This window comes from Eretmochelys imbricata, chromosome 8 (assembly GCF_965152235.1).
Source record: "Eretmochelys imbricata isolate rEreImb1 chromosome 8, rEreImb1.hap1, whole genome shotgun sequence".
Taxonomy (NCBI): domain Eukaryota; kingdom Metazoa; phylum Chordata; order Testudines; family Cheloniidae; genus Eretmochelys; species Eretmochelys imbricata.
The window spans coordinates 35,325,330-35,469,508 of record NC_135579.1 but is presented as its reverse complement, the minus strand read 5'-3'; the positions used below and the strand labels follow the sequence as shown (position 1 = coordinate 35,469,508).

Below are 144,179 nucleotides of genomic sequence, written 5' to 3'. Positions count from 1 at the left end.
CCCATGGCCGGGCAGAGAGGGTCAGTGTATCTAGGGTGCTAGTCACGGCCTGGTGGGCTCGGGTGGGGGAACTGTGGAATCCCTGGGGAACCTGGGTGAACGTATACTGGATATTGCAAAAGGTAAAAGCAAATCGGTCTTGGCTCTTTGGAGCCAGGGGCAGGGCAAAGAAGCAGTTTGCTAAATCAATCACTGAAAACCACTTTGCCTTGGGCAGAATACTTTCCAACAATAATGCGGTCATGTCTGCCACCACTGGAGCCCACTGTGGGGTGCAAGCATTGATCCGGCGGTAATCTATAGTTAGTCGCCAAGTCTTCCCATCTGCTTTGTGGACTGGCCAGATGAGGGAGTTGAAAGGAGAGGTAGTTAAATGAACCACTCCCTGGCCTATCAGGGCATCCAATATCTCACCCACAACTTGCTCTGCCTCAGGAGGATACTTGAATTGTTTCTGGGGCGGCACCAGGGGACCCTGAATGACAATGGGCTCCCCCTTCCAGAGACCACAATCGTATTTATCCTTAGCCCAGACTCCAGGAATCTGCTTTTTCCATTCCTCTGTCTCTGGAACCTCCACAGCTGCCATGCCCAACATAGAGTGGGTTAGCACTCCAGAGACCCCTCCTTGTAGATCTTCCCCCCAATCCACGGCGGGGACCTGCCACATGCAGCAATTGGCACAATCTATCACCAGACAGAGCTCTCTGAGCTGATCAATCCCCAGAATAACTTTGCCTGCCATCCACGAATGAACCCAGGGGAGGTTAGCCACCAAATCTGCCAATTCCCACCTAGTAGCTGACAACAAGGTTCCTCTCTCCTGGCTCCCATAAGCAGCCAGCACAACTGACCGAACTTGCACACATTCGGGGGGGGGGGGAAAGGGTAAAAGCGAAATTGCTGCACCAGTATCCACCAGTGCCACGCAGGGGGTACGTGTCATTCCTCATTTGGACTACGAGATGCCCCCCCTAACTGGGGGACAGGGTGGCTACCCATCACCACCTGTCTGGGCATCCATCCTCCTGCGGGCTCCCCTAGGGGATTTGCACTGGCCAATCCAAACCGACTGGCACTGCTCCTGATAGGGCTGGGATGCCCCTCTGCTCCCCTGCAGGAAGGGGTATCCCCAACTGCACGCACCCGAGCAACAGCTCCCCAGTGGGTTTCCCATGCCAATTGTCCATATCCTCCCCCTGTTCCAGGAAAACCCGCCAGAGGTTATTCCGCAGGCAGGACTGCCCCCTGCGGTTTCCAGACCAAGGGTCTGGTCTCCCAGGGTTTCTGTGGTCTACTGCCGCCACCTTAGAAGCCTTGCCCACTGGTGGTTGGGGTACAGGCAGGGCGATGAGAGCAGCCTGCCGGACTGCCTCCAGCAGGGCTTCCACATCCGCGGGTTCCCCGGGTCTCCACCTCCCGATCACCTGCTGTGCATGGAGTGGGAGACCCTGGGCGATCAGCCTCAATTCCTCCAGGGGAAGGGCTATTTGAGCTATGGTCGGGGGTACCTGCCCTCCCGCTGTGACAGCCACACCCCGGCCACACAAACATGCCAGGAGAACCAGACGGGGTGTTCCCCAGGCGCAGCAGCCACCGAGACAAAGTCTGCCAACAACACGCGTGGCCCCACGGCAGGCGCCATCCCCGCCAACATATCAAAGATACTATTGTGTGTGGCATGACCAGCTTGCTGCCAAGCCGCCCCTGCTAAATCTCCTCCCAACCCAAACGCGACTTTTAACACCCATCAGGTCTCAGATCAGTCCCTGATCCAAACACAGGGTCACCATATCCCAGGCCCACCCGCTGAACCCGGAGCGCGAGGGGCCACCCAGGGTTTTTGCTAACTCTATTGCTTGTGTGGGAGTCAACTCAGTTTCTGCCACCGTGTGCCTTGCCCCCTGCAGGCTGCCTCGCCCCCTGCAGGCGTAGGCCCATAGTTTCGGACCACCCTCTGGACCGCCGCAACACAGTGTCTGGGGTCCGGCCATCTGGGGTCTGGATCCAGGGGATCCAGATCACACTAGATATCCCCGTCCCAATCATCATATGGTCCCGCACTGCCCTGGGCTTTCACCCCAACGGCGGTGACCCGGGCCGAATAAGCCCCCTGGACCCTGTTCTCCTGGGCAGACCCCTCCAGGACCAGATCCTTCAGGCAGGTAACTGCCTGGTTCAGAGCGGCATTCTCTACTTCCACCCACTCCTGCTCCTCCTCCACTGCCACCACCTGCACTGCGGCTACAGAGAGGGAAGATGCCTGGGCGCCAGCAGTCAGAGCCTGCGCCTTCCACATATCCCGTTCCTTCTCCAGCTCATTACATCGGTCCTTGAGTGAATCTATTTCCGTGGCAAGCTGACTCTTTGCTGCCTGCCATTGCCAGCCTGCTTGCCACAGCAGCCAGGCAGCCGCACAATCCAGTCCCAACTTATTGGGACCATATATAAGTACATATTTATCCAACATGAGCTCTAGTTCAGGAATTGTACTCCCAGGTGGAACCGCCCCTGGCATCAGGGGTCTGACCCTTTCTTTTGGAGCCCTTCGAACAACACCCCAGGCAGTGGTGCCGCTCCCCAAGCAGGGGTAGGGGTATTGGTTCCAAGATACAGATCCTTTTGCCCCTGGGATACCAGCTTCTGGCCCACATTGGTAGTGATGAGAAGTTACTGCCTTGTGAAGGCTGCTTGGAAGGCTATGGGAAATTATTGGAATTGCGCAAAATTTCTCATTTCACTTGTCAGAAGGGTTCACCTATGTTGCTCTCTACCTCTTGAGCTTTGCTCTGAGTTCTGGGTTCAAATGAAGTGGGAATTCTGAGGCAAACTTCAGTTAAAGCCGCTGACTTTCACATTAAAGCTCTGTGAAGCTGTGAATTTCACATTATTTCAATGGAAATCATAAATCAACATTGAGTCTCACAGATCGGGCCCCAGAGCCACTGGAATAGTCATAGAATCATAGAATATCAGGGTTGGAAGGGACCTCAGGAGGTCATCTAGTCCAATCCCTGCTCAAAGCAGGACCAATCCCCAATTTTTGCCCCAGATCCCTAAATGGCCCCCTCAAGGATTGAACTCACAACCCTGGGTTTAGCAGGCCAATGATCAAACCACTGAGCTATCCCTCCCCCCCACGTCCCCCAAGTACTCACTCAGAATGGGTGCAGAGTCAGCTGGTACAGATTTAGAATGGGTCAGCTGAATGGTTTGCAAACCTTTCTGCAAACATGGCTGAAGATTAGTGTTTGTGGTAGACCATGCTCCCAGATGAGGTTGGTGTGATTGCACATTTATTGTGGACGTTTCTCGTGGTCTAGGAATGGGACAGTAGGTCTGATCCCAGTTCCTAGGAGCTGCCATCCACTTCCCAAAAAGCTCTGCTATGATTGACTGTACTCTCACTGGCAGTCTCAGCATAAAGCCTGGGGGTTAAATGGGCCATGGAAACTGACTCCCTCTCTCCTTGAGAGAGGGGGTCCCTCTAGATCTGGGCAGCGCCAGGCATTGATTGGACCTGGTGCAAGAAATGTTGCACTTCTTCTGCACCTGTTCTGGGGTTAGACAAAGGACTTTGCTCTCCAAAGCTGTCAATTCAGCAGCTTTCGCCAGCTGTGGGGGATGAGAGAAAATTTGGTTTAAAAGGGGAAAGCTCATAGGTTTTCATCTCTGTTGGCTCCGATGCTATTGAGATCTTTGTTAAGAATTGGCTTCCCCGAGTTTAGCAGTCTGAGAAATGTGTAGAATAAATCACTTTTGACACTTACTCCTACATTTCCAGCCTTGCCCAGGACTTAGCCACACAGCTCCCATTTAAGTCAATGCGAGTTATTAAGGTCAGTGGGAGTTGTGTGGCTAAATCCCGTTGCACGGCTTTGAAAACGTCGAGGGAAGAATTCTCCCCCTTAGCCGCCGTCAGGATTTGTCTCACACCCACATGACCTATTCTGTGGAGCCACAGCTAGCTAGTTAAAAGATGGTTAGGCATGCCTTGCTGTGGCATCTGGGCATCTGACCAAATTTCAGAGACGCTTTCAGACTAAAAATCATACATTAAAAAAAATCCTTACCTACATTATAAAAACAAGCGCAACCTTTACTATTAAATGGGACAGACTTTTTTAAATCTAGAGCTCGATCCTCAGCTGCTGTAAATGGGCATAGTTCCCTATCTGAACCCTATGCTTCTTGTCTGTTTCAGCTGTTTCATTGCTTTGTACACTTCACTCACCATGGACAGTGAAAATAAACTAGTCAGTATCTCTTTTGTTTCTAGTCAATTTCACTTTGCTGTCCTTTTGCCCTAGCACAGCGCAAACCCTACAAGGGGATATTTATATTAATAGCCCTTTTATTTGGGCTTTTAAAAATTCCATCAAAACACTTCTCTGCTTGTTCTCCTCTACTCGTTTTTCCCGGCCTACATTTCGGGCTGTATTTGACCAGACATGTCCCTTTCAATATGACAGGCTCCAAGGAAGAAGGGATCAGTCTCTTTGACAGGAACTAAAGTCCTGTTTGAGCTGGATTACATGCTCATGTTGCTTAACAAACACAAGCATGCGGGAATGAGACGACAATGCGGAGCCATCTTTGTGCAAACCTGCCCGATTGCATTCTTCAGCTTCTCTGTGTCCAGCTAAAGGGCTGAGCTTCATTTCTGTGCATACAACTTAAAATGAATGGAGCGAGGTTTTTAAATACAGCCACCTTAGCATGACATATAAACCGCGGTTATTTGTACTACAAAATCACAACGGGGTTCAGGGCCCCACTGAGCTAGACCCTGCACAGACACCTAGAGAGAGTCCCCGGTCTGAAGAGCTCACAGCCTAGACAGACAAAAGGAAAACAAAGGTGAAGTGACTGGCACAAGGTCCCGCAGCAGGTCAGTGATAGGAATAGACTCTACATTTCCTGAATCCCAACCCAGTGCTCTGGCCACTGTACCATGGTGCCGCTCAGAAATGAGGGGAATTTGCAACTGGGACAGACTAGGGCCTTGTTTGGGGCCCACTGAAATCCTTGGGAGTTCTTCCAGGGTCTTCAATGGACATGGGATCAGGCCCTCAGATGGTACCTTCTCTCTGACAACAACTAATGTAAAGCTGCCTCAGGGCCCCGATTACAGCACGGACAAGGCAGTTCCCTGTCTGACCTCAGCAGCTTATGGCCAGTGGCAGGATGGCTCATAACCTTTGTCATTTTGATCTTGGCTCGCAGAGCTGAGGACACAGTTCTATTTGGACCTCTCCCCTCTCCCAGGAGCTGCTAAAGCTCCAATTATGCAAGTCCATTCCTCTCAAAATAGCTTTCCACATGCACCTCGTACCTGTCTCCTGTCTCTTCCGTCACCTGGTGCACCGTGGCTGCCTTCCCCTTGTGACTGTCTGCGGGCACAGAGCTGCTGAATTTTTCACTTTCATGTATTTTGCAAAATTTGGAACAAAAGGCTGATTTGTCGGCTGCCCTGCTAGGACTGTGGGTTTGATCTCATTCTTCTTTGCTGGGACTTACATTCAGAATTCATGTGTGCATCCAGAGCCTTAGACAAGACAGGGATCAAAGGCAGGGGAGGGCCTCTAAACCACCATCTATATATTTATCGACATAAACGCTGGCTAGAAAATGGAAGCTCAGCAGATGCCCTCCCCATGCCATGCATCTTCCCATTCCCGCAGTAGCTGCAGAGCAGTGGAACTGCCAGTTCAGCATGTAAGAGCATTGTATGTGCATGTTCCTTTATCAAATAAGGTTTCACAAGTCCTGCCGACTAACCGAGATTCTCTACACCTCTCAGCATCCAAGGGTTGCTTGCCGCCCTATCCCGCTGCTCTTTGTAATCCATTCTTTGCTAGTCCTCACTGTGATTTCCATGCTGCAGGGATCAGCGACGTGCACAGCCCGCGCAGGAGCCTCTTCAGCCAATGCACAGCAAACCCTACAACAAGAATATCCAAAAAGTGCAAAGCTGTCATCCGGCGCGTGTAACTGGACATATCCCTTCGCTGTGTCTGCTCAAGACATTATAGTCACAGCAACACTTCCTCTCTCCCACCCTGTGTCTGCCCTGTGTATTGAGACAGGAAGATCTGTGGACAGGGACTGTGTTTCATTAGGGATTTGCAATAGCACCTGGCCCAATGAGGCCTTGATCTTGGCTGGGGCCTCTGGGTGCTACTGTAATAATTACAAATAATAAGGTTTTAATGGGATGGTCATTGGAGGTAATTGTCCCAGTCTGCTTGGCAATGATGGGGCCTCAGCTGGAGTACTGTGTCCAGTTCAGGGCATCACACATTAGGAAAGAGGTGGACAAATTGGAAAGAGTCCAGAGAAGAACAACAAAAATGATCAAAGGTTTAGAAAACCTGACCTGTGAGGAAAGGTTTAAACAAACGGGATTGTTTAGCCTTGAGAAAAGAAGACTGAGGGGGGACCTGAAAACAGTGAAGGGCTGTTCTAAAGAGGGACGGTGATCAATGGTTCTCCATGTCTGCTGAAGGTAAGACAAGAAGTAATGGGCTTAATCTGCAGCAGGGGAGATCTAGGTTAGATACTAGGGAAAACTTTCCCACTAGAAAGCGTAGTTAATCACTGGACCAGGCTGGACTAGGCTTCAGTCATGGAATCCCCATCACTGGAGGTTTTTAAGAACAGGTTGGACAAACACTTGCCAGGGCTGGCCTAGGTTTACTTGGTCTTGCCTCAGTACAGGGGATGGGCTAGGGGATGCAGCCTCTTGAGGTCCCTTCCAACCCAACATTTCTGTGAAGCTATGATTTAATACAGTAACCATCAGAATTGCCAGTTTCCTGATTTTTCTCCCTTCTCCACATTTTTATGTCTCCACAATGCATTCTAAACTCTTTCTGTACCTTGCTGTTTGTTTTCCCTAGGCTCTGTCCATTTAACCTAGTTACTGTTGCTATTACGGTAGCACCCAGAGACCCCAGTCAAGGATTCGGACTCCAGCAGGCAAGGGGCTGTACAAACACGTGGCAAGACACAGCTTGTGCTCCAAAGAGCTCACAGTCAAGGCCTTGCTGACATCATTTTAACATACAGCACTTTTCAAACCAATGAAGTTAAACAGGTTCAATAATCTTTGTGGACGTTCCCATTTGGGTTCAAGAGAGGCTTACTGGAATTTAACTTACACCAATTCCTAACTGGCTTACATCAGATTGCAGTGAGCCTGGTTTAAACTGAAAGGCGAGCATCCACCCAGGGGGCTGCACATTTAACTCAATGGGTTTGAAATCACACCTTTCAGTAAACGGTACAACTTTGCATGTAGGTCAGGCCTCAGTCCACTCCCCTCTCTCTTCTCTTAGATGTACAGCATTTTCTCCTGCCGCCCCTGCATGATCCCTTAAGTCCCTAGTTCCTTTTCCTCCCCTGCTCGCTGCCTTTTTCCCTGTCAGTGGTTTTGCTCCTTCCATTTGCATTGCTTTTCCGGGTCGACTGTTTTCATCCCTTTGCTCTCTCTTCCTTTGTCTTGTCCTCTCTCTTTGTCCCTATCCGAGTCTTTCTCCCTTCTCCTATCCCACAGGAACTGCTCGTATTCTCTCTCTCTCTTCCCTGCTTCCTCCTTCGCTTCCACCTGCTCTTTCCTTCCTGAAAACTCCCCCCCATAGTCAATTTCCCCTCATCCATCATCTCCCATAGATCCTCCATCTCTCCATCCCCGGGCCATCCCCCACATGCAGCTTTCCCTCGCCAATTGCTTTATCCCAAGTCTACCCCTGCGGCAGGGCTCAAAGTTTACAGAGCACTAGACAGACATTAGCTAATCCTCACACCAGCACCGCGAGGTCAGCCCCTCGGTTCCACTCGCAGTCCCTTCTCTGCTCTAGGAAGCCTGGACGTAGCTCATCAATAGCCTGATCCTGCTACCTACCCCTTTGCTCACCCAAATAAGGGCTTGGCAGGATCTCTCCCTAGCTCAGCTTGTCCCTCATTCTCTGCCCCTGAAGAAGTTCCCAGGGGTAGAACAAATGGGGCCCAGCAGCTCAGCACAGGGCTCGTACAGGAGAGACTCCTCTGGGGCACTGATTTGGCACCGCTCCGGCATGGGCAGGGAGGGGCACCCAGTGGTAGGGCATGCAGCCAGCCCCATGGCACGATTTTGCCTGAGCACAGTGGCAGTGGAGAGGTCTGGGGGGTCCAACTGATTGGCTGTGGCGCTCTCCAGCTCTTCCAGCCACCTAAGCTCCACCCACCAGTGAAGCTCCACCCACAGCTGAAACACCTGGACAGAAGAGAAACAAAACGTGATGCCACTCAGGTTCCTCTCCAGCCTGTGTGTGCCTCTCCCTGGGCTGCTTCTCCTCCTGGCTGTCTGCTAGTACTCTTGCTGGCCGTAGGAGGCGTTGTGGTGCACCGGAGCTACTTCAGACGGGCACCTGGCATTCCTCTGCTGCCAAGGAGCTGCCCCTCCCTAGCCACCTCCTTCACCAGTGCCTTCTCCCACTGCTGCTGGCCAAAGGCCTGCTCAAACAATGGGGCTGTCGTAGCACGAATGGAAGGGCAACAGATTCAGGCTATTTTGAACCAGGGACATCATTTACTATGGGCAAAGACTTTGGTTTGTCCCCTTCTAAACTTTTCATAGGTCTGTATGCCCATTTCCCCCCACCACTGCTACTTTGCAGGCTATAATCCCATGTAATCTTCTACATGCTGACACAACTCCTCCTCCCCTCCCCTGGCCAGTTTTCTGCCCTGATGCCCATTTTGAAGCAAGTGATCTGCCGCAGGTCACTTGAACGCACTGCCAAAGCCCAATGTGGCGGATGCTAAAAGGCCAGCTAGCTTAACGCATACATGCGCCAGCCTGGCTGGCTCAACTTTTGATACTCTTGAGTCTTACACTTCCAGGTCACTCTTTGCCCCCAACTGGGGTTGTTACCATCTGTCTGATGTTCAGGGGTGCAAGCAAAATGAGATGGTGAGTGTCAGTAGGGCTAGTGCATGAAGCTGGAACTCAGCAGACTGGGGTGCTTGTCTCATCTCTGCTACTGACTTTCCACGTGACCTGGGGCAAGTCTCCTCTCCCTCCCAGCCATGGTCAGGCTGGTCTTTTGAGACTTCAAGCTCTTCACGGCAGGGAGTGTTGCTCACTCTCTGTTTGCACAGCCCCGAGCACAATGGGGCCCCAATCTCCGCTGGAGCCCTTACGTGTGACTGTAATAAGCTAATAATATTAAATCCAGAGCCTGGTTACTCTCCTGCTATGCTCCGGCTCCCTCTGAAGGAAAAGGGGACCAACTATAAAGGCCAAGGGATGTTTTCAGCAGGAAAAAGCTGTGGGGTTTTGTCAGAATGAACCTACCAACAATCCACCCAATGTGTCACAATCAAGCCACGCTACATGCTGGAATCTTCACATCAGTAAATGAGCTCAGGGTCAGGCCCCTGGTCCCTGCCTCGAAGGGAAGCAGACCGTGTGTCCTTTGCTCACGCATTCCATTCCTTTTCTGCCAAGCAATCCCGCCCGCTTTTCTCCTTGGCGGGTCGCTGGCGTGGCTTTACCAGGGCCGATGCCCCGGTCCCATGACTATGAGAGAGAGAGGCAGTGTCACAGCTCATTAATACACCTCTTGCAGGGCCCACCACTTCTGCTGGGCTCGTGCACGCCTCGTTCGCCTTGCTGTGTCGCTCTGGTAAACGGGCCCTGGTAGCATCCACGAATTGACCTGAATGCTTTTCTCGAGTGCTGCGAGGGGGAGGAGAGGCGGATAAAAGCAGCTATTACAATATATGTGCATCAGTGCATGGGGGGGGGTGAAAAAGCACTCAGCCCCCATGGTCTCATGCCAGGGTGACTGCCTGGCCTGTGACCTGCTGACAAGGCGCTGGGCTGTGTTGCAAGGGAGACAGCTACCTTGTCATTTTGTTTCCTTTGTATTAGCTCACCGCGATTTTGCTCATCCCACTATGCGGCTGCCAGCTGCTGGGATAAAGTCATTATAATACTAATAGCATCTTCTAGATGGGAAGGCTGGGCTAGTTGTTACAGCTCCGGGTTGGGGCTCCAGAGAATTGGGTTCAGTCTGCCTCTACTGCAGTCTCCGTGGGAACGTCTACACAGCAAGCGGCGGCCTTCAGCCTTGAACCTCAGAGCTGGGGTCAACAGACTCGGGCTCGCGCTACAGCACTAAAAATAGCTATGCCGACGTTGCTGCTCAGACTGGAGCTCGGGCACTGAAACCTAGGGAGGGGGCCTTCAGAGCCCAAGCCGCAGCCCAAGCCGCAACATCTACACAGCCGTATTCAGCACAGTCGCCTGAGCCCTGGAAGGCCACATCTGTCAGCTAGACACTCACGGCAGCAGCCTGTGTGGATACAGCCCATGTGACCCTGGGCAAGTCATGTAGATTTTCCATGTCTCAGTTTCTCATCTATAAAATGGGCTGATGGTGCTCCCTTTGTCTGTTTAGATTGGAAGCTCTTTGGGGCATTGATCCTCAGACGTGGATCATTCGGATTTGTTGTTTCTGGCATGTTCCCGGCACCTTAGGGGACATAGAGTCGAAAGATAAGTTGATGGCACATGCTGAGCCCCTGCTGCGAGATACTGAGCACCGAGCGCCTTGCCCAGGCTGGTCCCCAATGAGGGGAGAGAAATGATTGCCTCCCATAAGCTGTTGATCTAATCAGGAATTTGAAGCAGGTGGTTTTCTCCTGTGCATTGCCATAGGGGCTGCAGGAGTGGGCCCGGCTCTGGACCGTTCTGTTTGAGGAGTTCTGTGACTGTGGTGTCTGATAAGATAAAAGTGAATGGATAAGGGCGTCTGACTTTCTGACTGTCCCAGGGTATGGGTGGGGAAAGGGAATTGCACATCTCCCGCTGTGGTAGGGTGACCAGATGTCCCATTTCTATAGGGACAGTCCTGTTTTTGGGGACTTTTTCTTATAGAGGTGCCTATTACCCCCCACCCCCTGTCCCGTTTTTTCACAGTTGCTATCTGGTCACCCTGCACTGTGGGGGCCCTCTCTTCCAGACCTAGGGAGATGCAGGACAGAGGATCTCTTTCTGGCGATGGTAAGGGAGTGGGGGAAACGTGGAGCGTAAGTATATTTGGAGGCAGCACAGTCCACTCTTGCCGGTTCCCCCAAGATCAGTAGAGCCAGTCAGGAAATGGGATTTTTCCTCATGAGAAATGTGAATGAAAACAACAACTAGTTATTGCCATAGAAAATTGTGTGACATTTTTCAGGTTTTCACTGCAAAACTGAACCCCAGTTGCTGGGTGACAATTTTCATTTTTGCTGGCCAAAAATTGAAAAGTTTTGGATGACAACCTGGAAAAAAATTCGCTGAAATGGCCCTTTCCTGTGGAAATTGACATGTCAACAAAAAGGAGCCATTTTTCAATGGAAAATACAGCTGTTGAGCTTTTTGGGATTCTGGGCAAACACCTTTGTTTTTCAGGTCTCCTAAATTAGGAGCCTCTTGCACAGTTCTTTCTTCTTCTGGTAGAAAAATGTACAGCGCCAAGCACAACAGGGTCATGATCCATGTCTGGGATTCTTAGGTGCTAGCAGAATGCAGACAATAGACAATAATGATAATACCTGAAGCCCATCCAGGAGAACCAGCTACCCCCCGCCCCCCGCAATGGAAAAACTAGCGTTTTTTGTACATTTCTAAAGCCACTATAAAGTTGCTGGCTGCAGGCCCATAGCTGCAGAACTGGAAGAGCCGTGGCCGTCATTGTCAAGGGCAAAAGAGACAAAGAGAAATATTTGGGGGCCATCTTTGATGTGGACAACAGGCCCCCAGACATATTATATTGGAAGGCCAACAGCTCATAGAATCTGTTGTGATAAAGCTATGGGTTGAGATAGGCAGTGCCTAGAACTTGGGAGACCTGGGTCAATTCCCTGCCCTGTGCCTCCATTCCCCAGCTGTCAAATGGGGGCAAATAGCAATGCCCTACCGCACAGAGGTGCTCTGGGGATAAAGGCATTAAAGACTGTGAGGGGCTCAGATCCAGTGGTGACGGGGCCATAGACATACTGATGATTGACAGAGCTCCAGAGAGTGAAAAGGTGCAGTAAGCAGGAGAAAAGTCTGAAATAAATCACTATAAACGTCAAGCAGAATAGAATAATAACAGGAGCCCATGTCCTTGGCTCATGGTAGCAGTGGAGCAATACTTATGAGCACTGGCTGACAAAGGGAAAAACAAGCAGCATGGCATTTGTACTACCTACGCTCCCAGCATTTCATGTCGCCAAAGATGGAGCAGAGTAATGGTGATGGCAGAACCAAGTAATGGTGGTGGCAGAAATGGACAAGCAGATTCAGAAATCTGGGGGGCCTGGAAGTCTAAAAGGAGCCCTCGCACTTCTGCACACTCCATGGGTGAGGTGAATAATGTCCAGCAAATCCGTGGTCTGCAGCTGAGCGAAGCGAGAAGCAGGTGAGACGAGGCACTCTTTAGCCCAGCTTGTGTCAACGACGGCTCACGGGTGAGTTTGCTGATTTAGACAATGAGACCAAGATGTGAATAGTTCCGCACTGCTCAGCAACAAAGCTTCACACAGCAGCACTGACTGTGGACAGACTTTTAGAGCTCAGGCCGGCTATGGGTCACCGTTCCCCAGGGTGGAAAACAATACTGAACCATGATGGGGGTTAATGTTGCTGAGCCTCTGGTCCCAGCTGACCAGGTCTCAAGGAGTAAGCTTGAGTTTTGAAACACTGGCATACTGCCTGACCCAGATGGCAGAATCTGAACCCAAGTCAGGGAAAGGGAAAGCCACCCAATATACTTGGGCCCAGTATAGTGTGAGAATACCGAGTTGCTTAGGCAGCGCCTAGCGAAGAAGGTGATGCCAACAGCAGAAGAGGAAGCTCAGCACATCTGTGTGACTAGAGCTAATGCCCTGAAAGCTGAACTGGAAGAAAAAGAGAGCACTCTGAAGCATGGGTAGTGTGCGACTCCTCCATTTGGGGAGGCTGGGCACGCCCAGGCCTGTCCCCACTCGCCTCCTCCCACTGAATCCCCACCCATGCTCCAACCCCACTTAGCCTCCTTCCCTGAGGTCCCTCCACTGCCCCCCTTCCCCCAAGCCCCTCCCCGCACTGCTCGTGCCTCTTTCACCACCCCCCCACACCTGGCCACCCACCCGGTTGTTCACTGCTCACACGCACCACTTTACTCTTTTCCCTGCACCCCTGCCCTCCCCACCTGCTGGCCAGCCAGCTGCTCACTACTCACACTTGCCTCTTCAGCCCCTCCTCCACTCCCCCCCCAACTGGCACTCACCACTCACCTCCTGGGTCCCTCCCCCAAGGCTCCCATGCGGGCAGAGTGGGGATGGGAAGAGGTGGAACAAGGGTAGGGGTCTTGGGGGGAAGAGGACTAATGGGAGCGGGGCCTCAGTGCAGAGCACAGGTGGGGCCACGTCCGGGGCACCCTTTCAGCGGCAGTGCACTCCAAAGCCGGCGTGACAGGGCTCAACCTCCCCTGGCCTCTTACAGCCACTGTCCATGCTCTGAAGGCCTACTGGTATAGGCAGGCGTGAAAGAAGCAGGCAGCACCAGGAATGATGCTGTGGAGGGGACACTGAGAGACAATGTGATAAAGGCAGAGGACACTGGGAAAAAGCAGAATCTAGATTTCCAGACATTATAGCCTGAATAGGACGTGCTTGGCAAGGAACTCCAGGAGTTACAGGACAGAGCCGATGGCTCTTGAGAAGAGAAGAATAAAGGGTGTTCCACGCAGACTTAGGCCTTGTCTACACTGAGCCCTAGTGAGGATTACAGAGGTGTGAATTGCAGAGCACACCAAAGTGTTGTGTACTTTCTGATCTGTGTGGACAGTGCTTTTGCAAACTACAAGGCGTTTTGTTAATGCGAATGAGGTACCATTTGGTTCACACCAGCAGCCGGTCAGCATGCAACAACTGGTGCGCTCTGCAATTCACGCCCCTGCAGTCCACACTGCAGCACAGTGTAGACATCGCCTCAGGGCTAGATTCTTTTCTGCAGTCAGCATCAACTTGACTCAGCAGACATCAGGGCTGGCTGGAGGATGGTTACTACCCCCTGATTCTCTGCCTCAGCCCCACTTCCAGAGCAGGTCAGAGCAGCTTCCAGGCTGCTCTATACCGAGCCCGCTGGCTACGGGCCGCAACACAAACCTGCCGTGGATTTTTAGCACTTTGCACTCCACCTACGTCCCTTTCCCCCACCACGCTCCTCCCCGCCTCAGTTTCCCACCAGCAGAGGGGTGTAGGAGCTGGCTTTACACCTGCTAGGAATTCCCCCTGCCTGGGGGAATTGCCAGGAGGGAACTCAGAGGAGGCTTCTGCAGTGGTCTGGAGAATTCATCTGTAAATTCCAAGGCCAAAAGGGCCCATGTGATCATCTGGTGTGTAACAGGCCAGAGAACCCCATCACCAGAGAGCAAGTGCAGATCCAGTGACAGCATTAACAACACTGAAGGTTACAAAACTCCATGAGACTGATTTAAAAAATCATGAGACTTTAAAAATAATAAATGAGGGGCTCTTTTCATTAGCCTCCTGGGTTCACACTTCTGGGCTTTTCTCTGTAACCAGGAGGGGTAGAAGCATACTGCTTTTTTCATTAAAAGCTGAGAATATCAGATAATCACCTTAAAAAAAAAAACCCCAACGATCATAAGTGTCATGAGAAACTTGCGAGAGCTGGCAACACTACAGTGGGAAACTAAGTAAAGGGAAAATAAAGTTGCTGTGGATTGAACTGTGGTTGTTGGGCATTATATTTTCCCTCTTTTATTGGCCAGATAGCTCCTGCCGTTTAGTCTTCGTCTAGCCGCTCATCTGCAAATATAATTCAGTCTCCACAATTCAAACTTCAAGCCCTTTGGATGGGACCCATAAGGCACGTGGTACCATTTCTGGTCCCTGATTGGATGAGTGTAACTCTCCGACTCAGGTATCTGGTGCGGCTACTTGTGGCTGCGGATTTGAAATTTGCTTCCCGTGAATAGTTGTGCAGCCGTTGACGGTGTGAAGAACATGCCTGCCAGCAAATTCATTGGCTACAGTATTCCTGGAGACTGAATGTGAAGGAGGTGTGAACACAGTTGAAACCAGTTCTATTTTATTCTATTCTGTTCTGTCCTCAGCATCCACGGACCTGAGCACCTTCCAATAGTGCATTGAGTGATGTGACTAACATCTGTTACAGCTGGCTTGTTCGCTCGCTCCTCAGCAGGAGAAAGGCGTGAGCAGTGGATGATTTTGCTTCAGTAGGGTTCTGTTTGGGGGATTTTTGATTTTATTTATTTTTTAAATGCCCACACTGTTGTCTCTGGATGTTAGAGAAGGTCGGGTTGGAGAAGTGCTACCTGGAACAGAAGGTGGGTCAGTTTGCAATGGACCTTAGTTCCTATGGAAGCCCATTCGGCAGGCTGGGACCAGCCCTGAGAACGCTCTGTCTAGAGCAAAAGCCTTAGGCTCTTTTAGCTACCCTGGGCCCAGGCCATGAAGGGTGCAGGTAGGGTTGCCAGCTGTCTCGTTTTCGACAGCCCGGTCGAAAAGGGACCCATTAAAAGTCCAGTCAGCAGCGCAGTGAGGCTAAGGCAGGCTCCCTACCTGCCTTGGCTCTGTGCAGTTCCCAGAAGCAGCCCGCATGTCCCTCCAGCCCCTAGGTGCAGGGGCAATCAGGGAAGCTCCACGTGCTGCCCCTACCCCCTGTGTCGGCTCCTCAGCTCCCATTGGCCAGGAACCATGGGGGTGGTGGTGGCCAATGGGAGCTGTGGGGGTGGTGCCTGCCAGCATGGGCACCATGCAGAGCCCCCTGGTCATGCCTCTGCCTAGTGGCCGGACATGCCAGTCACTTCCAGGAGCAGTATGAAACCAGGGCAAGCAGGGAGCCTGCCTTAGCCTCCCTGTGCCACCAACCGGGAGCCACCTGAGGTAAGCACCACCCGGCGGGAGCTTGCACCCCAAACCCCCTCCTACACCCCAACCACCTTCCCCTGGTTGGAACTTCCTCCTGCATCCTAACTCTCTTCCAGATCCCGCACCCCAACCCCCTACCCCAGCCCTGAGCCTCCTCCTGCACCCAAACTCCCTGCCAGAGCCCACACCCCACACTCTCTCCTGCCCCCCAACCCCCTGTCCCAGCCCAGAGCCCACTCCTGCACTCCAAACCCCTTGTCCCCAGCCCAGAGCCTCCTCCTGCACCCCAAACCCCTCATCCCCAGCCCCACCCCAGAGCCTGCACCCCCAGCAGGAGCCCTTACCCCCCCCCCCGCACCCCAACCCCCTGAGCCAGCCCGGTGAAAATGAGAGTGTGAGTGAGGGTGGGGAGAACAATTGACTGAGGAAGGGGGGCTGGAGTGATTGGGGGGCTTCAGAGAAGGGGTGGAGCAGGGGCGGGGCCTCAGGAAGGGGCATGACAGGGGTGGGGCAAGGGTGTTCAGGTTTGTACAGTTAGAAACTTGGCAACCCTAGGCACAAGCCAAGAACTAGGAGTGACTATTTGCAGGGTCTATCTTGCAGTATTTGCTCAGCTGTAATGAGAACATCGCTGACAAGAGTGCGCATGCAGACGGCTCCTCACTCCTTTGGGGCAGGTGATGCTGCAGTGGGTTGATGCATTCGCCTTTCATCTCTAGAGCTGTGTGCTCCCCTCCTGTTCCACAGGCGAATGACTGAGCTGGAGTCTCTCACCCTGGCCCTTACCTGGTCATTTCAGCACATCGCTAAATTGCCACATGCTTTGGCCCAATTGCGAGCCTCTGCTCAGGAAACTTGCAGGATTGGACTAGCAGGGGGAGGCTGCAGGGCAAGACTGAGGTGCATCAGCAAAGCTGCCTGCAGAAACTCGTGACTGGAATAACAGGGGTGGCTGTGGGTCAAGCCTGAAGAGCAGAAGCACGAAGCCCAGGAGAGTGGGAGCTGCAGGCCAGGGCAGGGCTGTCAGAGCAGTATGGGGGCAGCTTGGGTGCCTCCTGCCTGCAGGACGCCTGGCTGAAGCAGGCACTGTTCTCTCTCTCTCTGCCATGAACACTAAATCCACTTGCAACATTTAAAGAAAAAACAAGTGTGTGATTCATGATGGCTAACGGCTCCAGCGCGGGGATGAACAGCAGTGGCAAAAGGAGGCGGCCCTGGTTCCAGTATGAAGCGTAACCAGCCCCGACTGGTACCCGTTGGTGCTGCCGGCTCCCTTGTACAGCAGGCACTATATACCGGGGTGGATCCAAACACAAAGTGAATGCCGGAGCTGCAGATTCCACCTCCCTCCACTTAACACAGGACAGGGGCCTTGGCATTTTCCCCGCTGCATCTAGGATTTAGTAGCTTCCTTATGCTGTCTCAGGCCGACCTATTTCTCACCAATCCTGACTGGTCTGGCCTGAAAGCATCTTGCCGCAGTGCTGAAACCAGCCTTGACGCAGCAGTGAAGCAGAAGCAATGATGCTTGCGATTCCCGCTCTAACCAGGAGCAGCCGTGGATTTGTGTAAACTTTCAGGAGAGCAAACGCTGGGCAAAAACAGCGCCCCAGCCAATAGCCTCGATACAGTTCGGGTCTGGAGAGAGAAAATGAACCCGTCCTTCGCTTTGGTTAATGAACAGCAGCCAGAGCAGCAACCTTCCCAGCAGGTGGGAAGGCTCGTTCAGAGCTGCCCGGGAGGCGGAGTCAGGTGTGGGGCAAAGGGTTTGTCAATCTTGTGTGACCTCAGTCACCTTGTCTTGCGAGATAGATCTCTTTGCTGTGCTTTGTCTGATGAGCCCCTCGCTTGCCGTGCAGGCTGAGCAACAGCCTTGCAACACGCACACACACGCACATAGCTAGATCATGTTGCATCTCCCTACGCTGCAAAAGTAGCCCCTTCTCGTTCTGTGAGTGACACTCAATACCCTTTGCCTTCCTGTCTAATCCACTGCACACAAGGAATGTGAGATTCCCTTCACACCCATCAGCAATTGCTGATGTAACCTTCCTGCATCCTCTCACACCCTGGACGCTCCGCTCTGTAGCATTTCATGCCAAATCCCAGCAAAGAGTTGAGCATAGAAACTCTGGTGGAGGGGAGGCCGAGGGCGGGACGTGCTGGTATCTGAAGACTAGAGGGTGCAGATAGCTAGAAATACTTCCTTCCAAACTGCCTGTGGTGTTTGTTACATAGCCAAGGGTCATCTAAAGGGCAATCTTCTCCGGCTTGGTAATTACAGGCTAGCGCTAGTGAGTAAGGCGACTCCTTGATGCTACTAAAATCATAGAGGCCGTAGGGTGTTTGCACACCCAGCTGTTTGAAACACTATGGTTGACCATCTCCATAGCATCGTGTTTTGGGCTCCTCACCGTAATGGAAAGCGTGGATGACTTACAGAGAGACACCTGGAACCATCTAGCCCTAGGAGAGGGATTACAGGGACATGAGTGATGTGCTGCCAATATTTCCACAAGGGCCTCCCACAAAAATGGTCCTCTTCACCGGTGATATGCCTCACAGGTCCCAGGGCTTCCTTTACTGCAGGGGGACGGGGAAGGAACTTGTGTTCCCTTTTAAACACAGGTGCTTTCTCGTAACCAGACCATGGCAGGATGCAGCATCACTGTGCGAACAAACCTGGACTAAGCTGCACCTTGATCAGGTCAGTTAGAGGAATTTACAGTGTCTGATGATGTAGGACTCTGCTCCACTTACGTAGTTGGAAATGGGAGGTCCATGGGGTCAAGAATTTCTATCAGGAATCTGGGGAGATTGTGTCCTGGACATTTTTTTGCAAATACCTGCTCTGTGGTGCCATCTGGTCTGACAACAAAGGTGCTCTTCAGAACTATTTTGAGGCACCCAGGAATACGTCAGTATTGCATGGAACCAAACAAACGGTGGGTCCCCCCCAACCTACCTGTGATACCAAAAACGAGATGCCTCCCAAAGCAGAGCTTCACAATATGCTCGGCCCTTTTCTGGAGAAGATCAGGAGAGCAGAGAAAGGGGTCTGCTGGGTGCATTCATGCAGAAGACAACCCTGCATTAGTCCAGCTGTTCCATGAGCTCCTTTGCAGACCTATCGATTCTAACACCACCTCTGGCTCTTGGTACCTCCCTGCCCAGCCAGCTGCAGAACTGAATTGGGCTGTGGCATGCACCCATCCCACCAGAAATGTTGCTCGGTAGCGTTTGAGCAGCGCACCCAAAGTCAGAGATGCCATCTGTGGCAGCCGCCTCCAGCCAAAGTGCTGGCAAGTGCTGCAAATCCCCACGGGACCTGGGGGATGGCGGCTGCCTCATTCCTCAGCGGCATCACTTCATCAAATTTGGCCAATGCACGCACGGGCTAGCGTTTGCAGACGGCATGCCGTGCAGCAGATGTCAGCCATCCCACACGCTCACACAGTGATTTGCCAGCCGCACGTTGCACTGGCTGAGCTCCCCAGGTTCTGTGCGCGCCACACACAACGCATGGGGGCCACCGCACTCATGTGTGTCACACACGGTGAGGCCGCTAGCCCCTATCCCCCCCTGCTTGGTGTCCTTGCCACTGCTGCTGCCCCTGCCCTGCCCCTGTCCATCCATCAGCCTCACCCTCCGGGTGGCAGCAGTCTCCGTGTTCAGGCAGCGGTTTGCACAAGTCTCAGCACATCTTCACAGAACCATGCAACACAAAGTGTGGGAGGTTTGCCCATGGGTTTGCTCCTCAGATGATGTCCAGTTCACTGTTCTCACCCTGCCGGCTCTCAGCTTTCCTTCCTTTTCAGAGCTCTAACCTGACTCCTATTTCACTCAATCTCCTGTCCTGGTCACCAGATCTCCACAATGGGAGGCTTTTAGTCTTTGCAGGTCCTTCCTCAGTCCTGGAGCAACTTTACAGGAGACCTCCCAGGTTCTGCAAGATGTGGGGCCAGTAGTTTGATAGCTGGCATTCTTCCTCATGAGCGCTGTGCTGAGGGATCCTTCTGTATCCGGGTCATAAACCCGCTCCAAGGCTGGACCCGCACCACTCCATCACTGGCACGTCTCCTTGAATCAATCGTGCAGGATTGGTCCTTTGGCAGGAACATCCTCGCTGACACTGAACAGGAATCCACCCCCATCACTGACTCACCCATATGTCACACCTCTTATCCCTGCTGCTCAGTAATACAAACAGGGCGATTAATCAGTAGAGCACCTACCTCCTAACCGCTTGTTTATTTAATGACAAACCCCCCAGAGCTGGTGGGTCCAGAGTTCTCCCTTGGAGATCACGCAATGAGATCCACTACTAGCGAAGTCCCAGCACCAGAAGGTTACTACGAACCAGAGTAAGTATATGTGACTTAGACAGCAGTTGTGGACAAGGGGCAGGCCTTACTGCCTCTCTTCAGCATCCTCTTCCTGACAAGGGCAAGTCTACACTACACAACTAAGTCGACCTAAGTGACCTCGACATCCAGCCCCCACAGTAATTTAATCACTTTGGCACGTCCACACTGTACTCCTTGTGTCGACAGTGCGCGTTCTCACCAGGAGCGCTTGCACCCATTGTACTGCCAGTGTGGGGCATTATGAAAGGCAGCAACGGTCAATATAAGCAACACATTGTCTGCACAGACACTGTGTTGACCTAAAATCATCAACATAAGTGCTACACCTCTCGCAGAGGTGAAGTTATTAAGTCGGTGTAGTGGGTGACTTACATCGGTGGGAGCTGTATTTTAGTGTAGACGCAAATAGAGTAGTGTAGACGTTCCCATTATCATCACGATGGCCTCCTGTGGCTACAGTTACTGCCAGTCGGGAAATTTTCCACAAAATGTTTTTCCATCAGAAAACGCCGATCCGTCAAAACCAACATTGTTGGAGAAATGACTGGCTAAGTGTTCTCCAATCCAGGCTGGAATTTCTGGTAAAAACCCACGGAGAAGAATAGCCAAGAGCCTGTGGGCTAGAGAATCACCTCGCACGTAGAAGGCCCCAGGCCTAGACCCAGGGTTTCCCTAACCACCAGACTATAGGCTCAGCCTGGCCTTGTAGAGCTGCTCCACTTTGTAGATAAATAATTAAATAGTGATTGGGCCAGAGACTCTAGCTCAGTGATTTGGGCACTCAGCTGGGATGGGGGAGACCCCAGTTCAGCTCTTTGGGTCTCTGACGTGCAACCGGAGTGCCCTACCCACCGGTCTGTTGGCTATTGCAGAGGTGGGCTGTGCTCTCTCTATCTCCACGCAAGACTTCAAAAGGGCTCATTTTTGTTCCAATATGGAACAAAAACAAATGTCAAAGCTGCAACCCAGATTTCTCGTTTTCTGGCCAGCCCCAGCTGCAATCTCTGGTGGATCCTTAACATCAGGTGTCATCTCCATCCCTCGTTCTGGAAGTCCTCTCCATCCTGGGCCACTGCGGGCTCGGAGGGCTGGCTCTGCCCTGCTGCGTCCTTTTAAAGCTGCTGCCCCTGAGCCAGCTTGCTGCCAACCGGTGCGTCTGGCAGAAGAAGCCTGCCATACATCAGCTGTTGCAGAGCAGGCAGCCAGCTCCCTTAACTTCCCTGTTGAATATTAACAGAGCAACAGCAGCAAAACACCTGAACCATTGTTCGCCCAGCAAGGCTGGGCCTGGCCAGACTGCCTGCCCGCCGCCTGCCTTGCCATGCCCCCTCGAAAGGACACGTTTGAATAAAAGACCTGAGCAAGAAGGACAAAGCACAGCCAGGCTGGAGCCTGTGAGCTGCTGGAACAGCCCCGGGGCCCCATCCTGAAGCACTGAAGCCAGCAGGGGTTCACTATTGAGCGCAGTGGGAGCGGGAGCAGGCCCCGGTGCGCTCGGAGCGAGAGCGCCATCCGGCTCAGATGAAGCACATTTTGTGCAGAGCTTCCTGCATCCCGCCCGCGTTCCCCACGTCGCTTTGTTTCTCCCAGGGAGGGGGGCGTCGAGGTTAAAATGAGGTCAGGCTGCTAATTGCGTCAAAGCGTCAGGCTGGGAGTGGGGAGTCAGCAGCCAAGCTAATGCGGCAGCAATTTAGAGCCCAAAACAGCAGCAGGAGTAAGAGAGGAGGCGTCGGGCGAGGCCAAAGAGAGGACAGAAGGGCAGTGAGAATGGGGAGAGCGGAGAGGAGGGAGAGAGGGAGAAAGCAGAGGAGAAGGGTAAGAAAGGAGCGAGAAGAAGAAACCAGGAAGAGCCGTTAGTCACTACAGTGATGAGCACTATGGAAAACCATAGCTAGATACAGAGGTATGAATGGGGAGGGATAGATGGACGGGTGCATATGGGGGTGGGGAAAGAAAGAAAGAAAGAAAGAAAGAAAGAAAGAAAGAAAGAAAGAAAGAGAAATGGATGGAGAGAGGGGGAAGCAGAAGAGGAAGGAAGAACTCAGCAGGGAGTCAGAGCTGCAAGACAGGGCCTGTGACACTTGGCCTGACAATCCAGAGGAACTGCATTGCCATCTCCAGGGGGGCTCAGAAGAGATTGACCAGCTCCCCCGCTCCCCCAGTTAAGCACCCACCACCCTGGACCTCACACCAACCCTTGTAGCAACCCACTAGACAGCTAGTTAGTTTAGCTTGAGCCACTGCTGTTGTTTCCTTACCTTTTCTTTCTCCTGCATCCCCTTGCCTCCAGCCTTTTCTTATTCTTTTTTTAACCATGTTTGTCTGGCAATATTTAGTCTTTATATGTCCTTGCTGCTGTTGGCTCATGGGTCCTCTAGCCTCCATCTGTGTATAGATTGCTTGCTGGTATATTGCCCATTTTACTAAGGGCAAAGGATAGATGTACTGGATAGAAACTGCCAGGATCTCTTGTCTTTGCCTTTTGTGAAGCTCAGTAGGACATTTGCTTTCCCCTTCTCCACAATTGCACTAGCTGCCCCAATTTTTCAAAAATAATCATCAAGTAGTTCATTGAGTTAGGTAAATTCCCTTAATGCCCTAGGATGGAAATCAATCCAGATGCTATTAGTAATCCCCAATATCCCCTTGCTATTCCCTTATCACAACTAGTCCCTTATTTTTTAATCAATAACTCTTTTTCAGCGTTCTTCATGACTTCCTCGTTGGCCAGTCCTCTTAGGAGAAATCCCATGAACTGCTAAATCTCAGGCATGTTTGGGCCAACTCCTAATTTAATCTGAACTGAGTCCACACCTCTCTTCTTACAGTGACTATGATGTTGGTGAAAAGATGCCAGCTTAACCACTGCTGGAGGCAGAAACCCTCTCTTTATTCCCTAGACAGGCATATTGAGGGGCAGCAGTGCAAGCTCCCCTCCACCCCCCAAAGCACCGTGTCTCCACCTTGCTCCAAAGGGAACCTCCAGGGCCTGAGAGGCTAGTTCAGGCTCCATGGCTCACTCAGTGCTCTCTGTTGAGCCTGCCAACAAGGAAGCCAGCTGAGTGTTCGTGTGCTGTGGATACTTGTCAAATCAGAGCCGGACTCAGGCCAGCTAATGCAGGACTGTCAACCTGGAACAGCTTTTGCTAACTTGGCTTGTACTGGCTAAGGTGAGTGATCGCCACTCCCTGTACCAGACTGAACTGCACTCTTGCCTACGTGTGTGAAGCTATGTCACCCTCTAGTGGCTGTGTCAGGGAGGAACCAAGCCCTAACTTTACTGCAGCTCCAGGCGATTCTCCTACCCCCTCAATGCCCCAATCAACCAGCAGGAGACACAACGTGGGGGAAAGTCCTAAATCCACCTCTCAACCAATGCCTGTCACATGACCTTGCACTCCCCAGACTCTGCAGAACGGGGTTTAAAGCAATTCATGGGACTAATATGCTGCATGTTAACAGTCTCAAGGCCAGAAGGAGCCATTGTGCTCAGCTAGGCAGGCCTACTGCATAGCACGGGCCAGAGATTTCACCCAGAGAATGCTTTGCTCTCCCCTACGGTGTGAGTGGACCCTGGTCAGCCCTGGCCAGCCCATACGTGCTGGTATGGCTGAGGTCAGGTAGCTCTTAGCACTGACCACAGCTCCTGTTCCAGTTGTGGTTCTTGCAGTGTCCTTTCTAGCTGTTGCCGCTCTACAGCTCCTGTGGCTGGGCCTGGACCCCACCCACCCTGCTCTTCCCTTGCCTGCTAGCTCCTTTCTCCAGCAGTTCTGCTCATTTCAGACGCCCTTTCTTCCCTGTTGCCGTGACCCTTTTCCTCCATTTGATCCTTATCAAATTCATTGCCCGTATCAATTTATTTGCCTTCCTCCCACCCTCTCCTGGGCACAGGCTCTCTCTCTGTCCCCCCACCCCCCGCGCCCCCCGCTTCTAAAGGAGAAGGGAGAAGGGTCCAAAGACTTTCCATGGTTCACTCGCCCAGTCCCTTTCACTTCCAATCACAGTCTCCCCAGGTCCCTCCCTGCCTTCTCCACCCGTCCAATCTCCCCAGCCTCAGATTGAGGCTCCTTTCACCCAACCACAAGCCTCAGCCCTGTCTTCCTTCTCATGCCCAGACCCTGTTTAGCCCCTGCCCCAGACAAACCCCATCTCTTCAGCATGGCTGGGGAATCCCCTCAGGCTGCCAGCCCATCTGCCATTGCCCCCTTGTCTTCTTGCTCCCAAGGTTCTCCTTCCACCCCGGTTGTTCTCATGGAGACAGCAACCAGGCCAGCCCCGAGAGCACCAGCTGGGGCAGAAGCATTCCCCAGTTGTCCTCAACAGAGCAAACTCCAAATGGAAAGCTCCCGTCTGGGCACTGCCCCCATGACCATGCAACATAAGAATGGTCACACTGGGTCAGACCAAAGGTCCATCTATCCAAGTATCCTGTCTTCCCACAGCAGCCAATGCCAGGTGCCCCAGAGGGAATGAACAGAACAGGTATCATCAAGTGATCCATCCCCTGTTGCCCATTCCCAGCTTCTGGCAAACAGAAGCTTGGGACACCATCCCTGCCCATCCTGGCTAATAGCCATTGATGGACCTATCCTCCATGAACTTCTCTAGTTCTTTTTTGAACCCTGTTATAATCTTGGCCTTCACAACATCTTCTGGCAAAGAGTTCCACAGGCTGACTGTGTGTTGTGTGAAGAAATCCTTCCTTTTGTTTGTCTTAAACCGGCTGCCTATTAGTTTCAGTGGGTGACCCCCTAGTTCTTGTGTCCCCTTCCTCCCAAATTCTGGATTTCTCAAAGACAGCCAAGCTCTATGGCTAAGGGCTAAAGGGCATCCTGTCCATGGCCCAGGCAGGCCTGGTAGCTGTGTGTGGCATACAGGAGGGTGAGGGTGACAAGACGGCAGAGCAGGGCTGGAGGTGAACTAGAGGTGAAAGGCTGGGTCGCCTATGGCCCATCCGTCCATCACATGCTGCAGAAGTAGTGCAGTCCAGAAGGTAGGGTACTGACCTGGCACCCAGCAGCTGTGGGTTCTGTACCTGGCTCAGGGGCTGCCCTGCTGCGTATGTCTAGACTGCAAGTGTTCCAGGGCTTTGCTCCTCTCTGGTCCTCTCTTTCTTGTTCTTAACCCAGCCCGATCAGTGGGAGCCTGATGTCTGCGCACACGGGAGCAGGCACGCCTGCGAACGCACGTTCCCGCATGCGAGACGCTTTTGCCTCCATGGTACACTCTGGAAATCGCCAGCTGGAGCCAAGCAGCCGGGATGCTATTCGAGCCACGCTGAGGGCCCCACTGACCGTCTCTCTTGCTGCTACAGGGACCGAGAGCGGTGGTGGAGCCAACAAGAACGAGAGAACATGCAGCTGGTGCTACCACCTGTGCCTGTCGAGCTGCAGCCAAGCCAGTGACTTCCCCTGAGTCTCCAGTGCCGGGGAGGGGGGAGAAAAGAAGCTCAAAAAGCCGGGCCAGAAAGCATGCGCCGTGTCCCTGACTCCAGCCTGAAATGCATCAGGGAAGAGAATGATCATTATAATTAATGCCAGTGGGCATGGACTGCTCACTCGCTCAACTGTGGGTTGATTCCCTCCCCCAAGCTGGCTAGCTAGCAGCTCCAAAAATCAAACACCTGTATGGTAGCCAGATCCATACACTGCTGCTGCACCATCTGCAGGGTCCAGCCTGTGCCAGCTGCCTCGCACAGGGGCCAGGGGAGGGAGACCAGGAAAGGAAGTGAGGCCCATAATCTGCTCGGCAGCACGTCCCTCCCCTGCCCCATGGCTCTCAATCATTGTCTCCCTCTGAAGCTGCCCCGACGTGGCTTCCAAGGCTGAATGTGCTGGGCACAGCCCAAGCACACACCAGGGCTTCACTGCTGGGCACTCCTCTAGCCGCGCATGGTCTAGCTACGCGCGCCCCATTAGTATTAGCTCTGCCAGGGGCTAAAGGGGGCACCGCAGAGTGCCCCAGGGCCTCCATGTCCGACATCAGGCACGTGCACGCAAATCCAGAGTAACACTCTTGACTGACTCTGCATTTACACTGGTCTCATTGAGCTCAGGATTTTGCCCCATGACTTTACCGTCCCCCAAGGGCAGACTGTGGCATGACTGACCATCCCTCTGCAGCATCTGATGTAGGCCACTATTGTAGATCGGCTCTCGGAGCGCCTGAGCCATTGGGCTGAGCCAGTTGGGCAGCTCTGGTGCCTCTGTCATAGTGGATTGGTTCCTTTGGACTCATGTGGGGCTTGGGAGCAGCATGGAGGGTTCTAGCTTTGTAGTTATTACTTTTCTTTTTGGCTTCTCTGGGTTTTCCTCCCCTGACTTTGCCATTTTGTCTTGACTCTCCTTAGTCCGCAAAGTGGAGCCGTGCTTCCTCCCCAGCTCTGGCCAAGGGTGGGCGCAGGAGTTTGATGGCTGGTCACTAGGGAACAATCCTGCTGTTGAACTAGATGGCCCCAGTGGGTTTTCTCCATCCCTGGGCATTACGTGGCACCCTCAATGGCTCAGTCACAAAAATTGCCCCCTGCTCAGCTAGGGAGTCTGTATCTTTGGACAGGTAGCCTAGGGGTTTGTTTCTGTGGCAGGACGCAGAACACAGACCTCAGCTGTGGGGTTGGGCTTGGGGTCCTCCAGAAGCTACAAGGGGGGACAGTTGCCCTGAGATCACTTATACTCAGACAGTCATTTAGGCCCAGCTCCCCAAATGGATTTAGGCACCCATTGAAAGTCATGCAAGTTAGGCACCTAAATATCTTTGAGGATCTGGGCCTATTAGAATAAACGGCCCAGCGCCTGCACCAGGCTTTGCGCGTGCCTTTCCCCACGTAGCTAGCGCTGGCTTGCTTTCCAGCCCCACCCAGAAGCTCCCCGCAAACCTTCTCCACTGTATCTTCTGAACCAGCCTTTCGAGTTCACCTCACTGCACCAAGCCAAGGCAGTGTGTGTGCTAGTGGTCAGATCATAGGGCTGGGTGCTCGCAGTCTTGGGGTGTAACCCTGGCTCTGTGGCTGCCTTGCTGTGTGACCCTCATCTGCAAAAAGGGGCTAGGTCCCTTAGCTACTCCCTAGGGTAGTAAGGCGCAGGCTAAACCAGTGAGCGCGTGGGGCTTTGTGCTTCTGGAAGGGGAGGGGTTATACGGAGGAGCAATGCAGTGTGGTGGTGCATACTGACGGGATGGGGGGGAAGGCGGGGGGAGGAGTGCTGCGTGCTGAGCCTGGTTCACCCACCGACTTGCTGTTTGAACCTGGGCAAGTCACGTCCCTGCTCCCTGTCGGGTCCCACCTCTGTCCTGGCTCTTTAGACTGTAAGTTCTGCAGGGCAGGGCCTATCTCTTACCACACGTTTCTAGAACAATCGGCCTGCACTTAGTTGTCACCTGCCGGTACTACTGTACTAGCAATGTCAAACGCTTCTTACTCCCCCGTCTGCTTGGCCAGCTCAGGCCGATTTCTCTCCTGCATGCTGCCTCAGCTCGCCCCCGTAAAACAACAGCGTGCACAGTGCGTGGCGACCCCAGTCAATCTGTGTTCATAATACCCGCCCCCGCTGGTATTGCCCGTGGCGCTGTGTGAGCTGGAGCTTTCACCCGCACCCAGTGCTGCAGCAAGCGCATGGCACAGCGATTGCTGCCCAAAGGCCGGTCACGTCACTCCAGCCCCACACAGCGCACAAGGGGGAAACCCTTCCATGACCACGCGGGGCGTTCATTAAGGAGGCTGTGCACAGCCGAGCATGTCCATGCTGACGCTGCTTTCCAGCACACAGGCGCCTCTCTAATGCACCTTGGCCGTACGCACCTGGCTTGCCTCGAAGGCTCGGGCGGAGAGCATGTCAGACTCTTCCACACGCTGCCCACAGTATGGGTTATGACCGGCAGCCCTGTTTTGCCCTGCGCCTCAGCAGGCCTCGGGCACATGCAGCCTCTGTGCTCTGGAAGGGACCTCGCCAGCCCCTTCCCTGCACCCGGTCGTTGCCTCGACACTAACCAGCATGCCGCACATGGAGCAGGAGTAGCTGGCTGCACTTGGCTTAACAGGTCGGGATTAGCTGGGCATTGCTTATCAGATTGCAACTGACCAGAAGGGCAAACAGGAGATGCCATAGCAGAGCAGCGCGCCGGGCCATGTAGGCTGGTACCCAGTATCCAGCAGCTGCTATTTGATATTTATGTGGAAGGCAACCGCCTCCCCGCCCCCTCCCCCTGCCGCCAACCCATGAATCAATGCTATAAACCTGAGCACAGATGAACTGGGGGGAACATTTTACCCACGCACAATCTCGTCCATCTCTCAGCTTTTCCTTACACCCTGGCACCAGGGCCCTCATGCAGCAATCCTCTGAGCATGTGCAGCTGCAAATCTTAGCCATGCTCAGCAAATTAGACAGCCTTTCTCTGTAAACACAAACCTGCTAAGCGTTAGTGTGAATTCAGTGAAACTGGGGTTGCCACAGGAGTAACGCCACTGGCATCAGCTGAGCCATAGCGGTGCCAAACGGGTTTGAACGAGCGCAGGATAAACCCTGCTCCCCCCCACCCCCACCCCGTGGGTCAGAGCCTTTGCTCCCTGGACTGTGCTAGTCACTCCCGGCGTGTGCCGCTGCATCCTCAAACTCCACATCAAGATGAGCGGCAGCCACTGTACCTTTATCATGGCTCTCTGGCAAGCTCAGCTCTGTGCTTTTGCCATGGCTTGCCTTACCCACGTCCCCGTCATACACTTGCGCAGAACACGGGAAGCCTGGTGCCATTGACTGCGTTCATGGCACGCTGAGGTCCATCTGCCTGTCTATCCCTTTTTTACAAGCTACCATGTTAGACTGAATGGCTGCCACGCACTGGGCACTGAGCTATCCGGGGTGGATGAAAGACACCAGCTATTTTCCCCAAGAGAATCTGGCTAGCTGAGAAGCATAATTTCTCTCCCCCTGCCGCCCACTGGGCTGGAAGCTCCTTGTGGTAGGACTGTGTCTAGCTCTGTGTTGTACAGCACCTGGCACAATAGGGCTCGCATCTGACTGGAGTTCCCAAGTGCAACTGGCATACAATTAATAAGCCAGAACCCAACCAGCAGTGATGCTGATATACTCTGCACAAGGGCTTGCCCTAACCCTGCTAACGTGTTGCACTTCTGTAGCAGCTCCCACCTGAGGACCACAAGGTGGTTCACAAATCGTCTTGACCATAGCCTCCCAATGCCATGAGTGGTAGGGCAGTACTTATGACCACCCTGTCCCAAGGGTCTGAGAGGCCTTGCCCAAGGAGTCCTTGGGAAGAGGCAAGAATAGAGCCCAAAGCTCCTGACTTCCAACCCCATGGCCAGCCACAGCACAATCCCATAAATATATTGGTACGCCAAGGTCTTCTAATGATCACTGGTTGGCCCACAGTTCCTCTCTCCGTAACCTGTCCAAAATGGCTGGAGAAGGTCATAAGCAAATAGCCCGTCACTGTTTGCAGTGTTGGTAGAGCTGTGTTGGTCCCAGGGTACAAGAGACAAGGTGGGTGAGGTAGTAGCTTTGATTGGACCAACTTCTGTTTCTGGAAGAGACAAGCTTTCGCGCTACACAGAGCTCTTCCCTAGGAGAAGAGCTCTGTGTATCTCGAAAGCTTGTACCTTCCATCAGCAGAAGCTGAGCCAGTAAAAGATGTTATATCACCCACCTTGTCTCCTTCAGCAACTTGTGAATGTTGGAGCCTTGGCCAAATCCACCAGGAGTCTATAAACACCCTCAACTGCAAACATGCTTAGGGCTCAGCTGTGGCTTAGACCACACACTCATGCAAGGGAGAGTAAGAGACCCTTCCCATCTGCACTGGCTAGCCAGAACTCGGTCTGGGGCACTGGGAGGGGAGCCGGCATTGCATGACCTCATAAGAGATCAGGGCATTTTATGAACTCCATTCCCCAACGCACAGAGAGGACATTGCATGCTGGCTTAGCCCTTGCTTCCTGGAGCAGGTGTCTGAGGAGGAGGTGAGGAATGCACAGAGCCTTGGCCCCACCCCTGACAACCATACTGGCCAGCACAGCTGAGCTGGCATACGGGAAGAAGAGGGATATAATTTGCTGCTGGTATTAGCCAGTGACAAATTACAACGCTATCCCGCCGCCATCCAGCTTGGAGCACGGGGATGCAGAGAGCGAATCAGGGCTCAGAGAGGTGTGTTGCGCCCAGTGACTTGTGGTGCTACTCATGGGGTGAAGAGCATAGACTGCATCTCGAGGTTGGCTGTCCTTAGCTCCTACTGCGTCCACCCTCCACCTGATCTGGCGAGTGACCCAGTCTGCAAGCCACACACACTTGAAAATTATCCCCAAAACAGACTCACCCCTTCACAAGTGCAGAGTAAATTTGTTTTATTGAACATTCAGCTATCTAAACTTAACTCACTAAAAAAGAGTTCCTGTTTTGAAGCATCCATTTTATCCTTGTCTTGCAGAACCAGTCTAAATACAATTATCTGTGGCATGATTGCACTGTTTTTCAAAAACAAATGGCATGTACTGTATGGTAAAACTCTAGGCAGGTCTAGCTGGTCAAATATTCCCACTAAGAAAGATAGTTTTTAACCCAACGACTCATATGATTAAATACGGGGGGAGACTGAACAAGTGGTGGCCCGTTGTGTTTTGTAGTCTTGTAGCCCATTGTGTTTCCTGCCATGGCATCAGGGGCTCGGGACCCTAATGTGTTGGGTACCATTGGAAAAGCCTGCGCATGAAGAGCTGTGAATGTCTGGACCTCGCAAGCTGCACTGTCAAGGAGGAGAGACCTTGGTGCAGCTGTTTGTTAGGAAGGAAAAAAGAAAAAAGATATCGGCGCGATATTGCTCTGGCCAACTCCGGCCAGATCCCGCTCCCAGGGCAGTCAAGGACAGCCTTCCCATTGAACTTCACTGGGAGCTGGATCAGCATACCCAGTGTACATTGCCAAAGCTGGAGCTCTGTGATAAGGGACCCAAGAAACAGCGTTACCGTCCTGCTCCTTGTGCGGCTTTGGACCTAAGCAGGGTGGGAAAGGGCCAAAGGTAAACACGAGAAAGCTCATGGGTTGGACACCATTTATTTCGTTTGATTCCTCTTTCAGAAATGCATCATCCGCATGTTACAATATGTCCATGAAGATGGGACTCTCAACACACGCCGTGTTGACACATCTTTATTCCCATTGTGGCCAATGGTTACCTAGTGGGAGGCAAATTCTAGGCAAACGCTGAATGCTTCTGAAAACAACACCCATCATTTCCAATCAGATTTGGCCTCAATTTATACAAGGGACTGTAGTGCTGATTCCATCGCCTGGTACAAGTTGTCAATTCCCCAACAAACTCACCACCAACAACAACCCTACGTCAGTTTCCAAGGAGTCTGTAGTTTAGTTGTCCACATGCTACCTGTAATGAAAATTCTAGCGATCAAGCCTAGCACAGTTTAGTTTAGACTCCTAAGTATATTGTAACAATCCCAGATTTAACACCGTATGTATTTTGCAGAACATGTGCTATTCAGCCAGCCAGTTAAAAATGTAACATATGCAACCTTAGGGGAAAAATGATTGATTGCTCCATTTGCACTGGCAAACATTTACAATTCTCTCATTTATTTTTTAATCTGCTAATAAAAAAACAAAAGCAAAACTGAAAACTAAAAAATACACCCCAAACCCTGAATGCCAAGAAAGGCAAACTTAGGAAAATGCCATGACACAAGAAGTGACATATTCAAAAGGGACATTTTTTTACGGTTTTTTTCTTCACAACTGCGTGCAACAGAAATGGACAGAAAAAAACGAGATGTAAATCATGACACAAAACATGCATTCATTTTATTCACAAAACAGCCTGGATCGCTAAAACATTACAAACAGCATTTCAATTTACTGATGTAGAGAGAGCTGGAGAGACGGGGATTTGAACGTAAGAGAAATATTAGCTTTCAGAACTGCTTCAGCACAGGTCCTGCAATTTTTTTTATTTTGCTTTTAACTTCAGTAAGTTTATAAAAATGATTTCTATAAGTAAACCATTGCAGTTAGGATCTTGTTTCCCCTGTATGCAGGATTTCTTGTTCTATATTAATAAACTAACAATGGTTTTTTTTCCAAGACTGCCCATTTTGCAGCAATTATTCTTTCATTTTTAATACCAAGCTTCTTGCTGGTTAAACTTACATATGGGAATGGTTAGGAAAAGGGATACTACATCGTTTTAAACATATTCTCATTTATAAACATGAAGTTGAGGCATTCTAGAAACTATCCACTCTATTTTATGATGGGAAATAATCAAATAAAAAGTATAAATGAGGGTGTAATTAAACAACTGTGCTAAATTACAGTAGTGCTTATTAGTAACTAGATTTTAAAAGGTTACTGTAAATTTACATTCTCTACACAAGAACTGCATCTTCCACACATAAACAACATCAACACCAAAACACAGAAAGAAACTGATTGTCCATACTCTGTCTATTAAGTCTTGGTACTTTACAGATCCATTTTTTTATTATTATTATTTGAAAAGCAGTTAAATGTTTTACTAGGACTTGAAGATGTTAAAACAAACGCAAAAAAAATATATATATAAAAACAGGAATGAAATCTGCGAGAAAATATTTTTGGTTCTAAAGAGACACGGGTGCATCCATTCATTTCAGCCAAAAAATTCCTTGCCTGAGACAACACAAGCAAGCAGTGACATTGCACTTGGATGACAGAGCTTTGGAATTCTCATTCCTACTGAAACCATCTGAATGCAGCTCCTGTAGGAAGCATCACCTTCTGGAAAGAAAGAGAAAAGAAAACAGGGACACATTAAGAGTCAGGTGCATGCGGGAAACACAACTGCTACTAAATATGTCTGCTCTGCACACAACCCTTGGGCCGGTCACAGAAATCTTTCCTCGTGAAATCAGTCCCATTACTCCTCAAGGATGAAATCCCAGCCCAAGGTCCCACTTAAGCCCAAATGAGGATGGGTTTGCAAAATCTGGCCCTGCGTACAGGTTGTTAGGCAGGGGAGGGGGTCCCCAAGAAGCACCATGTTTATGCTAGGGACCTTGTCAAAGAGGTATTAGCAGGCAGTAATGCTAATACGATCAACTGGTAAGTTGATTAAAGGCAGCTAAGTAAAAGCAACATATGACAACATGCAAATTTTGTCTGGAGTGCACTGCCCTCCCTGCTGGGGCACGCTTTGCACTCACATTTCAGTGTCTTTGGGGTTCTGTTACTATACAGCTGGACTTGTCCTGCGGGGGAGACTTACGCCTTTTAGCAGTTGCAGCCTTTGGTGGGGGGAAAAAAGAGAAAGAAAAGTCCACACAAAAGAGGAAAATCTGTATCGGATGGGAGACAAAATATCTGCTTTGTAATGTGAGGAGGGAGGGAATAGTTTTATTTAGGGGATAAACCCCCTCCCCCCCTTTGGAACACACGCCTTTGGAAACACAATGCACAATTCCTCCTGTTTCAGGCTAGCCACTTCTCCCTCAACCATCCCATTGTCTGTCTGCTGATTAGGGCACAAAGGGAGCCAGCAACTGCTAAGGGGCCCTGAGTGCTACACTGTACCAGGGTACAGGGAGCTCTGCCTTCACTAAGTCACTCCCACAGTCCTGGAAGGCTGGCGGCTGCAACACACGCTCTGTCCTTTGCCTGACAGGCCCTGCAGCCCCCAGGCACGATCTGGAATGGGGCTCAGCACCCCTGACAACCAGTGGGCCAAATCCTGAACCAAAACTTTCAAACCCAGCTGCCTAATGTCAACCTCCTAAATCCAAATGACAAGACACAACCTGATTCCCAAAGGTGCTGAGCAACCATCAAATCCTATTGAAATCTATGCTCAGCACCTTTGAAAAACAGGTTGTTCCTAAGTAGTCCTGAATATGGCTCTAAGGAGCCTAACTTTAGGCCCCCCAGCTTTGAGAATTTGGCCTCCAAGGGACAGGATCCAGCCTTGCTCAGGCAAACTCCCATTCACTTCAGGGAGAAGTATGCTTGAGTGTGCAAGAAGTGATTGGGCCCACTGAGAAAAGCTCAGCACACCTCAAAATTTGGGCTTGTGTTGGCACATTAGTAACTGGTGAGCATGCTGGCCCAGAGGCCCTCTGTTCTTTACAAGAACGTCTTGTGCAAAGTTCTCCTTAGCCAGCTCTACCCTGGGAAATGCAGACGGCACTGCCAGTCCTGCTCAGAGCCAGGTTTAGCCACCGTTTCTGGAGCACGGGTCCTGTCTGCGCTCTCAGCGAAGCTGTGGTCAGCTGCTGCCATCCTCCACTACAGGGAAATCCCCTAGTGGGGACTTAGCCTGCAGGCGCTTTAATAAAAAAATTATGCATTTCAAAGGCAGGAAAAGAAAGAGTTGGCCTAAGTCTGCTCCATCACATCTGCACACAGATTTCATAACAACCAGCTGGGCTAGTAACTCAAGCTAATACCTTGGATCATGTTCTCCAAACCCCGCATCTCTGCTGCATCTTTTAAACAGTTCCTTACAAAGTGAGATTCAGGTGACATCTGCTAATTAGCGTTCTCATTTCAAATGAACAGCATTTCACCGGGCAGTCACTCTCAACATCTCTGCCCGGCTACCACACACATCTTCAGTGACAGAAAGGGAGGTTTGTTTTCAACCAGAGGCAGAACGGGTGTTATTCAGCTTTCAGTGCGGGTCACACCTCAACCCTCGTTTCCCACTGGGCGAAGCCACAAGGTTATGGTTGTGATATGGACAAAAGGACCGCTCGGCACTAAGCTGAGACCCAACAAACTCACTGTGCCTGAGAACTGCCTGACCTGGCGCTGTGACATTGGTTTTTAATATGAAGAAAGGAAGCGTGCCTGCCTGGGAAAAGGATATCTCCTCCACCCACAAAGGCTCATCTTAGAAGGGTTTCACTCAACAGTCCGGGGGGAGGGAAGGAGCTACAGAGAATGCTTGCTCCTAAAGGGCATCTGGAAAAACAGCTCTGTGATTGTTCCAGCCGTCCACTTACTGTTCCAGACACAATGGAACAAGCTCCTACTTCCCCTGTGTCTGATGTAGATTACAATGTCCGGCTTCCACTGAGTCGGATACAGAAAAGGCAGGCCAGCCTTCCCAGTGCAGCTGGCACGGCAAGGTAACTTTCCTTTACAAAGCTACGCTAGCCTCATGCTGATTGCTGAGCCTGCCCCAAACCTCCCCTTCATTTCAGGCCATTCAAAAACAGGCTAGGCTGGAGCACTTTGGGAAATCAGCAAATTAGAAAATGAGGGACAGAGCCCAAGACAGCAGAAATGAGCAATGCAAACGGGCCTTTCTGGGCACCTGTCAAACAACACACGCATTAAAGCATGGCTCATGCATCCACATTTAAATGATAATACCTAGTGTCTTCTGTTCAGCTGGTAACACGCTTTACCAAAGAGCTCACAAGCATTATCACCCAGGTTACAGATAGAGAGACGGCGGCACAGAGAATGCTGGGACTTGCCCAAGGTAAGCAACAGAGTCAAGACTAGAACTATGTCTTCTGCCAGTCGGAGACCTTACCCTCTGAACCACATGGCCCTTATTAAACCTGATCACTTAAAAGGACAAACTCTCAAGAGCTCAGCTTTACACCGCAGTCCCTTGCATTTATGTAGTGTCTGGGAAATGCAGCTAGTGTACAGTACAGTTCCAGTACTTAGTATGGGGTTTGATGGGAAAGAGAGAAGGAATGTCTTCACACAGCACACAGTCAACCTGCCAGGGGATGTTGTGAAGACCAAAACTATAACTGGGATTAAAAAATAATTAGATAAATTCAGGAGGATAGTTCCATCAGTGGCTACTAGCCAAGATGGTCAGGGAGGCAACACCATGCTCTCAGCATCCCTAGCCTCTGACTGCCAGAAGCTGGGAGTAGACGACAGGGGATGGCTCACTTGATGATTGCCTGTTCTGTTCATTCCCTCTGAAGCACCTGGCACTGGCCACTGTCGGAAGACAGGATACTGGACTAGATGGACCACTGGTCTGACCCAGTGTGGCTGTTTTTATGTTCTTATTAATTTCAAACTGCAAAAGGCATGTGAGCTGGCAGAAATTAATTATCCGACCTAGGACACTGGGGCCAACACCCTGGTTCTTGCAGAGCGCACCATGGGATCTTTAAGCAGCCACAAACGGTCAAGTCCTCTGGTTTACATCACCTCTGAATGGCAGCACTAGCAAAACATTCAGGGAAGAGCACTGCACACGGGGTATCCTAAACTATCTCCTGCTGATCCTTGGGTTCTGCTTCCAAGTTCAGACCCGGCTTGACCCTTCTGAGATCCCACCATATCACAGCACATGGAGGAGAAATAACAGACATCAGAAGAGACCAGTTTTGAGTTGTACCCTTTAAAGAAGAGGCTGTCAGGGAGTCAGCATTAGCTAAGGGAACTGAACTAGGAAAGCTTTTCAAAGCTCACATTGTGCTGAGGACCCACTGGTGAATGATACACAGCAAGACAAAGGAGTGTTCACCGGGGATTACAGGTCTTCCAGCCTGGATACTGAGGGAGATCTCCTACCCAAGAGTGACAGGAGGCTTATGCTAGGCACGGCTTGCTGTAAAGGCAGCAGGACAGGAAACTTACCAATGCCAGAAGAAACTTTCTAGCACGTAGGACTCCCCAGGGGCAGCGCGGGAATTCTGAGCTGGTGGAGATGTAATGCAGGAGCCAAATGTACCAGATAAATCCCTCTCCTTCAGTTCCGGCATAGCCAAGCTGGCTGAGGCTACTGATGGGGAATGGCAGGTTCCCCCAGGACAACTATGAAGCACTGCAACAGCACTCATGTGGACGAGGACAGGGTGGGCTAGTGAGGAATAACCATCTTCACCCCAAACTGGATCCACTGGCACAAACACATCCAGCCTCTGGCAAGGCTTGACAAAAGGAGGGATGGAGAATGACCTGCCCTGCAGATAGTCCCCCTCCCTCCAATCCTACACCCTCTTTTTTGGCCCAGGAGGAAGCCATGGTATTTTTTCCAGCAAAGGGTTTATCGGAAACCCGGCGGGGCCTGACATGTACCACGGAATACTCTACGGCCGTCCTGACATTGTGCGAGTGCTGCTTCCATCCCTGCAGGCAGGGAAGAATCGGGACTGGTGTTAGGAAACACTGGCTCCTGATCAGAGTCTAAGTGGGTTGTCCCCAGGGGCAGCAGCTGGGATTTCCCCCGCTTCCTCTGAAGCATCAGATAGGGACTATTGCCAGGGGCTGGATATTGGATTAGATGGACCAATAGGCTTATCGAGCAGGGCAATTCCTAGGTTGCCATAAACCCTCAGTCAGGTAGCTGCCTGTCCATGCACACTTCCCTGACTCCACTGATCTCAAGCACTTCAGCAGTCCAGTGCAAAAAGGCAAACTGACGGAGGAGGCTCAGGGCAGAGGCTGGTGCAGTCTCTTGAGAACCAGCGTCCTTTGCGTCCCAGGACTTTCCAGGCACTGGCGTTGGCGGGAGACAGCTTACGGCGGCAGCAAGCCAGGGAGCGCCAAAGCATCAGCTGACGATGAGCCGACCTGGCACGGGAGCTGCAGGCTCTCAGGGCTGCATGTTCAAAGGGGCCTCTGCACAGTGTCCGTTTTCGTGCAGCTAACTTCTGGCGTGTGCAGAACTCGCACACCTTTCAGCCCGAACACCTGTGCGTGCCAGTGTTCGTGTGGGCAAAGTCACTTTGGGTTGTTTCAGCTCCTCTGGGTATGTGGACCTCTGAGTTTGGCTCCCCTCTTGCCAGCTTTGGAAGGAAATCTGCACCCTGCCAGAGGCCAGCTCAGCAGCACCTTCTTCCCTGCCATACAAGGACAGACAAACCAGAGCTGAAGGATTTGCCCATGCACAGGGGCCCTTCAGGGACCGGACTTATGTCCTAGAGCCTGGACAACTGCCAACTTGAGGCTTAGGTGCCGCCAGGGATTTTCAAAGTTGCCTCGACAGGAAGGACCGAGCATTTTCCTCTATCCACAACTCACCCCACTTTGGAGATGGGGGTTCTCTTCTTCTCACGCTCCATCCAAATGCAAACACTCAAATGGCTGCACAATACAGGGCAGAAATAGCACCTGCCAGAGCGAACGGCAGCTGAACCCAGGAAGTACAGAAGCTCTGAGGGGCCTGTCAGAACCACAGATATTCCGCGAGTTCACACCCTGGCCATAAGATGATTTGTGATGGTGTATGTCTGCTCACACAGTGGTGAGCGCATGACACCTAGCCACGTGGGTGCGCTGCGTTCTGACCATGCTCACAAGAAGGGCAGGAGCACGACTACCTGGGGCCTTGCGTGGTTCCTCTGCTGTTCCCACAAACGATTAGCGAGTCCCACTTCTCTGTGCCCAAGGGGATCCCACTTGAAACCCCCCCACAATCCCCTGCTCTGGCCCTAGCAGCTGAGGGCCTATGAGATAGCTGCCCAGATTGTCTCACAATCCACTGGTGCAACCGTGGCTGGACAACATGGAAGGCTGCGGTCAGGCCAACCCAGTTAACACGTGCCTGATGCTGCTGCTGTGTAGATGTGCTCTGCCCACCTGCGTGTTGGATTGGTGGGATCTACCTATGGCATAGACAGTGATGACGGCTAGTGTTTTCAGGAGCGGGCCCACCCACATGGGAGCTGCGTAAAACAGAGACAGGTCTCAATCAATGGGAGGGGACGATGCACAGCACCGTGCAGGGTCAGGCCCACAGTAAGCTGTTTTGACTTGCTCACAAGACAATAAGCCGGTCCCGCCTGCTCAGAGCACACATCTGATTTCCTGGGCAAATTTATCTTGGGGGCTGAGCAAGCACCACGGCACAATCACTGTTTCTCAACAATTTCCGCAATTTGCAATCAAATCACTGGAGGAGGCAAAACAGCAATCGGAAAAGATGCTTTTGTGCTAGTGACATAGCTGGTCAGCAGTGCCAGGAGCGAGCGCTGTCTTGGGAGCAGGGCTAGTCCTGGGTCCCAGCCGGGATTTCCAAAGGAAACGTCTTTTGCAAAAGACCTTTCGTTCATTCCCTTTGAAGCACCTGGCCACTGTCAGAAGACACGACACTGGGCTAGATGGTCCATTGGTCTGACCCAGTGTGGCTGTTCTTATGTTACGTTCTTACGTTCAGATGGCATCAGAGAAGCCTGGCACCTGCTATCTATGACCCTGCCCATGCTATGGCTCAAAATGCAAGAGCAGCAACCCTCTTTGGAAGCGTTGGCCAAGACCGTTCTGATGTGGCTGTTGATAGCAGAGCATCCTGAACATTCAGGGAGGGGATATTTTAGGTGACGGACAGCCGTGCTGGGCGTGGACTCTACTCCTCACCCCCGCTGTGACAGACAGCTCACTCCCCAGGACGTTCTCCTCTGTCTCTCTTCCCTCCTTCCCCAAATGCTTTCCTCTACTTACTCCCTCTTCCTATGGCTAGGGATGGCTACTGCCCTCCACCACATGGTGGCCAGGCAAAACGGGCATGGCAGGTCTTTCCCTGGGTTTGGACATGCTGCTCTCTGTTCGGCAGAGCTACCACAGCCCCCAGCAGCACATTCAGATGGCAGGCGGCCCTCCGAGTTAAGGTCATCTCACAAAACAGGGGACCAACATGGTTCTGAAGCCCTGGGCCATGAACTTCCCAAGGTCCCAAAAGCCAGCTCTACAGATAGCTCAGGAGGTGCATGAACCCCCACGTGGGACTGACTTTCACTGACACCCCACATAGGCCTTATGCTGCTGGGGACACCAGTGCAATCAAGAGGAGTCACGGGGGCCAGAGATGGTATGTAGCCAGGAAGATCGAGTGTCTCTTAGTGAGGATACACCTTTAAACATAGCTTTCTGTCCATGCCCTGCGTTGCCTCGTTCCTAAGGGCTCAGGGCACTGCCTGAATTGAAGCCCAGCAGTGCACAGCCACGCTGACCCATGGTACATGGACACACTCCCAGTGCACAGCAGACCCAGGTTTCTACACGGGCAGGGGAGGTACCTCAAGTGCCAAGATCCCAGGGGCCTCCCTCACCTCCAGCACTCAGCCTGCTCTGAGGAACAGCTCCGCTGATAATGCTGAACCAGGGGCCAGGCGTGCCGATCTGAAAGGCCGATTCAGGGCTTTGTTTGGAGGAATACAGGTGCTAGAAAGTTCAGGAGAATTAAGAAGTCCCCAGGTCAAAGATGAGTCTGGAAAGGTTATAAGAGACTATGGACCCAATCCGGAGAGGTGCCGAGCACCTCTGACTCTCCACGGTAGTTGTGTGTGCTAAACACGTACTCAACCCCTCTCAGGATGGGGCTCTGTATAGAGAAGGAAGATGATGAATGAGTCACGTAAGTGCTTAGACTCATCTACTGAGCAAGCCAGTGCCTGGGCAGAGCCCCACTCACTTCAGGTCGCAGTGAATCAGACCTGTGTGCACCAGGCATTGAGCTGGACTGGTTGTTATTCAGAGCTGTTTGAACACTACTGCAAACGAACATATACCAGGCAATGGGCTGATCTCTGACGCTTCACTTTCTCGCTCTATTTGCCCTTTGGCATGTGTGAATGGTCATCTAGGCCACATGATCTTGTTTCTGTTCCCCCATTGGATAACAGAACCTTTTGCATCACAGAAGAGGCACCTGAAAGAGATTTTAAGATGGCCACATATTTGCACTTGTATTCACAAGAGACCTGAACCTTCCACACTCATTCTTGTACAAGGGGGAGGAGCCCAAAGGTCACCAAAAATTAATACGGAATGTCATGGATGCCGTTGAACTGGATTCACAGAGTTCGTTCAAATGAGCGTATGTGAATATTGTTCTCCAGTGTTTGCCCAGCTAGCTCAGAAAGGGAGGAAGTATGGCTCTTGAGAGATTTTTGAAGCCACACAAGAATAACGTCAGGACAACACTTCCTTGTCTAGCCATCACCAGCATTGGAGGAACAGAGACCATCAGCAGTACCTCTGCTCTCAAAACAGGAGCCATGACCATCTCCAGGGGGCGCTATTGAGCCAAGAAACTGAGTAGGACACAGTGATGTTGCGTGAATTTGTTGCAGTGCTTCGGCCAACGGTGATAGGTGAAGTTGGTGAAGGTTTAATCACCAATAAATTGTGTCGAAACACTGGTGACTTCCCAAATTTGTCTCACATTATGGAGACGACAAAGTCTAAGAGGAGGATATTTTCATCAGGAAAGAGATAAACAATGAACATTTCAGAAGAGGTTGAGTTCCATAGTGTACACAGCCCTCAGCACCACCAGGCTCCAGTGAGTGGAAGAATGCACTGGATCGCCTTAAAGCGCATGAGAACTGCATCTCCCACTGGCCGGCAGCTCACAGTCTGCCACCCTGTCTTCACCTACCTACGCATATGGACTGAAAACTAGGTAGGCAGTGTGAATGAGAATGCAGTTTCTGGGGCAATCTCATGGAAAGAGTGGCCATAAATGTACAGTATTTGAGGTTTCGCCCTATTTTGGTGACTGTAAGTTCCTTAGTTCTCCAAAGGATGGAATCTTACCTGAAACTTTAGAGCCAATAACAGCTATCAATCCATTTCTGCCTATGCACCTATCCACATCTGGGATTCCTGTTGAGTCACCTGTCCTACACCTATGCGTTATTCCAAATTCACTCGGAAAGGAAAGTGACCCATCCACTCAGAGGTCCCAAATCATAAATTAAAAGCCCGATTCCAGTGACTCCGATTTCCCAGTCAGCCGTAGAACAGGAAACAAATCAAACGGGTGGGCGTTCAAAGGGCTCCCCATGCAATTTAACTTCCATATTTAACTCATATTGCAGGAAGAAAACCCTCTTCAACCTAATGTGAGCTATGGAATCAATTGACCTGCTTTAGGACTCTTCAGAAAAGATGAACTTTTTTTTCCCCCTCTCCCTTTTTCCAGATCACTGACTCAGCAAATTAGAACAAGAATATAATTTAGCAATACAGCGGTTTTTGAAAGACACCAGTCCCCTCATACCCCTGCCACCCAAATAGATTTTTTTCCCCTTCACTATTCATTCAGATCTGATGCTAATTGAAAACTTAGAATGTGGCTAAGAAAACAGTAAGTTCTCTCCTTCAGAAGACGTCAGAGGTTGCATAATACCCTTGCAACCTGGTACAACATCTTGCTGCTTCAACTGAGGCCGAGGTGTTTTTAACCTTTGTTGGCTTCACAGGAGCAATCTTCAGCAGGAGGAGGAAGGCACACAGCCTAAGCGGTGGTCAAGCTACCAAAAACTGACCATGAATTAAATGGAATATACAGAGGACCTTGTTCAGAGGACTCAGCCCAGCCAAGTGTGGTCACTAGTCCCAGCACAAAACACTGACTCACACTTGAGCCATTTCTGCTCAAGAAACAGCGGGGAGATTCAGTTCCCTCGTATCCGCACAGCTCATCCAGGTCAAGGTTGTATCCTTGTCATGCAAAGGTTTGCTTTTGTTGCTACCTACATCGCTTTTGTGCTAGGGCTTTATAAAGCGCTACACACATCTCTACCACAACAAAACTAACACATGGGGATCAGAAAACATCTCTGGTCAACAGAATGTTTCCAAACAACAGGTCTTCTGGGATTTTAAATTCAAGCGAGAAAATTCAGGCAGACAGCGGGTGAACTGTCCTTCCACAGCTGAACTTCAGAAGCCCTGGTCAATCCATGGCTAGGAGATTTTATTTTAAAAAGCCAAAATACAGAGATAGATTTATGGGAAGAGCGTCTGATGATATAAAATGCCCACGCCAGGGATTCCCCCAACCCCCAATTTTATTGATCTTTCCTCATTGAAGGGATGGATGAAGTAGTGAATAGATGCACACATGTTGGCGTTAATAATAAAGCATATTAGTTCCTTGCCATCTCACGCCTGAAATATGCTCAGAGGCACTGTATGCTCCTAACTCATGCCTAACTTTTCACATAATTTAAGCTGAAGTTTACTGAGAACAACTGAATTCTGATCTTGCTCCACAAGGCTCTGGTTGAATTTCAGGCATGTCTGATAACTCAATCCCCACTGCCTTGCATATGGGCTCCAGATTAATAACCCATCTGCCCTGCACTAACACTCGATCAGGAATCAGCTTCACAAACCAGCGGGATATGTTGGGGCAGCTCTTTTCTAGCACCAAATCCTGCAGTCCTTACTCAGACTAAACTCCCAGTGATCTTAAAGAGTGTTTGCCCAAGTAAAAATTAAGGACCCAATCCTGAAAGGAGCAGAGCACCTGGGATGCTCACTTGATTCTGCCGGCTCGCAGCAGCTCCCAGGAGACACCCAGCACGCTCCGGAACTGGACACTGAGGAAGCCTATTGGACCGGGCCCACATTCCAGACATAAAAAAAGGAAAGATCAGGGGTCAGATTCCATTCCCAGTGACACTAGTGTATATCTGGAGTAACTCTTCTTTCTTCAATGGATTCATATTGGTGTCCTCAAACTCAGAATCTAGCCCTAGGTAAGCTTAGGTTGTCTCAGTACTGGACATGTTTCCCAAATGAAGTGGCCATTCCCCAGTTGATCACACCAACTTTCAAGAGCTCATCCCCTAACAATTTGCACACAGCACAGTCATTTTCACAGGAATTAACCACAGCCTGTTTCTTCCCTTTCAGAACAAGGGGCAAACTAATGACTTACAGTGGAACACCAGTTTGGAAAAACAGGTTTAACAGATTGATAATGACTACCAGAGTGACCTTGAGACCTGCCCTGAAAAGCCTAGAATTCAGGGCCTGATCCAAAACCCACTGCTGTCCACAGAAAGACTACCACTGACTTCAGTAGGCTTTGGATCAGGCCCTCATCCCATGATTCACTTACTGGCTCAGGAATTGTACTAAGCAATGGCTAGCTAGCTGGCAGGTGCAATTGTGAGACACTCCCCTGTTATACAAGAAAGGGGTATTAAAACTCAAAAGCCCCTACAGGAGTCAATAAAAAGGATACAAATCTACTGAGGGTTGTAATCATCATGGCAAGACCTATTTCAGGTGATATTACTGCTAATTACTAATCAGAATACAGTCAATCAGCATGGGGGGGGAACGCTGACAATTTGTGTGTGATGCTAAAGGCAGGAATTGTTAAGAAGGAAAAAGCCCCGGGATTTTATCATCTCTATCAACATCCAAAGGACAGCAGACCAAGAGAAAGGTTAGGATGTCGGACTACAGCCAGTTACCTCCAGCGCTGCAGACGGCTTCTTTTTGAGTTCCTCACATTTTCGGAATTTGCAAATCTGGTGGCCAGTTTTGCGATTCCTACAACTGCTGCACTGCTCGCAGTTTATCCGTCTTCGGCATGGAGGGCACATGCCACATCTTTTCCGTTTCTTTTTCCCAGAATTGATGGCAGATGCCAATTCATTCTGCATTGGGTACTCTGCCAAGCCAGCCATATGGAGCGCGCTCTCTGCCAGAAACACGCCAGCAGGGGTCATAATGAAAAGGCCTGGGTTTATGGGAAAAGCCCCCAGGTAAGGAAAATCAGAAGGGCTGTTCATTGTCTCTGCAGCTGAGACCGCTTCCATATCAGAGATACCAGTCCCGTGGTCATTTGGTAAAGGAATGTGCTCCTGTACCACTCTTTTGAGCATATCTGTAGACTGAGCAAACTGTTGTAGGCTGATCTGTCCTTCTGATGAGATTTCTGACGCCCTGTCTGATTTGCTCAGCATACTAGAGATATTTTTGTGCTTTGAGGTAGAGTGACTTTTATCCACAGTTGTGGCTTCATTGCCATTAGCTAAGGAGGTTCCTTTCTCTGAATGTTCGCTTACCGAGCTGCTGCTGCTGAAGGTGGAGTAATGGGAGAGTGGACGCGATTTCTTAAGACTTTTGTTCAAAGGTTCACTTATGATCCCACTTTTGTTCCTCCTCTCGGAGTTAACAGGGGGCTGCGAGTCCTCTGGGTTATTTCTGTCCAACATGTTGGGCTTGTTACCAGCGTCTTGAGGGGCACCAGGATTAGACATGGTGTTAAAAAAAACCAGAACCAAACCAAAAAACCAAACCCCACTCGCAGCGGCAACTAACCAACCAACCACCAAAAAATGAAATAATTATAATCAACGGGGGAATCCTTCCAACGCTGCTGCAGGGGTCTTCAGGGCAAGGTCAGTGCAGGGTCATCATCTGCGGTGCTGGTACAAAACATACGGCTCTGGAAGTAGAAAACAATAGACAGTTAGCAGTGGCACAAGCGACCGTGCTTTCCAAAGCCGCTCTCCGGCTCCCTGCAATGAAAGCCTCAGCTCCAATAACAATGAACTGACAGGGCATGGACCTAGACTGGGATCAGTTAGCCTACGCCGTCACATTTAAAGAGTCACCATCATGAGTTTCAAAGGAATGGCCTGGCCTGGCTGACTAGCAGCGCCCTGAATTGCTAATGCTCCAAGGACTTGATTCCCCTTTCCCACTGGGGGAAATGAGGAGGAACCCCACCAAAGCCAGAGGCCCAGAGCCTCTGCTGCGGCTGAGCCGTGTTCGGCACATGTCCGTAAAGTGAGGAGAGTCTTTAAGTCACCTTTGTGCTGCCCTGATTCTGGGGCTGCCTGCCTGGTCCCTAGAGCACCATTGAATCTATTTCCTTCCCACATCCCCAGCAGCCATCCCTGCAGCTGAGGATCCGTCAGACACAGTGGCATCTTGTCCATGCCCCCTTTTTCCTAGCCACACACCCAGGCAGACAGATTTCTCTTAATGCCAGGCTTGAGGTTGTTGGATCAGAGCCAGGGACTGGCCCAATGGCATTGCACTAGGGTACAGCTGGTGTGAGAAAAGAACCAGGCCCCGGCAATCTAATCTGCTTTCCCCATTTATGCGGATTCATTTTCCCTTGTCTCACCCAGCTCGGGCAGCAACTAAATGGGTCAGTCTGTGTTTCTGGCCTGTCTCCCTCTCGTGTCCTCAATCGCTGCCTGAGCGTGGCTGCTGCTCGAGGAGTTCCTGGAGCTGCAGTGGGGATTGCTGCTTCTTCTTCTTCTTCTTTTAAAGAATGAACACTTGCCTTGGGAGTCAGAGAGGAAAGTGACGAGACCATCCCCTGTGATGAGAACGTCCCTCTCCGTGCTGCATATCAGAACCCAGAGGTTTGGCCTGCACTGAGCTGGTGTAATCCCGCTAGTGAAGTGGTCCTCAAACTGTGGGTCGGGACCCCAAAGTGGGTCACAACCCCATTTTAATGGGGTCACCAGGGCTGGTGTTAGACTTGCTGGGGCCCAGGGCTAAAGCCGAAGCCTGAGGGCTTCAGCCCTTGGTGGTGGATCTCAGATTACAGGCCCCCTGCCCGGGGTAACAGGGGTTTGGCCCCCCACCTGGGGTGGTGGGGCTCGGGCAGGCTCAGGCTTCGGTCCCCTGGCCTGGGGTCTTGTAGTAATATTTGTTGTCAGAAGTGGGTCACAGTGCAATAAAGTTTGAAAACCCCACTATAGTGAACAAGTCTGCAAACAGCAAAGACAATCGGAGAAGCTTCCTATGGCCCAAATGGGCTTGATTCTGATCTCACGTACGCCAGTGTAGCCCCACTGCCTCCAGCTGAGTCCCTCCTTGCTGTGTAAGGAAGTCCTGGTACTGCTACGCTCAGCATTGAGCGCCCGGGTACGTTTCCTGAAGGGTGGCCTCCCCTGGGTAGTGCCCGTGTCCGGGTCACTGCAATACCACAGCGGGTACAAGTCAAAGCACTCACCCGCCGGGCGCCCAGCTGGAGGAGAATGGGAGGAGGTGCTCCAGTGCCAAGCCCCTGCGCCCCGACCCCACTCCTGGGCTGGAGCGCTGGGTGGGAGAGTGGAGCGGGACAAGCTCCCAACCCCGCTCCCTGGCTGAAGCGCTGGGCGGATGGAGGGGGGTAAGCGCTGAGGCCGGAGCAGAGCCGGGGCTGCGGGGGTGGGCATGGATGCTAAGTGGATGGGCCATGGCCCATTTGGCGTCACAATGTGGCATCTTCTCTGCTTTAAACCAACAAGCCCTGATTATTCCCAGCGCCAAGAGTGACAGCTGCGTTATCTCGTTGGCATGCTCCTCGCTGCTCTTGTCTATCCGTCATTCCTCCCTTTCTTCTAGGTGTTCTGCAGCAAATGTCTTATTCAATATGACTGCATGGCCTGACCCAGCTACAGAGTGTTTAAATCTCTCCTCAGGCCTGCTGTAATTAAAGAGAAGAGGCTTGCAAATACAGGATCATACAGTCTTCCCACATTACATGACCTCTCTGCCAACACAAAGGCACACAGACACGGCGGTGCCAGCTCTAAAGTGGAATCTGTATCTCCTCCTGGCAAGATCAGTGCGCTGGGAGACCATACTGGAGGAAAGGGAAGAGGTCCCATCTCACCCTAATAAGGGAAATGCCTTGACTCATGAGTGAAATGTTCCGACCACTGTACTATTATCCCTTTCTTCAGCGCTTGCATGTTGTAATGTAACGGGCAGCTATGTAGCCGTTCAGTCTGGCGGTCACAAACAGGGGTCAGGGCATTGTGGCTGCCCTGTTCCTCTCACCCCCCATGTTAGTAAATGGGAGGGGGATCCTGGCTAGCTGGAAGGGGTGGGCCTGAGATATGGAGAAGGCTGAGATGTAGGATATTAGCACTGCTGCAGCAATGACAGGACCAGCTCAGGTAAACCGGTGCAGCTCCCATGGTAATCTATGGGCCAAAGTCAGCAATGACCTAAAAGATGGTGAGAAGATGCAAGTAAGGGATGAAGTAGGGTATCTCGCACCAATCTGTCACTGAGTCAGCGTGCAACGCCATAACTGCCGCCGCTGGAGTCAGCGGGTCCCAGGCAAGTCTCTCTCCAGCAGCACTCTGGGGTGTCACACCTTTATTGCAAAAACGCCTGTAACTGGCATGGCAGGGGCCCAGAGGGGAGCGAAGCAGGAAAAGCATCTAACAAGAGGATGTGAGATAAAGTCACCCAGCCTCCTTATCTTACACCCTCCTGTTACTGCTTTTCCTGCTGCCCCTCCCTCCGCCACCTCCTTGGTGTGGAAGTCACACTTGTTTTGCACACCTACGTGCTGAGCGGCTAGCACCCGGCCTGTAACTCTCACCCAAGCTCGACATTCTCAGGGCCCCAATCAGCTGAGTCTGAAGGGTCGTGGGAGGCCTCGGAGGTGCCCGAACAGGGACGGTTTGCTGCACAGGCAGAGAGAGGGTGCAGAGAGACCAGCATGAGCTGGGTGCTGTGGCAGGCTCCGCAGATACCCTATGGGGAAGGGGAATGATCAGGGGAGCGGGGGGGGGGTATCTCCTCATGGCAAGATCAGCGTGCTGGGAGATCACGTTGGAGGAAAGGGAAGATCTCCCAGCTCAGCCAGGTAAGGGAAATGGATCGACTGATGAGAGAAATGTTCCTACCCTTCTTCAGCTCTCATGTGTTACAATTTCAAGTGCATCCATGCATCTTTGCAGCCTGGGGGTCATAAACAGTGCTCATTGGGAGCAAGCAGTGGCAACCCCCACATAAATCAACACACCAGGAGCAACCTGGCTATCACACTGGAAACAGAAGCCAACGTGGCGGGCGCAGCCAAACAGGGACAGACAAATCCAGCACGGGCACCAGGGGGCGCAGAGCCACTTATGGCCTCTGTGAATCAGTGCTAAGGGCTACATGCAAAGATCAAGCCCCATAACTCTAGCCCCACGGAATAGTTATACAGGGCCCTTCATCCTAAAGATGCCCAAAGAACTGGCAGACTGGCAGCTCAGATCTTCTTCCCCCCATTGCAAATCCCACACGAACAGGCCTTGTGCAGGGGACTCTGCAAAGTGAGGGTGGCACCCCTACCAAACACAGGAGGTGGATTGCATCCACATGGCTGCAGATCGGCACTAGCCGCAGATCCTTCCCCTGCCCCATGGGGTAATTTGAGGAGGCTGCCATAGCACCCATGCCAGTCTCTCTGCACCCTTGCCCTGCCTATGCAGCACAACCGTCCCTGCTTGGGAGCACCCAGGGCCTGCTACAGCCCTGACTTGACTGAGCTGATTTGGCCCACGGAAGCTGTATGCAATATACAGCTGTCTACATGCAGCACATGCCAGTTCTGATGGGCAGTCGGGACTTCTACCGCCAAGGGAGTTGATTTCCTCCCAGTGAGCAGGGCTGGCTGTTAGCACCGCTGTTTATCTGGGAGGCAGATGCTCCCACGGAATATAAAATGGATTGCTCCCCCAGGACCCCCGGTCCCTGCTGGGCTTCTGAGCTCCCCGGGAACAGGAGTGGAGCTTAGGCGCTTCAGAGCTCGCACAATCCGGTGGCTACAACCCCTGCTGAGCTTAGAAGCGGGATGTCTTCGGATAATTAGGATGGCTCTGTAATTGGGATAACAGGCTGTCCAGCAGCCAATTAAGCAGCTTCTTCTCTATAGGCAGCCACCTCTGGGGTGGAAAGTGGCAGGTGTTACAACACTGTGCAACAGTTCAGCCCCAGAAGCGAGCATGAGCCCCACCTCCACTTGGAACTGGAGGGGTAACATAGGGAGGTAGAATGTAATTACCCAGCTTGCAATTTGGCGAAGACTCGAGGGCTAACATCGGGACGGGATTATTAACAACCCTGCACAATCAGGAACGTGGGTTTTAGGAACTTGTCATTAAACTCAATCTGGGGATTCTGATCTCAACAGGCCTAATGTAGTAAAGGAAAAGGAAAACTCAAGATGTTCTTTCTTGTGCCCACATTCGGGAAGCCTGCTCAGGACCACAGACATGCTGCCTAGACAGAAATCTGCAGAGACTATGCAGAGCACTGAATAAGGCCTGGTTTTACTGGCATGCTCAGCTCACATTTCCGGCTCATTTGCAATAGCCAGAAGTTTCAGTTGTAAACGACTTTGCTCGGGCACTTTTCGGCGCTCCTGACATTTCCTCTGAATCGTGCCTCAATGTTTTGTTTGCTAGGAAGTGTCAGGGTTACAACATTCATCATGGAAAGGGAAGACACCCATGTGAAAATAGAGATCTCAAGTTCTCTGTCGTTCGGACCAAACAGGGTAAATATTATACATTCAAAGAATGAAATGGATGCCCTATGGGGAAGGGTTGATTATAGGATATGGAAATTTGCATCTCTAGGTCACTGAATACAGCTTACAGCTGATCAATATTGACCAACACTCATTACCATGTCATGTCAACATAATCAAAAAACACTATCCCAGCCAGCACCCTAATAGCTCCCATTCTTCTCAGTCTTGTATGTCTCTGTATACCTACCCGCTGGTCAGTATGTGTCTCCATCAGTTATATACAAAGGCAGATCCTCTCTCATGGGCAGTGGTAATGGCCCAAATGCTACAGCAATGGTTTTCAACCTTTTTTTCATTTGCGGACCCCTAAAAACTTTCAAATGGAGGTGCTGACCCCTTTGGACATTTTAGACATAGTCTGCGGACCCCAAGGGGTCCCTGAACCACAGTTGAAAACATCTGCACTATGGCTAACAGCAGTGATCTGATCTTAGTAATACCGGTGTGAATGAGAAGTAACTCCACACAAGTAAATGGAGTTACACTAGCGTAACCCTGAAGTCAGTGAGCCCATCTGTTCCAGGACAACACCACAGTATCTTTTGATAAGGGATGGTCATTACACAGCATGAAATTAGGGGAATGATTTTAGGTGCTGATCATAAACGGTTTTACAAAGGACAGCTAGATTGGAGGGGGTTTACTGGCATCTAAGCTGTTGTGAGATCACATCGGGGAGTGAGAATCCGGCCTCTCCAAGCCTGGGATCTGCTCCTGGTCAAAGACAATGGCCCCATCTCATGTGTACTTGCACGTGTGGGTACCCGCGTGTGCATGCACAGCTTCAGTGGGCCCATTCACATCTCCTACGCGGGCTTCATCTGGCCCCATTCAGCTCTCGGGTTGGGTGTAAGCCATGCATGGCTCAGTGAGGCAACCCCTTTTGCGACCTGCTTTCTTGATGGGCACTTCTTGGAGGGCCCTTTGTGTCAGAAGGCAGAAGACACTGCAAGGCTCAATACAGATGTATCCTGTGGGGAAGGAGAGGTGGTTACCTAGAGGCACCAACCTGACTGGAGCAAGAACCATAAGTCCCTCTTGCCCAGTAAAAACAATGGGGAAGGAGAGGAAACACATGACGGCTGGAGGAGATAATGGCAGGGGGGGGAGAGACTTCTGGTAGGTCATTTAGCCTCTCTGAGTGGATTGTGATGGGACAGGTTTCATTATCCCTGATAGCTGAGCATCCAGTCTAGCCCTGGCCAGCTCCATAGTAATGCAGCCTGTCTGAGATGGGTAGGACTGGACCCCTCTGTCTCAGGGTCTTTGCATCAGTTGACTTCTCCTGAGGTTGTCAGTGATGGTGACCCCGTTGTTTACAGCCTTGACTATTGCAGCTCCTTCCCCTACAGCCTCCTCACCTCCCAGCTCGCCTGCTACTGCCCATCTTCTCACACATGACCACTGTCCCATTTCCTCTGCTCCCCCAGCACCAAAACCAACCTTCAGGGCTTGTCCACACATTCAGGAATAGCTATGCCACTTGAAATCCACACCCTACCTTCTTCCAGAATAGCTTTCCTGGGGAGATAAGCCCTTAGAGCTTAAAAAAAAACAAAACAAAAACCACCCAGCAGTGGCTAATCCACAATGGGAGAGGAAAGATATTGGAAGGGGAGATATAAGAACCAGGATGGGGAGGGAAAAAGAAAGAAAGAAAGAAAGAAAGAAAGAAGAGAGAGCAGACTAGAAGGAGAGGTAGAGAGGGAGGAAAACAAAGACAGCGACAAACTCAATGGCAGCTCTTGTCGCAGTCAGGAAGCCGGTCCAGGCACTGTAAGCGGCAGGAGTGTCTGAGGCAGCTGGCTTGCTGACCACAAGAGACTGGCCTTTAGGCTGGCAGCCGAACTGAGGAGTGTGTCTGGGAAACAAAGGGGCCTCTGCAGCGACTCCTCTGGCCATCTGAGTTACAGCACCAACAGGGAGTCCTGTCCAGCCCCCCCGGCCAGGGAGACGAGAGCTGTGATGGGCGAGGGGAGCGTTTTGGGGGCAGGGCTCTCACAGGCACCGGGCAGGAGAGGCGCAGCTGGATAAAGGGAGGGAGGGGGCTCAGGACTTTCCAGGCTACATCTAAGTGTCAAGCTGACGGCCCCGATCCAGCAGAGAAACAAGTGGGCGGAGCGCTATGCGATTCCCTGCAGGCGCTGGGAACTGCCCAGGCACAGGCCACACTCTGTGTGTGTCAACTTTGTGGGGCCCCATCCCCACTTCCTGAGGGGATGTCAAACCCCAAGGAGCATTAGAGGCTCTCCTATGGTCGCTGCTCTGTGCTGGCCTGTGCACCCCCTTTCTTACACCGCAGTGCCTTGTTGCTGGCTTTTTTCACGACCCTACTCCTCTCTTTGCAATAATGGACCTTAATTAGCAAATAATTCTATAACGGAAGAAGACATGCACCCCCCTGCCACCCATCCCCCCCGACAGTTCACCGGGCACAGCGTGTCATCTGGGCTCTGTCAGAAGGTGCTTAGTTTCAGCCAGAGCATTAAGTGTCATGTGACACACCCATTCATTCAGGTCTTTATACACGGCAGCTTAGCAGGCTGGAAAGATGCCAGGGTTAAAGGGGACGCTGTCAAGGTCGGGAGGGCCCAGATTGACCCTATCAGATTTAGAGCTGTTTGAAAAGGTCAGGCAGCTCCTGGGGTTCCTGTTTTAGCCCAAATGCTTTGGTGCTGTTATTCTATTGCCCACTCCCCGTCCTCCCTGCTTCCCCCGAGATTATCCTGCAATGGCAAACAAGCCAGCCATGCAGCCGGACACCGTGCACAACTCATCCAGCCACGGGCAACCCTGCAACAGCGAGCGACAGTGCACTGATCCAAGGGACACATGGGCAGCGCCTCAGTGAGAGCCAGGTCAATGCGCACAGCACAGCGGCTCCCAGCCACGTCTGAAAGCCAACACAGGGAACTTAAAAACATGCCACCTCATGTGATCCAGCAACCCTACAAAAACAAACCAGCTCACACAGCCCCAGCACTCAGGCCAGCAACCTTACAACAACAAACCGATGCACACAGCACCAGGCAAACCCTATAACAACAAACCAGTGCACACAGTCCAAGTACCCAGACCAGCAACGCTACAACAACAAGCCAGCGCACACAGCCCGAGCACTCAGGCTGGCAACCCTACTACAACAAACCAGCGCACACAGCCCCAGCACTCAGACCGGCAACCCTACAATAACAAACCAGTGCACACAGCACCAGGCAACCCTACAATAACAAACCAGTGCACACAGCACCAGGCAACCCTACAACAACAAATCAGCGCACACAGCCCCAGCACTCAGACCGGCAACCCTACAATAACAAACCAGCGCACACAGCCCCAGCACTCAGACCGGCAACCCTACAATAACAAACCAGTGCACACAGCACCAGGCAACCCTACAACAACAAACCAGCGCACACAGCCCCAGCACTCAGACCAGCAACCCTACAATAACAAACCAGTGCACACAGCCCCAGCACTCAGACCGGCAACCCTACAATAACAAACCAGCGCACACAGCCCCAGCACTCAGACCGGCAACCCTACAATAACAAACCAGTGCACACAGCACCAGGCAACCCTACAACAACAAATCAGCGCACACAGCCCTAGCACTCAGGCAGGCAACCCTACAATAACAAACCAACACGTATGTAATGAAGATAAAAGGTGGCTGATAAGGAAACGTTTCAATTTCAAGCTTCCAAAGATTTAGTATGTCTATGGTGAGGAGGTAAGAGCTTTATAAGTTACTGAGACCCCTTGAGATTATCCTGCCAAGCCCAGAGCCTGGTGCTTGGCCACAGGAGCAAGCAGCTGGCAGAAGGAAGGAAGCACAAAGAAGGCAGAGGTGACTGATTTTGAGGCCACTCGGCGCTAGCTCAGCATCCCTTCCTGGAGCCCTGCACCCTGCGCTGGATCAATGAGAGGCAGCTACTCGCAGCTGAGAGGGGGCAGAAGGGAAGCATGGGCTCTGCACAATGAGCACTTCCTGGGCGAGGCTTTGCTGCCTAACTGAGGGGGCAGCCCCCCCTTCGCCAAGACACAACACAACCCAGAGGGGACTGAGTGGGAGCTGTGAGACCACAGCACCGTCACAGAAACAGCCCGAAAACGCAACCACACAAACCGCAGGCTGGGCAGCATTCAGATGGGGCTCCCCGCCGTTAACGGTGATGTGCCAGCCCTTGGCAGTCTGCCCCCAGGGAGAGAGGGAGCCGTTCCACCAGGTGCCCTGCACATTGGTTCCTTTTTCCTTCACCATCAGATCAAACAAAAAACCGCAAAGCATGTTTTCTCCATCCCATCCCCCAGAAACTGCTCCAGAATCCTCCCGAATCTGCTCAAATACCCCGTCCCCAAAAACTGCTGCAATATCCCTCACCCCCACCCCCAAATCTGCTCCAATACCCCCCACCCATCACTCCATGAAATCTCCCTCACTTTTCCATGTCCCTACCCTCACAATGCCCAGATCTTGCCCCACGTGACTTTCTTTACTATCCCTCAGCACCATCCCTCTGCCCATCGTCCTCTGCACCCCCCACTGCTCCTGCCCTGTTCTTCTGCAGTGCCCATGCCCTGTGGAAGCTGACCTGGGTAACGAGGCTTTGGACATGTTCCTACACAAGTCAATTGGCCAGGGGTTGGCCAGGGACTTTGCTGGGTGCCAGAGCGGCTGCAGTGGTTACGGGGTGATGCTGCTTCATGAGTTTTCTGTTGCTGTGTCCCCCAGAAATGGGTGGGATACACAATGCCCGGAGCCAAGGGGCATCTCCAAGCCCTACTCCAGTCCTGGGGACAGGTTCTCCCCATGCACTCACCACCACTGCATACAGCCGTGCACGAGGGATGTGTCCCAGGGATGCTCTGCCTGAGGGGATTCCTACACCTTTGCTCTTGTCAATATTGGATTCAAAGCACTCGGACCAGACCCCACCCCTACTCCTGGTTTGATTCCAGCTAGTGCTTTCTTCTCAGATGTCCCATCACACACCTTCCGCCCCATGGTGCCGCAAGATCAGAGCTCCCACATGCAGGCAAGCCACCGTTGTGTAGCTTCAAGTCCCACAGCTGCTGCTTATTGCTGTGAGTCGGGGAATCTCCCCCATACTCTGCTGCGAGGCAGAGAAACTACAGAAGCCAGAGGAGCTGCCTAAGCCTGTGCTCCTGAGAAAGGAAGGACGGCCATGGCCACCTGCTGCTTGGTGGGGGTGACCGTATGCTTCCAGCCATGATGGGGATAGCTGCAAAGCACACGGGAGGGCGCTGCTCAATTCAGAGCTGCTCTGTGCTCATGTCTATGGCTTGCAGTATACGGACAAGCCCTTCCCAGCTAGAGAGAGGAGACCTAGGGTGGGGTGGGGTTGGAGACCTCGCACAGACCTCCTCCCTAGTCTGGAGCATTTCAGGGGCTGTAGGTCTCTGCAGCACTCCATGCCTGGCTTAGCTCTGTTAGAGAAGTGGAGTCACGGGGTTTACTCTAGGAATGAACTTGGCCCTGGAGGTGGCATTCCTTGCAACAATGCTGGCTAAGCAGTGATGATAGATCAGTGCAGTTGGGGGCTCCAGATAAGAACTTCCTTGGAGGAAGCGAGAAGGCACTCAGGAGCGAGAGGGAGGAGCAGAGGGCAAGGCACAGCTGCTCAGAGCCAGCTCACATCCAGCCTGGAGACGACCTGGCTTTCAGAAAGGATATCCCGGAGCAGAGCGGCAATGCAGTCAATGGGAATCTTGCAGTGGCTCACCATAATCTTATTCACAATCAGTGGAACCAGTTCTGTTGGCAATCCCCTCTTGCTTATTAGAGGTCAGTCTTTTCTGGGCCCAAACCAAAAACCTGGCTCCAAACACCCACAGTCTCGGAGAGGGGTCCCAACGCCAGACTGGAATTCCTTGTTACGATGGGCCAGATCAAAACTCTGAACCCAGCACCCACGAGCTTTGGGGTGCAGGAACCCCGCAGCAGAACTGTCTCATCTGCGCTAACCCCTAGATGAAACTGCTCAGCAGGGATTATTTGGGAAGTGGCGTGACACAGGGGACAAGGCATTCAGCTGACTTGAGGTCTAGTTCTGGTTCTTCCACAGGCCTCCTATGTGACTGGGGTGAGACACTTGCCCTGCCTGTGCGGCCAGTATCTGTACCAGGGAGCTAACGCTACCTACCTCACTTAGAGATCTGTGGATGGAAAGAGCTAGATATTATTATTTCTACTCTGTGACTTCACCTTCAAGGGCCACTTGTCCAGAGAGCTGCCCATGGCATGAGATACACATGTGGCTGTAAGGACCAAGACAGGCACTGCTAGAATGGCCCAAATCACAGTGCTTTCCACTTATCCCCAAACTTCCATCCAACATCACTCTCCTTATCCAAAGTGTCATGACCAGGGCTTGGGAAGTCAGGCTTAGTGGTAGGGTTGCCAACTTTCTAATTGTACAAAACTGAACACCCTTGTTCCGCCCCTTCTCCGAGGCCCCACTCCTGCACTGAGGCCCTGCCGCCGCTCACTCCATCCCCCCTCCCTCCATCGCTCGCTCTCTCCCATCCTCACCCACTCACTCATTTTCACTGGGCTGGCTCAGGGGGCTGGAGTGTGGGAGGGGTGAGGGCTCCAGCTGGGGGTGTGAGCTCTGGGGTGGGGCTAGAAATGAGGAGTTCATAGTGCAGGAGGGGGCCCCAGGCTGAGGCAGTGGGTTGGGATGTGAGAGGGGGCTCTGGCTCGGGGTACGGGCTCTGGGGTGGGGCCAGGGATAAAAGGTTTGGGGTACAGGACCGGGCTTTGGGCTGGGGGTGGAACCGAGGGGTTCAGAGTATGGGAGGGGGCTCCGGGCTGAGGCAGGGGTTTGCGGTGTGCGAGGGGGTACAGGCTTTGGGCTGCAAGTGCAGGTTCCAGGATGGGGCCAGAAATGAGGGGGTCAGGGTGTGGAGGGGGCTCCGGGCTGGGGCAGAGGGTTGGAGTGCAGGAGGGTGCGGGCTCTGGGAGGGATTTTGGGTGTGGAAGGGGGATTCCGAGCTGGGGGAGGAGGTGCGGGGAGGGGGGTTCAGGCTCCAGGAGGGAGTTTGGGTGTGGGAGGGGGCCCAGGAGGGAGTTTGGGTGTGGGAGGGGATTCCAAGCTGGGACAGGGGGTTGGGGTGCGGGAGGGGGTGCGGGGTGCGAGCTCCAGGAGGGTGCAGGAAGGGGCTCAGGGCTTGGGAGGAGGGGTGGGGTGCGGGGAGCGGACTCTGGGTGGCGCTTACCTCAGGGGGCTCCCTGGAAACTGTGACATGTCCCTTGGCTCCTTGGTGGAGGCAATACCAGGAGGGTCTGCACGCTGCTCTGCCCACAGGCGCTGCCCCTGCAGCTCCCATTGGCTGCAGATCTCGGCCAATGGCGCTCAGGGCAGGGCAGGGGAACCGTGCCAGCTTCCAGGAGCCAAGGTCCAGGGTCAAAACCAGAGTCAGAGTCTAAGAGCGAAAGCCTGAGTCCGAGCCCAGGGTCAGGGTCCTAGTACCAATGCCAGGGGCAGGAACAGAGCCAGGGCTCAAGGGGCAAAGTTAGTGTTCGTAGCCAGAGTCAGAGTTCAAGCACCGAAGCCTGGGGTCGGGATTAGAGTCGGAGATGCAGGGTGGAAGCTGAGGGTCCAAGCCGTAGTCAGAAGTCCAAAGGCAAGCCAAGAGGCAGGACCATTGCTACAGCTGGCAGGGGAGTCTGCCTCATTGCATGGACACTTCCTGGAATTCCTCCTGGGCTTAAATAGGGCACCTGGACCAATCAGGGGCCATGAGGGAAGCTGTCAATCCAGCTTTCAAGGTGGTACTTCTTGTGGTGTTTCTCCTCATAGGGTCTATGTGGTAATGCATGAGGCCCTACCACAGGTAGCAGCATGGAGGCACCGGCCTGCCGCAGATCCTTAGGGAAAGCAGCATTTGTATTAAGAGGCATTCTTAGCAAACAAAATCTTCCTGGAGTTTACCCCAGATACCAGTCAACAGTCATGCATCCTGGCACCAACGCACAGCTACGGCATTCTCTGAGGACAACACTCTAGGGAATATCCATCGGACACTTAATCTAATAAGAATCCTTCCTGCAGGGATTATGATCTGTAGATCTCAAAGCACTTTACAAAGAGGAGTAAGTACCATTCTATCCATGGTACAGATGAGGCACGGAGCCAGGAAATGACTTGCTTCCACAGTGCTGGTGCTGGGAGGAGAGCCCAGGAGTCCTGACTCCTAGGCCAATGCCCCTCTTCCTCGGGTCACAAAGCACCCCAAAACTAATATCGTGAAGTCACAAAGGCACGTGCAAAATCCAGAACAGCCCCTTTCTTCCCTCCCCAGTCCAGGCACGGAGTTGCCACCAGAACCCGTGTTTGCATGGTGTGCCTCCTGGTCCCCCTCTAGTGGCTAAGCCACAGAAAAGGTTGACGAGTCTGTTACCGCCTCTTTAGCTCAAGCCATAGCTATTCATGCTTTTAGATCCGAGCTTTCCGAGCCATCCGGGGACATGATTACCAGAAAATCCTAACAATCCACAAAATGGCCCTAACCCACCCTGGCTCAGCTCATCTCTCTCCCTCCAAAAAGCCTCAGAACTTTAAGATGCGGCAATTGTCAAATGACAAACTAAGATCTTGCTGATTGTAGAAATCATTTATTCGTAAGAGGGTGAGAGGTGGACAAGAGAGAGAATGCTGAGCTCCTTGTAAAGCACGTAAAGACGACAGATTGCGATTTACATCACTCCTGTGTTATTTCACTGTCCAGGGACCAGCATAACTGGGAAGTAGTCAGCCTCTTCAGGTGTAAAAACTCTTATCTTGAAAAATAATTTCCACTTTCCTTTAATTTTAAATAAATCAGTTTCCTCCCGCAGCCTCTGTTCTCTCAGCCCTGCACCAAAGCTGCAGTAAAAGCCTCCCAAAAGAAGCTGAGGCCAAGATGCTCCCAAGGATCAAGAGGGGGAAAAAAAGAAAATAAAAGTTCTGCTTTTTCGATGATTTCAGAGAAACTGTTTCCCGCTGTGCATTGATTAGTGGCTGCTCTGTGCCTTTGCATTGTCTGATACTTAACAGGAATGAGCAGAACGCCAAAGGAAAACAGACATCTTTTCAATCTCCGAGATGAGGAACTAAAAGTCCATAATTGTGTACACTGCGGGATTTCTGTCTGTCCGTCACTTCTGAAAGCACAGCAATCTGCCACTCAGTTTATCTACCTATCTGTCTCTCTATCAAGGCATCTGTAATGTGCTCAGTCCTATGGCATAAAATACAGCAATTCTCAGAATCATTGCTGTCCTAAAATGGACTAGTTTCTCATCCTTCCATTGGCTCGGAGCATTCCCTGTCAGACATGCAGGGGGTCCTTATTAGGGGAAGGGAAAATTGTGCAGGCCAAGCGTGTGATTTTAGCTTCTTCTACTGGGTGGGAACAAGCCTTTGCAAAAATTGTAGGTAGTTCCACTACCAAGGACCCTTTGGCAAAAATTTCTATCTCCCACTCCTGAGACTATCACCCTGTCCTCCATCTGCTGTAATGTCCCCACGCTTCTGGGGGAGTCTCCATCCACGGTAATGTCCCCACGCATCTGGAGGAGTCTCCATCCGTGGTAATGTCCCCACGCATTTGAAGGAGTCTCCATCCATGGTAATGTTCCTACGCATCTGGAGGAGTCTCCATCCGCTGTAATGTCCCCACGCTTCTGAGGGAGTCTCCATCCAATGTAATGTCCCCATGCATCTGGAGGAGTCTCCATCCGCGGTAGTGTCCCCACGCATCTGAAGGATTGTATAGGTATGGTCCCTGCATTAATGAAGCCCTAGTCCATTGAGGGCTTTGCATTGGAGGACTGAGGTTTTAAGGAGAATCCAAAATTCAACAGAGAGCCTGTGATGCGAGCATGATGTGCCTTCGTAAGGAGACAAGCTGTAGCACATGGGATCAGCACAAGTTGACAGGAGAGCACATTCCAGCCTGAATGGGTTTTATCCAGTTCAGGGATGGAAAGGCTGCTACTTTATTGAAAGGACATACCCAAAAGGCCTGATAACACATGCCCACCATGCTGTAAACCTAAGGAGATGATAGGATGTTCAGTTTGTCACCTAAAATGGGCATTTATTTCTCCTACAAAAAGACTAATCAGTACTAAGGCAAAGCTGTTAAGTCAAGGCCTCAAAAGAAGGAACTGAACCTATGATAAAGGTTGCAACTAAAATCTCTTCACCTCTGTACCCCAATATCCGAGCATGCAACCTACACTGGTTTCAAAGGAAGCTGCACTTTCATGCCCAAGGGAAGACTCTGGCTCTTGGTAATGAAGTTTCAAAGCAGCTGTTAACAGCTCCACAGCTCACAGCTCAGCTCCCAAACATCCAACTTGTATGGCAAAAATCAAAGCTGGAATTACAATGCTTCTCTCCCACTTTCTTTCCCAGGTGAGAAAGGCAAAATAAAACTTAGCTATGACTTCTAATTACAAATACCAGTCAGTCTAAGCAAAGAAAGGTTCTGGGGAACACAACAAAGCAACCTGCATGAACCCAATGCTGCTGGGTTCGTTACAACCTTGACCTGAAGACCAAGAGGGATCTGAATTTTGTAGAACTTGTGAACCTGTTTCTTATTATTTGACAGCAGTTGATTTAACTGGATTACAGTTCAACACACAGACTCCCAGCAGGGAAAAGACACTGATTGCTCCCTGTCAGTTTTTCGTCTCGCCCTGGCTAGTTCCATTCTCCTCCAACCCCATCTTGGAAGAAAGACAGATCCAGAGAAGGATGCAACTGACCGTTCTATAGGTATCATGGCTAAATGTCTCTTCGTATTCACTGTTCCATGAGAACCTGAGTAGTGCGTGCATCTAGCCAGTATCCTCCAAATGAGCAACCACCACTGCCGATTCAGGGAGCCTTCCAGAGCTGCAAAGGTAGCAATGATAAGGTACCTCTAACCATTCTGAGCCCAAGGCAATCAACTCTGGTGCCCTCTCTTCATAGGCACATTTTCTGTGAAGACCCCAGCTCTGTCTCAGCCCTCCCATAAATGGGTGGATAAACAGTTGGAATTTCAAGACAGACCTTGTGTCCATTTAATACACAGTGGTAATATTAACGATTCCCCCAGGCCAAGCCAAGGAGATAATTCGTTTTGAGGGTTTTCAATCTTCAGGCTCGGAGGCACAACACTGACTGAATACCCTTTCAGACTGTAAACTGTCTCCTAAATCATAAAGGCTTTAGGATGGGCTTTATGGACATTTGTGCCATGTACAGTACTGAGCACATTGTTGATTCCTGGCAAATTATCATTGCCATTAGCTGGACTAGAATTTCATCACAAATCGAGAGGGTCTCCTAGCCTTGGGTCATTGCCTGGAGCTCCTATTACTCATTCCCGTATTCCAAGGGTTGGTGTTCTTAAACAGCAGTTATTTGACACAAATCATCTTCCAGATGCAGAGGGAAACATCACAAGAGACTGTGATGATTCCCCAAGTGATTTCACTATATTAGCTGTGGTTTATTTCTACTTATTCGATAACACAGTGTGTCTATTGCCTTGAAACATGTGCAGATCACAGATTAAGATAAAACAAAACATCAGTTACAACTCAGACATGGAAGGAGACCACAGAGCCTTGATTTCATTGGGCTAGGTTGTGGCTGAAAAGATAAGCCACGTACCATGCCTCTGAAGACTAACCAGGTTAAGGTCTGACAGACCACCCAACAGAATGCTCTTCTGAGGGCTGTCAGCACAGCCTCTCTGCTGATTTCAGCCGTTGCAGTGGTGTACAGAGACGTGTATCGTCTCTAAGGAAGCCAGCTCCTAAATTACAAAAGGTTTGGGAGATTAAATGCAGCACATTGAATTGCATATAGGAACAGACGGGAGGCCATCATGGTGCATGGCCAGCAGCAGTAACATGCTTGCACAGCCTTTCCCCACCAAGCAGCTCACCATTCTTCTCCACCTAAAGTTTCCAAGCAGTCTCCAAGAGTCACCCTGAGTAAATAACACTGCAATAGTCTAGTCAGGAAGTGACATAGATGTGGATGACAGTAGCATTAGCAAGGGAAATCAATAGCCACTTAGCTAAAAACACTGGGGTGGGAGAGTGAGAGAGCGAGTGAGTTAAAGGCCTAGGTCTCTAGTCCCTGCTCCCCCAGGATGAATGGATAGGGGCAGGGGGATTATCTAGTAACCATGTCTATTGTCTGCGACACTTGGGTTTATTGTATCACCTCTGCTGCTGTATCTGTGCATCCAAGAGTTGCTCGGAGACCAATAAATACCCTGTTGTGCTTTCCAACCCAGAGGTTTGTCGTACTAATAACAACACCCCAGAAGAGACATTTCCCATCAAAACATGCAGGCCCTACTCAAATCAATGGCAAAACTTCCACAAGCTTCCAGGGGTGGTCAGGATTTCACCTGAAAAGCACAGGAAGGTGCAATCAGCAATGCCACCATCTGGGGGTGAAACAGTACCTTAACACAGCCATAAACCTGCTATGTGCCCAGAGACTGCCAACCTCCTCAGCAGAGGGGAAACACCCACCAGTCGGAGCAGTCACAACACTCCTCCAGTCCTTCAGTGCCAGCACCACTGGGCTCTTATCTGGCTGCACCTCATCCAGCACCAGGACTGCCCCCGCTGGGAGCTGATGAAATGGAAACACAAACCTGAGCACCAGCCACACCATGAGGGCAGCGAGGCCCCAAGCGCCAGGCCTGACGCAGTTCCATGGGATATGCCTCCAGATCTGCTGCCAGTTGCCACAGCAACTCGAGTGCCCCTCTGTGTCCCACCGCAAGGCATGGAAAGTTGCTCCCTATTTATTTTACTGGTGGTCGCTATGGAAATAAGGAGACGTGCAAATGTCAGACTACCCAGGAGCTTGTTGGAAATCCACTTATCTCCACGGCCGCTTGGAATGTCCAGATCCGGGGTGGTTATGGAGATAAGGCAACTTAAAATGTCCATCAGAATATGCAAAGACTCTGCATGCCCTGTGGACAACTAAGGGCTTCTCTTCTTTCCCTCCGCACTCCATAGAGACGTGCTCCGGGGGCCACGAAGTTGAGGGAAGGGCTGGTCAAGCCCCCCTCCACCAAGTGAGTCAAGAGGCTGCCCACCACCTGCGTGCCCCCTGCAATCCCACAGATGCCGGCGGCTTGGCAGGCTCGCCACTCCTGATGTCGTCAATGTGCGGCTCATCCGCTCTCCCCGCACTCGGCTGCCAAAGCTGCTGCGCTCGCTGCCCAAATCCTAAAGTGGCTGTAACTAAAACCTACCAGATTGAGACTCAGGAAGGCAATCGCCTGTTTTTTTCACCCCTCTCCCTCAAAATTGGATTGAACAGATCTGTGTGTATGGGCTGGTCTCACAGCCAATGGGCAGCAGCATCTGCCATTCAAATACCACAGCATGGATCTCTGGGGGGAGCATTTCATTTCTCTCCCACCTTTGCTGGCTGGTACTGCCTTCCTAATGCTGTCCTCCTTTGTTTGGGGGAGTCTCGAAGGCTGTTGTAAAAGGAACCCCTGTAACCCAGAGATGGACAGATAAACCCAGCACACTGGAGGCAGATGGGGACAGCCATTTTTCCCCCTTATTCAAATATTTTGCATGTCAATTTGGGGGTGGTTGGAAGGGCCGGACTGGCAATGAAAGATCAATCAGAGCATGGGCAGCAGTAGTGCCCTCTTCTCCCACACACGTGCCTCTTCAACATGTCTCAGCCCTGCCCTCCATAGAGCAGCTGAGTCTCTATGGCCATTCGGTCCTCAGTCTCTCTGCAAAGAAGGTTGCCAAATAGAATTTGTGGCCTGTGATCCACAGATCAGACTAGATGATCTAATGGTCTCTTCTGGCCTTGAAGTCTATGGTTCTATGGTGATTTATGCAATATGGACACCTGCCTACGGGAAAATGCACTGAGACCTAGCACAGTTAGCCACAGACGTCAGCAGATACCAACTCCTGCCATGCAACTGGGCTATAACCTTTTGTAACCCTCATCCACACCATGCGATTGGGACCAGGTTAATATTGACCAGCCCCTTCCCAGCACTCCTTTTTCCTCTGACACCTGGCATCAGAGGAGAACCGTATGTATCTCTAGCACAAATGGAGCAAAGGAAGCCACTGGAATCCCTCAGACCAGAGGGGAATCTGGCAGAGAGTTGAAAGAGCTGCTAGCAGAACTTCCAAACTTTCCTATAAGCCAGAAGTACTGTAGAGCAAACTGAGAGGGCCAGACCCTCCATACTGTTACCTGTGGCAGGCCCAGAGGCTATTGACAAAACATTCCATTCCAGAGACCGCAAACTGGTGCACAAAGCTATTCAAAGCATTTCAACTATACTGTGATCTATACGACAGACAGTTCGCTTGGGGAAGGCACATTTTTGTTACAAGAAAGCAGCTGCCAGGTGAGACCAACGATCATGACATTACATACCTGGGTATTAGAGCTAAGACACGGGAATCTGAACAGTTAACCAATGGATTTATTAAAGCCTGAATTGTTTGGGGGTATAACTGATAACAAGTTCACAGCGAGATCGACTGGCATGAGAGACGCTTTTGGAAGTTAAAAGAAAAAAAAAAGTGGTCGCAGATATGTCACTATGGAAATATTTTGCAATAAACAACATGTAAGGTCTCAGTCAGTCCAGGCTCACAGAAGCAGGGGCTGTCTTTCTGTATCAGGAAAGATTGCCTCTTATTAGAGGACTAATACTCAATTTTCTTAGCAACGTAATACCCCATTGTAAATCAGTTTGCTCACCACAGGCTTCCAGATGAGTTAGTACCAGAGATTGGCCAACAATTCACAAAAGGCTCATTTCTGCAATTCTCTGAAATATTAGTTCAAGCACCTTATGCCAAGCCCGTGCGATGTATCATCGAACAGGCTGGCCAAACAGCCAGCGCAAATAGCAAAGAGCATGCTAGAAAGAAAAAGGCCTGGTTCAAGGGATTCATGTTTAGCATTGGGAATATATCACAACCCACCACACAGTGCTTGGTTAGGATCAGAGGCATGTGGGTAGGGCAGAATCCTTAGTGCCCATATCTAATAGGCTCTGAAGGAGTTATAAAATAACTAGATCATGGGACAGAACAGAAGAAATATTATGACAAAGAATGCCAAATGGCTGCTCCCACTACATACAGGAGAGAGTGTTAGAAAGGGGTTGCCGCAAGCTGCCACAGTAAGAGCTAGACAGTCACACCATAGTGATGTGCCATAGCTACCGCGAAGCACCGGACGCACAGGAGCTACAGAAGACATCTTGACAAAACTAAGGCGGGAAGCAGTGGACACCCAGGATGCTCTCTGACAGGGCTGGCAGGAGTAGCACATGCCAACCCCTGTCTTTGGCCATGACAAGCACCAAGAGCAGCCAACTGGGGCACCAGATGACAGACCCTCCCCAATGCTGACCAGGCCCCTGCAGAAGGAATTGCTCTGACAAGTGGCCATGCAACGGGAAGCCTGATGGGGTTACGAGATGGTTGCTCCTGACAGATGTCTAATGAGACAGCAAAATCCTGCCTCCTCTCAAGAGGGTTCGGATCGTCCCCATCCTACCCATGGCTATCTGCATGGTTTGTGACTGGGCTGTATTAGTTTGTGGTTGCCAGTTTTGCTTGATATTGTGTTTTATTTGGGCTTGATTTTTAAGGAGAGAAAGGTGAAGATTTAACAGTGGCCCCTGGAATCAGTGGATACTTACCTCTGCCATGTGACCTTGGTAACCCTGACCTGGACCACGTGACTAGGGCCGGGAAATAAACATCAGTGTCTGTCGCACCTTCGTTCCAAGGCCCCGAACTCACTGCACAAAGCCCAAACAGCCCGGCCAGTGAGCCCCATGGGGCAGGGATTCTGCAGTGGAAATGACACCAGCCAACAAACAGAAATGGCTAGCAAGCTGGCTCGGCAGAGGCCACCTTTGGAATGACGAGCGTGTTTCACCAACACGAGACAATGAATAGCCTGAGCGTGGTGAAGGCACGGCCAGCGTGCCACATCTACGGCTCCTCTCCAAGGGGCACCAAGTCAGACTGGGTTAGGTTCTTTGTCTCCAAGCTAAGATGGGCTAGAAGCAGGCAGCCTGGCAGCAGGGGCGGGGTGCCTTGCCTTGCTCTGAAGTTACCTTCTCTGGCCAACTCAGGAGTAACATCCTAAGGCTCTGGAGAAAGCCCTACCCTGCCCTCTAAGGCCAGGTATAATGTGGGGGCCTTGCCATGTGAGTGGGGGGCAGAAGAGAGGTATCCTGGGGACTCCCAGAGAGTCTCTGAAAGACTCACAAAGAAAATTGACAATCCCCCACCCTGGGATCAACCTTGAAGCATTTTGCTCTCTATCCAAGCCCTGGAAGCTGGGTCTTGGAGACCCCCAACACTCCTCATTAACACGTCAATCTGCTCTTTTGTGCAGCAATAGCCAGAAAGCCCAATGCTCATTCTGCCTGCAAAACACCCAGACAATGAAACCCTCCCTCCACGCTTGGCGGACTTTCAGCCCGACCGCCCCGCTTCCTGAGAGCGAGAGAGGGCACGCTACACAAAACTGTTCTCCTGAGCTTTCCCTGCACTCTGTGCCACTTGTCATCTGAGCAACCCTGTGGCCTTTAGTTGCCAAGGTTCCAGAGCTGTTCCAGAATCAGAGTTAGCTCAGCTTCTGCCCTGGAGCAAGGAATCTGAAACGCTGCCACTGGAAACGAAAGAGAGCATCCATCATTTCTCTTGCCAGGAATACATCCAGCCCACAACGAAATACTGCCTGCGAAACAGCGCAAAACAAAAGCCCTCAATTTCATCAGCAATGCAGAGCCAGCTCCTCGCCTATCGGTCATTTCCACGAAGGTCTCCATTGTCTGCATTTAGAGAAAGAATTAAACATCACCAATGCAACCTAAACAAAAAAGAGCAGCTAAGTTTGGCTGGCTTGCAGGAAACAAGGCTCTCCAGGGGACAGGCCCCAGCTCTGAGTCGTGATTGCTGCAGGGCCCCTGGCCGAACTGTATGCCACACCCATGATGCATCAAAAGTCAAAGGCTGCCGAAGGTGGCGGAGCTAGGGTTTGCAGGAATGACAGCTCACTCTCCCCATCCCCTGTGCAAAAATAAAATCCAGCTGTGCCCATCCACAAGCCCCACTTGGGGAACAGCCTCCAGGAAATGATGAGCGTCCTGCTAACAGCCAGTGGAGCATCATTTAATAACCTCTCCAGGGAAACAGACTTTTAGGGCCTGTCTAAATGCCATCCAAAGGCCAAAGGCAAATGGTGAGGATCCCCCAGACACAGCCCCAGACCCAACACAGACAAGCCAACCGAAATGTCCACAGAAGGCCCTCCTTCCATGGGGCACACAACCATATGCAATGTCCACGTGCCCCCACAATGCCTGATTTAAACGCCCAGGCTCCAAGGGAATACCGCGCTGTCTGCCTGCCAATAAGATAGCAGCTAGCCTGCCTTAAGAAACAGACAACTCTAGGATTTACATCGAAAATAAACACAAGCCAAATTCTGATGCCCCAGTTCACCCTCCCTGAAGAGAAGCTTGCATTCAAAACCCCTGGCCCAAATGCTGCAAGTCTGACTCACTTGCCTCTCAGTCCCTTATCTATCTGCTAGGGTGTTTATACGACTCTATCGCCATGGTATGAGGAAAGAGCAGGGGTGGGCAAACTACAGCCTGGAGGCTGCATCCAGCCCTTCAGACGTTTTAATCCGGCCCTCGAGTTCCTGCCGGGAAGCGGGGTCCGGGGCTTGCCCCATTCCGCACGGCTCCTGGAACCAGAAGCATGTCCCCCCTCTGGATCCTACGCATAGGGGCATCCAGGGGGTTCCGGATGCTGCCATCGCCCCAAGTACCGCCCCTGCAGCTCCCATTGGCCAGCAACTGCGGCCAATGGAAGCTGCAAGGGTGGAGCCTGTGGATGGGGCAGCGTATAGAGCTGCCTGGCCGCACCTCTGCATAGGAACTGGAGAGGGGACATGCCGCTACTTCCAGGAGCTGCTTGAGGTAAGCACCGCCCAGAGCCTGCACCCCTGACCCTCTCCAGCACCCCAACCCCCTGCCCCACCCCGGATCCCCCTCCTGCCTTCAAATCCCTCAATCCCACCCTCCAGCACCCTAGAGTCCACACCATCAGCCGGAGCCCTCACCCCCCTTCCTCACCCGCACCTCAACCCCCTGCCCCAGCCCAGAGCCCCCTCCCGCACCCTTTCTGGCCCCACCCCAGAGCCCGCACTCCCAGCCAGATCCCTAACCCCCTCCCACACCCCAACCCCCAATTTCATGAGCATTCATGGCCCGCCATTCAATTTCCATACCCAGATGTGGCCCTCAGGCCAAAGAGTTTGCACAGCTCTGGGAAAGAGCTTACTGAAGTCAATGGCAGCTCTGGGCATTAAAAACTAAGACCCCGATTCAGGATTGTACTTAAGCACATGCTTCATTTTAAGCACATGATTAGTCCCGTTGCAATCAATGTGATTACTCTGTTGCTTAAAGTTAGGCACATGCCTGAGCACCTGCCTTAGAAACAAGCACCTGGAAATATGAATTGCCCTGGATCTCTAAAAAGCAACTGGAAACCACAGCAGTGACAAACAGCATGAAAAATGCCACCTGGGACAAAAGAGAAGACTATTTGCTCAATGCACCATCCTCTCCCTTCTCTCTTTGCTTTGGGACATCTGTATGAGCAAGGGATCTTTGCCACTTATAGCGTGCCCCTGAAATTCGAATCCCCTATTAGTTTATTTTGAAATGTACCCAGTGAGCCCATTTCTGGGTTCCTGAGCACAGCTATAATGAGAAAATATTGCAACAGTAAAACAGACTGACCATGCTCAGTTAAAGAACTTCTTCCTTCAAACTTACCTCTTCAAGTGATCTCTCCTCCCTTGTTCTCCACATCCATAGTGCCCACACACTTGCCGTCCTGACCCATCACCCTGCCTCTTGTCCAGTGTTTGGTAGTCTTGTCTTACTACTTAGATCTTTGGGACAGGGTCTTATCAAGGACTGGAAGGTGTCATGTAAATTTACAGCCCTATGTAAACTATAATGTATTACTACTGTCAATAGAAGTCCTAGCTGACTCTAGAAAGGCAGTGTGGTGCAGCAGAATGGGTATTAGCCTAGCATTCAGGTGACCTGGATTCTATTCTCAATTCTACCACTGACCTTCTGCATGACCTAGGGCGAGAAACTACAAGGTCTTTGGGAGTAAGGGATTGTCTCTCAGCAGCTCTTTCTACAGCATCCAGCACCATGGAGCCCCAATCTCAGCTGGAGTTCCTCAGTGCTACTGTAATACAAATGGTAATAACTGATGTCAGTACTCATAAGGCCCTCATTACCATCTGAAGATAACAGGTCAAACAGCTACACATCCTAAGGAAGAAGGCTGAGCAAGAAGTGAGGCTTTACACCATGTCCTGAAGGTCCATAAATTCTGGCTCTGAGAGAATGACAGGGCATATGAGTTTCCTCTACCGAGAACACCCTGTCCCCAGATGTTCAAATCTAGGGACCACCAACTAGTATGTCCCAGCAGGTATGAACTGCGGAGATGATGCAGAGGGAGAGAGGAGACATCACAACTGTGACATCGGTTTCAACAGCAACCTATTGTGATGCCATTAATGGGAAATTCTGCTTTCAGCCAGGGTATGCACAGAGGAGCTGACCTACTCTTCCTTACCATGTATAACTATAGATGTTATTGACACACAGAAAATTATCCCATTTACCCCCACACAACCTGATGTCGGGGTAGGACACTTTCAGGCAGTGGCACCATGATCACTGTGGATGTTCAAGACCTGGAAAGACATCCACATTGCATCTAAACACTATCCCCTCGAGGCCAAGCTCTGGGGTCAGATATGAATGTACAGCCCTCCCTGAAGTGACAACGAGTTGTGCACTCACATCGGAAGGCAGAGTCAAACTCCGGGTGTTCTCAAAGCCACATACCAGGCTTCTATCAGCTCTTCTAGATCTTGACACATGTCCATATAAAGAGAATTTATTTCCTAGTTTTTTTACCCTCTTCTCCATCCTCCCCCACAATACCACAATGCAATATCTCTCCACTTACCAACAGGGGGATATCAATCCGAGGCAAAACAGTGGAAAAGCTGCTTCAGGAGTCAAGTAATAAAGAACTGACAGATAGGTATATAATTAATGCTAGTTAGCATGGGTTATGGAAAACAGGTCTTGTCAAACAAACCTGATTTCGTTCTCTGAGAGATTACCAATTTGCTTGACAAAGGGTAACTCTGTCGCTGTTTTTGTAAGGCGTTTGACTTCGTGCAGCAGGACATTCTGATTAAAAAATTAAAGCATTATATAATATCAATAAAGCATACGTTAAATGAGCTAAGCACTGACTTACTGACAGATCTCAAAAAGTAGTCATCAATGGGGAATCATCATGGAATGGGAGTGTTTCTAGTGGGGTTCCGCAGGGATCGGTTCTAGGCCCAATGCTATTTTGAACTATTTCATCAATGAACTATATTTCATCAATATAAAATCATGGCTGGCAAAATTGGCACATGACACAAAGACTGGTGAATAGTGATGAGGACAGGGTCAGCCATACAGAGCGATTTGGATCACCTGGGAAGCAGAGCCCACTCAAACAAAATGAATTTTACTACAGACAAATGCAGTTATGCATCAGGACATAGCTACAGAATTGAGGACCATATCCTGAAAAGCAATGATTCTGAAAAAGATTTTGGGGTCATAGTGGACAAGCAACTCAGTATGAGCTCTCCGTGCCACGCTGTGGCAAAAAGAGCTAATGCAATCCTTGGCAGTATCAACATAGGATTAATCAGTAGGAGTCAGGAGGTGATTTTACTTCTGTTTACAGCACCGGTACGACCGCTACAAGAACATTACACACAGTTCTAGCGTCCACATTTTAAAAAGGATGTTGAAAAGTGGAGAGAGTGCAGGAAAGAACCATACAAACGATTCAAGAGCTGGACAAAATGCCTTATAGTGATAGACTGAAAGAGCCCAATCTGTTTAGCTTATCAAAAAGAAGATAGAGAGGAGACTAGATTACAGCGTATAAGTATCTTCATGGGGAGAAAATACTGAGTACTAAAGGGCTCTTTAACCTAGCAGAGGAAGGCAGAACAAGAACTAATGGCTGGAAGCTGAAGCCAGACAAATTCAAACTAAAAATAAAACACAAATTTTAATGGTGACTGTGATTAACCATTGGAACAAACGACAAGGAAAGGGGTGGATTCTCCATCTCTTGATGTCTTCATATCCAGACTGGCTGCCTTTCTGGAAGGGATGTTTTAGCCAAACGCGAGTTATTCGGCTCAATACAGGGGTAACTAGGTGAAACGTCATGGCCTATGACATGCAGGAGGTCAGACTAAAAGATCTAATGGTCCCGTCTGGCCATAAACTTTATGAATCTATTAATCAAAGAACTGTTCCTCGAGACAGATGCAGATACTTCTGCCCTTCTTATCTCTTACTCAGTTGAGAAACAAAAGAAAGATTACCCACAAGAGTGAGTAAATCCTCCATCATTGCAAACCTCGTCCCCATTCTGTGCTAGACTCCCAAGCAAACAGAAGGTGTAGCGAGCACCCATCCACTTACCTTGAACTGCAGCATGTAGACCTCATGACGCCGGGTCTTGAGAAAACATTCTCTCCATCTCTTAAGAAGAGTTTAATCTTGGAAACTGGCTTCCTATTTCCTGAACTTCCTGCCAGGCCCAATCAAACCTATGAATAGCTCACCTCACACACCACCTAGACAGAAATGTTATTTGATTTACATGAGACGTTATGAAGCTATTTTAAAGCTCCCTGGCCAAAGTGCTGTGGAATATACTGTAGGGAATGATCCCGCGCTGGTCCAAAGGGAATGGACAGCAGAGCACGCAGTGAGACATGGCAGCAACAAAACCATAGGAGAGATAACTCAGTGTTGGGCTGCACACACATCATCTCACGCAGCAAGCAGGAGACAGGGACTAATCCAGCTCATTATGACTCATCCGGGAGACTGCTTTCAGTTCTGGGTGATGCAGTAACAAGAAGATGCAGATAAGTTGGAGGGAATTCAGAGAAAAGCAACCGAGAGGACTGGGGGCGTGAGGGACTGATTTACGAGGGCAGATTAAAAGAAAGAAATGTGTATAGCCAGCGCAGCTAATTGATGACTAAGGGAGGGCATGATAAACTGCCTCTGCAACCCTTTAAAGACCATCTCCCAGCCCTGGCAGCTGGCATCCACATCTATGCTTAACCTGGCCGCTACGGGCAGGAAACCCCACACCATGCAAGAGGCAAGATCCTCCCAGCAGAGAGCGGAACAAGGACGAAATGCAAGGACATCCGCCAGAGAGCTCAGCCTGAACCACTTGCTCAGACCTCTGTTGTGAGTATCCAGGTACCTACCAACAAAATCATTGGCCTGCTGCTTGGGGATAGCCAATGGGACCAGGCGGAAAGACATGATCTATTTAAAAAAAAAAAAAACATAAAGCACCCCCCCCGCTCCCTTGGTTAGAACCTTCCTGCACATCTCAAAGCTACCCTGGTACTAGGGGACAAACTGTTCCTCCACATTAGACTGGAGCTATTTCACGTCCCGGCACTGTGGGGGGAAAAGACACAGGGAAAAGCAGTAATTCCAAGCAAGGCCTTACCAAAATGCTGGCAATAATGGCTCTAGTTTGCTCAGGGTGGTATCCCCCTTCCTCAAGATCTTTCTCAGAGCTGCACAGAGTTCTCACGGAGAGGGGCCGCGCGCAGCCCTAGTCAGAGATCCAGCAGCCTACCAAAGAGGCTATAGGGACAGGGCTACAAGATCCATGGGTGAAGGAAAGATACTCCCAGAGGGATAGGGCCATGGCCCAGGAAAAGCATCCTGCTGAGGAGGCTGGTCTGGAAAAAGAGTCTGGAAACCTATTCCATGTGGGGCAACTGTTCCCCCAGGCACTGCCCTTCCTGGCAAAAGAGATTCCTGATGCCCCTTCTACTGCAAACAGGGCCAGAGCACAGCTCTGGAAAGGGTGGAGAAGGGAATGGACACAACACGTTCAAACCTGGCCTTTGCGAGAGCTGGGAAGGGTAGGAACAGACTCCATGAAGTGGAAACCACCACTGGGGAAGTAGCTCCTGTGACCCAACATACTCCTGTCCCCAAGTGTCTACTCAGAATGCAACTGGCATCCACACAGGGCCCTCTAACATGCCCAGTTCTTTCATCATCCTTCAATTCTTCCTTTTCTTTTTACCTGCTTTACCTAGATGGGGGGAGAGGGAGGCCAGGAAGAGCTGCGTCATGGACTCCACGTGCTTCAAGAGCGAAGGAAACAAAGACTAAGGAGGAGGAACCAGGAGGGCAGGAGTTTTCATAACTAGCCTTGATGGACAATTCCTTTGTTCCCCAGCTCCCCTGAGGTAGGCACATCCCTGTGTATGGATGAGCTGTAGCACAGGCTGTGGAGGGGCAGGAGGTGTCATAGGGGAGACAAACTGAAATTAGCATTGAGCAAATCATCAAGGAAGATGGCATCTTCTGCATGTCCATTTCCTCCAAAATGCTGGTCCATCCCGCACCTGAGAACTGGTTTGAAAGGACAGTGGTGAGTCCCAATCCTGCCAAGAGCAGAGCAGACCGAACTCCATAGGGATTGAGGGTCCCCAATGACAGAGCCAGTTAAAATTTGGAGATTTTTTTTTTTTTTTTGGTCAACAAATGGCCTTTTAAAAACAAAAAATGCCATGAAGAACCGTTCACTTTTTGGAAATTTTTCAGGACATTTTTCGTGACTTTTTTTCAATGGGTTTTCGGTGAGTTAAGAATGACCATAATCGTTTTGAGAAAGATTTCATCGAGAACAGTTTGCAAAATGAATGGGGGAAAAGGAGTCCTTTTTGAAACCTGCGAAATGGAAACAACCTTGAAATATTTTGCTAACATTTTATTGTTTTGTGCAGCATAACTCAGCACTTCGCAGGCCTCATCCATAGCGATGGAATAACATACTGGGCTTCTCAATCCTTATCAGTTCCTGTTCTATCACGCCAGCCCTATTAAAAGGTCATACGATCATTCTTCTTATTGACCAACTCCACCTAGGATCTGTGAATCTGGCTGGGTGCTTCCTATTCCACACATTGCCACTGATAAGAGAGATTCTCCCATCAGAAATTAGCTGATGATTTTCCTGATGCTGCACAAGGCAAGAAGAGAATCCAGCTTGCTCCTTCGTAACTGTATCAGCTCTACTAGGATTAAGAGCAGTACAAACTTAGTATGGACCCAATTCTGAAGGTAACAGGAATTTTAGTTTTGGGCGCGCAAGGAAAGCAGGATTGGACCATTCGTCAGTCAAATAAGCAGATATGATGATAAGAGACACGGGCAAATTTTCCTCCTGATTACTTAAGAAAGCTCCACTCACATCAAGTACGTAGCTGATCAGAGGATTTGGCCCACAAGCAGCTATGCTAGAATTTCAAATAAAGTAGATAATATCTCTGGCATAAGAAAGACACTCCTATTGCGTGACTAAGCTAAGGACCCAAACAAAAGCATTTTAGGCTTAGGATGACCAACCATACATATAAAATGATGGGGTCTAAATTAGCTGTTACCACTCAAGAAAGAGATCTTGGAGTCAGTGTGGCTAGTTCTCTGAAAACATCCACTCAATGTGCAGCGGCACTCAAAAAAGCGAACAGAATGCTGGGAATCATTAAGAAAGGGATAGATAATAGGACAGAAAATATGTCGCCTCTATATGAATCCATGGTACGCCCACATCTTGAATACTGCATGCAGATGTGGTCGCCCCATCTCAAAAAAGATATATTGGAATTGGAAAAGGTTCAGAAAAGGGCAACAAAAATTATTAGGGGTATGGAAAGGCTTCCGTATGAGGAAAAATTAATAAGACTGGGACTTTTCAGCTTGGAAAAGAGACGGCTAAGGGGAGATATGATTGAGGCCTATAAAATCATGATTGGTGTAGAGAAAGTAGATAAGGAAGTGTTGTTTACTACCTCTCATAACACAAGAACTAGGGGTCACCAAATGAAATTAATAAGCAGCAGGTTTAAAACAAATAAAAGGAAGTATTTCTTTACACAGCACACAGACAACCTTGCCGGAACTCCTTGCCGGAGGATGTTGTGAAGGCCAAGACCATCACAAGGTTCAAAAAAGAACTAGATAAATTCATGGAAGATAGGTCCATCAATGGCTATTAGCCAGGATGGGCAGGGATGGTGTCCCTAGCCTCTGTTTGCCAGAAGCTGGGAATGAGCGACAGGGGATGGATCACTTGATGATTTCCAGTTCTGTTCATTCCCTCTGGGGCACCTGGCACTGGCCACTGTCGGAAGACAGGATTCTGGGCTAGATGGACCTTTGGTCTGACCGAGTAGGGCCATTCTTATGTTCTTATGCTTACATTGCCAAGGCTCTAACTCGGGTGACTTTGCCAGACCATGGTACAGCACAAGTTCCTCTAGGCAACTGTGACTCCTGACTGACTTGCCCAATGTGGCAAGTTCAACCACCCATCCCTTCATCACAGATCCCCCTGAATGCAATGCAACGCAAAGCCTCCTATAATGGCCCAGCAGCAGTGGCAAAGACTAAAGACAGCACTTAAAATAAACCAGCATGCCTCTGAATCCAGCTGACCTCCCAGGGCACTGCACCCACTGAACATACACTCCAGAGCTGTCTGTTCCACCGATGGGGCAAGGACAGGGAGTCGAGGCACCAAGAGCTCTGCTACCCCTACCGCCTCCCTCCTAGAGAGAGAACTGACCCAGCTGCCTCTCCAAGTCCCAATTATATGCAGCCCCCAAAGACTCAGGGCTAGAACACCTCACCATCTGATGTATCTACGCATTGATCCATATTCCTTTCCAGTCCCTGATTTGTATGACCTTAAAGGTGAACTGAAATGCTTTTTTTTTAAAAAAAGGATCTTAAATTACAGAAGAAATTTGAAAAACAAAGGTATATTTTTTCCTTTGGGTCTACATTTAAATTGTTTAATCATCATATAATCAATGGTTTTCATAGCCAAGAGGCCATGCCATGAAAGTCACTGGTTCACAAACCTCATCAGCTCATTGGGTAGAATGGATTTGCGGTTAAAGCCCTGACCAACCACACAAGAGACCTGGGTTCAACTCCTGGCTCTGCTAAAGACTTCCTGCGTAACTCTGGGCTGGACACTCAGGCCATGGCTACACTATAAAATTATGTTGACTTAACTTATGTCGGCATACAGCCACCAGTTACTAAATCACTTGTTTCGGAGTAGCAGCCGTGTTTAGTCTGTATTCACAAAAAGAAAAGGAGTACTTGTGGCACCTTAGAGACTAACCAATTTATTTGAGCACAAGCTTTCGTGAGCTACAGCTCACTTCATCCACTGAATGCATCCGATGAAGAGAGCTGGAGCTCACAAAAGCTTATGCTCAAATAAATTTGTTAGTCTCTAAGGTGCCACAAGTACTCCTTTTCTTTAAATCACTTGTGTGCGTGCAAACTTGGCTCCTTGTGTCGGCAGTGTGCATCCTCACCAGGAGCATTTGTATCAACTGTGTTATCATTGTGGGGGATTGTGGACAGTGCCTGAAAGCCAGGGACAGTCGATATAAGCATAGGCGGCGACTCCATGGGTTCTCCGGGGCTTGAGCACCCATGGGGAAAAATTAGTGGGTGCTCTGCACCCACCGGCAGCTCCCCACCCTAGCTCACCTCCTTCCCTAAGCATGCCGGGCTCTGCTTCTCCCCCTAGCTCCCAGCGCTTGCGCTGCAAAACAGCTGTTTCATGCGGCAAGGGCTGGGAGGGAGGGGGAACACAGTGCACTCGGGGAAGAGGCAGGGCCGGGGTGGGGATTTGGGGAAGGGGTCCAATGGGGCAGAGAGGGGACAGAGTTGGGCGGGGACTTTGGGGAAGGGGTTGGAATGGGGGTGGGGTGGGGAAGGGCTGGAGTTGGGGCGGGGCCAGGGGGGGTGAGAGCACCCACCAGTGCCGAGGAAAGTTGGTGCCTATGGATATAAGTAATGCAGTGTAGACACTGCGTTGACCTAATTACATCCACTGTGTGTGACTCTACACCACTTGGGGAGGTGGTGTTACTAAATGGCACTTACATTGATGGGAACCAAATTTAAGCCCAGACACTTCCACAACTAGGTTGAGGGCAAGGCAGCTTATGTCAAACTAACCATGTAGTGTAGACCAGGCATCAGACGACGTCTACACTCGGAGCTAAGGGTGTGATTTCCAGTTCATACAGATGTCCTCGCACAAGCGGTCAGCTGAGCTAGCATGCCAAAAACAGCAGTGAAGCTGCAGTAGCTTGGTGAGTAGTGGCATGGGCTAGCCAGCACAAACCTTCCTAGACCCCAGGAATACGTAGTTGGGGTAGCTAGCCTGTGGCTATGCTACAATTTCTATTGCCCTAGCTCAGTGACAGCTAGCGCAGGAATGTCTATGTGAGCTGGAATCACACCCCTGGTTCACAGTGTAGATGAAGCTTAAGGGTGAAATCCTGAAATGGCAAGACTCCCCCGACATCAACAGAGCTAGGATTTACCCTGTTGGTATGTCCACACTGGAGCTGGAAGATGTAGCCATACCCGTGCTAGCTCTGATCAAGCTAGCATGCTAAAAACAGCTGGGTAGCCATGGCAGCATTAGCAATGGGAGGAGCTAGGGTTTACATGGGATCGTACTCAGCATGGCTGCCACTGTGGCTGCGCTGCTATTTTTAGCATGCTAGCTCGATCTACCCGAGCTGGAAATTACACCTCCAGCCCCCAGGTAGACGTGCCCTTAGGATCTCTGTGCCTCAGCTTCCCACCTGTAAAATGGGGATAACAATCCTGCCTTTCTCCCACTGTTTGCCTGTCTTGTCTATTTAGATTGTAAGCTCTGCAGAGCAGGGTCTGTTTCATTCTCTGTGAATGTACAGCACCTTGCATACTGGGCCTCCAGGAGCCACTGTAACAGAAATCACCATCCTCATAAGAGAGAAGAAGTAAAACAAACTAACTTAGGGGAACAACCCAAGAGGGGTTCTCAAGGCTCGTGTGCATGGCGAATTGCAGCAGTTTAACTTAAGCTGTGAATTTAAACTGGGTTAGTTAAACCAGTTTCATTAAACCAGTGCAAATCCCCATGTAGATGCTCTTACTTTGGTTTAAGAGTGGCTTACTGCAGTTTAGCTTAAGTCCATTAAGAACAGGTTTAAGCTAAATGGAAATAAGCCGTTCTTATATACAATTTAGAGTGTCCATACAGGGGTCTGCCCTGGTTTACCTAAACCAGTTTAATTAAACCAGTACCATTCTGCGTGTGGACAAGGCCTACAGGTATATATCTCCACAAGATAGTTGCACCACTTTACCTTAAGATGTGAATTTAAACCAAGTTAGTTAAACTGGTGCAAACTTCTAGGTGGATGCTCATATTTCAGAATACACCTCGCTCGTTTCAGTTAATTAGGAATCGGTTTAAGATGAACCAAAATGAGCCACTCTTAAACACAAATCAGAGTGTCTACATGAGGTCTGCACCGGTTCAACAGAACTGGCTTAAAAACCCACTTGAGTTAAACCAGTGCAACTTTCTCATGCATGGAACAAGGCTCTTGCGCTGCTAACCAGCTGTAAGTGCCTAAAAAAGGGCTCTGAAGAGCTAGCTGGGTGGGGGCCTTCCAGCGACAATACCCAAACACTGCCACAGTTTCATGCAAGGGCTGCATCACAGAGTGCATGGACAATGGTGTGCATAACTGGACGTGCACTCACCATTATCTGTGCATGCAAGTGGCCAGATAACAGCTGGCCTGCAACGTTTCGCTGGTATTATGGTTTACCAGGCAGGGCTCCTACCACTTTGGCGGAGGACTGTGGAGCACTCAGAGCTGGGCCTGGGCATGTGCCAAACATGCAGGCCTTCAGAGCAGGGTGCCTGGGGGAGACAGGCCCGGTTTTGTCAGTACCCGCTGTGACCTTCCCCTCCAACTGGAGATCCCCCCCTTCCCTTCACACACACACCCTGAAAGAGAGACTTGGCCTCCACAGCCCTCAGTCACTAATGACCCACCCCACATTATCCCTGCCAGCTCCAGCCCTCCCCATAATGGCAAGCACCCCAATCCTGCACACCGCAACCCCAGCACAGGGTTGGGAAGCCTGCCTAGTGAGCCACGCGGCATTCTCCACACAAAGCCCCTGCAATCCTAGCCCTGGCACCGGGCTCCCTTTCTAGATGAAATGCTGATGATTTTCCCTTTCCTCCACATCTCGCTCCCGCCCTGACCTTGGGAGCAGTCGTCATGCAGGCAAAGGGGAGGTGCCACAATTAACCAGCAGCCCGGAGTGGCATGAGCTCATCGGCTGGATGAATGGGCAGCCTGGCCCAGCTGGAATTCAGAGCACTGCAGACAACACTGAGCCGGACGCATTCATCTGCAGCAGGGGAGAGATGAAAGTGTTTCCTGCGCTGGCTGCCTGACTGACCACAGTACCAGAGCGCGCCCCCCCCCCCCCCCGATCCCTCCTGTTGCTGCTTCGGTGGAAGCCAACGATTGAGATGCGGGTGGTGGGCACATGCCGAGGACGCACAGGGCTTTGCTGGCTGCGACTCTTTAATCTCCTAGGCCTGCCGTAGTCACAGGCAAGGGCTAAGCCATTGCAGCAGAGACTGCAAAGAAGAGAGAATAAGTGTCGGGCAGATGCACAGAAATGAAACACAGCCGTGCCCTGTGTCTCTTGATCCCTGCTCAGGTTGGTCTGGTGCTGGGGGAGCTGCAGGAAGAAGTCTTCTTTCTTATCACAGGATAAGCACAAACACCAGCACTGCCCTGTCAATATACCTTGGTGCTGCCCTGAGGGTGAGAAGGGGAGCTACAGTCATCATGGGGTGGGTTTTAAATGACACAGACGCCCAACCACTAAGGATGGAGGGAGCCACTAGCTCCTTTCGCATAGGAGCCTGATTCAGACCTCTCCTGAGCTGAGCTGAGCTGGAATTGAACCAGCACCCTCAAGGCAGTCAGCTCTCTAGCCCTGTTCCTGAGCCCCATGGCCAGCCAGTCTCCCACAGCCACTTCAAACTGCTGGCTTGCAATCTGTGGGAGACTCATCAATGTACGTTACAAACAGGCCAGCGTGGGGCGGGTGCAGCCGTCCAGCCAAGCGCTGGGCAAACACAGGAAAGCCACAGGCGGAGAAAAGGAACAGAAAGGGCAACAGATATCAGGAGAGGAAAGCGCGGAAGGGCCAAGATAACGAGCAGAGAGGAAGGACATACACGTACCCTCCTTTGTCAAAGGGTTACTGGGCTACGGCCAGAGCGCGACATGGCCGGCCCAGCCCCGCCACCCTCTGACAGTACTGAGCAACCCATCAGGTGGCTGGAAGCACAGAAGTCCTTCCACACGCCCTATACTTGGGTTAAACTCCCCCCTAGCCTGATACAGTTCATCATGGAAGGACACTCAGAAAAACGACAACTGATACTAGCACCCCAGGGACCCCGGCAGAGGGTGCAGGGTGGGCGGAGCTTCTGGAAAATGGCCAGGCTCTTCCCCTCCTGTCTACGTCCACCGCAGGGCCCTCTTCTCCCCACCTCTGAGTCCCTCTCAAATGACACCTCTGCCGAGCTGCCTACAATGCCTCTTCTTGATTTGTATGGACAGTCCCTTCTGCCATTTCCCATCCCTGGCCTCTGTCTGTCCGTCTGCCCTCAGTGGGGCAGGGTCTGCCCAGACTCATTGGTCTGGAAAGTACCCAGCGTATCACGGGCACTACAGCAAACAATCATGTGACGCGGGGTCAGTGTTGCTGCCAGAACAAGCATGGATCTGCAGGACGGCATTCCTAGAGGCGCAGTGCACAGCCCAGCTGCACCTTTAAACCAGCCCCTCTTCCCTGACCAGGCAGTCTGCCCCGGGCTTTGCTGAGAGGTACGAGTGCCTGAGTCAATAACCTCCTTGAGACTGGGTGTGAACACATCCTTCAATTAACATAACTCTCAAGAGGAGTTCAGCACAAGCCCCCACCTCAGACAAAAGGGGTGTGGTGACACGCAGGAGTTTTGATCTGAGTGGGTGATGGGGTTTTGCGGAGTACTGTTTCGGTAAGTAAATTCGGGGGTGGGGGAGTAAGTATGTGCTCAGGAGATACGGCAGGGGAGAGTCAGGGACAGAACTAGAAAGCCAAGCAACAACCGGCAAGCACAGGGCAACCCTGGAGAAGCCTAGAGAGGTCTGGGTCGGGGGTGTTGGCTGAACCAAGTTTGGGCCTGCGAGCTAAGAAACGGCTCCTTCTGGTTTTGATTCGGAGAGGCAGGACATGCCTTGTAATAACAAGGCTGCATCAAAGAAACCACCTGGCTCCATTGTCAATTTCTGTTCCCAACTGGGACAAGCCCAGGGGTCTGAACTTGGACTACCCGCTTGGGTCACACGGCGTAACACCAGCTACAGCTGCGGGGCCCGTTTCACACCTGCAGCAGAAGGCAGCAGCTCCTCGCCCTGTGTGCTGGGGCCTGGTGATGCCTCTGCTGCAGTAGGGGGATCAGCCAGGGAAACCTGAGGATCTGAACTCAGTTCTCAGCAGGTAAAAGGCCTTTCAAATGTCTTTTAACTAACATGTACGTCTACAAGCATTCTTCCAGGGCCTCTAAAGCCAGTGGACCGACTCCCCTTCACTTCACTGGGATTTGGAATGGGTTGGCTTTTCTCTATAAAGCCGTACCTGCTTTAGGCCCTGGCTAGTTGGAGGCAGCCTCTCTCCTTAGCGGATACCATGAAGCTGCCAGAAGCGGACGCACTTGCACCAGCAGCCCCTGGGTGTCAGCAGGATGGAGGACTGGGGGAGAGCGCCTTCAGCGGGGGGGTGCTCAGCTCGGAGACACTCTCCCTTGCCCCTTCGGCCTGACACAGCTGGAATTTGGAGACTTTCAGATCAAGCCGCAAAGCTTACTTGTTCTTCTAGGAGGGGAGGGCATGAGGGCAGGGTGGGGGGAGGGTCTGTATTTGGGACATGGGATTTTCAGCGCATCAAAAGCAATTGATTAACTGTAATCAGCTTTAGCGCCTCTTACTGAAGAAATCGGGTCAGTTCCCCTTTAAGGATGAGTTTGCTCTTAACTTCTAAAACCATCTGTTTGATGGGAACTGGGCAGGAAGGGGGAAGGGTGTGTTGAAATTGTCACACACAGTGTCACTTGATATGGCACTCGGGTGACAGCGGAGAATAACACAGCAGCGGGATCGCTTGTGTGGCCATCGTGGGGAGTTGTATCAGCACTTTCTTTAGAAATCCTGTTTTTCAGGGGTTTATAACTCAACCATAACAATCTGCTCTGGCAGAAAACTTTGCATACAATTGTAGCAGCCTGGGCCAAATTCTCTTCTCTACATATTTTTGCCTTGCATGAAAGCAGTGTCTGTTGTATTTGAAAATGACCCCCTAAAATACTAACATATATTTTTTAATGAACACATTTTTAATTTTTAAGAAAGGTTTGCTTTCCCATGACTCAAAAATTGGCCGTTCTTTTACACTGAAACATTTTCAGGCTCTTACTCCCTAATGTAGGCTTGTGCCTTTGGGTATTTTCAGAGGGGGGGGAAACCCAGAAAGCAGCTGAGCTACTGAGATTTCCATATCAGCTGCTCTACACACACACACTGCATGGAAAAAATCCTTAGGAAATTTCTGTGAAAATAAAATAAAATAAAATAAAGACCTATGCAACACAGAGCTAGCTGGACACACCATGCCAGGAGGGTCTGACAGCGCTGTTACGGTCTGTCGGACCAGTAATCCACAAACTAAAACGGATTTATTGTACATGGCAGATCGTAACAGCTCCAAAGAAACCATCACTGTCTACTGTGCTTAAAATGCACTTTTTTTGTTTTAAAGGGCCAAAATATGGGTTTACAAGATAAGATGCACCGGTTGTTCAGATCTGTTGAGTACATAACCCCTTGAAAAATATATATATATTCCTCCAACCCAAGTAGCATTACACTGCCAATGTCATAGTCAAAACACTTGTCGTTACCAGTGGATTACCAGGATGGTTTTCACCTCGGCTAGCAAGATGGATTAGCAGTACCATTGTTTCCACTGTGATATTACCACTGAACACATGGGAAAATAAAAGGAGTGCATTAAATCCGACCCAGGCCCTGCACAAATCCAGCCCAGGCTTAGTTATTTTCCAGCTGGAAAGAAAGTAGCGAAGGACAAACCTCAAAAAAACAAGTTGGGAGGTTTGTCTCGGACCAGCACCCGCAAATTGGGATTTTCACGGGTCTGCGCTACAGCCAGGATTATCATCAGGTTAGAGAATGCTAAAATAAAAACAGCCCACAGATTTATTCCTTTCGTTTTATTTGGGGCAATTTCAATGCAGACAACGTACCCAGATAAGCGTCCAAACAGCTGAGCACATGAGCAGAGCAAGGTTGAAACCATAACAATTCCGGAGCCCGTTCAAATCATTCAAACATTGGAAATCATTCGGGACCCAGGCAAAAGCTTATGTTGGAGATGATAATATCAGAGTGGGATAAAAGAGGATAAGCTAACAGGTTTAGTGGACAGCTTGTCTGAGTCAGTGGCGCTGAGGGAGGGGGACCGTGCTCCTGATTTACACCAGAGAAGAGAATCAGCCTAGGCATAGCTGATTCTTCTCATGTACACATTGGTGTAAATCAGGAATGACTCTACTGCAGTCAATGAAACATTTGCACCAACGTAAATGAGAGGAGTGCCAGCCCCCACGTTTTCAATGTATTTTAAGGCTTGTAAATTTCTCCGTCCCCATTAGACCAGGTGCACAAGGTGGGGTTACGCCATCCAGCTGTGACATGAGAGATGAGCAGCTGTTACACAAATGGCAGATCACAATGGGACGCATAAGCAAAGTGGAGATCGGTGCCTATGCTGAGACAGTCATTTCCTCACAGGCGAAGCTCGATCTCCTCCAGAGAGGGAAGCTCTTGTATTCTCCTATTTCACCCACAGAGTCAATCTTCAGGCAGAATTTTACCGGCATGGTCTTTTGCATTATATAGAACACATTAGTGTCACAGTTCATGAAGAATGCTGCAGCACCGCACAAGGAAGAAAGGGTTGTCTAGTGGTTAGAGCAGGGGGCTGGAAGTCAGGATTCTTGAGATATCATCCTGTTCCTATGGGGCAGTGGAGAGTTTGGCCTAGCAGTATAGTTAGAGCAGGGGACTGGGCATCAGAACTCCTAGGTTCACTTCTCGGCCCTGCTCTGGGCAGGGAGGTTAGCCTAGCAAACAGAGATGAGGGGCGGTGGGTCAGCAAACCAGGCATAACCGCAGCGATTTTGACAATAAGGTAAAACGTGGCAGTTTCAGCTGAGAGCCTCCAATGAAAGGGGATATTTATCCCGGCAAAGAATTAGACACTCATAACAACTGCACTATCAGGGACCAGCTTTTCAAAACATGCGGCTTTACAATCCGCTGCCAAACATTCGCATACACGAGCTGCAAGACTTTAAAAATAATTGGAAAGAGAGATGTGTTTGTAGACTAAACTTGGAGTAACAAGGAACCAGAAGGCGGGACCATGCCTGTCATGAGTCCTTGAAAATAATGACAAGCAACAGAGACACAAGCCTGTCCCTTATCCTGTATTTGACGCTCACATGGAAAGATGGTTAAGTCCAGACTCCATATCTGACCTTGCCAAATACTGTGCTTCTGATGCCCTAGAGAGAAGAACAGACCATTGCAGATTCTCCCTGCACGACTGCAGCATGCTCTAAGATATATATTCAGGGTTTAGTGTTGGGTTTATATTCAGGGTGAGTGTTGGCCTGGAAGCAAATCCAGTCTACAGTTGCAGATTTCCTAACAGGAACGTCTTGGTCACTTTGGCCTGATTGACATGGCTTTACTCAGAAAGGTGACAAAGGGGGAGGAAGGCAGAGAGAAAAAAGCACAGAGTCGGGGCTAGAAATCATGATGCCTACGTACGATGGGCGAGCATTTCCCAGCATGTCAAAGAAAGAATAAAGAGGAGAGTTTAATTAACCCTGAAATTATATCCTTAAAAACAATAATTGAATGTCAAATAAGGGAAATCGACGTGGCAGGTCAGTGCCAGTGGGTGTTATCGCACCACAGAGAAGCTGTCTCCTTCAGGACACAGGGGCTAGTCCTACAAAATCACAGCTGGCCCTTGCCAGATAAGTCCCGAGAGGTGGAATCTGAAATAAACAACCAGCTCACAAAACCAAGCCAAACAAATATACATGGGTCCATATTAGGGGAAGGATCAGGGTCTTACTCCTTATGCGGGAAAAATTCTACTGCGCTTTTGTGTAAGGACTGAGCAGGCACTGAGTACGGTCCCACTGTAAGCAGGACTCAACCTCCTTATTTCTAGCCCACTTTTTTGAACCCAAACCCAGCTCTTCTCCGCCCCCATTTGCTGGCCCCTCACACTTTGTTTTCCCAGCTGTGTGGAAGGGCAGAATGTTCACACGTAGATCCCGATCTAGCTAATGCCAATTTTACATCAGACTCACACAATGGAGTTACTCCTGACTAAACCCGTGTAAGGAAGATCCAAAAGAAGATCACACAGAAGGCTGGGGAAAACTCTAATCCAGGCCCAATCACTTTCTTTCAAAGCCAGTTTAAGCAGTGCAGAGAGGGAAGGTGGGGAGTGAAAGTGATTAGTGAAGCCTGCCCTTCTGGATGTGTGACTTTAGTGGCAGCTGAAGTGGGTTTGGTGTGGACTCAGACCAAGTTCCAGTGGGCATTTTAGCACTTGAATAAACCCACTCTCTGACCTATCCCTACTGGAGGTCTCCCTGTGGTGGACAGCATGTAAGTACCAGATAGGCAAGAGAGAATCAAGGTATGGTTGAGGTGCATTACATGTATTATTAAAGAATCATTATGAAAAGGAGCATGTAGGGTCTGATCCTGAAACCTAAAAACCATCGCTCGGCTTCTGACTTGAAACCAAAAGGGAATGCATTACGGAGAGAAGGTGCCATGGGAATCTCATTTTAAAATCATTAAGCAGTGTTTGAGTTCCAGGTGTGAACTAACCGCTGCAGCGTTGACTTTCCAGGGGCAAAACTTCAGCAGAAGAATTTTAATGCATTGAAAAATCTCTTCCAAGCAAGGCTGCCAAGACCTGAATTCACCTCACAGTTAAACAAGCACAAGGAAGCTCAAGCCAAGGAGGTTGCACTAGGGTAACAGAGAGGAGAATCTGGACCTGAGTCTTCAATTCAGAGGATTCCCCCAACTTTTCCTTCCTGTTCTGCTTTCATATGCCCAGCAGTCTCTTGGGTATGCAGTGGGAGAGAGTGAGGCAGGACTCTCTGAGTCTGATTCTCCTCTCACTCACACCCGTCTATACCAGGAGCAGCTTCATTGCAGCCAGTGGACGTCTTCTGGTCCAGGAGGAGAACTGGGCCCTGCTTTCTAAAGTCAGGCCGCTTCCTCTCAAACACTACTGAGCAAATCCTGTTCTGAAAGCCTAGTCCCAGTAGTTGGGCCAGGCACTGGGGATCTGCACTGATGGCTCTTGAGGGGGAGGAATCTTCCTCCCCAACCCAGGAGCACAGCTGTTCTGCAGACACTACACTGGCCCTTAGAGTGGAGATGCCCTTGTGTGGAGGCCACTGCCAGCAGATCCATGCAATAGAAGACCCCCACCCTTCTAGAGTGCTGGCTGTAAGTGCCTGGGTAAGCTGCCCAGGGCCAAGCTCACACACACACACACAAAGGATTCTCAGACGCCTTCTCCACTCAACACACAGGGATATGTAGTCCCCCAATCCAGTAGAGCAGAAGACCCCAAGAGTTCCCAGGACACAGGATCATGCACAGCTCCAGAAACAGCAATGCTGGTTCATGACTAGTTTGAAGAAGGCCAACTAGGGGAGCACACATCTTCCTGTTTGGTGCGTCCAGCCAAAACGATGATTATATCATGACATTACATTTGTAATATCTGAAGTGCTCGGTAACAGCGACCCTAATATTATTACATTTAACTTCCGGGGGGGAATACCAAAGAAGCCCACCGCAGTAGCTTCTGAAAGGGGAACCACAGAAAAAGGAGGAAGCTAGTTAAATGGAAATTAAAAGGTACAAGTCACAAAAGTGAAATGCCGGCAAGCTGCACAAAAACTTTTTAAAAACATAACAGAGCCTCAAATTAAACGTATACTCCATATTAAAAAACCTTGTAAGAGGACAAAAAAAGTGCCACTGCGACTAAACAACGAAGTAAAAGACACGGTTAGAGGCAAAAAGGCATCCTTTAAAAACCGGAAGTCAAATCCTACTGAGGACAATAGAAAGAAGCATAAACTCTGGCAAGTCAAGCGTAAAAGTATAATTAGGAAGGCCAAAAAAGAATTTGAAGAGCAACTAGCAAAAGACTCAAAAAGTAATAGCAAAAAAGATTTAAGTACATCAGAAGCAGAAAGCCTGCCAACCTATCAGTGGGGCCACTGGACAATCAAGATGCTAATGGAGCACTTAAAAGAGGATAAGGCCATTGCGGAGAAGCTATATGAATTTTTTGCATAGGTCTTCTTTACAGAAGATGTGAGAGAAATTCCCAAACCTGAGCCATTCTTTCTAGGTGACAAACCTGTGGAACTGTCCTAGATTGAGGTGTCTAGATAGGAGGTTTTGGAACAAATTGATAAATTAAACAGTAATAAGTCACCAGAACCAGATGATATTCACCCAAGAGTTCTGAAGAAATCAAATGTGAAATTGCAGAACTACTAACTGTGGAATGTAACCTATAATTTAAATCAGCTTCTGTACCAAATGAATAGCTAACGTGATGTGAACTTTTACAAAAAGCTCCAAAGGCGATCCTGGCAATTGCAAGCCAGTAAGCCTCGCTTCAGTACCAGGCAAATGGGCTAAAACTATAGTAAAGAACAGAATTATCAGACACACAGATGCACATGATTTGTTGGGGAAGAGTCAATTCAGTTTTTGTAAAGGGAAATCATGCCTCACCAATCTATTAGAATTCTTTGAGGGACTCAGCAAACATGTGGACAAGGGGGATCCAGTGGATAGAGTGTACTTGAACTTTCACAAAGCCGTTGACACAGTCCCTCACCAAAGGCTCTTAAGCAAAGTAAGCAGCCATGGGATAAGAGGGAAGGTCCTTTCACGGATGAATAACTGGTTAAAAGACAGAAAACAAAGGATAGGAATAAACGCTCAGTTTTCAGAATGGCGAGAGGTAAATCATGGTGTCCCCCAGGGGTCTGTACTGGGACCAGTGCTGTTCAATATATCCATAAATGATCTGGAAAAAGGGGTAAACATGTGGCAAAATTTGCAGATGTTACAAAATTACTCAAGATAGTTAAGTCCAAAGCAGACTGCGAAGTGTTACAAAGGGATCTCCCCAAACTGGGTAACTGGGCAAAAAAATGGCAGATGAAATTCAATGTTGACAAATTAAAAGAATGCACATTGAAAAACATAATCCCAACTATACACACAAATGATGGGGTCTACGTTAACTGTTACCACTCAGGAAAGATCTTGGAGTCACTGTGGACAGTTCTCTGAAAATATCCACTCAATGTGCAGCGGCGTCAAAAAGGCAAACAGAATGTTAGGAAGCATGAGGAAAGGGATAGATAATAAGACAATAAATATCATAACGCCTCTATATGAATCCATGAATACTGCATGTAGTTCTGGTCTCCCCATCTCAAAAACATATATTAAATTTGGAAAAAGTACAGAGAAGGGCAACAAAAATGATTAGGGGTTTGGAACAGCTCCCATGTGAAGAGAGATTAAAAAGACTCGGACTATTCAACCTGGAAAAGAGACGACTATGGGGGGATACGACAGAGGTCTATAAAATCGTGACTGGTGTGGAGAGAGTGACTAAGGCAGTGTTGTTTTCCCCTTCACATAATACAGGAACCTGAGATCACCATGTGAAATTAACAGGTAGCAGGTTTAAAATAAACATAAGGAAGTATTTCTTCACACAATGCAGAGTCAACCTGTGGAACTCGTTGCCAGGGGAAGGCCAAGACTATAACTGGGTTCAAAAAAGATAAGTTCACAGAGGATAAGTCCATCAATGGCGGTTAGCCAAGATGGTCAGGGATGCAACCCCATGCTCTGGATGTCCCTAGCCTCTGACTGCCAGAAGCTGGGAGTATATGACAGGGGATGGATCACTCAATGGTTGCCCTGTTCTATTCAACCCTCTGAAGCACCTGGCATTGACCACGTTGGAAGACTGGATATTGGGCTAGATGGTCTAATCCAGTATGTTGTTATGTAGCGCCTCCACCTGGTGCCATCCAAAACACTTTAGCCAACTAGATATGCTTCACCTAGCACTGAAAAGCAGCTGACTCTGGTATAGAACACTCCAGCTGTTTAACAGCCCACAACAACAATGCTCAACAATTTAGGACTGTATATAAAGAAGAATACTGTGTACAATTGAAGTTGCAGGTGGAATTTAGGAAGGCAGGATGGAATTACGAATGCTGGAATTTAACTAGAATGGGGCTAAATGGGATCTTTATTGACCATTAGCAGTAAGACCCTCAGTTTTCCGTCTCCTCCAAAACCTAGGTATATAATGGAGTTTTTCTCTTGGCAATGGAACAGCTGATTACTTTAAAAAAAAATGCGAATCTAGGGCACATTTCTGATCAGATAGATAGATATTTATAGTAGGTCAAAATCTAGACCAAAACGACTTGTCAGGATCTCTTTAATTCCAATGCTGCCACTGGGCCCTTCAAGAAGATGCTTCAAAGTTTTTCCTTAATTGGTTTCATTTTTGCCTCATCAATGATTCACGACGCTAGCGGGGCTTGAGAAAAGGGTTGTGGTAGAGCATGGTTTGGAAGTAGCTTTCCGTCCCCTGCACCACATCTCTGCAGGGGCAGTGCAGCAGGGTCGGAGACAGTGCAGCAGCGGCAGAGTTAGGGAGGGTTTCAGGGCTGCCAGTGGGAACATCTGATCAGCTCACTGGAGCTTCTCGTTGACGCCCAGATGCTATATTGACACCCTTGCAGGCACAGGGGTCTCGATATAGGATTGGGACCATGCTGAGAACAGATAGAGCCTGATCCTGGGAACATGCTGATTATCCTGGAGGGCCCCTGGAGCCAACACATGGCAACGTCAGGCCCTGAGTTCAGTGGGGAAAGGACCTGTTGTATTCAAAGATCATCTAATGGGGCCAGGAGGCTCCTGCAGCTAGAAGGACAGGATCAGGTAATGTAAGCCCCGAATCAAACACAACTGGCAAGATGGGGAGGGATAGCTCAGTGGTTTGAGCATTGGCCTGCTAAACCCAGGGTTACGAGTTCAATCCTTGAGGGGACCATTTAGGGATCTGGGGCAAAAATTGGGGATTTGTACTGCTTTGAGCAGGAAGTTGGACCAGATGTCCCTTCCAATCTATGATTCTATGACATGCCCATGCCCTGGAGCTGTATGGCCAGGTCCACTCAGCCCGTTTAAAGGTTGGGATCCTATGGGCTGCTATGGCCAGCAAATGGGAGGGGAGGGAGCACAGAGCTGGCGTGCAGGCCACTGCATGGGTGGCCCAGGTCTCCCACAACCCACATATATCCCTAGGGATTCTCCAGGTTTGGGGAGGCCCCTCCAGCCATTGCCAATGCTGCAGAAAGAGCAAATCCCCCTCCCACTCTGACAGACTGGGGAAGGGAATATCGCTGTAGTTCCCTCTCTTAGCCCCTTCTTTGGGTGCTACAGCAGGAAAGGGCGATCCAGCGCCAAGATTTCTAAAAAGAGAACCACCCTACGGGCTTTATCTCACATAACACTGAGTCACACTCTTGTGTCTTCATTAATTTCAGTGGGATTACACAGGCGGGACACAGAGCAGAATGCCGCATTGCATTGCCATTTTACTGTGAGTCTCATGATGCTTGGTGTTTTTCTTAAAGTTCCAGCTCCTGGAGTCACAGGGTTACATGCGAATCTCAGCTTTTCTTTTAAAAACAAAGTTTCTAGCTTTCACTGTTGCAAGGAAAAGCTTAAAAAGGTGAATTCTGAGGGTCCAATAAAAAGAACCCAACACTTATTATTTTTTAAGTCTCGTGACTTTCAGGGCTTGGCTCGTGATTTCTGAATAATACGATGGATATTTTCCAACCACTATTCTAATCCCAATATCAAAGGGTTTGTCCTTTTTAATATTATGACAGCTTTGCTTGTGATCCAGACAGGAAGATGGTGTGCTCGTCTGCTTGCATGGTTCCGTGAAATGCAGCAATAGATACAAGTCGTGTAAATGGGTGAAAGGCACACTAGGTTTCTCAGTGTTGTTACATAACACGGGGCAGGGACTGTTTTTAAATATCCAGGGCCTGACCTCCTGCTCGGAGGTGTGCAAATCAGGAGTGACTCCACTGAAACCAATGGAGTGCCACTGGGCTACTGTCAGCAGAAGGAAGTGGAAAGTCAGGCTCTTCGTTTGGTCTCGGCAGTGCCACCTGTCACCCAACCACAGGCAGCAACCTCTTGGCTCTGCACACCAGAGGAGCAGATCAAACAGGGCCAAGGCAGCCCCCAGGCACCAAGCGGTGCCAAGGGTTTGATGAAAGCCCTTACATAGCTAATCAAGTACTAATGACAGATGCATGGCAGACTGGAGGGATCATGGGCGTGGATGAAGGGCACAGGCCTGCCCCACTGGGCTGCCAGTTCAAAACCAGGTCTGGCCAGTAGCCCTGTGGCCTGCATGAAAGGCGTCGGTGGGCTCAGCCCACTCCCTAGTGCACTAGCCATGGCCTCTCCTGAATAGGGAGGCTGACGTAGGGTAGATGGGAGGAGCTTGCAGAGCAAGGGCCTTGTGCTACAATGTTTCTGTGGACAGAGCCAATCAGCAGCGATGGGATCCTAGCTACACCCAGCCAGCCCAGGGACAATGTGGTTGAAATTCCTCAACAGACATCTGTCCTTGAAGAGCTGGCACCTGCATGAATCAGCCCTCTTTCAGCACGGACCAACAATGTACTGACAGCATTGACTCCAGTGGGCGTGTCAGGGTGTGAGCAGCTGTGCCTGCCCAGAGAGCACAGGAAAAGCAACATTGGGCTGACTCTGAAGCTATCCCAATCCTGGCTTGTCGCTGACTGCGTCGCCAAGGCAGGAGACGATCTCGCCCCGTCTCTGTAACCAGGCTCCTCTTCCAGGCCAGCCAAAGCCAAGATTGGGGACACAGACAGCGCTGCAGATGGGCTAGCGGCAGGGTGGATACAACCCTGCATATGAACACGCAGCTGTTGAGATCTGCATCTGTCAGCTGGTCAGGTTCTAGGGGAAGGGGGAAGTTCCTGGTAGACAGAGAGAGGCCCGAATTCCTCCAACCCCCGCCCCCCCTTACTGACACCACCTTCAGCCTCAGCTGCTGACCTATAGGACAGAAGGGCAAACAGGTTAGGTGGCCTGCTGAGTTTCCAAGGCTCATGAGTCTGGGAGTGGAGGCATGGACAGGGACCGTACCGATCTAGGGCCTAGACTGTGTATATGAACAGGGCTTCCTGAACAGTCAGTGGAACCAGTCACCTCCCATTGGCATGGGCTGGCACTGGGACACACAAGGCTAAAGGGCTCCCTGTACCCTTTCCCCACACCAGGAACTAAAGGAACAAAGACAGAGCAGCAGGGAAGCCTCTAATGCAGGAGATCAGTTGTTGGAAAATTACATGGCTTCCTAACGACAGGTTTCAGAGTAACAGCCGTGTTAGTCTGTATTCGCAAAAAGAAAAGGAGTACTTGTGGCACCTTAGAGACTAACCTAAGAAGCTGCTCATGCTAGGTGAAGGCCCCCATCTAGGGCCTGGCACTGCACCCCTGAACTCTGGGAGAATTGCACAACTGCCTTTGACAGGAGCAAGAGAGCTGCTACAAGCCACTCTGGCCAGGACAGAGGGAAGAACCATCTCTTTACCAACATACATTTGGCCAGGTAGAACTGAGATCCCGATGAGGTGGGGCATTTCCACCACTGGCCAAAGGGTTCACGCTGTCGCAGATTTAAAAACAATAGACAGGGCCAAATCCCCAGCTGGTGTCATCAGTGTAGCTTCACTCACCTCAATGGAGTGGCCTTGATTTACACCAGCTGAGGATCCAGCCCATAATGTACTACTTTCACACAACTCCTTCCATTGGGAGCAATTTCAGATTCCCTCGGCCCAGCACTGACATGCAGCCACCTCTAGAAGGAATTTAGCAGCAGTCTAATAGCACACAGCACCACTCCATGGCAGGCTTAGCACAGGAAGTGTGGGCTGGGGAGGTAGAATTGAATCTGATGTCCCCAGAATGGCAAGATTCTTCCCTGTGTATGGATGGCAAACTCCCATTAAAGCTTGAGAATAGGAACATGTATCAAGGGAAGAGGGGGTGGAATAGACGCACCAGTCTCAATCACTCTCCATAACCTGTACTTGTTATTTCTGATCTGTGTTACAGTAGCACTCAGAGCCCCAAAACAGGATCTGCGTTCCATTGCACTAAATGCTCTACATGCTCACAGTGAGAGCCAGGCCCTGCCCCAAAGACCCGGCAAGCTAAAGGAAGACAAGGTACCTCACATTTGTGGTACGAACCAACAAGCAAAGGAAGGGTGAGGGTAACAGTGATGGGAACAAGGGCCATGAATAATGTCACTAATCCCTGCTGGCCACCATTAGGGAATCCACAGTGGAAACAAATGGCAAAGCATGGTACGTGCCTAGCCACTAATGCGAGCATTTCCCACTCTGGGTGCCTAAAGCTAGGTACCCACATTTCGATTCAGGCACTTAAGTAAGATACCTGATTTTCAGTGATGCTGTGTATCCCAAATTCCTACTACAGCCAAAGCCGGTTGCAGGAGCTGAGCCCCTGAAGCAGGAGGCTGACCCCATACACGATCCGCTCCAAAGTCACTGAGGCTGGGATTTCCAAGAAGACCTTAGTGACTTTAAGAAGGAGTTGGACACCTGACTCCCTTTGGAAATGCCAGATTCCATGTGTCCTGCCCCACATTCCCCGGAGACGCTGGATGACAGGCTGAGCCGGGCGGGTGGAGCAGACGTGCTGGGCACTTGACAGAGGAGCTTCACTGGCTACAGAACTAACTGCAAGAACTAGTGATCCAGAGATCTGTGAATCTACAGATCTGGTGAGAGCATGTAACCAGAGGCACTAAAACCATGGTCCCTTCCTAAGGGGCCTGGGGCAGAGCTAGGGAATAGCAGGAGTTCACTATACGCTGTAAATCGAACAGGAATTCATGGGCCTATGGCCTGTACTATACAACTTAGATGATCACGATGGTTCCTTCTGGCCTTAGAATCTAGAACACACATTGAGTTGGGTCAGCAGTAGCCGTGAATTTGATGCAATGGGAGAGTAAAAACAAAAAATCCCCTTCCTAACATGTGGGGTTTTAACAGTACCTTTCATCTGAGTGTCTCAGTGTTTTATCGCATTAAACTCGCAGGCCTTCTATGAAGCAGCTATTATCAGTCCCATTTTACAAATGAGTAAACAGAGGCAAGGAGCTACAAGGTGACTGGCCCAATGAATCAGAAGTAGAGCTAGGAACTGAACCAATGAGTCCTGACTCCCCGTTCCCAGCTCTACCCATTAGACAGCACTGCCTAGGTTGGGCCATTTGTTTTATGTTGGAAAAATTCTAGATCAGCTGAATTCTGATTGCACAGCCCAAATGCAGCAGTCAAGATATTCAAAAGTGACTTGTAATTCTGGACGCCTCCCTTTTCATGCACTCTACTTGAGAGACCTTAGTTGGGCCTGATATGCAGAGAGCTGGTGCTGGAAATCAGCCCCCTTTTTGGGGTCCCAGGTTGGGTACCCCAAACACAAAGCACCCAAAGTCACCAGTTGCTTTTGAAAACTCTACGGTGTTCTTCATCTGAGCATGGGCAGCTGAGAAATCTGGGGGCTGTGCTCATGTTTGTGACCACCAACCCACAGCAGCAATTATTATATTCAATCATACGCAGCCATTGTCAATATCCAGCAAGGTCCTCTGCATAAAGGGAGCAACAGAGCCAAGACCCCAACTGAGTCAAGACCCACCACATTAGACAGTGTAGGAGTTGGTGTTACTCCTGGGGGAATTCTGTGTGTGTGCAGAATTCATGTCCCCCACAGATTTCTTTGCTTCCCCGCAGAAAAATTACTTTGACAGGGAAGCAAAGGAAAGCTGCAAGAGCAGTCACGCACCACTCCCTAGCAGTGCAGGTACATCATTTCAGGCACCCTGATCAGCCAGCAGAGAGGTAAATCATCACAGGGCTGGGGACACCCCAGCCAGTGACTTCTACCCTGAGCCGGGATCAGCTGCTAGTCCCGGCTAGGCTGGAGGCAGGAGAGGATGGGACTTCCTCTTCCCCTGCAAGGAGTGGCGGGGGCTCTGTCAGACTCACCCCCAGAAACCTCTCCCAGCTGCAGGAAGCTCAGCATCCTCCCCTGCTTCCTGCCCCCATTGCTCCTCAGCTGTGGGGGGAGGAGGGGTCACTGTTCCGCCCAACCACTGTGCTTCCGGACCTCCCTTACCCAGACACCCCCACCAAGCCTCACCCTGTACACTCAAAACCCCCCTTGCCCTCCATACCCAAACCCCACTCCACTGAACCTCAACCTCTGCATCTGGAGCTCCCTGCACCCAGGTCCCCTGCCTCCGGACCCACCCTGCACCCAGACCACCCCCACTGAGCTCCCTGCATCAAACCCTCACCCTGATGAGCCCCAACCCCTGCACCACCCTGAGCCCCCACATCCAGACCTCCACACCACTGACCCCCACCTAGCACCACCCAGACCCCCATCCCACCAAGCCCTACTCTCCCAGCACCCAGACTCCCTCGCTGAGACCCTCCATACCCAGACCCCTCCGCTGAGCCCCAACCACCTTCACCTGGAAGCCCCTGCAGAATCCCATTCCCCCTGCATCTAGAACCCCCTCCCGATGAGCCTCTGTGCATCCAGATCCCCCCACACCTAGATCCCCCACTGAGCTGCCTGCACCCAGACTGTCCCACGGAGAATCCTCTCACCCCACACCTGGATCACCCCACACTGAACCCCCACATACACTTGGATCCTGCCTGGTTGAGTCTGCCTGCCCCACACCTGGTGCACCTGGTGCAGAGGGGCAGGGCCCTAGGGTATTTCTGGGGCAGACCCAGACCTTGTGCTGTGTCAGGATCAGGTACAGCCTCACTGCTAAGTCCGTGTCCCAGGAGTGGGGGGGTTGCAGGGTGACCTCCCACCTTCATGCAGCCAGTGGCCTGTGCTCCCCACTGCTATGCTGGAGCCTCTGCATTTATTTATTGACAAAACAAAACTTTGCAGATTTTTTTAAATTTCTTGGCACAGAATTTTTATTTTTTTGGCACAGAATGCCCTCCAGAGCATTGGTGTGCATTGCAAACAGTAGAGTTTACTTTGAAGCTGCCCAGAGCTGAGTGGATGACTATGGGGCATGGAGCTTTCCCTCGGCAGTGACCAGTCAGATCTGTCCTGGGTTGGTGTTGACTGACTGGCATCATGGCCGGGTGGCTGGGTCAATGTTCGGTTCCTATTGGACAGGGACAACCCTTCCAAAAACTGTCATCACCAACTGCCCTCCTTGATGGCTATCTTGGGCCAATGACTAAGCGGGCCATGGAGACGTCCTCACAAACCCCTGAGAGGACAGGCAGGCTGGCATTTTTATCCCCATGTTAGCAATGGGGAAACTAAGGCAGAGAGGCACAGTGACGTGCCCAAAGTCACACAGTTAGTGTCCAAGATGGGACCACAGCTCGGGCACTCTTAGCTTGCACTGCTGTGCTCCCACCACAAAGCTATGCCTCTCTCATATGTTAGCTGATCCACTGCCCACTTCCATGCCCCAGAAAGGGGGCAGGGGGGTTGAAGGGGGAAGAGAAAGAGCAATAACCCTATGAAGGAGAAACTCAGTTGGCCTTGCCCTATAGACCATGTACCAGTGTGTTCCACTGAAATTGCATGCTACAAACTGAAACATGCATGGGCAAGTGTGTAACTTATTTGTACATACAGCTACCAGGACAGTGCGCACAGAGCAGGTGTTTGCTCATGCAAGTGACCACGTGGTTGCATTGTCAGCCTTTAGCTCCTGGAGCAATGGCAGCTTGGTGTCCCTCTCACCGACATGTGCGATATTTTCAGCCTTCAGGACATACATTCCCTGTCAGGCTGTAGAGGTTGCAAGGGGAATCCGACAGAAGTGGAACGCCTCCGGTGTGCTCACCGGCGTGTTGGCAGATTGGCATGCTGGCATTTAGCTGCCAGTCAACATTATGTCTCTTTGGGTGGAGCGTAGGAGAGAAATGCACGTCAGCCCATTACATGAGTGGACAAAGAAGTGGCTCTCTGCTGTGAAAAATACACTTTACAGGGTCTTGTAACTTACCCTCTCAGCTCCGTCACCCCCTCACACAGCCCCTCACAAGCACTGCCCTACCAGGCACCACAACTCTGCAAAAAGTGCACTACACCAAGGCAGCAATGGCTGGTTTTGTTCACAGAGATGATCTCCATAGGCCCAACATGAAAGCTAATGTCTTCTGATTATCAGATCGGTTGTAACATGAACATTATGACAAAGCCCAACCTTCACAATGAAAGGACTTGTCAGAGCAGCATCCAGCCGTCAGCTGAGACATCCAGGGTGTCACTGTCAACTCACCTTGGCAACGCTCCTTCAGCGTGACCTTCACTGGATCCTCCTCCTCCTTCCTCCCCCCCCTTCCCCTTGATGCTCTCCTTCCCCGGGGGCCTGGCCTTGTCTCCTGCTTTTCCTCTCTGTGCCTGGCCGCTGGATGACCTCCCGTGCTCCCACGGTTTCATAGATTCCAAAGCCAAAAGGGAGCATTGTTATCATCCAGTCTGACCTCCCAGATAGCACAGGCCAGAGACCTGCCCCACAATAATCCTTAGAGTGGATCTGTTAGACATACATCCAATATGGATTGAAAAATTGTCAGTGATGGAGTATCCACCACGGCCCTTGGTAAATTGTACCAATGGTTAATTACCTCCCTGTTAACAATGTACGCCTTATTTCCAGTCTGAATGTGTCTAGCTTCAACTCCCAGCCATTGGATTGTGTTCGACCTTCCTCCGTTAGTCTGATGCGCCCATTATTAAATATTTCTTCCCCATGTAGGTACTTACAGACTGTGAGCAAGTCACCCTTCACCTTCTCTTTGTTAAACTAAATAGATTGAGTTCCTTGAGTCTGTCACTATAAGGAATGTTGTCTAAACTGTTAATCATTCTCGTGGCTCTTGTCTGAACCCTCTGCAATTTATCAACATCCTACTTGAATTGTGGGCACCAGAACTGGACACAGGATTCCAGCAATTGTTGCACCAGTGCCAACTACAGAGGTAAAATAACCTTGCTACTCCCACTGGAGATCCTCAGGATCGCATTAGGATCACATCCCAGGATCGCATTAGCTCTTTTGGCCACAGTGTCGCACTGCAAGCTCATGTTCATCTGATTATCCACCCCCATGCCCAAATCTTTTTCAGAGTGCCTCTTTGCAGTGTGATATTAAAATACTGTGATTTAATTATTAACCAATCTAAGTTATTAACCAATTAGGGTGCCTTTACAGTGTTATTAACCAATTGTGGAATACATGGTCAGTCATTTTGCTGTGAGAATAATATATATAAAAACATTAAAAAGAACCAATGAAGTCATACGACTGGCTTGTTTGGGTAATGTTGATTGCTAATTTTGATCCTGACCCACTGAGGTCTAAGAATCACTGCCCCACATTCTTTGTTCCTAGAGGTATATATTGACATTCAGCCGTATTGAAAGGCATATTGTTTGCTTGCACTCAGCTTACCAAGCACTCCCGATCCCTTTGTATCAGTGACCTGTCCTCTTCATTATCTACCAGGCCTTGTTCCTTGTTCCACTGCTATCCTGATGACTCTTAGACCTACCTCTCCACTCCTGCCTTTTCTTCTTCCACCCAAGCCCCCAGCTCTCCCTCCTGAGCTCTATACACAGTACACAGCACAGCCTGGACCCGCCCCCACCTTTTCCCCATACCATCTCCACCCATCCCTTCTCCCTTGCCACTGACATCTCCGCCAGCTCTCATCAGCCCTGGGGGTTCTGTGCCTCCCCTTCCCTATCCAGCCTCTTCTCCATCTGCATCCTTGCTCAGATCTGCCCCTCCATCTCCATTCCTGCTGTTGAAATCCTGGCTCACACCATGGCTCTCTACCCTGGATACCGTAGCTTTTCCCCTGCACTCAGCCCACTCTGCATGCCTGTGCTTTTCTGGCACTATAATCGGACTCATTTTACTATTTACTTCCACCCTTCCCACTCTCTTTGGGGCAGCACTAGGATGCTCTGGGTCTGGCTGTGGGAGCCTGGCAGCTCCTTGGAGCAGGGGCAGTGTCTTTTTAAAACTGCCTCCCAAACACCATGCAGAATTACGGAGCTCTGGCAATGCACTGCAGAGTTTTTCATACGCCTGCTGAAGGTAACAGACTGCCAACCGCTATCCCTGCACAGGGCAAGTGCAGCAGCACCGTGAGCCTCGGCACATCTTGCCCTGACCAGCTCCATCTCCTTGGTCTGTTCAATTATTGGCTTCTACACTGAGAGGGCCAAAAGGGGAGCCCGCCAGTGCCACCTGCAATGGTGGCTTTGGTGAGGTGCCCACACTCATCTCAGAGAAGGTACCACTCCCCAGATGGCAAGGTCTCTTGCTCTTCACTGATGGGGGCTGGACTAGAACTAGCAGCCTGGCAGGGCAAGGCGCTAGCCCACTGAATCCTTTGAATCCTGCTCCTCAGACCTCTCCACCTATTTCCCGGAAAACCCCACACCTCCCCCATCTAACGCTTGGGCACCTCCTCCAGCCCTCATCCCCCCAGCACCACTTCTAGTCTCGCCTCCTTCCCAGATCTGGTGCGGCACATAGAAGCAGATGAACTGCAGCCACTTTTCCACGTAATGGTACGTTCCCTCTTAGCAGAGGAGTCTATTTTCTCATAGGAGTGCAGCACTAGCCCTTCAGAAACAGAAGCAGGTCTCCGCCCCAACAAGGGGACCGATACTGCCGACCCTTCACGCTGGGTGCAGTGCTTACTGCTCAGCATGGTCCCGTTAGCGCCAGCGGGCAGAGAGTGTTGCAGGCTCTGGCCCCGCACTGGAAACACCACAAGGGAGTACAAGCACATGAGAGAAGGAGGAGGAGGGTTACCCCAGTGAGCCATCCTGAGATCCCCTCTATTGTCACAGCCACATCTTTGCGGTGGCACAGACTTACATTGGCCATTATTTTTCTCAATGAATAATTCAGTTTTCTTTTCAAAAAGACTGAGCAACGTCCTATTCCAGACACAGAAAACGCTTCTCCTCCCCTGCTTGGGTACAGACACTACTACTAATACAGGGCACCAGAGTTTTCCACAGAGCGTAGACTGACCCCTCCACACACTTCCATGTCCTTCCTCTCTCAGACCCCGCCCCCACGCCTTTGATTTAGTCAGAACGGCCAAACCACTCCAGAGTTATTTTCCAGATGTCCCCCATTCTGGGAGAATCCGGGAATGCCCTCCTCGCTCTTCCCAGCACCTCCCTAAAGGGACAGGCGCAGACGCCACTGTGCTTCGCTCCCATTCTGTGCATACCAGTCCCTGAGATGACCAGTCCCAATCGGATCCAGTCTCAAATCTCCTATTGATTTCCACATACATGCTGCCTAGGATGGCGCTCAGGCCTGGGCTGCACAGCTTCCGGATTGTATTTCATGCACTAGCTGGGGGGGGGGGGGGGAGAAGCTGGAGCAACTGGAGGGCTGCCCTGTGTTCCTTAGCCATGTGCTGACAGGGGGAGGGTTGGGGGGAGTTCTAGAGTGCAAACATTCAGGATCTGCTGAGCACCGGCCCCTCTCTGCATCTCTTCTCACTTTCGCTGGTGTGAACCAGGAGCAGTTCCATGTAGCAGTTTCTGTGTGTGAAGTTATGAATATTGGCTATGTACTTGTATCTCCATGTGTTTTAATTCTAAGTAGCCTCAGTGAAGCATTTGGTCAGCTTCTTGAGAAAGGACTATTCTCAGTAAGTGCCCAATCAAGAAACATTTAACTAACAATGAACTTTGGAAGACACCAATCCACATCTGAGCTTTTCTGGGAACATTCAAACTAATATGCAAACAATGACGTTGGCCTGTAAAGAACTGAGTCATGCACGGACATGTGACTTGCCCGTGTGACTCCAAACTCCATCTTGCTGCTGTGACTTTCCACAGTAAGAACAAAGGGGTGTCCTTCCACAGGGCAGAGGATATAAAAGGCCCTGGAAACCCCTCCATTTGGTCTTCAATCCTGCTTCTGACCTCTGGAAGGACTTTGCTACAAACTGAAGCTCTGAACAAAGGATTGAATGACCCATCCCAGCTGTGGATGTACTCCAGAGACTTGATTTGAACCTCCAGTTTATTCCGTCACTGCCTAAACCAAGAACTTTGCCATTACTGTATGTAATTGATTCCATTTAACCAATTTTAGCTCTCATCTATATTTCTTTCTTTTGATGAATAAACCTTTACACTTTAGATTCTAAAGGACTGGCAACAGTGTGATTTGTGGGTAAGATCTGACTTGTATATTGACCTGGGTCTGGGGCTTGGTCCTTTGGGATCGGGAGAACTTTTTTTCTTTTACTGGGGTATTGGGTTTCATAACCAGTCATCCCCATAACGAGCGGCACTGGTGGTGATCCTAGGAAACTGGACTGTCTAAGGAAATTGCCTGTAAGGCTTATGGTTAGCCAGTGGGGTGAGACCGAAGTCCTCTCTGTTTGGCTGGTTTGGTTTGCCTTAATAATAAAGAAACTCCAGCTTTGGGCTGTAACTGCCCTGTTCTAAGCAATTTGTCCTGAATTAATACTCTCAGTTGTGTTCCGCCAGAGGCAGCATCATTACAGGGAGCTCAAGGCTGGGGTAGGGGGTTGGGGTGTGGGAGGGGGTCAGGGCTCTGGGCTGGGGGTGAAGGCTCTGGGGTGGGGCTGGGGATAAGAAGTTTCGGGGGCAGGAAGGGGCTCTGGGTTTGGGGGGAGGGGCTCAGGGCTGGGGCAAGGGATTGGGGCACAGGCTTACCTCGGGCAGCTCCCGGTCAATGGCGCAGCAGGGGAACAGAGGCAGGCTTCCTGCCTGTCCTGGCACCTGCGCCCTGGAAGCAGCCAGCAGCAGGTCTGGCTCCTAGGCAGAGGCATGCAAGCGGCTCCGTGCGACTCTCACCCGCAGGCACCACCACACCCCCAACTCCCATTGGCCAGTGCAGAGCCAGTGCTCGGGGCCGGGGCAGCACGCAGAGCCCCGTGGTCCCGCCCCAGCCTAGGAGCTGGACCTGCTGCTGGCCACTTCCAGGGCACAGGGCAGTGTCAGAACAGGTAGGGACTAGCCTGCCTTAGCTGGGCAGCACTGCCGACAGGACTTTTAATGGCCTGGTTAGAGGATTGGGCCAAAAGAAATCTGATGAGGTTCAACAAGGACAAGTGCAGAGTCCTGCACTTAGGATGGAAGAATCCCATGCACTGCTACAGACTAGGGACTGAGTGGCTAGGCAGCAGTTCTGCAGAAAAGGACCTAGGGGTTACGTTGGACAAGAAGCTGGATATGAATCCACAGTGTGCCCTTGTTGCCAAGAAGTCTAATGGCATTTTGGGCTGTATAAGTAGGAGCATTGCCAGCAGATCGAGGGATGTGATCGTTCCCCTCTATTTGGCATTGGTGAGGCCTCATCTGGAGTACTGTGTCCAGTTTTGGGCACCACACTACAAGAAGGATGTGGAAAAATTGGAAAGAGTCCAGCAGAGGGCAACAAAAATTATTAGGGGGCTGGAACACATGATTTATGAGGAGAGGCTGACGGAACTGGGATTGTTTAGTCTGCGGAAGAGAAGAACGAGGGGGGATTTGATAGCTGCTTTCAACTACCTAAAAGGGGGTTCCAAAGAGGATGGATCTAGACTGTTCTCAGTGGTAACAGAGTACAGAACGAGGAGTAATGGTTTCAAGTTGCAGTGGGGGAGGTTTAGGTTGGATATTACAAAAAACTTTTTCACTAGGAGGGTGGTGAAGCACTGGAATGGGTTACCTAGGGAGGTGGTAGAATCTCCTTCCTTAGAGGTTTTTAAGGTCAGGCTTGACAAAGCCCTGGCTGGGATGATTGAGCTGGGTATTAGATCCTGCTTTGAGCAGGGGGTTGGACTAGATGATCTCCTGAGGTCCCTTCCAACCCTGATATTCTATGATTTTATGACCCAGTGCCTTACATTCTGCGACCCAGTACTGGGTCACGACCCACAGTTTGAAAACCACTGGTCTAAACTGCAGCCCAAACCCCGTTTCTTCCACGCTGCCAACATCCCCAGGAGCTTCTGACCATCTGCACACACCAGTATTTAATATCACCCCCTTCTCACGCTTCTCATCTCCTCTTCCCCACTGATTTCTGCACCTCAGCAGCCCAGATCCCCAGCTGATGTAAATGGGCTGTACCGATTTCCACCAACAGAGGGTCTGATCCTCAGGCTGTAACCCTTCCATGAGTTCTGAGACAGCTGCATGAATCCACCAGATTTTTACACCGCGTTGCAGTGTAAAAACAGAAAGGCCTGATCTGAATTCTCCTTAAACCACATGACCCCATGGAGGGAGTTACTCTTGATCCACACCGGAACAGGAGAGGAGTCAGGCCTAAAGAATTGTAGGATCAGGAAAAGAGCATCTGGACTGGTGCAGCAACCCTTTTAACGGCTATTGTAATGCCATGTTACTGCTTCCCCAGGTTAAAACGCCCTGTGTTTCTCAACTGTGATAGCTCCGAACACCTTGGAAAGCCAAGGGAGTGAATCCAGTGGGCGTGAGAGGAAGATCAGGCCCCTCTGCCTCACAATGCTGCACTGGTGATGCTGGGGCGATGCTGAATTTTCCATAGAGGCATCTATCTCCTAGACTCAGTCAGTTTCTCACTTTTCCCAGCAGCTCCCACTGTCTGGTTACAACCTCTCAATAATAAACGGGAGCTAAGATGTTTTCATCTTGGTGATGCACTGAGGAGAACTTGCTCATTTCGTTTCAATGTACATCGCCGTGCCGGCATCGCGACACACACGCAGACACGGTGGGCACCAGCGTAAGCCCAGGGGCAGGGATCTAGCCGGAGAGAAGAGGTTTTATCTGATGAATATTCAATACGCAGCTGAAATTTCAGGTCCCCAGCTAATCCTTAAAGATCTCTGCTCCATGGGGAATCGTGGGCTAGGTTTGCGGGATAGAGGATCAGAGGAGCTCAAAATGGAAAAGACCGTATATTACAGACGATGGAGTCCATCCTCCTGCAAGGGCAGCAGAAGGGCTCAAAGAGAGGCTGGATTTGCTTCTGCGTTCCCAAACGTTCACATTTACTCCAAGTGTTTTCCAGCATTCTCTGTTGAGTTAAATGTCCTTTCAGATTAGCCGCTGAGGCCCTGGACTTTCGGCGGAGTGTCAGTTATTTGGAGGATTAGGCTAGTCGCAATTACTAAGACTTCGACGCTAGTGCAGGTGAAGAGACGACAGCTGAACAGCTTCCATTTTAAAAATCCGCAGCCTGTTTGCTTTGTGCACTTGACAGCACTTTGCTCCCCCTCCCCACCCCGGCCGCACTCTTCCCCCAGTACAGTCGTGCCATCAGCCAGCTTTCTTTGTTGCTTGTGTGGGTCTTTTTCACAGCAAGAGGGGAGAGAAAAAAACCTCTTTTGAAATAGGAAAATGGGATCACACGGCTTGGCAGGGGGAGTCCGGGCAGGACTAGCATATGCTGGCACTGACTAGATTTCATGTGGAGGATGTCCCTTGAAGGTGAAAAATTTCACAGTTCAACTCTGCTCCTGCTGAAGACAATGGGAGACTTTCCATTAGCTTCAATCAGAGCAGGACTGGACCAGCCCCACAGAGCCGAAGAAGTTCTGTGTCTGTACAACACCTAGATCTTGGGGTCCTGGTCCGTAACTGGGGCTCCCAGCTGCTAACACAAATTATAAATAAGAAGAATTTGCCTCTCCATAGAGTCTTTCAGGGTCTAGATTCTTTGAGGTGCTCGGGAGATATTTTAAACTTGAATTAATTAGTCACACTCTGGTGTGATAACGAAGGGATGTTGAGGAATTACTTAGCTCAACCCACAATAGAAATGCTGTCCTCTCCGGGGTGGAACATGGCAGCTGTTCAACTGCTAACAGCAAAACTAAGCCACAGATTAGGGAAAAAGGTGTAGGATCCCAAATCCAACTGAAACCGCAAGGGGAATTTAGACAAGCACCATGGGGTGCTCTGACTTGGAATCTGGCCCGGAAAACAGAGTTAATGCCTCTCCACTTAGAACAAAGGCCAGAGGGTCTTTTAGGAGCACAAGCAGTCAGGGTCTCAGCTGCAGGTCCCGTCAGAAACACGGCACGCCCAGCAATGCAGCATCCCTGCCAGAGTGACTAGCTGGGGGGATGATTTGGTGTTGACTCAGAAGGGGGCTCGGTGCTGACTCGGCAAGAACTGCACCACCCATTGAATCAGCGCCACAGCACCTGCGGTGCCTGGGTCTCCCATCTGAGCACTGACCCTGCCCTCCCTCGCAAGGCGGGGGCCACAGCCCACCAGTGCGCCAGCTGGAACCCCTCCCGGACAGCTCCCCCCTGCCATGCATCAGAACTCCCCAAAAGCAGCAGCTTGGCATCGAATGGACCACTGTGATTCAGGCCTGACCTGGTTACCTCCTCCTGCTCTCTCTCTCTGAATTCAGGGCAGCCTCAGAGCACTGAGATGGGCGCTGATGCGCTCCATGCCTCCCCAGGGGCATCGCAGCAGCCCTGGCATGGCCCCCAGGGAGGCCAGGAACAGATGTAGCCATTGCCTGGTACACAGGGGCTGGCTGGCACAGAATCCATCTCATGCATTGCTTTACCTCTGTCCCTGACCCTCAGCCCACTTACCTCTGTCCCTCCATCCCTCTCCTCCCCCAATCCTCACAATACAGCGAATTCATCCCGATTTAATCTTCACAGTGCATCAGCGTGAAAAACTTTGCTGTTTTGTCTTAATCTTTACCTGAGGTCATGTTTACTAAGCCTTTCCCTAATCCCCCAACGCCTTCACAAATAAAAGGTCCCATCCTGCCTAGGGCTGGGAGAGAGACTGAGCCCTGAACTCCCACGCGTGGTAGGGGGAGGTGAAGCGGCTCCGCACCCCGCAGTATCAGCCCTGAAAAGTTCAACCAGGGAATAAAAATAATCCCAGAACACATCAAACCAATGTGAAGATGCAGAGGTGTCGGGGCCACTGGCTTAGTTTTCAAGGTGAAACCATTTCTCCCCATCAAGATGGTTAATAAGTATTTATTAAAGGATCTGATTTAAAGGAACAAAGATCTAAACACTACAAGATGGGACCTGGAGAAACACATGGGGATCTGGAGATGTGGAACTGAGGGAGGAAGAATGAACAGCACATATTTCCCTTCCCAAATCCCATCAATTAATTTTAGCTTACGAGCTTCCAGTGTTTAACGGAAGGGGACAATAAATAATCTGCTTCTTAAAGGGTACTTGGGAAAATAAGCACCAGGCTGCGTTATTGCTGCTCTTCTTAGATCATGGAAAAATACAAAGGCCTATTAGATCCTGCAGCCACTCTGTCCCAACGCACGCCATGCACCACGGCAAGGCAGGGCAGCTTCCTAGGCTGCATTCGCCAATGCAACAGCCATGGACTGCACCTGCTGTAGCTCTCTTTGGGAGATCATTCCTCAGTCCAAGAGGCCTGTGTGTTCAGAAAAGTTCTCTGATATTCAGCCAAAGTGTTTCCTTGCTCTATTTCATCCCGTCACTCCTTGTTCTAACCCCTTGGCAATCAGTCCCCCCGCTCCAATGATGCTTTAATCATTTATCCAGAGCACAACAGCGTCAGCAGGATAGGCAGGGGGAGCCGCACCTCAGAACACCCAACAGCCCTCACCAGAGGGTGAAGAGCCCTGTTCAAATCCCTTCTCTCCCTTCAGTGGAATCTGCTGAGAGACTTGAACCAGAGGTCTCCCACTTCCCGGGGAGCACCCTACCATGGGGGTGGACAACAGGAGGGCGTGCCTGCCCTCCCTCCCCCCACCCCAGATATTTGGTGTGAATTCATCTCAGGAGCCCGATCCAGTAGGTGGCCTCTGAGCACACAGCCGGATTCGGCCCCGCACACGCCTTAGGCAGCTGTCACTAGGGTGACCACCTTTTCAAAAGGCAAAAGTGGGACACATGCAGGAGCCCTGCCCCCTCTGTGGCACTGCCCCCCCCCCCTGTTTACCCCAAGGCCCCACCCCTGGACAAGCCAGAAGCCAGAACCAGGCCATGGTAAGAGCCGCCCAGGGAGCCCAGGCTGCTGATGGGGTGCTCAAGAGCAGCCCCCGGCCCATATACCCGCCCCCCAGGGCAAGCTGCCCAGGGCAGGGGGAGGGTCTGGAACATTTGTATACACCTCTCCCACCCCTATTCTAGGATCTGTGCACTCCCCTTCTTTTACTCCCCCCCCCAAACCCTAGGGTTCACACGCTTCCCCTCTCCACGCCCCACGCCCCCCGTCCTAGGATCTATGCATACACCTCCCCCTGCCCATCATCCTATGATCTTTGCATGTACTGGTCTCTCTCCTATAGCGATATCCTTGGAAGACGACAAGCCTCCAATCCTCTCACTGGCATGCAGTTGGTGCACATCACTAACACCCATCATTAAAAGGAATGTCACAGAGAAGGGAGTGTCTAGAACTGGTACGCTGGAGCTCTATTCCCAGTGCAGCCACTGACTCACTGTGATGCCCCTGGGCAAACAACTTTCTGTGCCTCAGTTTCCCCATCTGTAAAATGACACTCCTTCCCTATCACACAGGGCAAGGCACTCTCAACGGGGCTAGAGAAGTGTTAATGCCATCGGACAAGGCACTGGTGAGACCTCATCTGGAATCCTGTGTGCAATGCTGGGCACCCGTGATTGGGCAAGGTGAATTCACACAGGAGCAGGTGCAGAGAAGAGCTACTGGGATGATCGGGGGAATGGAGGCCCTCTCTTACGAGACAAGACTGGAAGAGCTTGGCTGGTTTAGTCTCACAAAAAGAAGGCTGAGAGGACCTGATTGCTCTATAAAATGCACGAGGGAGTAAAAACCAGGGTGGGAGAAGAGCTATGTAAGCTAAAGGACAACGGTGGCACAAGAACAAATCGGTATAAACTGGCCCTGACCAAATTCAGGCTGGAAATGAGAAGAAGGTTTCTAACCATCAAGGGGTGAGGTTCTGGAATTATGGAGACAAACAAACAACTTAATTGTCTTTTATCAGAGGGGTAGCCATGTTAGTCTGGATCTGTAAAAGCGGCAGAGAGTCCTGTGGCACCTTATAGACTAACAAACGTATTGGAGCATAAGCTTTCGTGGGTGAATACCCACTTCGTCGGATGCAGGTAGTGGAAATTTCCAGAGGCAGGTATAAATATGCAAGCAAGAATCAGGCTAGGGATAACGAGGTTAGTTCAATCAGGGAAGATGAGGCCCTCTTCTAGCAGTAGAGGTATGAACACCAAGGGAGGAGAAACTGCTTTTGTAGTTGGCTAGCCATTCACAGTCTTTGTTTAATCCTGAGCTGATGGTGTCAAATTTGCAAATCTGTCTTTAAGAGAGAGCTGGACAAATGTATGAGTGGGACTGTATGACAGGGCTGCTGGTGAGGGTGGGAGACAGCGTTTGGCAGCCCTGGAGCTCGCGTCTGGTTTATGTCTGATGTTCCTAAAGCTCATGCTTCAGGGCGTCAGCCAGCCACCTGCAGGGGTCAGGAAGGGATGTTCCCCCCGACCCCACCACGGTGGGGGTTTTTGGTCTCCTCCCTCTGAGGCAACAGAGCTGAAGATGAGACATTAGGCAGGGTGGGCCAGTGCTCTGAGCAGTCTCTCTCTCAGCTGCTTGGTTCTTGCTCCCAGGCTCTGGATCTAACTGAGCGCTGTATATGGGTCAGGTAGGAATTTTCCCCCAGCTCAGACTGGCAGTGAGCTCAGGGGTTTTCACCTTCCTCTGTGGCGTGGAGATTTGCGGTGGTTTGGGGTCCATCAGTCTAGCTCACTGCTCCCTGATGCCACAGGGGGATGAGCTGGGGGAACTAGCCCATCCCCTCCATGCCAGCCAGCCTAGCTGGGAGATCAAACTGCCCTTCAAGATGTCTGTACAGGCAGCCATGCCCCGCAAGCCTTGGCCTAGCCGTTGGCATTCTGCTCTCCCCAGTGCACCTCCCAGCCCTCCGGCCTGTTGCACAGAGCTGCAATGACTTTTTTTCTCTCTCTTTTTTAACTGTGCAAACTAAATCATTCTGTCAGCAGCCCTGAGAGGATCCGAGCAGACTCACCGGGCGAGACAGCGCGCGCTTGGACAGACCCGCTGGCCACCATGGCAGGCAGGAATTTGCATGCTGTCCTGATTCATTAAGGCGCTAACACCACACGCCTCACTGCTGCAGCGCTCCCCCGGCCAAACAAAATGGTGGCAGCGGGCGGCAATCCTAGCAGCTAGCGCACACTGCTCCCTCTCCGAAAGCAATCAGATACCACTCCCCCACCCCCAGCCTCCCCCCACCCTGCCACACAGGAGGGAAACAAGGAAACCAGCAACCACATTTGGGGGTGACAGCAGAGAAATGAGCGTGGAGTTCCCTACGCTGCCGCTGCGGCCACTGGTGAGCGGAGGAAGCGGGCCGGCTGAGGGGAGGGAGCCGTGCAGATAGGGGAGCACTTTATTTTATTGACTGCTGGAGCGGAGGCCAAGGTAAATGGGCGGGCACAGATGCACAGCCAATGCCCCGGGTGCCTGGAGCTGGCACACCAGCCTTTTAAAACCCATGCCAGACGGGAGTCTTTTTTTCCCCCCTGCTTTAAATAGCCTCTGAAGCTGAGCCAGGAACAGTTTGCTCGACAAACTCCAGGTCCCCTGCTGCCCACCTCCAGCTCGGTGCTTGGGGCATGGCGCAGAGCTGGCCATTAACACCAGGATGGGCGGAAGAGGTTTTGGAGAAGGGCTTTGGTTCCATGTGGATCCCGCAAATGATGCAAGTTCAGGGCAACAAGCAGATAAATCTAGCTGGTTAGCAACTAGCCCTCTCACCCCACAATATCTGAGCACCAAGGGATGGAGCAGGGGGATCCCCACAATGCTTAGCAATAGGAGGCACCAAGTGTTGAGACAGAGACTTAAAGGGGCACATAGAAGAAGGGCCACACTTCTCCTGAGTATGCCCCGGAATTTACCTGCCTTCAATGGGCAGCAAATCTCCCTAGGGAGCCAGACCTGCCAAATACATAGGCCTCGCCCGCTTGAGCTGAGGGAGAACTCCCTTAGCAAACACTTCTAGCAGGTCCAGATCCTCTCTGTGGGCCAACCACTAGGAGGCAACATTGCTCACTTCCATACTCAGGCTGCTTGGTACGGGGAACGGACCCAGGGTGATCCTCAGCTGGTGCCCGGCGCTGCTGTGCCAGTGGCTCTGATGGAGCCCCAGCGACTGGCCCAACACCTCTGTAATCCAGCTGTCCCCCTAACCGCGTGGGACCCTTATCCCTGCGATGACACTGCTCTGCCCAAGTTGTAGAGATGAGAGCCTTGATCCGGATCTCAGCTCTGGCGGTGTGAATCCGGAGCGGTAGCGCTCAAGCCAACGGTGTTCGGCCAATGGACACCACAGTAACTGACAGCAGCAGTGGCCCTGCATCCGTTGGTTTTAGAGCCAGGATCAGTGTGACAAGCATATAACCAGTGGTGAGCTGGAGCTGGTTTGCACCAGTTCACGCGAACCGGCTGTTAAATTTAGAAGCCAGTTTAGAACTGGTTGTTAAAGGGTTGGGCAAACTCCGGCCCGCGGGCCGTATCTGGCCCACAGGAGTGTCCTGTCTGGCCCACCTGAGATCCCAGCTGGGGAGGCTCACCTTGAGAATCCCTTTTTAGTCACCCGGCGGTGCTCCAGGTCTTCGGCGGCACTTCCCTCAGTGCCGCCGAAGACCCGGAGCGAGTGAAGGAACCGGTTCTTCAGAGTTTGGCAGCTCATCACTGCATATGACTGTACTGATCCCTTGCTGAGTTGAACACATCTCTCAGGGCCTGATCTTGCCCCCTGATAAGTCAAAGAGAGCAGTGCCACTCACTCCCTCTGGAGCAAGACTGGAGGCCAAATGCCCCCTTTTCTACCAAGAACTAACCGCACTTTCCTTAATCCTTTCCTTACCCCTCTGTTCCACCGTACCTGGTGTCATCCCTAGTACCCTCCCCAGGGCAGCACCCTGCCCATGGCAGCAATCCCCTGCCTGTGGCATGCTACCCAACTGGCACAGTGTTCTTGCTAGGTATCTAACAAGGAATGAGACAGCAGTGTCTCTCTCATTTTGCATGCTACACTTTCCCTTTAACAAATCAGTCTCCTGCCTCATTTTCCTGGTGCTGTCTCCGTAATATTCCCCACGCACGCACGCAATAACCCCCAAATCTTTCCCCTGATCAGCGCCAGGAAGAATACCGTAGACGAGTGATAATTTAATTAGCAGTTTCATAAAAGGGTGAGGGCATATAACAAATCGGAATGAAGTTTTCAAAGCTGCGACAAAGTGCACTGATGAGGGAAGCCGTGGACATCAGAAAAGCTTTTTGATAGCGCGCCGCACAAAGGACTAATCTACAAGGTCAGTAAGTACGGTATAGAGGGTGAGCTACTTGAGTGGATAAAGGGCTAGCCTGGAAATCAAAGACCTAGTTTCCTTGTGAGCGCTAATAGTTTGGGAAGGAGGGAGGTGAGTATTGGAGCATCGCAACGATCAGCATCAGGACCATTTTTTTGCGCTCGCTTTGTCAAGGACCTGGAGGAAGTACAGTGCAGCGAGGGGGTGATGTTAGTGGAGGACACAGAATCAGGGCAGGCAGTCATGTTCAGGGAGGCCAGAGAGGAGCCCAGGCGAGCAGACAAGTTGATTCTGCAATTGACCACGGATCAATGAAAGGCAACACGGCTGGGACAGAAAGGAAGGGAGAAGGATAAACCTGGCAATGTGGAGGCGGGGGTGGGGGTCAGACCCAGCAGGACAGAGCAGCAGAAGGAAAAAGGAAAGCCAGAGCCCTTAGCATAGAACAGATCTCCTGCCTAGAGAGTTCGGGACAGTGGGCATGTGAAGGATGGGTTCTTCCTATGCTGTTAGGGGCTGAACACCCCCTGCCCCCCGGCATGTGCCATGTCACCTGATTCAGAGAGCCAGGAGGCTCCTGTGTTTAAAAGACTAGCCAGGAGATCTAGTTCAATGCCCAGCTCTACCCCAGCCTCCCTGTGTGACACGGGCAAGTCATGTATCTCTGTGCCTCAGTTTCCCCTCTGAATTTGGTCTGTCTTGATCATACACTCTTTGGGTCCAGGATTGTTTCTTACTGGACACTTAAAGCCCAAAACCAGGGGACCCCATCACAGTAAGGTCTCTGACTTGTCCTCTGATCCCCACGTCACAAGAGATTTACACTTTCATACAGGGGATGCACAGAAAACTCACAGACTATCCTAGGCAGTTAGTATATTGCAGCCAAAGGCAGCACTTCTAAAGGGTACAAAGCCACAGCACCTCTCAGGGACGGATCCCTGGTGCCCTAGATAAAGACACACACGGTGGGGTGGATGGAAGTGTGGGCCACAGACCCCCCCAGGGGGAGATGGGGCAGCTCAGGAGTGTGCTGAAGCAGCACAGTGCCTCTGGAGACCACAAGGGGGTGCCATCACTGTGCTAGGTCAGAAGGGGAAGTGGTGTTCCAGCCCCTTCGTGCCCCCCAGCTACAGAGTCTAGCCCAGTGGTGGGCAACCTGTGGCCCATCAGGGCAAGACGCTGGCGGGCCGCCAGACTGTTTACATTTCGATGGCCACCCGCAGCTCCCAGTGGTCACGGTTCACTGTTCCCAGCCAATGGGAGCTGCGGGAAGTAGCACAGGCCTGGCCACCATTTCCTGCAGCTCCCATTGGCCGGAAACAGTGGACCGCGGCCACTGGGAGCTGCGGGTGGCCATACATATGGAAACAAATGGTCTGGTTGCCCGCCAGTGACTTGCCCTGATGGGCCGCGTGTGGCCGCAGGCCGCAGGTTGCCCACCACTGGTCTAGCCCCAGCAGTGGCATGGCAGGAGGGTCGCAAGGTGCTGGGGGAGAAGCTCTCTGCATCACCACTCTCCCTGGTGCATGCAGGGCTGTCCTTACCCATACGCAAAGCACACAGCTACATAGGGCACCAGGAAATTTGAGGCACCAAATTTCCTGGTGCCCTGCGCAGTTGCATGCTGCTCCAGTCCCTGCTCCGGTTCTTCACCAGGCCCCTGCCCCTGCTCCGCCCCCCGTTCCCCACCGGCTTCTTCCCCTGGGCCTCCGCCCCTTCCCCCCCCCCAGCACTTACCGGCGGCGTGGCTGAGGCCGGGTCGCTGCACTCCCGCTGCCGGTGAGTGCAGGCCCAGCCTCGCCCCTGCTCTGCTCCAGACTCGCCCCCGGTCCCTTGAGCTCTGCAGCCGCGGGGCTGGGCCTGCCCTCACTGGCAGTGGGAGCACAGCGACCCGGCCTCAGCCGCGCCGCCGGTGAGTGCTGGGGGGTGGTTCCCCCCTGCCCCCCAAGTCAGCCCCGGCCCCCCTGTAGAGGCCTGGGTCGCCCCCCCCAATCCCGCAGAGGCCTCCCCGCGGGGGGACTGCATAGGGCCCCAGAATCGCTAGGGACGGTCCTGGGTGCATGGGCCAAAACCCCTGTGCAGAACATGGCCTTCGAGCGACAAAGTACACCGGATCCTCGCTAGAATGCAGGATTTGGGATCCATGCGCGATACCGCGTTATAGCGGGGACTGCATTAAAATGAAATGCAATTAAAATAATTAAATTTGGGATCCATGGCCGCGACCATGTTATATGCGAATTCGTGCTATATAGACGCGCGTTCTAGCGAGGGTCCGGTGTACCACACTCAATACAGAGTAGATAGCTGCATCTAACACACACATATGTCACATAGAAAACGGGCCTGATTGTTAAAGACAAAGCACACACTGCGTGTGATTTGCATGTGCATTTACTGCAATCAGACACACAAATAACCAGAGCCAATGATTTGTGCGTGCTATTCCTGATTTATATGCACAATCACTGAAACTGCACGTGCAATTTCAAATGCAATGCAATATGATTCTACATTGTAGCGTACACACACAACAGGGAGTATAAATAGACTTATTGAATAATGGTCCCAGGAAATCCTTCTTGTGCTTTGTAAAGAGCCAGACAATGAACCCATATTTGGAATGCTTTGAATACTTTCTGGTCATCAGATTAGTGAGATGAAGAAGGTAAAGCAGAGGGCAACCACAACAATGCCACCCAGAGGCAGCAATCTTCAGTCATTCATAGAGGTTATAGCAATTAGGTCAAAAGTCTCCAGAAACGAAGAACAAAAGGCTTGTCTAGAGGAAGAGCCATGTAGAGATGGACCCAAATTCAGGTGCCAGCCAGGCAACAGCCTGGGGCACGGTGGAGATAGCATGCAGGTGGGCACACATCCTGGAGCTCTCTACTGACCCCATCCAGATCAGGAGCGCTGCTGGCAGGCTGCGGAAGGAGCTGCTCCTGCCCCACGCTGTGCAGAGCCCCAGAGAGATGAGGAAGGAAAATGTAGTCCCCAAGCGCTGGCCTGTTCTCCCATGGGAGCAGCCATACAGCAAGGAGGAGACAACACAGACAGTATGGATTTGCTTCCTGCCGCCCTGAACTGTCCGTTTCCTACACACAACATATGCGACCATGTCACCCATGCCAAGTGTGTATTACACATCCTGCCACTTACCAGGGGTTACAAATGCACGGACTGTACATGCTGGACCAGATCCTCATCTAGGATTGCCAAGGTGGTAATACTTAAAAACCAGACACTCCAGCAGGAGAGTCAGAACCTCCCCTGCCCCGCCTCTTCCCCCCAAGGCCCTACCCTCTATCCACTCCTCTTCCCCCCTCCCCCTGTCGCTCACTGCTTTTTCCCTCTCCCCCACCTGCCCCTTCCACCCCCCACCCCACCTGAGACAGGAGGGACTCGCCTGCGGAGCCAGGGCTGGGAGCTGCAGCTGCCCAATGCAGGTAGGAAGCTGCTCCAGCTGAGTGGGGACTGGAGCGGGTGATGACCCACCACCTCCCCCGCCCGCAGGAACTGGACATCAGGTGTCCAGTCCCCTTTTCGACCAGACTTTCCAGTCAAAAAACCAGGCACCTGATCACCCTATCCTCATCTAGTGTAAACCAGCAAATTGCCACCGAGGTCAATGGACCTACACTGAATCCCACCAGCCGAGGAGCTAGCTCTCTATGTACAATAAAAGTGGCATGGCCCAATGGATAGGGCTGGGCTTAACTCCTTGTTCTGGGCCACCCTAATGGCAGTTTTTAAGCCAAAGCCCTCATCGAAATCAAGCAGGGGCACGGCCTGAAAAATCACTGGGGGAATGGCCCCACTGCTGCCAACTCACCGCGTGACCCGGGACAAGTCAGTTGCCTTCTCCGTACTTTGGCTTCCGCAGCTGTGAAACAGGTCTCACAATAATGCAGAGAGCTTTGAGATCTAGGATGCAACTAAGGACTCAGTGGGGTTTCTATGTTCTACACAAAGCTCTCCAGGGCTCCCACAGCTGGGATGCTGATGAGTGGCAACAGATGCAGTCATCCCCCAGCCCCCAAATATAATTTTTATATACATATAAACTTTTTAAAAGCACATTTTCCCATTCTGTTTCTAGGCCGGCTCTGCCAACAGCTGAGCAGGCTACCACGCCGTCCATCAAATCCTAATACAATTCTGGTGAGTTGGAGTGCATGGATCCTGTAATTTATAGGAAGTCTGTCATTCTCAAAACAAAAAATCACTAGAAACCCAGCACATTCAGAGTTAAGGTGAAATTTAAATGAAACTTAAATGGGAAAGAATGAAAATCCACTTAAGATACTCAAACTGCCTTAACTCTGCCCCGTTAGTGGCACGTGCCTCCAATTTCCCTGCTTTGATCCGTTCATACTTAGCTCCTGCGGGCTTTCACTCACCCCATGAAGATGTGTTTGTTATTTTAAGGATCAAAAACATTTTCTAAGGGCTTTGAGAAGTTTGTACAGGTCTACACTACAAAGTTAGCTGGCATAGCTATGTTGGTAGGCACGTGAAAAAATCATTCCCAGCCTGACATAGCTACGCAGCAAAAGCCCTAGTGCAGACAGTTATACCAGCAAAAAAAAACAGCTTATGTCAGCGGGGCAGGTGGTTTAACTAAGCCAATTCCTTTTGTCGGTATAACCAGCGTCTCCACTAGGGGGCCCTTCCGGCATAGCTACACCAGTACAGCTGTGCCAGCAAAGCCTTTGTAGCGTGGACGAGCCCTTACTCAAACCGCTAGAACAAACTATGAAGGCAAGTGGTGGATTCTCCATCTCTTCAGCTCCAGACTGGCTACCTGTCTGGAAGATGCCTCACCCAACACAAGTTACATGGCTCAATAAAGGGGTAACTAGCTGAAATGTGATGGCCGGTGATATACAGGAGGTCAGATGAGATGATCTAATGGTCCCTTCTGTGAATCTAGAAGCACCACCAACCCTTTAATGACCACAGGAATCACGTCCTCAGGTTTCCATTTCATCCAGAGGACAGCACCTTGGGCGTTCATTCTTCCCTAGCAACCGTGAGGGGATCACCCCATCTACTGAACCACAAACACCACTTCCAGCGGCAGCAGCATGGGCTTTCCTAGAAGATCTTTCCTCCATGAACTGACCTAGCCTGATCCTGCTTAGCTAGTGAGATGAGCAGGGCCCACAGGGGTACAGCAGCTACACTTGAACCAAGGGGGCAGCAATGCAGTAGTTGGGTGACATTCTAAGGCACTGAAATGTCAAATACAGGCCTAATTTTGACTACACGGGGCCAGAGCCACAGCTGATGTAAATCAATAGCACGCCACTGAAGCTAAAGGAGCTGCACTGATTTACACCAGTAAATATGATCCCTTATGTGCACTGGTGACTGACAATACCAAACTGTCCCTTACAACTCAGAAATCCTTGCAAACTAATGCACCCTGGGAGTTCTAGTGTACATGTAAACCATATTCTAAAATCAGAACCACTGAGCAGCAAGAACCAGGCATTGACGTGTCGGCTCAGTGCAATTACAGATGCAAGACTGCAACTAACAAATTAAAGAGGCCCACACAGAAAGAGTCAAGAGAAAACCCTAACGGAAGCATTTCAGCTCACACCCACACCTAATGGTACGGCTGGGAAGTCAGCACTGGGAACATCCTGAGAGCAGCAGAACCAGCAGCATTCAGGAAAAAGCTCAGAGCATCCATAGTGAAGGAGCATTAGAGATGCACAGTCTTACAGGGAAGACAAAAGGATGTTCAGGGTGAAGGACAGAGGCATCTACTGCATATGTGACAGAGGTGAATGACAGGTTAAATAACAGAGGAATGGAAAAGAATGGGGGAACGTGTTCAAAAGAGAAACCCCCAGTGGAGAACATCAACAGCTGGACTGAAGACAAGAGGTGAGTGATTAGGGTTGAAGGAGATGTATAAAAGCCAGGTATGTGCAAAAGCAAAGCAACACACGTCACATGGGAGGGTGGGGTGGAGAATGACTGAGAACTGGAGGAAAAATCTCGGAATGAGAACACAAATTTAAAGAAAAAGAAGCCTGAAAAGTAACTGAAAATCATGATGAACTGGAAGGAGAACTGCTGAAGCCAAACAAGATTTAAAGGCCCAAATTCAAACACCATACAGCCACCATCCCAAGTGCCAAGGGCATCACTTGCTTGGATCGCTGGATGGCCATCTGATGTCATGCTAATCAAGGACTTTAAAAGCTGCGCTTAAGGAAACTGAAGTCAAGGGAGGCCAGAGTCCAGGATGAGAGTGCATCAAGACCTCAGAGCACTGGGGCATGTGGATGCAATTCCTATTTGTTGCAATGACATTGTGCAGGCTTATGCCAGGCAAAATGGGTCTAAAAATTACTGGGCCTCATTCAGCTCTCAGTTACACTGGCATATATCTGAAGCAAATCCATACCACACAGTGGAGTTACTCTGGATTTACACCTGTGAGCAGAATTGGATCCATCGCCCGTGGGATAAGATCACATGCATCTCTAGGGCCCCTGTAGAATTATCTTGGCAATTCAAATATAGTTTGCCAGTTGTAACCTCAACCAACCAGTGGGGCCCAGAAATGATTTTCAGTCACGGATTTTGTTCCCACATCTCAATAAATCAGGAATCACTCCAGTGTAGTCAGTGGAGTTACACCACTGGAAAATTGGCATAGGTGAGAGCAGAATCAAACCCCAAGGATGGATCTGAACTGTGACATAGAAATGGAAGGCTCCATGTCTCACAATGAAGTGCTGGGGATGTTTATTACCCACTACATTCTCTAGCTGGAGAACTAGCGCTTGCTCTTGACAAGAGACAGATTCAGTGGTCTAGGTTCTTTTCCATCTCTAACTTTCATGACTTCTAAGAGCTTAAATGGGAAGATGCAACACCCCACCATAAGCATCATCCAGAGAGGAAGAAGAGGGATGGAGGACATTATAAACTTCCAGAGCCCTGTGCTCACAATCTAGCTACATCAGTGGTAACCCGAAATTCCAACTGTTTGCAATGCAGTGACGATATTCGCTATAAAGTAGGGCTCTCTCTGACAGGTGACTGTAAAAATGGCATCGGGGTAGCTATGTTTGTTGGCTCGTGGATCCCATATGAAATCTTCTCATCTGACATATAAAAAGGTGGCATTTCCCTTCTGATGCATCATCCCCAGTAACAATGATTTTGCTGGCCAAATTATACCCTGATTGGCAGCTGTGCCTTTAGTAGCATTGCATAAGCGTTAAGGAATCCAGAATATGGCCTGTAAAAGAAGCAGCTTATGATTCCGAGTGATTATACACAGGAAGGGGAGAACCCAGCTTGACTCTAGAATCCCAGGGGAAGTTGCAGGGCTGGAGACTAGAAAAAAAAACTTTTTTATTTGTAAAATGGGTACATCTAAGATGGAATCAATAAGACAGATGCAGGAGCCTCTTACAGAGTCACTTTTAAAACATTTTAAAGCCTTCGTATTAATTATCCAGAAAGGATTACACTTTCCAATCAAGACAAAGCACAAAAGGAGCACCCTTTGATGAGACAGAGATGGGTCCAGGGAGCTGGGTGAGAAAGATCACTGACCATGTGACAGACAAAAGGAAAAGAAAAAATATGGAACAAGAGGAGAGATTACAGGCCATGAGACCCAGAAGAAAATAGATTAAAGCAATTCTGCAGCACGCGTTTGCTAGCGGAATCACTTTTTCACACACCAAGCCTCATTCTGATCTTATTTGCACCGGTACAGATCAGGAGTAACCCTAATGAAGGCATTGGGGTAAACCTGATGTATGTGTCTCAGAATCGGGCCCTCTATTTATCTCTGAAAACTAATTTTGGAACGTTCCAAACCTCAGAAGTTAACCCAATATGGTATGTAGGCTGATCCAACCGCTTCCATAGAATAGAAGGGTTCCCCTTTGCTTCATTCTGCTGCTTTAAAAAGTTGTGACCTTAAAATCCTTTTCTTCTTCTAATAACAGGCTGCCCTGTGCATTGATATGGATTGTCATAGAAGACCTGCGATGCCATCCGCCTGCTTCCTCAATGTAAGGGAGGAGACGTGTGGGAAGAGAATGCTCTGCATGTGCTAACTGACAGTGCTCTCAGGGCCAATACCCATTGCCCCCAAAGACCAGAGGCACCCAAGAAGAGAGGGCTTTTAAAGGTGTGCCTGATACCCCATGCAGCACCCCCTCTCCCCCGCACTGCACCAACTGGGATGTGCGTGGAGCTCAGAGCAGGGTGAACTGAGAGGTGATGTGTATGTCACAGCAGGTAAATGGGCTCATAAGCTTCTGTAACACATAGGTGCCTGAAGATTAAACCTGATAGCCTGGCTGAGAAGGACATGTGCTGACACAAAACCCAACCCCACACCTATCAGATTTAAAGGATCACTTCTCCTCTCTCCCACCAATAGATCAATCCTGACACCTCCCAACACAGACACAGAGTAAATACATTCTGGGCTCTCCTCCCACCACCTAATAACTGAACCCACAGATTTGCTCCACACCCCTATGAATGAATTCTGGGCTCACCCTCTGCAAACCCCTCCACAAAATAAATGAAATCTGTCCCCCAATCCAAGACTGCTAGGTTCCCCCATCACATAACAACGCTGCTCTGGGGCTGCAGAGCTCTGGGGCACACAGGATACCTTGGGCCTCTGAGAAACTCTGAGAGTCATAGATGCTAAGGCCAGAAGGGACCGTGATGATCATCCCGTCTGACCTACTACATCAAGCCCATTCCTTCCAGTCAAGCGAGAGCAGCTCTTTCCCACCCAGGCCACTCTGTTCCTTGCTCCCCATTTATCTGCAGAGAAGCTACCACTTGGTACCCGGGCCCTGCTCAGGCAGCTTGCCCAGGCAACACGCAGCACGAGTGGGCAGGAGGGGAAGCCGGCCCTGCCCCAACATGCCAGAGCATGGGCAGAGAAGCAATGAGCAGGAGAGTAGTAAAGAACTTTCCCCTTCTTTAACCACAGCTCCGAACGGGGTACAAGCCATACCAGCTCAGAGCCCCTTCGGCAGGACTCGGCTTCACATACACCATTGTTATGGTGGTGCCACTCGGCCTGGGGTTGGCGCAGTCGCCGCCGATTGCTGCCACGGGGAGTGAGATCTGCCGCAGGCTCTGCTGACCCCCTCACACCCACTGGCTGCCCTGGAACCTGCCCCTTGTCCACGTCACCTTGGAGTCGGACCCCAAAGCTCTAAGCAGATTCCATTGTTTCCTCCCTCTCTGGCTGCATAAGGGCTTTGCTGGTTAGGGAAAAAAGCAGCCCCTTTCCCCCCACTATTTGCGCCAACTACCTCTTATCTTCTGCCCTCCCAGCTCCTCCGCTGCAGCCTCATCCCCACCTCCCCTACGAGCCCCCTACTCCTGGCAATATTGCTGGTCCTTTTTCCCCCGTAGGCCTGTTAGCTCAGCCCCTCCACTCTCCCCACTCACCCCATCTCCCACCAGACATAAAACTGATCTAAGAGGCCATTTGCCTCCCTTCTTGTATGTTATACCTTGTCTGTCCCCCCCTCCTGCCTTGTCTGTCTGGTCTATGCAGACTGTAAGCAACTCAAGGCAGGGACCGTCTCTTACTCTGTGCAGTGTGGAGCACAATGGGGCCCTGATCCTGGGGCATCACTGGCTTAACAAACAACCATCCTCCTCCACTCCACAGAAGGTAAATTTCAATGGAGCTGGGTGTTGCTAGGCATACAGGCTCATCAAAATGGGTAAAGATCAATCCCATCGGAGTTGCCCAGCTCCAACAGGAAACAAATTGGGTTTCCGTTAAGGAAAAAAAAGGATTCAAAGCGCTAGCGAGAGGGGGAAATGTTAAATGCTCCTTTGGCCAAGGGAGGAATTCAGTCTCCACCTCTCTTACCAAAGCTCGCAGAGCTGGAGAGAGACCCAACAGGAAAAGCTGGGATCGCCCCCAGATCCGGGGTCCTCTGGAGGAGAAAAGCGCCAGAAAGGCCCCCTCTCTCCTGGAAGTTGAAGTTGAGGGGCGGGGGGTGGGAGGGTGGAGGAAAGCTTCAGCACTATATTCTTGTTGAGCACCAGAGCATGAGTAAACACGATGGAGGCTTTTCGTGGTCTGGTGAGTTTAAGCTATGAGCTGAAAGTTTAACTGTTAATACACTTAACCAAGGGGTCCTTCCTGCGCCCGGGTTTGGGAAAACAAATTTGCCATCAGTGAAGAGGGTGGGGGAGAGACCGGGGCAAGTCAGCACCGCCCCAGTGGAACCAGCCTCCTGAGGAGGGGAGTGGTGCATCTGCGTGGAGGCTGAAGGAAAAAGGGCGGGGGGGGGGGAACAGGACTGGAGGGGGCTGGCTCCGGCCTCCTCATTGTGAGCCTGAATGTGGCCATCAAAGCGCGTGATGGAGTGGCAGCCAGACAAAGTGTGGAAAGCCACACCACCGCGCCGGCAGGAAATCCAGAGTCTCCCAAGCAGGGACGGCATTTGAATAGCAAAGGTAGCAGAGTGCCAGAGGAGATGCCTGCTGCTAGGTCCCAGACAGAGCGGGATCCAGGCCAGCACACGGCCAGGCTGCTGACGGGTGAGCAGGCAGCTGGCCCCAAGACAGTCATCTTGGAGGCTTGGCATGATTTGTTTCAAGTCTCCTCACCCTGGAAGTGGCAGTCGCTCCCAAAGGCTCCCCCAGCCCATCCTAAGGATCCCAGCACCGGAACATGTCCTGCATCGGGAGGGAAACTTCCCACCAAGGGGGCCAGCGCAGCTCCGCTCTGGGTGAGAGCTGGTGTAGTGCCATGGAGCTCCCTGATTTACAGGTCCCTGGAGGATCTGGCCCCAAAGCCAGGGGGTGGGCAGCCCCTAGGAAAGCCTCAGGGCCAAATCCAGGGTTGGTGTAAATGGTGAAGCGATGGCACTTGCATGATCCAGCAGGCCTGCAAACCCAGGGAATGGGAGTGGAAGGGACCAGGGGCTGGTAGCATCCAGAGATACAGTAACGCAGCACCCTTCCCTCCAGGTTTTCACTCACACCTGCACCATCTGCTACCCCCCCCCGGCCCAGGCCCAGGTGAAGCCCAGCTGGCAGGGGACCCCCCCAATGCATCAGGGACACAGCCTGGACTCCAGCCTTTTTACACCCCGAAGAACGGTTTCAAGTGGCCAGACCGCTGCCCATGGTGGGGGCCAGCGTGCACACCTGTCAAACGCCTCGTCTGCGTGAGCTACGCGCCTGTGCCCCCCTACAGGTGCCACCTGGCCAAGGCAGACATAGGGCCTGAGCCTGGATCCAGTGGCGTGAGAGCAGAATCAGGCCCAGGGAGAGTAACCGACACCACCACTCACAGGGACTTGGCTCACACTGGCTTTCAAGCTCCAGATTGGCCCTTCCAGGCACAACGGGCCCGATTCTGCTCTCCTGTATACCAGTGTAAATCAGGAGGAACTGCACTGAGATTAGTGGATTCAGACTAGGGTAAACGGAAATCAGGTGAGGTGAGCGGAAGTCAGGCCTTCTCTCTCTCTCCTTCTCCCTCGCCCCACCACCCACACTTTCTACAGACCCCTGAGTCGCACTCAGTTGCAGGGTGGGCACTGCAGCAAATTCACCCACTCCCCAGTACGGCCTTCCATGGCACCTAAGGTGCTGGGGACCAAATCCTCTGCTTGTGTAAACTGGCACACTTCCGTAAAGTCACAGAACTCTGGTGGCTTATGCCAGCAGTGAGTTTGGCTCAGAGCTTCTAATTTCACACAGTAAACCCCCAATTCCTTCATTGCCCCTTTTCCAAACTCAGCCCTCCTCTGGAGACTTTGGCCTTGGAGAAAGCACATGGGAAAGAAGCAAAATATCAGCAGAACTTGCAGTGTAAATCTGAAGTGACCTACACTGCTAAAGGCAACAACGTGACACCGATGTAACCGAGAAGATGATCAAGCCAGTAAGCTGTCTAGTATTTTGCAATAAAATTACAAGCCCCCCTTGCAATAGTGTCTCTCTGAGCAGCACGCTCCTGCTTTGCTAGGATTTAGCTGAGAACACGGTCAATTCATCTCACCAAATGGCCCCCAGTCACTGCTGCACTAGAACCAGATTGGAACCAGCACCCTACAGGTGAAGAGCCCCATATGACCCTGCCCCGCACCCAGAGCCAATCAGTCCCCTTCTCCCCCCGCCAAAAAACCCCAACCCTCTCACTTGTAATTCACCTTGCTCTGTGTTACCAAGCTTTTAAATCTGAATGGGCCAAAGGGCCAGATCTTGCGCAGGTGTAGATCATTTCTATTGACATCGGTGGGGCTATGCCGATTTACACCAGCTGAGGGTCTGGCCGTAAGTGCTACTGGAGGAGCTCAGAAGTGAAACCACCAGAAAACCACATTGTGCTTAGGAACAAACGAGGATACCGACAGGCAGCCACATGTCCCCACGTGCTCCGAACGCATGGCCCGAGAGTGCCCCTGGTGAGAACAAGTCAGGAAATGCCATGAGCTCCCCTCTGCCTTCTCTCTGGATCATTGCTGGGGGGAAGAGTTTATCCCACAACCTACTGGGTGGGCAGGGGAGTTGATTCCCCAAAACCAATGGAGGAGATGCCACTGACTCTGCAGGTAGGGGACACACTTCACCAAAGGGGACATTTACCCTGCTTAGGGAGAGGACAATTTGGCCCCTCTGTGATAGATGCCACTAGTGAGATGCACTGGACAAGTCCCTACCACAATAAACCCATTTCAGCATCCCCCTCTTGCATGACTCGTGTCAACTGCATCCTTTATCAAGGAGGAACAAGCAGGTTTTTGGAAAGAGGCACCTGCAAATACATCCTCAGCCAGTTAATGTCATACATGCACTTTTGGCTGCTGGGCTCATGCTGCAGACTGGATCAGTCCTCAGCCTTCAGGGCATCCCACGCTGCTGGAGTGTAACACGGCCCAATCTTATTTCACAGGCTCCGTGGGCCAAACTCCATGCTAGCGTAAGCCAGCACAACTGCACCAAAGTCAACCTTGTGGCATCTGCCAGAGACAAAGCTGGGTCCCTTTGGTCCTCAGATCTCCCCCTGTAAGTCCATGTCAGTAACAACTTGGCTCAAAGCCTCAAACAATTCATCTATTTTCCCACCAAAGTGGTGATAACCTGTGAATGATGTGTGCATGCATTCATTCAAAAAGTTTTACATTGTACAAAGCCCTTGCACACATGACACACACACACACACGCGCACACACACACACACAAACTGCCTGCACCACCAAGGCCTTCTCCCCATTCCACCCCCCATTCAATAACCTCTGCATGCTCCAAATGCCCTTGTTTAGCCCAATGCAGACACTTCCAATATCTTCTTTATTATCTCTCTAATCCAGGGTAAGCAATCATGTTTTGCAATGTGCACTTTGCATTTGCCACCAGTAAACAAAAGTCCCACACAAGTTCATTCAACAAGTTTCATTCATGGAATCAGCCGAACTTTCAAATCATTCCGAACATTTACTATGTCGATTTCATTTGTCCGACGCTTTAACCTGTCATTTCCTCATAAGCCACTTTGTCAGCTTTAATGTGCAGAGGAAGAACATCGACTAGAACTTCAAATACACAGAGCCAAGTCAACCCTCACCAGCAGAAAGCTATAAGCACTTCTTTTGTTAGTTTACTTTTATTATCACGCTCTGATGGGTTAACCCCCAAAAAACCCCTGGAGGTCAGATCATTGGGTCTATAAGGCTGATAAAATGCACATCTACGCACACATGCACACAATGGCGCCTACTTGGATTTAAGTGACAAAACGAGCCCATTCCCATGACAGGGGAACACAGTAAATGTTACCAACAGCTCCCAATTCCATAGGGGGACACTACTAAAATCAGGCAATAAATTTACACTTGGCAGCAAAGGGAGCTAAACCGACCCCTCTCTGCCTCGCCAATGTGGGCAAAAGCCTTGGAGAACAACACTTACGGGTTTTGTGCTCAATAAGGCACTAAAGAAGCCGATTTGTTTTTGACATTGCACTGAGAGTTCTCATCAAGGTCTAAATGCACAGACTGTTGTCATTTTTTCAAAAGGTGACACCATGCATAATCTTTCAGGAAAGGAATTTTTTAAAAAGGGAGGAAAGGGGCACTCTGTTTTCTATGTCTAACTAAAGGGTACTTTACACTCCAAAGGAAAAACCTAGGTCTGCTTTTCTATTAATCAACACCTCTTAAAGGCAAAATCCTCGCTACTTGGCCTTCAATTTCAATGGCTCATGTTTCTTTCAAAGCGCACATTAAAGCAAAGCTATTTAACTGTTGGAACATTTTTTTAAAACCTCACACAAATAAACAAAAGGAAAAAACCCCAGTTACAGTAGCAATAAGTGAAAGCAAGTATATTCAGGGTGGGACCTTTGTCAGCCCAAGTTCTCCCTATGCCTAGGTGCAGCATGGAAGACCACCCAGTGTTTGGGGAATCCTCCAGCACAGAGGGGATAAACGGGGTTGGAGTTAACAAAGAAGTTGCAGTCTGAGCTCTGAACTTCCTGGCTTTGGTGGGTTTAAGCTGGACCCCACACAATTACTTACAGCAGTTGCTTGTAGGGAAGCAGCCTGCAGGCCAAATTTTCACTCCCTGGTGCTATGGGTGTATTTGTAATAAATCACACCCTTGGACAGGCAAATCAGGGAGAGAAACACCCAATCACCCTCCTGTATAGGCAGGTACCTGATTTGAAGTCACAGGGTCCTGTTTGCATGCATAAGCATGGAAGTTCATGGGTAGCTTTGTGGAAGCAGCTGCTGGGAATTTAGTCTTTTTTTTTTTTAGAAAGTGGAACAGCAAGTGAAGGTGGGGAAGTGTCCCTGTGACAGAATAAGGGCTCCAAGGAGCCTGGAAAAGCCAGGCAAGGGAACTATTAAAGGACCATTGACACTGTCATATCAGTCAGGGCCTATTCCCGAACGCATCAAAAACATAACTTCCATTGAGTTCAGTGGTGCAAGACCCAGCTCCTACCCCTTGCATGCAATGTATCTTTCAAGCTGCATGGTGATAAGAAATGTGCCCTACATTCTAATTCAGTGGGTTACAGATGGGGCAGCCCCAACCATTAAGTTTTTCTTTTAAAACACGGTATTTCCCGGTATCCTACAACTAAGAGGGCATGGATCCTTTACTCCTTCATGTAGTCCTCAAATCACTCCAGTCATCCCATCCTCTCCAAAGAATCTACTCATGGGAGCAAAGATTGCTGGATCAGGGTCACATGGAGCTCTGCACACATGTGATCTGTTATCACTGGATGTGTGTACAGCTTTGTTTATGTTTAGGACCCAGAATAAGTAGCACTTCCTTTTTAATCGCTCATTTGAGCAAAGAATTAAAGGACCCAAACCAAATAACTGGGTGGAATGGGAAGGGCATTGGTCATTGGGCCTCAATGAGTTGAGCTAAGACCGAGCCGAGTTTTGTATAATAATCAACAGTACAGTAAATCATTTGCAAAATACACTACAGCACTACAGCTAGCAGCGTGCGGCTGTGGATGAGTATTAGATAAATTACACATTGTACACTGCAATCGTCTGCTTCCATTTAATCTTTTATTCTTAGTGTACATTCAGTGCCCACACATCAAATGCAGGGGGAGTGCAGCTCCAGCATGAATCGCATATTACCGACTCAAAGGCAAAGTGGGGGGAAAATATTACTTGGTTAAAAAAAACAAACTTAAGTTACTTGTCACACATGGCTCAGTTCCAGAGAGCCGCGCATCCCGCACACTGGCCATCCCTCACTGACTGCAGTTTGGGAAACAAAACTAAAATGGGCAACAACAAAATAGACAGATTTCAACTACTCCGTGGATGCAAAATTTGCTTTAAAAATAAATGAAACAAACTCAGCCCTCCTGTTGCTTTTATATAAAAAAAGAAACCTGTAGAAAACTCTGAACAAGCGACCGGAACACTTTGAATGCCCTCTGAGCTACAGAAAAGAAAAAGAAATCATATCCAACCCGCAAGTCAAAGGGATCAGCCCAGGGAACGCTGTTCTGCCCCAAATCCTCTTCCTCCAGCTTTTTTTTAAAAAAAAAAAAAAAAAAAAAGGGCAAATTAAAGCCGGGAAAACCCAAAGTCTGCCCCCCAGCCGCCTTGTGCTGCTCCCCGTCCACTCCCTCTCCCCAGCAGCGCCAGGCTCTGCATGGCAAGCTGGAGGCAGGCGAGGGAGGGTGGGCGGCCTGGGTTTGTTTGCTGAATTGCCAGCCCCTGGAAAGCAGGGCTAGGAATTGCTGACAGCCCCTGAGCTGCAGCGGCGCTAGCGGGCGCCGCTCTAATCCGCGGCTCACACAAGCAGAAGGGTCAGCTCGAGCCAGCCTGCTGCTTTCAGACACCATTGTAACCCGGGAAACAACCCAGTGATTAGATCGGGAGGGGGTGGGCTCCCGATCAATAATGCAGCGTCCTGGGATAGAGGGGCTGGCTGCAGCCACCGTGCCACCGCCCCGCCCTGGAAACTGACATTTGCTATCCCATTTCCCCCTCCTGTTAATTTCACTCAAGGGGGGGGGAGGGGGGGGCAAGAGGGACAATTTCAATATTGCAGACAAAACTTTGCTCATTAAACGCCCCGTCCTCGCGGCCGCCACAACAATCCCCCCACCCCCCACGCTCCCGGCAGCAACCCCAATAAAGCAGCCGCGATCTGGGACTTACATGACTCCGAGCGCTACAGGAGAGAGAGAGAGACACACACACACACACGGGACTGGTCACTTTCAAATCGCGGTGCTTGGGGTTTGCTCCACCCCGCAAAAAATACCCAAAACTGGAAGAATCGGGGCGGGAGAAGCGATTAATTTCCCTTGGGGGGGGGACTTTAAAAGGAAAGTGAGGGAGGGTGCATAACCCTCCCCCCTTCTCCTGGGATGTCTCTGCCTCTGCTCCAAGGACCTCTGGTGCCAGCCGGGCTGGGGCGAACTCACGGGTCATCTCCCACGGAGGATCCCACCACCCTCCTTCCCCCCCCAAAAAAAGTCCCCTCTTTTTGTCTAGACCCAGTGATCTGAGACCAACCTTCTGCCGCACTTCTCCATCCCGGCGGAGGTAGGGAGAAGGGGGGTTAGGGATAGGGGCTGGGTGGGAGCAAAGGGTCTGATCTGCCCCCTCTCCCCTTTCCCCTGGGCCACTGATCAGCACCTGAACGGACGGGAAATTACAGGGCAAACTTTTTCCCGAGACTTTTCCCCCAACTCTTCCGTCGCCCGTGAATGTATCTGCATATTTAGCAAGCACAGGGGCCTTTTCACTCTCATGCACCTACCGGAGGAAGAGCGATCCGGAGCAAGAGCAGGAGAAGCAGCAGCGGCAGGGGAGGAAGGAGGAGGAGAAGGGAAGGATGGGAGCTGCAGCCACCACCACTCCGGGCAGTGTGTGTGTGTGTGTGTGTGTGTGTGTGTGTGCGCGCGCGAGCTGTCGCCGGCCGGATTAAAGAGCCAAATCCAGAGCATGCAAAAAAAAAAAATTAGCACCTGCCAAAAAATTGTCTCTTTGCAAAGCGAGGGGTGTTTGTCTCCCTCCCCTCGCTGTGGGGCGGGGGGGTAAATCAGCGGGGTGGGGGGGGCTGCAGCGCCCAGATCAAAGGGTCGCGTGCATGGGAGGAGGGGGGGGCTCACAATGGGAAATTGAAGGGGAAAAAAAAAGAAGTGAAGGGGTGGGGGGGGGTGTTTCTCCTCCAAGGCAGCGTCTCCTTCCCCGCAAACCCACCTCTACATCCCTCCTCGCTCTGGAAGTACATAGACAGCCGAACCACATTGCATAGGGCTGCTGCTGCCCGGGGGCTGCCGGCAAAACCCGGACCGGACCAACTCGCCGGCTGCCCACTGCCGCCGCCTCTGCCATCTCCGCCTCGCTCCCTTGGCCCTGCTCTTTTGCATGCTGAGCGCAGGCTTCTCCCCCCGCCCTCCCCAGCAACCAGCCCCAAAGTGAGCCGCAGCCCGGGGCAACTCCTCCAGCCGGGCAGGCAGCGCCGAGCCGCCTCCAAAGGAGGTTTTTATGCAATCGCTTTGATTATTATCTGATTAACTTGCAGCGTGGCTGCCGCTGCTGCATTCCCACTGGCCACATCCCAGCCCCCAAGCCCTCTGCCATCCCTCGCTGTCTCCTACACTCCCTCTTTTTGCTCTCTCCTTGTGTTCCCCCCCACCACCACCACCACGACGAAAAGCAACTTTGAGTTTATCGCCGTCCTTCCCCTTTAAACAAAATAAAAACAAACCCCAAAGTAAGATGCGAAACTTTGCCCAGCCGGCGTTCAGCAAGCTGGCCTGGGGAGGTGCTAGCCCAGCCGGGCTTGCTTCTCAGGGGCGATGTGATTTTTATTTGGGGCTTTGTTAAACTGGCCTGTTCGGAACTTTCCCCCGGGGGGGGGGGGTTGGTATAACAAATACCGAGGTTCACGCTGCTTCCTGGTGAAAACACGCTCCTTGTGCCTCGCCACAAAATATTGCCAGCACATGGGCTGATTCATTGTGGAGCCTTTTTTTATGAATAAAGGTTTTCCCAGCGGTTCCTTAGGGGTGTAAATACTTCAACAGACCACTTGTGGTACTCGTGCTAAACTTTGAAGATCCTTTTTATTAATTAATTATTATTATTATTATTATAATTATTATAACATGTAGATACAGATGTGCGTGAGCGAGAGCATGAGGATTTAGGTTTTCGCAATGGATTCCGCTTGCTTGGACTCAGAGCGCAGCTTTCTGGGGCATTTCAAGCTATTCTGAGCTGAAATTGTTCAAACTAGTCTCTGTACATTATGAATACATGACATTGGCCCTCAGTCTAATGCAATGTGTCCATTTATTGTATTTTTATTACATACCTTGGGCACATATATATAAATGCCAAATATATATAGATGCCTATATAGCTTCTGCTAACTGCTATAAGGCCCTCTTAAAAGAGATATATTACTTGGGGGGATTGATTGGAAGTGAAGACTACAGCAAAAATTCAGAAATTGACCATCAAGATATAATTAAGCTGCAGGTCCCTTTTTTTTTTTTTCAACACATGATGCAGACCTTCATCCTTATTCACATTACGCTGCTGGCCAGGGGATGTGTTATTACATTCTTTAATAATGTATTTTGTATCACTTGTCTCAGGCTGTTTACCGTCTGACAAAGTTTGGGTTTAGCTCACCGCATGACGTGACCTAGTCTTAGTAACAGAACTCCAGGACAAATAGTGGGAACTGTCTCAGATAATAATTAATTAATAATAGGATCATGTAATAATAGTAAGCACGTCTATAGCACTCTCAAAGCACTGTGCAAAGCCGGGCAGGTGCTATTAAGCCACGCACCATACAAGACATTTTCCCCTCAGTTCTTATAGTCCTTCATGTTCACTTTTAAAAATCATGTCTGCTGAGCATCTCCTGCAATCCTGGAGCATGTGTGAGGGACCCACACAGCACCCTGTTGATTTCCATGGGGCTCTGCTAGCGAGCAAGGGTCATCTCTCCCCTCCCCCCTGCCATGCAACGCTACTCGCAGGATCAAGGTCTTACATGGTACAACCTCCATCAATTTCAAGCGGACCAGGACCTGGCCCAGTGCTACTACTGTGCTCAGATGTGCTGGACAAGATAAACAGATGGCAGTCAGCTAATCATAAAACTAGGTCTTTGGTTATAAACCACTTGGACTAGGGTGTCTCTCTCTCCATGATACCATACTGAGCTGCTGTCTCAATAAATAATTGTTATGACTGCTTTTCTTTCTGTGTCGCTTATACCTCACACGTTTTGTTCATGTTTGTGTGGCTGATGCCTAAAAAGCCTGGGACTGGGGCCCTGAAAGTTTATTCCGGGTAGAATAAGATAAAATGTCTCCACTCCAATATCCCCTACACAGCATCCAAGTTATCGTCCTCTATATTTCAGGTCAAAAGGCCATATGACCTCCCCTCAGCAAATTTGTAGCTGGTCAATATTTGCTGGTGCCAGAAGCTATTGACTAGCTAGGAAAGCAATAGTGCAAAACTCTTTTCAGTCTTATGATGCTGTGTCAGCCAGTTGTATGACAGTTAGTAAGCAATGGGTGTCACAAGTATGTACATCATATATAATCTGGGGATCATGTAAGTATCACTGGTCAGATGTGAACTTCTTACTAAACCCTTCCAGCACATACGTGAAGAAAACAGGAATGTGATATTTCCTGGTCTTGCTTGCAATACAATCTCCAATTTGGTCTCTGATCTCAAATGGACTCAGGACCCAATTCTGCAAATGTACTCACATTGACTAGCAGGTGCTCATCCATTTACTTTAAGTGTCCATTTAAGGAGTGGGTACTTCCTCCAGCATTACAGGAGGTACAGCTAATGTCTGCTATAGGCAAGGCTGAAAGGCAATTTCTATTCCCACTCTCCTCCATTTCTCGTAACTTCTTTTGGGGCTGAAGCATTATGTGGATTCCAATTTCTTATTCAGTTAAACTGATTATTTATACAGACCATGTGTGTGACCCACAGCTACCATAACAAGACCCTGATCGCTACCACACTACACATTTCCCCATTGCACACCTGGCCAGATGTATGGCAGGGGACAGGGAAGCAGGGGTTATCTTCCCCTGAAGCATCAGGGATTAGCCACAGCTGGAGACAGGACCCTGGATGGGGTGGACTAATGCTCTGAAGTGGTACAGAGAATCCTTTCCAGACGTCTGACTGGTGGGTCTTGTTCACATACTCAGGATCCAACTAATTGCCAGATGTGCAGGCTAGCAGGAATTCTCGCCCCCCAGTCTGATTAGAGGAACCTTGGAGATTTGCTGCCTGCCTGTGCAGCATGGGGTGTGGTTCACCTGCTGGGATCATCCGGGCATATCTCACCTAATCAATTCCCTGCCATGGCAGAAGCCTCTGGCATTGGTGGCCCCTCCATTTTCCTTCTCTGCCTGGGGCACCTCTAGTCTCCTGAGGATGACATGCTTTAGGGCTCACTCAAGTTATTGAGCTCAATATAAGGGTAAGTGGGTAAAAATTTCAGGCCTGGGTTTTACAGGAAGTCAGACTAGATCTAAAAAGTCTCTTTCCCCTTAAACTCTATGAAATAAGCGGGATATTTTCAAAGATACAACCAGGGGCCCAGGTACCCAACTCCCACTGACTTTCAAGGAGAGTTGGATGCCTACTTGGCCTATTGTGCATTTGAAAATCTCCGCCTCAATAAAGACAAAATAATACATCATTTCTATGCAAGGCCCATTACAAACACCTCAGGGGATTAGATCCCTACCTCGGACACTAGAAAGTTATATCCAGTTGAAATATTTCTTTCAACCCAACTTTAATGGCTCTCATCAAAATGGAAGACTTACACAGGACATCTACGGTTTTGAGTACGTGTTTCAGGGGGTTTTCCACTAAAAATAAATCTAAAACCCCAAAACTGATTTTTTTCTATCAATTTCCACTAAAAACTAAAGAAAAATGGTTTATGGCAGAAATTTTTTAGCTTTATGTTGCTGAAAATTGAAAAAACCCTGTTTTTTTGGCTTCTGTTTTCTGATGAAAACCCAACACTTTCTGAAGAAAAATGTTGAGAAAAAATGAAAAAAACCCTCTTTTCATTGGCTTTTTTCCCCAGGGGAGGACCCCAAAATCATGTCCTGACCAGCTCTACTTATAGTCATAAGTGAGACAAAAATGCAGACAGTATGTGTATATTGGGGCGGCGGAGGAGGGAGGATTGAAAATGAAAGTAATATGGCTAAGCTGTTTGCATTTGGCACACATCTGGTTAATTCCAAGAGTTTTACATATATCTCTGGTGGGAATGCAGTATTGGCTTCACTCTGCTCCTAGTGAAGTCAAGGAGAGTTTTACACCTGACTTCGATGGGAGCAGAGTTAGGCCAGCGCTAGGTGCTTTGAAAATGCCATCTTCATAAAGGTAAGTTAAAAGGCTAAGGAACTGTAGCCTCAGAAGGAGCAATTTGCAGGCGGCTAGGCCAACAGGAACAGCTGTGTCTGCGAGGAAAGGCAGGTTGAAGCACCACTGCTGCCCTCCACTGGGAGGCATTTTTAAACATTTAAGATAATATTTTCAAAACCGCCTAAGTGATCAAGGAAACCAAGTCTCATTCTCAGAAGGGACTTAGAAATCAATGGGAAGTTAGGGGCCTGTTTTTAAAATCCCACAGAGCACCTATCTGCAGCTTCAGACACCTGCATCCCTATACAACCCTGGTCCTAACTCACTCACGGGTTTTTGAAAATGTTACCAACAAAATCAAAGCCTGCTTTGGAAGCTAGGCCTATGCAGCCTGCACAAAAAAAAAAAAAAAAAAAAAATCACACAAAGCCAGTGGGAAAGCCAACTCCTAAGCCCCATTATCCACCCATTAGACCACAGATGTCCCATAAAGTTACTTCCAATTCTAACCACCCCCAAGGCTACACACAAAGATTGAAGTTACACAGACAGCATATTGGGTACGGCCTGCTAGCACAGCCCTGTATGATACAGCTCCTAAGCCAGTGAGGCTTGGCATTGGTCACAAGCATCTCTGCTTGGGGTACTTGTATATCCCCCATGACCATGGTACCTAAGTGCCCCTCAACACAGCCTGTGAGGCAGGGAAGTGCTCTTATCTGTGTTTTACAGAGGAGAAACTGATGGCCAGGGAGACTAAAGGTGGGAGCCACAAAAGGACATAGGCGGGTAACCCCCAGACTTAGGCACCCCCAGCCCAGTTTTGGCTCCAATGCAATGCCTGAAGTCACTTGGTGCCTCCGTTTTCATGTGCATCTGCTTCTGGGCGTGTGCACTGCCTGACTCCGTTTGGGCGTCCTAGCATCCAGCTTCTGATCTCCTCCCTAAGCCCCAGGGCAATTCAACAAACCATGGGAAAGGCAGACCTTCAGCTGCCTAAGTCAAAGGAGGGCCTGATCCAGGTGGTGTGCTCAGAGGCTACCTACCAGATTGGGTCCCATTCAAAATCCAGCTCCAGGAGGACGAGTCCAGTTTATAACTTTTAGCCCAGTGGTTAAAGCACTTGTGGAAGTGCTCAGCGGCTACCTATCAGATCAGCTCCCATGCAAAATCTGGCAGTCTCTCCTGTTGAAGCTGTGCACTGTGGATAAATAATCAAAGTGATTGGGCTACCCAAAAATGAGGAAACTAGTGAAATGGAAATTAAAAAGTACAGTCTCAAAAGTGAAATGCCTGCAACCTGTATGGAAACTTGTTTTATAAAACACCATAATAGAGGTGCAAATTAAATGTATACCCCAAATTAAAAAACTTGGTAAGAGGATCAAAAAAGCGACACCGTGGCTAAACAAAGTAAAAGAATCAGTTAGAGGCAAAAAGGCATCATTTAAAAATTGGAAGTTAATCCTACCGAGGAAAACAGAAAGGAGCATAAACTGCGGCAAGTCAGGTGTAAAAGTATAATTAGGCAGGCCAAAAAAGAATTTGAAGAGCAACTAGCAAAAGACACAAAAACAGCAAAAAGTACATCAGAGGCAGGAAGACTGTCAATCAGTGGGGCCACTGGACGATTGAGGTGGTAAAGGAGCACTCAAGGAAGACAAGGCCATTGTGGAGAAACTACTACCACTTTTGTCAGTATAACTTATGTTGCTCAGGGGTGTGAAAACACACACCGCTGAGCGATATAAATTTCGACAGAAGTGCCCGTGTGGACAGTGTTACCTTGGCAGGAGAGCTTCTCCTGCCGACATAGCTACCGCCGCTCGTGAAGGTGGTTTTATTATGTCGATGGGAGATCTCTCTCCTGCAAGTATAGAGCGGCTACACGAGTGATCTTGCAGCAGCATAGCTGCATTAGTACAGCTGTGCCACTGTAAGCTTGCTAGTGTAGATACAGCCTAAATTAACTCTTTGCATTCGTCTTCCCTGCAGAAGTTGTGAGGGAGATTCCCACAACTGAGCCATCCCTTTTAGGTGACAGATCTGAAGAACTGTCCCAGAGTGAAGTGTCAATAGAGGAGGTTTGGGAACAAACTGGATTAAACAAACAGTAATAAGTCACCAGGACCAGATGGTATTCACTCAAGAGTTCTGAAGGAACTCAAACATGAAATTGCAGAACTCCTAACTGTGGTATTCAACCTATCATTTAAAACAGCTTCTGTACCAGATGACTGGAGGATAGCTAATGTGAGATAAATTTTTTAAAAAGGCTCCAGAGGCGATCCTAGCATTACAGACCAGTAAGCCTAACTTCAGTACCAAACAAATTGGTTGAAACTATATTAAAGAATAGAATTATCAGACACATAGATGAACACGATTTTTTGGGGAAGAGTCAACATGGCTATTTAAAGGGAACTTATGCCTCACCAAGCTATTAGAATTCTTTGAGGGGGTCAACAAACGTGGACAAGGGGGATCCAGTGGATATAGTGTACTTAGATCTTCAGAAAGCCTTTGAAAAGGTCCCTTACCAAAGGCTCTTATACAAAGTAAGCTGTTATGGTAAGAGGGAAGGTCTTCTCATGGATCAGTAACTGGTTAAAAGACCGAAAACAAAGGGTAGGAATAAATTGCCAGTTTTCACAATGGAGAAAGGTTAATAGTGGTGTTCCCCAGGGATCTGTACTGGGACCAGTGCAATTCGACCAATTCATAAATCTGGAACATATTTTATTATCTGGAAAAGGGGGTAAACAGTGAGGTGGCAAAATGTGCAGATACAAAATTACTTAAGATAGTTAAGTCTAAAGCAGATTGTGAAGAGTTACAAAGGGATCTCCCAAAACTGGGTGACTGGGCAACAAAATGGCAGAAGAAATTCAATATTGATAAATGCAAAGTTATGCACATTGGAAAACAATCCCAACTATATACACAAAATGATTGGGTCTAAATTAGCTGTTACCACTCAAGAAAGATCTTGGAGCCATTGTAGACAGTTCTCTGAAACCATCCGCGCAATGTGCAGCGGTGGTCAAAAAAAGCAAACAGTGTTAGGAATCATTAGGAAAGGGATAGAGAATAAGACAGTAAATATCAGAATGCTTCTATATACATCCATGGTACACCTACACCTTGAATACTGTGAGCAGTTCTAGTCACCCCACCTCAGTAAAGATATATTGGAATTGGAAAAGGTACAGAAAGGGTAACAAAAATTAGGGGTATGAAACAGCTTCTATGTGAAAAGAGATTAAAAAGACTGGGACTGTTGATCTTGGAAAAGAAATGACTAAGGGGGGATATGAGAGAGGTCTGTAAAGCCTTGACTGGTGTGGAGACAGTGAACAAGGCAGTGTTATTCACCCCTTCACATAACACAAGAACTGGGGGTCACACAATGAAATTAATAGGCAGCAGGTTTAAAAACAAACAAAAGGAAGTACTTTGCACAGTCAACCTGTAGAACTTGTTGCCAGAAGATGTTGTGAAGGCCAAAGTTATAGCGGGGTTCAAAAGAGAACTAGATAAGTTCATGGAGGATTGGTCCATCAATGGCTATTAGCCAAGATAGTCAGTGAGGCAACCCCATGCTCTGTGTGTCCCTAAACTTCTGTTTGCCACAAGCTGGGAGGGAACAATAGGGGATGGGTCACTCAATGATTGCTTCTTCTGTTTAGTCCCTCTGAAGCACCTGGCATTGGCTATTGTTGGAAGACAGGACACTGGGCTGGATGGACCAATGGTCTGACCCAGTATGGCCGTTCTTATGTTCCTAGGTTGGAGCAGAGGGACAGGACCAGAGTCATATCCCTCCCACATGGGAGCCTTAACCACTGGATTAGAGTCATCTCCCCTCTGTGGCCCAATGGCTGTGTTTATCCTCAGTGGAACAGCTTCAAGAGGAGAGAGTGAGGAAGCCCCACATCAGAATACCTCACAGTCCAGTGGCTGGAGCATGCCCTTGAGAGGTGAGAGAGCCTCTCCCCTCTGGCAGAGGAGGAATTAAACCTGGGCCGCCCACATCCCAGACCAGTGGTCTAACCACTGGCTAGAAGTTATAAGGTGGGCAGGACCTCTTCCCATCACCATTTTTCATGGAGTGAGGCAGGCACTTAACCCATTCCCTCAAGGAGTGACTCCAGGCAGCAGGTCCCTGTTCACAGGTGGCTACGCAGAGTTAGGCACCTTCTGCAGCCTGCACTTAGGTGCCGATCTCTGGGAAAGGGGCAGGGCTTAGCACACACCCCTTTGGTCAGCATTTCCATTAGCTAGATTAGGGATCTTCTGGCCTAGCCAGCTGGCTTTTGTCGATCCCATTCTTAGGCGCCTCTCTCCCCATTCATTGTATAGGGAGCCAAGTTGCCTCTCAGGATTTGTGGATCGTAGCACTATTCCTGGGATTTTCTAGGTGATACCATGCTGGAGTGTCACAGCACCCAAGTCCCTTTGTGGATCCCACCCTAAGTGACTTGCCCACAGTCACAGAGGAAGCCTGTGGTAGAGCCAGTAGGGTGACCAGATGTCCCGATTTTATAGGGACAGTCCCGATTTTGGGGTCTTTTTCTTATATAGGTTCCTATTACCTTCCCAACCCCGTCCCGATTTTTCACAATTTTCTGTCTGGTCACCCTAAGAGCCAGGGTTGGCTGAATCTGGAACTCCTGAGACCCAGGCTAGCCCCCTTCCACAAAGCCATCCTTCCTCTCTCGATCAGCTGCTTACCATCAGTGAACTGACTCAGAATGAGTTAGTGATTAACACTGTTTCCTCTGCTGTTTTCACCTAAACCAGCACATTGAAAAAGTGAACCTCAACGGCCTTCATCAGGTGCATAAGCTCAGAAACCACTTAGGTGATTTTGAAAATCCAGTGCTAGTCTTGTTTAGCAGCACTGTTGGGAGCAGGGAAACCAGATCTCCATCCGCAAAGGACTTCAGGCTGATTGAGTTTGGATGGTTGGAACAGTGACTGTGACCTACCTTGGATTAACAGCTGACGTTAGCCACCGACTCACTCCTTTCCTGTGGAAAGAATGAGTGTATAAGAAAACGAGGTCTTATCAAAACTATTCCCACATACCCATTGCCCAGCCAATTCCCAGATCCTCTCCCCTTCCCTGGCACACCTTATCCCAAGTCCTGCAACCTTTCCCCACCATGTCCTTTGAGTTTTGTTATACAGGCAGTGTGGTTCAATAGACTAGAAAACTGGGCTGTAATCCCAGTTCAGCCATGAACTCACTGTGTGATCTGTCCCACAATTTCTTCTCTCCTCCTTTGCCTTTTTTGGTGCTGAGAGGGTCTGTAGAACACAGAGCACAAGGGCATCTAGACATCACTGCAATGTAAAGAATGAAGAATAATAGTGCTTCTTCCCAAAGGAAAATATACAAACAAGAGCTGGCTAGCACTAGCCCAAGCCAGCCACTGAGGAGATGAACCACTGAAGAGAAGAAGAGCAACTCTCTCTGGGGTACACATGCTAATTTTTGGCCTGCACCATAGTACCTGCCACGGTGATCTCTTCAGATCTAACAAGGTGAGAGGGGTCAGAACCCATCAATACTGTTCGGATGGACTCTACTGTACCTGCCGGTACATGCTTGAAATGAGGCTGGCACATCTTCCCTCTGCATTGGCTTGTAACTTTAATAGACCTTTAGATGAATAAGAGAACCCACCAGCTACCGTGCAGCAACAAGACTTGCTTCACGGATTCTCTACACTTATACTTAAGATGGCTGCTGTAGTCCCATCACATGTAAAGCAGATGCCATTATTAGTATTAAAATAACCCTAGAGGGCTCAGCTGAGATCAGGGCCCCATTGTGCTAGGTGCTGCACAAACACATAGTAAGGGATGGCCTCTGTCCCAAAGAATTCCCAGTCTAAACACAGAGAAAAAGGGATGGAAGAATGGAACATTACATCCACGTTAGATATAGGAAACTGAGGCACAGAAAGATTACATGAGTTGCTCAGGATCATACAAGAAGTTGGCTGAGCCAGGATTTGAACCTTGATCTCCAGTGCCTCATTACAGCAACTTAACTATAAGACCATCCATCTGCCCAATGGCTACAATGGCCTATTCATTTAGTGTAAAGCTGCACAGCCTACCCCACAGCAAGGTCTGCTTTCTTACTATTGACCAGCTCAACTACTGTCTCAATCACCTTTTGGGAGAAAAACAAAGATACCTGAGAATGAGACCAAAAAATGCACATTTTACACACTTGAGAAAACCTGTAAAATGATTAAATCCCTCAAAATGTCCCTGCTTAGAAGTGGGGAAAAAACCCAAAGCATCTCTGAAGAGAGATAATTTCCTCGTCACAAACCATGATTCTTCATCTATTTAACATTTGTAAGAAGTTAGTTCCCTTTAAAAAGTCTCACTGTGCTAGGCGTAGGAAAATCAGTGTGCTCAGCTCTTGCAAAAAAACCAGTTACCTCCCTTTCGTAAGTGTTGTTCTTCGCGATGTGTTGCTCGTGTTCATTCCATTCTAGGTGCGCGTGTGCCCACATGCAGTTGTCAGAGATTTTTGCCTTAGCGGCAGGGCTGTCCCCAGCTATTCTGGGGCCCGAAGCAGCCCCCCTGCGGGGGAGGGGGTCAGGCCTCTGCGGGATGTGGGCAGCTGGCTTGGGGGTCAGGGAGGAACCAACCCCCAGCACTCACTGGCAGTGTGGCTCGGACCAGGTCCCTGCACTTCCCCCCACTGGTGAGGGCGGGCCCAGCCCTGCTGCACTCCTCAGGGGCGGGAAGAGGCGGGGCTGCGGTGGAGCAGGGCCAGAGCTGGGGTGGAGCAGGGGCAGGAAGAGGTGGGGCAGAGGTGGGGAGCCTGGGGAAGGGGTGGGGCAGGGGCTGGAGCACCGTGCAGCTGCGCAGGGCACCAGAAAATTCGGTGCCCCAAGCAGCTGCGTACTTTGCATGTGGGTAAGGATGGCCCTGCTTAGCAGTATCTGTAGGGCCAGCTATGGCACCTTCGGGAGTGCCACGCTCATGCGTCAGTATATTAGGCACCTCTAGCCCTATGCCTTCTCCGTTCCTTCTTGCCAGAACTCCAACAGAGGGGTAGGAGGGCGAGGAATAGAATGGACATGAGCAACACGTCTCGAAGAACAGTTACGAAAAGATAGGTAGCCGTTTTTTCTTCTTTGAGTGCTTGCTGATGTTGATGCCATTCTAGGTGACTCACAAGCAGAATCCCTGGCAGCAGGCTCGGAGTTCATGGTCCTGCAGCTTGCAACACTGCTCTACCAAAGCCAGCATAGTCTCGGGCCTGCTGAGTAAGCGCATAAGGAGACGTGAGTGTGTGAATGGACGACCAGGTAGTGGCCCTGCAGAGGTCTTGAATAGGCCCTTGAGCCAAGAAGGCAGTCGCCGAGTCTTGTGCCTTAGTCGAGTGGGCGGTCGCAATCGCCGGTGGAGGCGCTTTTGCCAGATCATAACAAAAGCTGGAGTCACGTGGAGATAAATCGGCAGTGAGGTTTTCGGAAACAAACTGTAGTCTCTGTTGCACCAATTGAGTCACTCCAGATTTACACCAGGGTGGCTGAGATCAGAATGTGTAGCCTAGGGCCTGTTTCACCACTGCAGCTCTCCAGTTTCACATGTGAGTGATTCCACTGAATCCACACACAAAGCTGGAGTAACAGCGGTGAATCAGGCCCCCATACTTAACATGTAGTGAATACACAAATACTCTGCCCCTAATTCTGATCTCTGTTACACCGGTGTGCATGGAGTTACCCCAGCATCACACAGGTGTCGCTCAGACCAGAACGTGGCTCAGACTAACTGAATTTTAAGTGGCCTATACCTGTTCATGCTCACAGAAGAGGTTGTTAATTTTTAACCCCAGCTGTCTGCGGTGTGGTGAGCTCTAACCACAGCAGCGGGTTCCGGCTGGAGTTATCAGGTACATGCAGAGGTCAAACAGCAACTTCCCCAGGAATCCGCTCTCCCTTACCGTATATCACGGAGCAGGCAGAGGGATACAGCTGTCTCAGCTCTCCAGCGAATTTGACCTCCTGGTAGGAGTGCATGGTATTTTGACATCCAAGACACTGTGGGCTGAGGTTTCGACTCTGCTCCTAGGTGGCACAAGCAAAACATGCAGTTGCATTTAGGAAATGGGTAACTGGGCCCGTGGTTTGAGATATCCCAGTGGTTAATCTGCAACTGGGCCTGCAACTGCATGGAGAGCATTCTCGCTGGCACTGCCCATAGAGGCAGGCCCCAAACCACAAAGCCAGCTGCAGGGGTGTAGGGTGGTTGTTGGTCACCTCAATGCAGCTAGCTCGGGGCAGGAGGGACCCATCAGCCTTTGTGCATGAGCCACACTACACAGGGGTAAAGGAGGGTGAGTCAGAAAAGAATAAGGTCTTCAGGTGCAGCAATGGGTGGGGGAGGCTGGATTGGAATCACTCCATTTTTACCCTGACAGGAGACCGTTACCCCTCCCCCCATATGAGGGCTGGTGCAAATCTGTCCCTTCCCGCTCTAACTGTACTGGGTGTGGCATTCTATGGGGGAGTCTGCAGCTGTCTGGGGGATATAGACGTCTCCCCCAGACAGATTGCTAGGGTGTTATTTGTCTGTTGGGGGAGGGAATGGATGGCTTGAGTAGCTGTCCTGGAGGTCCTTATCCAGGTGATCAATGGTGGCAGTTATCTCCACTGGAGGCTGGCCAAAAGGGCAAAGCAATGCTGCTATGCCCTGGGGAGACCCAGGAGGCTGGGGACGGGGACTCCTCAGTCCCTGCAGTTGTGAGCAGGGCGAGACCAGGCAGGAAACGTGTATGCAGAAGACTGGGATGGAAGTGACAAGTCTTGGTTCTGTTGGCTTGGGTCACAGGTCTCTCCAGGAGAGCAGGGTATCAGGGGACACTGGCCTGGGGACCATGGGGATTAAGTCATGAAGGACAAGCCCCTGGATTTTGCATGTGTGGCTGCAGGACATGGCTGGTGCTGCTGTCTCCAGCTGGGTATTCAGTGCAGTATGAGCCGAAGGGGGGCTCAGTGAGGGGGTGGGGTGGCTGTGTTATTTCCACCCAGCCTGAAATGTACTCCAAAGTGGTCATGAACACAGCACATCCCCAAGGCAGCATCCAGATGGGACTGGCTGTCAGTGGGCAGAGCACATAACTGTGTGAGCAGAGGACATTCCTCACCAGGGCAACACTGGAAATGTCAGCATCCTGTGGACGGTGGTTCTCCCGAGACAGCTCCAGATTTCATGACTACCACACCAACTACAAGGGGACTGTCTGAGGCGCATCGCGAGCACTTGGCCACGCTGTTGATCCAGTGAGTGAGGATGGGATTAGAGGCAGTACAGGTGGAGATTCAGCCTGCATCATGGTCCTCCTGCATCTTGGGGTCCCCTTTCCTAGGGGGCGAGGACCACCTGGTTTGATGGTCCCACCTTGTTGGTTAATGGAACCTGGATGTTTCCCAAGGGCTGGGAGGCAGAAATATTGTCTTTCTGACCCGACACTCCCTCGAGGGGTTGGCAAGACTTTATAACATCGATGAAGGGCTCCTGGATACCCTCTTCCCCAGTGTTTGCCTCACAGGTCGCCTTGGTTGACAGATGAGCTGACACAGCAGAAGCAGTGGGAAGCCAGCTGGAGGGTCCATGGAGAGGTGCAGTTGTGTCAGAAAGACTCTTTCTTTTACCCTCAGTTTCCATGGCTGTGTGGGAGGCCAATAAGCAGCTCTTGGCCTTTTCCACTGCCCCCGCAGGCCTGTTCCAGGGAGTGGAATGAGCTGCCCAGGCACAACGAGCTGCTTTCGCTCTGCAGCTGACTTACATCTTCCAGCTGTGAGGCAATTTCACGTCGCTTTGCTCAGCAAGGCTCACAGAGTCAGACCCAATGGTCTGTGTCCATGGAGGCAGGTCCAGACACTGTCTCCCCTGCTCAGGTTCCAGCCA

General features: G+C 50.5%; 1 protein-coding gene across 1 annotated transcript; it reads right to left on the bottom strand.

Annotated features, from left to right (window-relative positions):
• Positions 1 to 32,092: 32,092 nt before the first annotated feature.
• Positions 32,093 to 129,694, bottom strand: CXXC5 (CXXC finger protein 5). The gene is made up of 3 exons (XM_077824180.1): positions 129,598 to 129,694; positions 44,479 to 45,458; positions 32,093 to 33,064 (listed from the first exon to the last, which is right to left on the bottom strand). Exons 2-3 carry the CDS (start codon positions 45,268 to 45,270, stop codon positions 33,020 to 33,022), a joined length of 837 nt encoding a protein of 278 aa, XP_077680306.1. The 5' UTR covers positions 45,271 to 45,458; positions 129,598 to 129,694; the 3' UTR covers positions 32,093 to 33,019.
• Positions 129,695 to 144,179: the final 14,485 nt, after the last annotated feature.

Bases quoted from the DNA above. Each gene is read 5' to 3' on its own strand.
- CXXC5 (XM_077824180.1), bottom strand. From the start codon at position 45,270: ATGTCTAATCCTGGTGCCCCTCAAGACGCTGGTAACAAGCCCAACATG. The intron at 33,065-44,478 runs GTAACTGGCTGT...CTTTCTTTCCAG, and splicing joins AGCCGTCTGCAGCGCTGGAG to AAGGTGATGCTTCCTACAGG.